The 121,896-nt window shown below is 31.1% G+C and overlaps 15 protein-coding genes across 18 annotated transcripts in view; 7 read left to right on the top strand and 8 right to left on the bottom strand.

The window, feature by feature from the left end:
- Positions 1-444: 444 nt before the first annotated feature.
- AP-2alpha (adaptor protein complex 2, subunit alpha) lies at positions 445-5,109 on the bottom strand. The gene has a single exon (XM_068776900.1). The coding sequence runs from the start codon at positions 4,928-4,930 to the stop codon at positions 2,144-2,146; it is 2,787 nt and encodes a 928-aa protein (XP_068633001.1). The 5' UTR covers positions 4,931-5,109; the 3' UTR covers positions 445-2,143.
- A 765-nt stretch (positions 5,110-5,874) lies between these two features.
- On the top strand, positions 5,875-15,731 carry LOC137933155 (protein phosphatase PTC7 homolog). The gene is made up of 5 exons (XM_068776966.1): positions 5,875-6,341; positions 7,197-7,376; positions 9,583-9,781; positions 12,348-12,607; positions 14,320-15,731. The coding sequence occupies exons 1-5, from the start codon at positions 6,113-6,115 to the stop codon at positions 14,367-14,369; spliced, it is 918 nt and encodes a 305-aa protein (XP_068633067.1). The 5' UTR covers positions 5,875-6,112; the 3' UTR covers positions 14,370-15,731.
- Positions 14,872-20,481, bottom strand: Der-2 (Derlin-2). The gene is made up of 5 exons (XM_068776967.1): positions 20,250-20,481; positions 19,731-19,964; positions 18,911-19,033; positions 18,648-18,811; positions 14,872-17,564 (listed from the first exon to the last, which is right to left on the bottom strand). Exons 1-5 carry the CDS (start codon positions 20,340-20,342, stop codon positions 17,429-17,431), a joined length of 750 nt encoding a protein of 249 aa, XP_068633068.1. The 5' UTR covers positions 20,343-20,481; the 3' UTR covers positions 14,872-17,428.
- An 897-nt stretch (positions 20,482-21,378) lies between these two features.
- On the top strand, positions 21,379-23,138 carry LOC137933369 (trafficking protein particle complex subunit 13). The gene has a single exon (XM_068777302.1). It carries the CDS (start codon positions 21,544-21,546, stop codon positions 22,747-22,749), a length of 1,206 nt encoding a protein of 401 aa, XP_068633403.1. The 5' UTR covers positions 21,379-21,543; the 3' UTR covers positions 22,750-23,138.
- A 1,401-nt stretch (positions 23,139-24,539) lies between these two features.
- rdgBbeta (cytoplasmic phosphatidylinositol transfer protein 1) lies at positions 24,540-28,816 on the top strand. The gene is made up of 8 exons (XM_068777119.1): positions 24,540-24,643; positions 24,751-24,899; positions 25,796-25,884; positions 25,985-25,992; positions 26,066-26,137; positions 26,651-26,905; positions 27,340-27,465; positions 27,551-28,816. Exons 1-8 carry the CDS (start codon positions 24,593-24,595, stop codon positions 27,695-27,697), a joined length of 897 nt encoding a protein of 298 aa, XP_068633220.1. The 5' UTR covers positions 24,540-24,592; the 3' UTR covers positions 27,698-28,816.
- Positions 28,817-30,617: 1,801 nt separating this feature from the next.
- Positions 30,618-35,771, bottom strand: LOC137933477 (trypsin-2-like). Its single transcript, XM_068777436.1, has 5 exons — positions 35,675-35,771; positions 34,178-34,391; positions 33,349-33,455; positions 31,632-31,819; positions 30,618-30,770 (listed from the first exon to the last, which is right to left on the bottom strand). The coding sequence occupies exons 1-5, from the start codon at positions 35,769-35,771 to the stop codon at positions 30,618-30,620; spliced, it is 759 nt and encodes a 252-aa protein (XP_068633537.1).
- A 275-nt stretch (positions 35,772-36,046) lies between these two features.
- Positions 36,047-63,520, top strand: Eip63F-1 (Ecdysone-induced protein 63F 1). 4 transcript variants are annotated; one of them, XM_068777098.1, is made up of 7 exons: positions 36,047-36,168; positions 44,308-44,340; positions 50,293-50,380; positions 57,192-57,335; positions 61,078-61,210; positions 61,925-62,073; positions 62,450-63,520. In XM_068777098.1, the coding sequence occupies exons 1-7, from the start codon at positions 36,082-36,084 to the stop codon at positions 62,470-62,472; spliced, it is 657 nt and encodes a 218-aa protein (XP_068633199.1). In that variant the 5' UTR covers positions 36,047-36,081; the 3' UTR covers positions 62,473-63,520. The 4 variants fall into 4 exon arrangements, with proteins under 4 accessions (XP_068633199.1, XP_068633200.1, XP_068633201.1 ...); XM_068777099.1 differs by lacking the exon at positions 36,047-36,168 and adding an exon at positions 36,254-36,633 and having other exon boundaries at positions 62,450-63,519; XM_068777100.1 differs by lacking the exon at positions 36,047-36,168 and adding an exon at positions 37,215-37,311 and having other exon boundaries at positions 62,450-63,519.
- On the bottom strand, positions 63,331-64,970 carry LOC137933237 (NADH dehydrogenase [ubiquinone] 1 alpha subcomplex subunit 6-like). Its single transcript, XM_068777102.1, has 3 exons — positions 64,759-64,970; positions 64,128-64,243; positions 63,331-63,675 (listed from the first exon to the last, which is right to left on the bottom strand). The coding sequence occupies exons 1-3, from the start codon at positions 64,877-64,879 to the stop codon at positions 63,547-63,549; spliced, it is 366 nt and encodes a 121-aa protein (XP_068633203.1). The 5' UTR covers positions 64,880-64,970; the 3' UTR covers positions 63,331-63,546.
- Positions 64,971-66,685: 1,715 nt separating this feature from the next.
- On the bottom strand, positions 66,686-68,140 carry LOC137933366 (NADH dehydrogenase [ubiquinone] 1 alpha subcomplex subunit 6-like). Its single transcript, XM_068777298.1, has 3 exons — positions 67,937-68,140; positions 67,533-67,648; positions 66,686-66,949 (listed from the first exon to the last, which is right to left on the bottom strand). The coding sequence occupies exons 1-3, from the start codon at positions 68,064-68,066 to the stop codon at positions 66,821-66,823; spliced, it is 375 nt and encodes a 124-aa protein (XP_068633399.1). The 5' UTR covers positions 68,067-68,140; the 3' UTR covers positions 66,686-66,820.
- A 1,911-nt stretch (positions 68,141-70,051) lies between these two features.
- On the bottom strand, positions 70,052-79,411 carry LOC137933476 (uncharacterized). Its single transcript, XM_068777435.1, has 15 exons — positions 79,364-79,411; positions 78,871-79,015; positions 77,796-78,086; positions 77,564-77,686; positions 77,289-77,434; positions 76,801-76,833; positions 76,647-76,734; positions 75,494-75,646; positions 74,810-74,960; positions 74,516-74,729; positions 74,056-74,115; positions 72,694-72,820; positions 71,417-71,556; positions 70,718-70,830; positions 70,052-70,257 (listed from the first exon to the last, which is right to left on the bottom strand). Exons 1-15 carry the CDS (start codon positions 79,409-79,411, stop codon positions 70,143-70,145), a joined length of 1,947 nt encoding a protein of 648 aa, XP_068633536.1. The 3' UTR covers positions 70,052-70,142.
- A 2,826-nt stretch (positions 79,412-82,237) lies between these two features.
- On the bottom strand, positions 82,238-83,170 carry Trm7-32 (tRNA methyltransferase 7-32). The gene has a single exon (XM_068777378.1). The coding sequence runs from the start codon at positions 83,121-83,123 to the stop codon at positions 82,254-82,256; it is 870 nt and encodes a 289-aa protein (XP_068633479.1). The 5' UTR covers positions 83,124-83,170; the 3' UTR covers positions 82,238-82,253.
- Positions 83,171-85,478: 2,308 nt separating this feature from the next.
- On the top strand, positions 85,479-92,735 carry LOC137933217 (cytochrome P450 9e2-like). Its single transcript, XM_068777072.1, has 9 exons — positions 85,479-85,924; positions 87,119-87,270; positions 87,346-87,469; positions 87,689-87,807; positions 88,170-88,348; positions 89,165-89,244; positions 90,679-90,894; positions 91,519-91,770; positions 92,335-92,735. Exons 1-9 carry the CDS (start codon positions 85,660-85,662, stop codon positions 92,496-92,498), a joined length of 1,551 nt encoding a protein of 516 aa, XP_068633173.1. The 5' UTR covers positions 85,479-85,659; the 3' UTR covers positions 92,499-92,735.
- LOC137933218 (tRNA (cytosine(72)-C(5))-methyltransferase NSUN6) lies at positions 92,672-97,590 on the bottom strand. Its single transcript, XM_068777073.1, has 8 exons — positions 97,483-97,590; positions 96,551-96,746; positions 96,082-96,238; positions 95,601-95,808; positions 94,418-94,708; positions 94,102-94,283; positions 93,761-93,889; positions 92,672-93,087 (listed from the first exon to the last, which is right to left on the bottom strand). The coding sequence occupies exons 1-7, from the start codon at positions 97,588-97,590 to the stop codon at positions 93,781-93,783; spliced, it is 1,251 nt and encodes a 416-aa protein (XP_068633174.1). The 3' UTR covers positions 92,672-93,087; positions 93,761-93,780.
- A 1,503-nt stretch (positions 97,591-99,093) lies between these two features.
- Positions 99,094-104,481, top strand: Arf1 (ADP-ribosylation factor 1). The gene is made up of 5 exons (XM_068777074.1): positions 99,094-99,210; positions 99,565-99,732; positions 100,194-100,303; positions 101,656-101,781; positions 102,762-104,481. The coding sequence occupies exons 2-5, from the start codon at positions 99,585-99,587 to the stop codon at positions 102,924-102,926; spliced, it is 549 nt and encodes a 182-aa protein (XP_068633175.1). The 5' UTR covers positions 99,094-99,210; positions 99,565-99,584; the 3' UTR covers positions 102,927-104,481.
- A 9,554-nt stretch (positions 104,482-114,035) lies between these two features.
- Positions 114,036-121,896, top strand: part of sog (short gastrulation) — an 87,939-nt gene continuing 80,078 nt past the window's right edge. The window contains exon 1 of the mRNA XM_068777286.1: positions 114,036-114,268. Coding sequence (XP_068633387.1) covers positions 114,154-114,268 — 115 coding nt within the window. The 5' untranslated portion in view covers positions 114,036-114,153. The remainder of the gene's footprint in view (positions 114,269-121,896) is intronic.

Below are 121,896 nucleotides of genomic sequence, written 5' to 3'. Positions count from 1 at the left end.
ATTAGATTATAAATTGTTTTAAGTGCTTCTGTCAGTTTTAGTTGTCGCCTATATGACGACAACGTTCTGACGTTGTATGTTAGTACGTCGTTTGTTACTTGATCTGCGTATGTGGTTTTGTATTTCTATATTTGTTTTTTTCTTTGGAGGGTTTTGGTCGTAGTCTTCTACGGTGACCTACCGGCTTGGAAGATATTTGTTGTTGCTTATCTGATTATGTTCATCTGTATAGTACATGCGGGAGGGGAGATTTAGTTGTGATAATTTATCTCTATTTCAATCCTTTGTTTTTGGATTATATTGCTATTATTTTTGTTCACTAAAAACTGTAGCATGCTTGGTGATCCTTGTTATAATAATTGCCACTTTGTAAAAAAAAAATTCAAAAAAAGGTAGTAGTCAATAAAAATAAAATTCGATCATTTCGATTAAATATTTATTTATAATGACAATCGATAAGGTACAATAAAAGCGCAGGGGTAAACATCTATTATTACAGAAAACTCACAAATTTTCACACGCATTATATATAATACACGGTGACTACATAATACCGACGTGAAGAATCTGCGAAGGTACTCGCCTTACGTTTCACTTTTCATCCACAATATACACACAACATTGTACCAAGTTTATAAATACGATAAATATTTTAAAAACATTTCTTATAACTTCATTTATTCTATATCCCTTATTAAATCTATCATGCATAAAAGCTTCAGCATTCTACAAATGTATCAACACTCATTGTTGTGTATAGTTTTACTAAATTATGTATACTATGACGCTTCTCCAAACAAATTGTTATAATGAGATTCCTATATTGAAAGTAGAAGTACACATTAAAGGTTTTAAGCGTTTTACTTACTCTATGAGTATGGAAGATAAAAGTAACTTCATGCCTTCAGATAAATATGGAATGACAAACAATTTCAATAATTTTTAGATTTAAATGTTTGAATAAAGGATTCAACCTTTGTTTTCAATATTGTAGCGCATTATGTCTATACAAAATAAACACGTTCAATATTTATAAAGAAAATAATTTTCATTGATAATATATTTAAAATCAGCTGATAAGTATTTTAAATATATTTTAATTACTTTTATAGAAAATACCATTTTGGTATGTTTACGGTGAATTAAATTATTCATTAAAACAAAAAATGATATTACTAATTTCCAAGATAAATCTCTTGATTCTTTTACGTTACAATTACCAGGAACCTTACAAAAATATTTGCTTACATTATAAAGCTGTCATTTATATGTTGATTTGAGAATAACAATGAATATGATAAAAATTCTCTCAAACTTGAAAAGCATGATAAACCATTAAGTTTTACAGAAATCAGTATTGATTTAACAATTATCAATTTGGTTAAGTGTAAATTACAATAATAAAGTTTATGATGTTTTATCAAATTCAATAAGTTACTAACGCTAAATAAATCATTTGCAATAAAAGTAACAATTTTTAAATAACTATCTGTTTTCAATAAACAATTTTGAGAATGTCTTGGTTCCTGAAAACATATTTAGCATATTACAAGTATCCAAATATTTAAGCTAGCTTTATTCTGCTTGTAAACACTCAAAATAATTATTTCATACATGGTAAATTTCACTTTGGTATATTACAAATTTTATAGTTCCTAAATAAATATTTTTTTGAGTTGAGAAATAAAAATGTAATGATTGCATCAAATTCATTGTTGTATATTAAAAATCTATATACAAAAAGCAAAATATATGTGTTTTTTATTTTAAAGTATCAAGTGAATGGTGACTTGAAATGATTGATAAGTTATTGAATACTATTAGAAATAGAAGTAAATAAAAAAAGCAAGTCGAATCTATTTTTCAGTACACAAAACTTAACAATATACAAACTTGTCTTTTATCTATGTTTTTATCAGAGTACATTATTTATTCAAAATTAAATAAACCTTGCATTTTTACAAATTATTGTAACCTATACAATAAAAATATATAAAACTAAACAAGAGATTTCTAATGGAATCAGTACAAATTACAATCAAATTATGCACATTATATAACTCTGCATAACTTCCAAATTAGAACACAGGATATTAACAAATGTTGCCAATAACAATATTAACTTCTAGGTAACAGAGTTGCCTTAAAATTGATCTGCTAAAAGATTGCATATTTCTTGAGATACAGACTCCTTGCTAGATCTGACAGTGAGCCGAAACATTTGAGCTTGTTTGTTAGGTTCTAATCTCATAAGGCATCCAACTTGCTGGACTCTGGTGTGTACAATGCCTGCGCACACAAAGTTATCCGGATTGGGATCAATACCATCCAAAAGTTGCATTCCAAAACCAGATAGCTTAGTGCGTGTTGCAGTCAAATCAATAGCACCTTGAGCTTTAAAGATTTTCTGTGCTCTTTGTTGTTCACCACCTAAGTTTTTCCAGCGTGCAAAGAATGATTCCCCATTCATTTCAGTGGGTTCAAAAAATTTGTTCAAAGTGAGTGGTAGCTTCATTGTAATTTTTTGAGGGACATTATTATAAACAAAAGATACAGACATGTTGGGGGCATCAGCAAAGTCTTCAATACACTCGGCAGTTAACATCTGTTGAATCTGAGCACCTGCTTCTAGTACTGGCTCCATAGGCTTCATTTGCACATTAAGTTTATGCAGATCTGTCCAGTGTAGTTCTGGATGGACATTTTGGATAGGAAACTGTGTCTTATTACCATAAAATAGTCCAATTCGGCCCAAGTTTTGTCTGTATTCACTTTTAACACCTATTTGAATGAGGTCATTTTCAAATAGAACACCATTATTTTTAAATAGGAATTTCTTTATGTTATTCTGCTGAACGGTAGTAGGACTTATTTTAGGAGTGGTGTATAGATCCCCAAGAACATCAAGTAAACCATTACCAGCATTAGAATTTAAGCCAGGTGGAGTAGAGAGACCAAGCAGATCAGCACTTGAGTTATTGGTGTTGTTAGTTGAATTCATAGTTGCTGCTGGAACTATAGATGGTTGTGGGCTCTTGGATTCTCTAACATCATCAGGTATGCGGCCAGGTTTTTTCTTTTTCAAAACAGCCAATATAGACGATTCTCTTTCAGGAAATGCTGGCATTTCCTCAAGAACTGTAGCCAAGACATCAGAGCTTGCAACTATACTTAATTGTAAGTATTCAGAGGCCCTTTGTTGTAGTTCAACATCAGCTGACCTCAAATTAGAATCAGCTCGAAAAACTTCTTGCACTCTATTTTTAATTTCTGGAAACAAGTTTACGAGCTTTATGTAGGTAGATAACAGAAGTGCTCTAGTTGCTGCTGAGCAGAGGTGATACTTGGAATGGAGTAATTCAAATTGTACTTGAGGTGATGACTTAGTGTCACCTGCAATCAAGTTACCAAATTCACCAAGTATGTAACCACCAACTTTCACCATATTTTCATGGCAAGTTGGTGCTTGAAGTGCTTCAAACACAGTTTTAGCAGCATAGGCCTGTACCTCCTCTCTATTTATAACAATTTGTATGACTCTGTACCATACTTCTTCTGAAACATAATCACCTGCAATCCTAATAAGGTTCAGAATCACATCCACATACCAAGTGAAGTCAGTTGCATATTTTTCTGCTAGAATTGCAACTTTTAAAACCATTTCTTCCCTAATGGAATAATCAGCTGTCTCTAAATAGGCCAACATCTCCTGAACAATTTCTTCAGCATTTGTTTTATCGCACATGGCATAGAGCAAATCAACAGCCTGCTGCCGAACAGACACATCCTTCTCCATCTTCATAGATAGAATAACAACTTCTTGGTGTTTTTTAACTGCCTCATGCGAAAATTCTGAGGTAGCAAGATGACACATAGATTCGAGTGCTAAATACCTCAAGTTTGTTTCTCTATTACTTAAAAACTGCCCAAGCTGGTTACATGCACGAACCAAGAGGTTAGCTTCACTATCATTGTGAATAATAAGGCTTATAGCTTCAAATAATACAGCATTCTTAGCATTGGAATGTTGGACTTTCTTAGACTTGGGAGGTTCTTGAGCTTTATTGAAAATTGTCTCTAAACATTCAGTTAAACGCCCCTTTACCCCTGGTTCCTCTGATGGAGGGGTGTAATTTTGCAACAAGCGCAACAGTTTAACAGACAGCCAAGGAGCTGGTACAAAGTAATAGGTGTAATCTTGTAAATCTGTGTAGCTAGCAGTGACAATTCTGCTTAAGCGAGCCACAGCTAATGTGACACACCCTTTATATTCTTCAGGGTTTTTCTTGACAAGGGCATCAATAAGGGATGTTGCTGCAGTAACAACACCCATATGTGGATCATTTAGCAGATGGATGATTCTAGATGTCCATTCACCACCAGGAATTATTTCTGGTGACTTCCGAAATAATCTCAAGAGACATAATGCCGCAGATTGCTTCACCACATCCATGGTATCACCAGAAACAAGGAGCTTGGGAATCTCTGTACCAAAAGCCTCCGCCATATCTTTACTGCCAATATTAGCGATGCATTGCAGAGCAAGGTTGACATGAATTGGATTTCGTGACTGTAGATCGTTTTTTATACTCTGTATGATGAGCTTAATTAGGTCACTATTGGTATTTACCAAGACGGAAATGAATAGATATCCGATTTGTTTTTCAGAATATTTATTCGAGGATAACAGATTGACCGCTTCCATGTGACCGAAGTCGATATCATGTCCGAGCAGAAAGATAAACAGGAGTTTACAAACGTACTTTTTTTTTTGATATCCGTCAAGAGTTTTGTCCCCCTTGAACTTACTTCTGATATTCGCCAGCTCTTTGTTAATTCTTTTTATTTCTGCTTCTTTACTTTTACAGTTTCTTATATCAGATATAAAGACTGCGAGCCCTCGCATTCCATCTCCTCTCCCGGCAGGCATATTGCCAAGTGATTTATCGAACACCAGTTTTAAGCCTTATTTAAGCTTCGTATTAGAAATATAGCACAGCACACACACAACGTAATGAATATATTTTTTTTAAACCGGCATTAATTATGGATATTAAGTAAGCCGAAACAAAATTATTACTCAGAATCAAATACTGAGCTTTCTTCTACAACGCCTTCCCACATTATCTATGAAATTGAAACGTCAGAGTTGAACTGAATGAACATTTTTGTTTATGGATCAATATTCCATTTCTTTGGCAACATTTCAAAAAGATTTCCATGACAAAAAATAATGAATAATGCGTTTAATTTCTTCAAAACACAATCAATTTTCTAGTGTTCTTTATAAGAAATAAAAATATTTAACTCAAAAGTTTTTTTAATCATCATTTAATAAGTCTTAGAATTATCTTTTGAGTCTGGGTTAGCTAAATAAATTATTGACATTATTGTTTTTCCGTTATAATAATTTTTTGCATTGCACATATTTTAGTAATATTATACATGCATAAATTATATTAAAGAGTATATTAAAAGGAATCATGTGTAAAAACTTTTTTTTATTCTGGTACTCCTAACTTTAATTTGTAATATTTTTGTTTGTTTTCAACTTCTCTCGATATAATGTACAATTTTGTTTAATACTTATTCACAATTTTATAGGCAAAAATAAATTTAACTTATATTACAACAATAGATCACAATATTATTTTTTAAGTTTAAAATAGTTTATAAGTATCATACTTTACTAAATGTAGTCAAAACCTTTGATTAGATTTTTTATGAATAAATGCAGAATTATATAAACGGCATCGAAAATCTAAAACAATTTTTTACCATTGCTCGATACTACTGTGTACCACACGACGTTGCTATGACGTTTCCATCAACTAAGTGTTATCCTTGTTTCCATTCAATGCAGTTCACTCAGTCTGTAAGTCACAAGATTCACTAGCATGAAGACAGTGGGATTCTTATTACATCGAATTCGTTGCCTGTAGTTGTAGTTGATAGTGGTGTGAACAAATTGTGTAACTTCGTAATTATATTTTGTTGGAATAAATTCATCGGAAACATATTTGAATGGCCGTTCTGTGCTACAATGAGTTCATTGAAACAATTTTTTTAATAGTGAATGGAGCCTGAAGGCAAAGTACAAAATAATCATTGAATGATGCAGTCCATATTCTGGACAGGCAGAGTGTTATCACGTGCTATAAGAAATGGACTATCCAATTTTACAAGCTCCGCTGAATTAAACGTTACAAATAAGAAACATCCGTATTTAGTTTCAGTAGTTTGTGGTTTTCCTAAAGATATTGCCAATGGAAGAACTCATAAAGGGCAATTCGGAGACGACGCTTGGTTTTCAACACAATTTAGCAATGCTGATGTCATAGGTAAATTTCAGTATAAAATTCATTAGTAATTTTTGTAAATTTAAACAAATATTATCTTTTATAAATTACGTTGTTTGTTTGTCGTTTATTCATTCTTTTACCTCCACTTGTTTACGGCGTCTTTGCAATTCTGAACCTAAACCCGTAAACTATAAGGATGAAAATTCAATTTCTTAAGTTTGAAAATGCTGTTATAGTTCGTATATATGGAAATCAATGTGCTCTTATTCAGAGTTGTAATTTGACATTAAGTTATAAATTTTAAGTCAACATGTAATTTCTTTAAATTCCTTTCTTATTAAAACAAGGATATTTGTTTAAATAAATAATGAGTACAATCTTAAAACATAACATATCAATAAGTTATGCACATAAAAATGATTATTTTTTCTTATTTTATTTAAATTTTTCAATATGCATAGATAGTGCAAAAACAACCACTGTTTATAAATATTTTAGTCAACTTTTAAAATTTTCTTTGTTCAGTTATACCAATAGTAGGACATTTTAGTTGGAGGTGTTACACTTAAATAAATTATTGCATACCATTCTCTAAATGATAAAAAAATATTACTGAATTGATCGCTTGTATCTCTTTTCTACATGATGCATTGTAATTAAATATAAAATGTTGGAAATAGAAAAAGTATATTAAAGCTATGAATAATTTAGTGGTAAATTAACTGTAAAACTGGTGTAGCATGTACCTAATTTTAACTAACTTTTTATTAACTTTTTTATCTTGTATTAAATTAAAAGTGAATGCTACTTTGTGTGTATCTTTGTTTTTTTTTTTATAACAATATTTATATTTACATATAATTTTTTGGCTAAAAACAGATTTTCTAATTCTAGGGGTTGCAGATGGTGTTGGTGGCTGGCGAGCATACGGAATTGACCCTGGAGAGTTTTCTTCATATCTCATGAGAACATGTGAAAGGCTGGTTCGAATGGGTCACTTTAAACTATCGGAGCCTGGAGATCTTTTAGCTAAATCTTATTATGAACTCTTGGAACATAAAAAACCAATTTTAGGTAATCATTTAAATTATTAATCTAGTTCATAAGTTTTATTTCAAATTGAATAATTTTCAAGATCATGATGAAAATAATGAGAATCTAGTAAATGCTTCAGCTCTTCAGGTAAATATAAGTTTACTTCATTTAATTTAGTTTTTGAATGGTAAAAACATCATCAATTCAGCTGCAAGATATTCATGGCAGAACATAGGTTTCTCCTATTGGTTAATATTAAATTTCATTTTATGGTATGGTAAATTTGATTCAGGGCAATAAAAATGATAATGTTAAATAACACAATCAATTACAAATATATATATATATATATAAATACACACATATATATATATCAAATAGATATATATATATACATACTCTATTTATATTTAATACTATTATTATTTATATCAGAATTCTGTTTAATAAACAATGTTCTACAAAGGCTTGCTTTCCAATGAGGTAGAAATGGTAGCCAGGTAATAGCATCTAAGTCAAGGTTGGCTCTTTCAGGTGTCTTTGAGTCGTATGTTAAATGGGTATTATCAAAAAGTGTCAATCCTAGCTTAGGGGACTTTTGAGGGAACCCTCATGGAATAAATATAAATGATCTAAGTCCTTCAGGTGGCCTCACAAACACGTTAAATAGTAGTGTGTAACTGGCCAAGCCGCAGCTCCCCATGAAACCTTCAAGCATTGTTACCTTCAAAAGTGTTTAAGGCTAAGCATCCTCTGCAACTTGACCCTATGTACTGAGAAATCTGCGAATGTCATTTAGGCCGCGGCATAAGCCAGGTCTAAAAATTACAAAACTTTACCCTGACTAACTTTACTTATGTTATGTTCTGCCCAATTTTACAAATTGAATACTGGTTACCAGTTCTTAATTAAAATCAGTTTATGAATATAGCAGTCCAACTCCTTGTTCTGGGGATCTCATTTTGGTGCTAGGTCTATATTGCATATAAAATTCAATTTAGGCTGAAATATTCAAAGGTTGTGGTGAGCTCAAACATTTATTTTACAGGATTTTGCATTTCAAAACTACCACTAAATAACAACAGCACTGATGTACATTCATTATTCTCTTTTTAATTAATTGTAAAAGTTTTTGTTTATAACCAGTTAAAAGTTATAATGTATTTGTTTTAAAGGTTTTGTTTCATAATAAAATATCAGTTTTGCAAATTATTTACTGATTCATGCATTAGAAAAATTCCACTCTGAGAAATTCTTTTTATTTGACACGAATTTGTTTTTTTCGTAAAAAATGAACGTTAATAATTTTTTTCCTCTATATGGTTAATACATACCAGATTTGTTAACAGGCATGTATATAGTCAATTGTTTGAAAATCGAAATTACAACCTTCGAGATCACCCTTATTAGATGAATGCCCTCATCTATATGTAAAGGAGTTCTTCCAATATTCAGATTTGATATGTGAGAATAGCATCCATTTTTTAATTACCTATTTTAATACCTCTTGAAATTTAAATCTATAAATACAAAAGAGGACTTATCAACCTTTTCAGCCCCTTGTTATAGATTTATAGGTAGTAGGCTTATTATTCTGATTTTTATATCTGTAAGACAGACTTCGCCTAAAGATCACCTAGTGTCTGTTCTTGTTCTACCCACATCCAGCAACTTCCCGTGACTATAACTACGTCGATGCATATAGTGAGGGCATACGCTAAGTCTACCGGCTCGTGAACGCCATTTGAGAACCTTTCGTCCCTAACGTCTGAACATTGCATGGGCGATGTACCGCGCCCACTGTCTAAGTACTGAACAATTCTTCAAGCCACCTCGGAGACCTTTTTTCTGTGGATATCATGATTTCTGTGCCTTGCAGTGGGCGTCTATTAACTGATATAATGATGTTAATATTTTATATCTATTGTTACTAGGTGGTCAAATATTTTTTTGTTCATTATACAACATAACCTATTGTGGGGTGTTGTTTTAATGACTATTGTAAGAGGATTCTAAGAATAACAGTTGTGTTAACGGTTGCGCTGAAAGATTCTTATCATGCCGCACTCGACCAATATTCAGTCCGGCGCGGCCCGCGTATGCAAACATCAACACTGACACTCCCCTGATCTAGTTTGTGTTTATTGTATAAACTGCATTACAATATACATAGAGTTTTGTTGTCTTTTTGTGTGAGTTTATTAGTGTGAAACAAAATATAAAACTTATTTAATTCTAATTCCAGGCAGCAGTACAGCATGTGTAATGATCTTAGACCGGAATGAGAGTATAATGCGTGCAGCGAACATTGGAGACAGTGGGTACATGGTTGTACGAGGCGGTCGAATAGTACACAGATCACATGAGCAACAACATTATTTTAATACTCCATACCAACTTAGCTTACCACCACCTGGTCATGACAGGAATGTGCTAAGTGATCGGTAAGTTATTTTTTCTTGATGTTATGGTTTTGAAGAGTATAGCTTAAAATAATATTATAGCTGTTGTTAAATTGTTTTTCACATGTCAGTCTCTGTTTAATCCCAATAACGAAATAAGTTCATATAAAAAATAACTTCCGCTATGTAGAGGAAGTAGCTATGTATTAGTCCTCTTCTTACCTAGGAAGGACTTCTGCAAAGCAACACCTGAATCTATTAGATAAAAAATAACTACTATTTATTGACTAGTACTGTGGCATACCGTGAGTAATGTATCATTTAAATAAATTTTCAGTATGTATTGATACATTTGTAAGTCACAGTACAAATCTCTAAATGAAATTAAAAAACAGAATTTTAATGAACTAACTTCTTATTGGCATATTTTATCACAATTAAAACGTCACAGACGCTAAACATAAGGTTAGTTCAATATAGATAATAGTATAAACAAGCTCAAGGCTATTCAGTTGATTTGCAGTGTGCTGGAAATACATTTGTAAAATCAATTTTGTCTCACATATATGCATTACTATTACATACATATATCATTTTTATCACATAAAATAGACTCTATTCCATATTATCATGTATTTCTATTACACATTATATCTTTTAAAATTTTCACCACACTTTAAAACATGCATTTTCATGGTGGTAAACCATTAAAATACTATAATTGAAGTTATTAAACAAGTTAAATATCCATGTTAATATAGATACTACTTTGGTTATTTAAGTAAGATTTCATGCTAATTGTTAGGATTCTGATATTCTTCTTGTTACAATTATTTATTGTGATTTACCAAATGTTAAATTTCTACTCATACAAGTGATAATAATATGCTCAGTTTATACAATTCTTAATACAATAAATTGTTTACATGCTGTAGTCAATTATGCCCAATAAACTGAGCTCAAAATACGCTCATTATTCATAAAACTCATTGTACCAGTATATATATATAACCGGCTAGCTAATGAGTTATAAGTTCTCGTAATTTCATCTTCTTTTCTAATGTAAAATAGTAGATTTCTGTTATACTAAATAATAGTTAGTAGTAATAGTAATTTTCAAATGTAGTTTTTCACAAAAATAATACTTTAAAATAAAACATACACAAAGAAATAGTATTAATATATAATATAAAAATAGTAGAGGCTAGATTATTATTATATATATAATGTTTATAATAAAACTAGCTGATTCCGCAAATGATATTTTGCAAAAAAATAAAGTTTTTAATTAACAAATAAAGAATAAGAGTTGATCTTAGAGGGGTGAAAATTTAGGGTTGTATCTATTTTTTTATGCTGTAACACAAAATAATGAAAACAAAAACTTTCCTCAAAAAATTCAAAAAAAAATTTTAAGGGTGAACAACCCTTAGCACTTAGGGGAATGGAAAATTTGTGTTGCCAATAATATTTAGTAAAATTATGAGGTACTTGCATCGTTATAGCTTTGTACAACAACATTTAGCTTCATATGATGTTTTTGTGGATTACATTAATAGATGTTGCGGGCAATGCGTTAAAGTCATAAGACTTGTATTATCTCAGGGACTGACGGTCATGTGCCCATTTCACTTCCAATGTTGTTATGTTTGCATGGACTAATATTAGAATTTTTAGCATTTTGGATCTTCGCCAGCTCTTAAACATTCACGTGCTTCATTTAATTTTGTCGTGACGTTTGTATTATTGTTACTACTTTATAACATAAATAAATCAACTTCATATATTGACTTATATGCATTATAATTTTTCGTTCTTAGTATAATTACTGTGTTCAAAATTTCTTTTTTTATTCCTTACAACAATAAATTGGATTTCTCAGCAATAACTAGTTTTTTTTTAAAAAAAAAAACAGATTTTATGGTTAAAACATTAATCCTTATATTGTAGTAGAAAGAGGGAAGTCTGACAGTTTTAAAGAATTTGTCCAGTGCCATCACATACAGTCTCTTGCAGTCAGTATTGTAATATTAAAAGAAAATAGTTGTAGTATAAAATAACATAACAGAACTTGTGAGAACTGGTACTGTTTTTTATGAATGAGGATGTTTAGTCACTGTTGGTTTTCATGTATTTCTCAAATAAGACTCCAATCAGCTCTCAGTTTCTATCACTGCTATTATTCGGCTTTCGATATTGGCAATTATAAAATACAAAACATGTACTCGAAAATAGATGCCGGTCAGTTTAGAAAAATTTTCGTTGTATTTTAGTAAAATAGCGAGTTAACGAAATAGTTAAAATTTTCCGAATTTTAAGATTAAAGGAGTTCATTCGATTCGAGTGCTGTTAAATGTCATACTGGTGGCAGTTAATTATATATATCGCGATCAAAAAAATGCATATACATGTTTGGGAATAGAAAAATATAAAATGAAATGTAGTTGTTGAAAATTCTGTATTTCTTAGTTGAATGACTGTCTGTAAGTTCAAAATCTTTTATATTTCATTAACATAGTTAAGAGAAATTTTTAATGCGGTGTGCTTTGTGTTTTGAGAGTTTTAGTGTTTTATAAATATATTTATAGCTATTTTATGGTACTTTTAGGCCTGAATCTGCGGAAACTTCAGAGTTTCACGTCGAGTGCGGTGACGTAATCCTCGTGGCGACAGACGGCGTGTTCGACAACGTGCCCGAACCGGTGCTGGTGGCCGAGATGCGACGCGCGCAGGGCTTAGAAGGCGATGCTCAGAGATTACAGGCCGTCGCTAACTCAATCGCGTGGATGGCTCGGAATTTATCATTTGACGGCTGTTACATGTCACCTTTCGCTAAAAGCGCCCGACAAAATGGCATCGATGCTATTGGTATGTAACGTGTTTATTTATTTTACGTCAATTTAATGCAGCATTTAAAATTTTATGCTTCTTTTAAATAGTTTATATTCGAAAAGAGAGACCTAAAATAAACTAATTGAATTAATGAAAATATTAAATACTAGCTCCATAATTCAGCAATTTCAATAATATATGATAAAGTAAATTTAAAAACGGGAAAATAATTTTCATAATGGATGTATTGTTTTTAATTTTCTTCTGACACCCTTTTTTAAATGTTTGTATAAAGTATTGATCTACATTTTACGAAGTTGTTCCAAACATTACCCATATGTATAAATATTTTCAATATTACTTGGGTACTAAGAACATTGGCACGGAAATAATGAAATGTTAATTAAATATTTTTCATTAACACTCGCCATTTAATTGTATTGTACATATTATCTTACATTAGATAAACAGGTTATAAATCACATTTTTAAAAATGAATATAAAAATTCTGTCCGTTGGAACCGAAAGGTCCTCATGTGGTGACAACAAGCCAGGTAGATGCGTTGCGGTTAAACCAGACACAAAGTGGACCAACGACATAATTAAGGTTGCTGGGTACGGGCAGCGCAAATGCGGTCAACGTAGCAATCTTTAGGGGGGGATGTCTGTGTCTTGCAGTGACCATCTATCGGCTAACAAGATGATGATGATGATAATAAAATTCTTTATAACAATTTTGAATTTTTGCTAGCAACTTCCACTGGTTTCATGTAATAAGTAATAATAAAAATTTCTAAATATTTTTAATAACTAAAGCATTTTTAAGTTTAAGACGGTAATTAAAAAGATGTTATTTATGTATGATATAAATACATTACTTTTGTCACTATACATTAATTATAATGTCACGTGTGCTTGCATGTGTTGATAAATCAGATGAGAGCAACTGTGACAATTAGTTTATGAAAAGTTATATGTATACAATTAGTTCTCTGGGCTGCGCACTTCACGTGCCCTGCACTGCTTTATGTGGGTAAATTTTGTTAAATCAATTCTTGGTAAATTTTTACCTGCCGTTTTGCGTCCACGATTTTTTAGAATACTCTGTTGATATCAACTCAAGAAATATTATATTTTACCAAAATTAATCTCAAAACTTTATGATGACTTTAAGATATTGTGATAGCTATATTTACATGTTAATATTGGTTATAGGTGTAAAAGCTTCAAGGAAGAGATATATAGCTCATTTGACAGTAAAAAACTCTTACACCAATTTCCAATTACCCTGTATATTATGAAAAGTTTGAAACAGTTACAGTTACAATAATTTAATTTTTCTATTGGAACGCAACAGGCTAATAACTTATGGCAGTACAGAGCAATTAAATATTTATTTGAATATAGTAAATATTAATCAAAGTTTTATCAACTGTTTTTAGACATTGAGTTGTTTATTATATTTGCAACCAAAGGTTTTTCAATGGGGTCCATGTACCATACATTAATTGACAGCAATTGAGCTATACATTCACAACCTTTAAAGATTTTACACCTATAACTAATCATCACATCTTATTTTCTGTCTACTATCAATATTTTGTATGTTGATAATAAACAATGAGACATTAAGAAATAAAATGAAAACAAATAAAAACAAAGCAAGCAGCTTTAACTATTTATTTTTGTTTAAAACAAATTTTGTTGCATTAAAATAATTACATATGTTATTCCTTCTTTTCTTTCAGGAGGAAAACCCGATGACATTACGGTGCTACTTGCAATTGTAGCGCTATGAAATTGTCTATGTACATCAAGTAAAAAAATATTAACAAGATGATGTTAAAAAATAGCAAAATTAATTAATAGAGATACCAAAAAATATAAATTTGGTCATTTTGCAATAAAAATGTGTAATGGTAACTTTAGGATAACTTACGATATCAATGTTCATGTAAATTTGATTTGTTATTGAGATGTATAAATAGTGATAATTCAATGTGATTTAATTAATGACAGCCTATGAAAACGCTAGTCACTTGTGGTGTGAATTTAGAGTTGTGTCACTAATTCTTATTCATTTTTTGTAACAATGCTTTTATCAAAGTATCATTAAAGAAGTTACATTTATGAGCTACTTTAAAAGTAGAATAACAATGTTTTAATTTATCGGATAAAAACATAACTTAATTTACTTTTTTGTAGTTTAGAAAATGCATCTGTGAAAAGTATCACTTTATTCAAGTTATTTGTGGTCTCAACAGTTGTTATATTATAACAGTAAATGACATATTTTGTTAAAAAAAATTAAATGATCTGATTCACTAACTTTGATTAATTACGAAACAGTTCGATTGTTGTTAATTTAATTATGATAAGATTATATTTTAATTGCAAAAATGCATAACGGTATTTTGGCTATAGCTGAATCATTGATTGTAATGTACACATAGACACATCTCTCAATATGGCTTGTCTATGCTGGTGAGTTGAATTAAATATTTCTGTATCTGTTGATGTTGTACACATGTATGGTTTTGTGAATGTGAAGTGAATGTGCTGATGTATGAAGACTGAATTAGTTCTATTACTTTTGTTTTAACTGTAAATTTATGTTGTTACAATATGATTATTTAAATCATTTTGCCATGTTAATAGATGTCAATACCTAAACTTGGCACTACCGTTTTTTAAATACTTTATTTCTTAAATTTACAATTCATTATTATCATTAACATTTTTAATACAAGTCTTTCAGATTATAATTCAAAGAATAAAGTACTTTTTTTATTATTGAGGCATTTAATGATTTTTAAATTAAATGCTATAGTTTCAAATGCAGTATTTAATATTGTTTTCAATTTTACATGATCAAGTAGTTGCAAGGAGCATTTATATGGATGGTCTATGTAATTGTCTATTCATGCAATTTTTATTTGTTTAAAATTATTTCATTAATTTATTTGATTTCGTAGTGTATAAATATATTTTTGTTATAAATTAGTTTCTTAAAGAACTGTCGGCGACATTGACATATGTGGCATTGAGTGTCAATATTCTACTTAATGCATTGATTGATTTTGCTTAACAAGTGTAATTTACATGGGGCCTGCTCCAAAAATTTGTAGATTGTGTAAAAATTTTAAAATAAATTATGGATATACTATTTCTTTTAATTAGTTTATAGAAAACCCACACATAAAAGTTAAAATAGGTTAAACTCAACTAATATTATCATTTTCACATCAATATTTTTTTTTAAATAGTACCACTTATCTCAATGGCCTTGTGTTTTGGATGTTTCCTGTTAATTTTTTTTAACGCTATTACTAAAAAAAAGCATTAGGGCCCAAATACATTCAGAAGGTTAATAGCACGTCAAGATTTAATGGCGTTCACAGCAAGCGACTACTGCAAGGCGTAGGCAGTTGGTTGTTTCTTTTCTAAGTGGTACATAAGAGACTATACTTAAACAGGCCATCATTTTTAATCAGATATGATTACGTTATATTCTCTGGTTATATATCTCATACTTTACGTTTAGGGAGAATAATTTTGGATAACAGAATACTGTTTTCAAATAATCATACACTAAGTCATACTTTGGTGGCAAGATATTTATTTTAACTGTGTTCACTATTGAAATGCTTTAGTTTTCGACAGAAACATGGTTATCTCCTTTTTAAGATTTGGTTTGGTTGTTTTTGGTTGAAAAATAGGTTTAAGACAAACAATTTTTTTCTCTCCCTTGTAGTAGCTATATAACAAGCTGGATATTTATACGATTTTACTAGTATTTATTTAATTTACATGACGGTATAACCAAACTATTTTTTAAAATATTTATTTCTGAACGTAATGTTAAAAACGAGATTTTTTCGAGGTAATAACCATAAGGAAGGCTCTGATTTTACAAAGTGTTTTCGTTTCAATTATCATTGATGTGACATCAGCAAACATTGACTGCATTGACCTAACATACATGCGGCTATTAATGTTGATTCTTTATAATCACTCACATTAAGCTCGAAAAGTAAGATCTGTGATGAATATTTACATAACAATTTAAACTGGAAGTATTATAATTTATGCGCAATGTTTAAGGAATCTAATATAACCATCTAACTTATTTGGATTCATAACGGATGTAGATAAGCTATGTGTGATTAATGAGTCCTAATAGCATAATAAAGTGGAAAATCATTTAGTAACCCCAGTCAAAACTAGACCGAAAATTGATTTTCTAATGCCATCAATTTATATGCACATACACACACACAAACATGTTAATAGCATACCAAAGCCCTTGCTAACTCATTCTATAAATATTAAAAATAAGTACTTAAATTTTATAACCAACCAAAAGTATTAAAATAACATGAATATGTCTAAAATGCTTATTTTTTATTACATGCACAAAAAACCTTACACAATTAGATTATAGTATAAATCCATTTCTTCTAAATGTTAAAAACTGGGAAATAAATATACAAGAATACCATAACGTTAAAGTCCCTTACACAAATAAAAAGATGGTAAATGCTATGTGTGTGTAAACATTGCAATTGATAGTTTAATTTTAGGTCTAACAGATGCGGCACATTCTTCGCATTGATAATTAATTATTGCCTCTATTTGTCTCAATGTACAGCGTTTTATTTTTAATGGAAGTCATAACTGTGTTCCTGTAGCCACTACACTGTAGTGTATCACTACTTGTAGTATATTAATATATTGCATTGGAGTAAACATGTACCATGGTCTAGTTCAAAGAATAATTCTTAAATGTATTTTTTACAATTTTTATGTAAAATATTTTCACATTCTTTATGAATTCGGTGAATTTTTGTTTGATAATTATCTATTTTGTTCTTCATTATTTTCGGCGACATTACGTCCTGCATCCCAATCAACGCCTCCAGGGCGAATGTTTGCCACATCTGGGAGGAGGTCGTATTCTGGCATATCAGGAATTGGGTCAAACAGTTTCTTACTGAAATTAATATAATAAATAAAGTTATAACATATTTTTTAATTTTAGACAAAGTTACAAAAAACAAAATCAGAGGAAATAGACAAAAAAATTAAGTACAAAGAGCAGTCTTACAGCATAAGATCATCTTATATTATTCTTAAAAATGACCATATAATGAAGAGACTTGATTAGTACGTAAAAAAGTAGACCAAAAATTGAAAAGTATTATAAAGTATATAAAAGTATGATAAGGGATTAGAGGATAATAGTTGCCCAGCAGCTTGTTTAATTCCTTGGCCTTTACTAGAATATTATCTACAATCTGAAGATATTGCAGAAATTTTAAAACAGTACTCCTGTATTACTAATGCATTGTGGTTTGTCAAAAACTGTGAACCAAATGAGTATGCCTACTGTGAAAAAGACAAAGCAGTATAAGCTGCCAGATACAAAAGAAGATTAAACCACTATTGTGGCCCATTACTGAAAATCACTACTGTAGAAGTGAATGTAGCACTGCTAGAGTTGAACTGCAGTACATAGCTGAGTGAGGCTACCCATAGAGAGAACCTTTGTATCTTTCCTGTCACCTAAAATTATTAAGTTAAGCTGATAATTAAAAATCTTTCTTCAATTGCTAACAACTAGCTTGTTCAGCAAAACTCTAAAACTAACCTAAGAAAATGGAAAATTGCTTAGAGTGGTATAAGGAAAATAAAAGGGAGACAGTACTTGATTTAGTGCTGTAACACTCAAATGTGATTATGGCTGGATAGCCAGTTAGAGACAGTAAAGAAAATAAAATATGAATTACTAGTCATGAAGTAAAATTCCCAAACTATGACTAATTGAATTCAATCATGTGTATTTTCATTCATTTTGGTACTTTATAAAAGAATAAATAACCTTGTCTAAATCAGAAGTAAATAAAGAGCTAATCTCTTTTTCCTTAAGTTGAATAACATAATTTTAATTTATTTGTGAGGTATAGACACAAATATCTGCATAAAGTACACTATAAAAATTGAAAATAAAAATACTGTTGGCTTCAGTCTATAATAATAAATTTAGCCATTCCTTGATTATTAAAAGGAAACTTACAGAAATCTTGGAGTTTTAAGAAATTTTTGCCCTCCTCTTTGTCTTGGAAGAACATCTTCTAAGAAAAAATATATGTGTCCAATGGCCATTCCCACTAAGTCAACAGATATTGCATTACCCAGAAGAACTGAGAAACCAAGTAACACCCATGGTAGGTATGGTGCCTGTTGAACAATTTAATAATAATAGTCATTAAAATATATCTAAAGTCAGGGCCTTTATACATTATATAAATTTAATTTAAAAAAGATCTGTATAATCACCTGAAAATTCATGAGGCCAAAGAAATTCATTCTGACAAATACATTCCGACGCGACCACACATATACAATCATAATTGTAAAAGCTTGACCTAGAAATAATAAATTAACAAAGAAAGCAGAGAACTGTCAATGAAAGTAGGTTAAGGAATATATTGTTACTTAATTTAATTATTATATTGTATAAATGATTGAAATTGAAAATATGATTCATCTCAATCAAGCCAAAGTGATACACTTGCTATCTCTGTATATAAAATCGCAATTTGACCTGACCTGGTAATTTTTCAATATTGTTAACATTTTCTTAATTCATTATCATAAGTATGTATGTCAGTAGAACACATCACAAAAATTGGCTCCCAAGTTATTGCACATAAACCCAGTTTAGTTCTTTATTTTATGGGCATCTTACAAGAAATAATTTTTTTAAATGAAATTCCAACTTCAAAATTATAATATTTACCATCTTATCTATTTGAATTCATGTTGTCGTTTTAGCTTATGAAATATTTTTAAAAATAACGTAGTCCCTGAAACAAAATGAGTGCAGTGGAGCTTAGGGAAATCAGCCTATTAACACAAGACAACTAAGTACTTTTCAGTTTGTTTTTACTGTTACATATTAAAAATATTATCTATTGATAGTAAATCTACAAATATAACTGCAAACAACCAAATTGTATTTAAAACCAAAATTTTATTGGAAATTTGGAGATAATTATCTTTCAATAATAACACTGAATATATTAATAAAAATATGTAAGTGTTCGTTCATAACATAAAAATTAATATTAAAAAAATATTATTAATCAAAGGATACAATCATCAAAGTTCCGCCAAATATGAACATAACAACAAAATCAGCTGTCCTTCCTCTAAATGATCCCTCCTCCAACATTCTACAATATCTATATGTAAATATCATATTGAAGAAAAAATTAAAGCCTAAATTTCCAAAAAAGAGGAATGTTGTTAACAATCTCCATAACTGGAACCCTTTTAATATCAGATTTGGATTGAAATACAGTCGAAATGGAGAAACGAGATCCAATTGCTGAAAAAGTAATTTATGTAAAGCTTAAAATGATTGAACATAATTAAAGTTTTAGGTAGAATTTTAAGGTACTTTATAGCATTAGCAAAAATTATAAGTTTTAGAGACTTTACTAATACGTCTACGTCTAAAAATGTATGAAATAAAAAAATAAAGGCGAAATTAATAATTTTATCCGCAGGACTGTAGAACGTCCGCGAGACGCAACGCTTTAATTACCAAGAGACATCATAGGCAAAGAACTCATGATAATTTATTTTCATAAAACTTTATTTTGATACTCACTACAGCTAATGTTGTGATAACACAAGCTGTTGTATAAGCTCTCGTAACAGGGGGTACAAGCATATATTCTTGAAATAATGTTTGATATGCCATTTTTAAATACACAAATAATAACGAAAGTTCACTACAACCACATATTTATTTCTTATATTCAATTCCTACTCGGCTTCGAAACGATTGGACCACATCACTCTTGAAGTAGGTACCTACGCAACGTTGTTGATATAATTGATAAATCTCTATTACAGAAGATGACAGTGCTCTAATACGCGTTCAAACTTCATATATAAACATTTAAAATTGTAATAATTTTTACTATTTTTAATAAAATTTACAATAATTACAAGTAAAACACGAAGTAAAAAAACGATATATGCGACTAACGAAATATATAATGATAAAGATTATGTAGAAGTTTAATTGGATCGAAGGTTAGGATTTTTTAATATTAATAAGTGCTGTAAAACACTGTCGCGGGATTAAACTCTAGAATTTAAAATTAAGCACAAAGCTTATTTTTGGAAATATTCAGTTTTTCATATCGATAAATGCGACCCACAAATCAAAAACATTTCTGGCATGAATTCTAATGCGGCTAATAAAATCGAACTTGACCTTAATAGGACACCCAGTATCCTATTGCATAGGTGGCAGTAGAGCTGGTTGGTGGAGATGTAAATGTTTGTAAAGGATGTTACTTTTTTTTTACATAATTGGTGTCATGCATCTAGTGTTTGGCTTTGCAAAGGCTTCTTTAAGCCGTCTAAGCTGCTGTTGCTAAATAGCATATAAATCAGGCACATGATTCTGCTGCTTGATTTTGGGAATAGACCGTACGCATTACTTTTTAATGTTCATTTGTAAAGGCACCGCGTTTCAGAGCAATAATAAAAGACAGCGATAGCCGGTGCTTAACTAATCTTCGTTTTATTTTTTAAATTATGCGACTGTTAGACTCGTCCGGACGACTCAGGCGCCGTTGCATTTAGTAATACTATATGATAAAATGTGAAAAACACATTTTAACTATATAATCTATTACCAACCTTGTTTATAATTTTTAATCTTCGTATTTTACACCATAGAGAATGAAGAGTAAATTAATGCTGTGATTGCATTGTATACCATATCAAGAAACATGTTCGTAGTGTTGATAGTACATCGATTATTTGTTATTTAGGTTGATATAACTGAATTAATTTTGGAAGAGGAGGTGCTGTTTAGGTTAACAGTTTAATTTAAAATATGTATTGAGTACTGTTTTTCGTTGTATTGTCGTTAAAACCTGAAAACAATGGAAGCGAAAGAAGTAGTCGACCACCTAGTGGCTTTAAAGGTGATGAGGCTGACGAAGCCTGCACTTATAAGTCCCAAAATCGTAACATGCGATTTTAAGGACTTACCTGGTAATATCTTGAACAACTTTTTGAAAGACGACGCAACATCAGTTGTACAAATGGAAACGTTAGCAGCAGGTCAATTTCTTTTATTGCCTCAGAGTTTCGGAAATATTTATCTTGGAGAAACATTCTCGTGTTACGTTTGTGTTCATAATGAGACTTCGCAAGCTGTGCAAAGCGTATCAATTAAAGCCGATTTGCAAACAAGTTCGCAGAGAATCCCTTTGTCTACACAAAATCAGTCACCGGTAATGCTAGACGTCGATGAAACATTAGGTGACGTTATACATCATGAAGTAAAAGACCTGGGCACCCATATATTGGTTTGTGAGGTGACATACATGTCAAATTATAACACTTTAGCATCATTTAGAAAATTCTTCAAATTTGAAGTTATGAAACCTTTAGATGTGAAAACAAAATTCTATAATGCTGAATCTGATGACGTATTTTTAGAAGCACAAGTGCAAAACATCACCTCTGGGCCTATTACTCTTGAGCAAGTATCCCTTGAAAGCTCTCAACATTTTATTGTAAAGTCACTTAATGAAGTAGAAGATGACTTATCAGTGTTTGGTTACGTAAATTTACTTCAACCGCAAGAAAGCTGCCAATACTTGTATTGCTTAACACCAAAAGAAAATCTTACAAAGGAAGCAAGATTAATAACAGCGGCAAAGAATATAGGAAAACTGGATATAGTGTGGAGGTCTAACCTGGGTGAGAAAGGAAGGCTGCAAACTAGTCAACTGCAAAGAATAACACCTGATTATGGAGATCTCCGAATAGTATATGAGAATCTACCAAGTAAAGTATATGTTGATGAACAGTTTGACTTTAAATGTAAGATTGTTAATGCTAGTGAAAGAACATTGGATTTAATATTAAAACTGCGTTCCCTACAAGATTCAAGCCTTTTGTGGTGTGGTATCTCAAACAGAAAATTGGGACCATTAGAGCCAGGAGGTGTCAAATATGTTGATTTAAGTGCTTTGCCAATAACCACTGGCCTTCATATTATAACTGGAGTATCACTGGTAGATTTATTCTTAAAAAGAACATATGATTATGATGATTTAGCATCTATTTATGTATGTTAGAAACCACAAACAATAACTAAATCTTTTTTATTAGCAGGTCACTGTAAAGAATATTTTTAATTTGTGAACAATGTATAAATGATATTGACTAAGGGTTTTTATTTTTTATGTAGTTGAAATTACTAATAAAAAACAAAGATGATGTGATATTTTGTTATGTACCAACACAAATTAATTCTTCATTTCATTTGATGTACTGAAAAATAGCTTGAAGGCCTTAAAAGTTACATGTCATGTATTTTGCATTGTTGAGATATGTAAATCTTTACATATCACTCCATTTTTTGTTTGTGTAATATAATTTTATTTAATGAACTCATTATTCTTCATGTCAAGTTTTCTGTTTCGCTAAAATGTTAATTGAAAGAAATATATATTTTTATCTCAAATATTATGATTATTTTTGTTGTTCTAAAAAGTTATTTTTATCAGAAAAAACAAAAAAAAAATGAAAAGTGTCCAATACTATTACTGACTCCTTTTAGATAACCCTAGTAACTTGATAAAACTTGTAGAATAATTTTTACTCTGACTGGGTAATTTATAATGTTAGGATCTTGAGTTGCTCTTATAAGCATGATACAATGCTCTTAATTTAAATAAAAAATAAATATTACAGCTGAGGATATTCTAGGTAGATGTCTATGTTTGACGGGATAGTCTTATTCCATAATAACTTGTTTTTGGTAAAACAGGATTACAAAATGACAATATTATAAATATGGAATAAAAAACATAGCTAATAGATTAATTATATTTTTATATGCAATATCGAAAGATCAAGCATATAAATATTTAAATAGTATCATTATTTTACATGATTATGAAAGAATATAATAATATTCTATCCATAGCTTCAAAATATCTTTATATTAAAAGAATATTAGATATAGATAAATAATGATTTTTTAATGTGGTTATTTTTATTTATATCATTTAAAAAAATTATAATGCAATTATTTGACTTAGAGGACAATCAGGGTATTTTAGTTATTTATTATCAAAAGGTGATAAATTGGATCTTAGCTTTCGAATTCTGAAGTCATACTTATCACTACTCTCTCATGACAAAATTCCTCATAGAATTTCCTGTGAAACCCCACCTGGATCACTTTGAGAACTATAGCTTTAGAGGATGAAATTAAATACTAAGTTAATATTTTAATTGATGAATTATATACTATAATTCATCAATTAAAATACTGGCAAATGCTGTTTGCCCTTTGGCATAAATATATAAATCTAGTTTGATGTACCATAGCAAAAAATAGTCTTCACCTTGTCCTCATGACAGTAATTAAGCCTCTGGGCCACCGTGGGATCTTAAGGTTCGGCCCTTAAGCTATATGTTCAACCTGATTGGAGGAGGTCAGATAATACTTATTAAATGGATACTATAATAAATGTATTTTATAACAGCGTTTCTTATGGAACAGACATGCGACTTACTCCACATAAGTCCTTTGTTTCAATTATGCTAGGGAACCTCTCCACTACCAAGGTTCTTCATTGCTAAAAGCTAATTGTTAGCTAAGTTCGATTCATCTAATATTTTCATGAGGAAGTTTTAACAAAAATTATGTAAGTTTAATTTCTTGAAGGAGCGAACCAAATTGACGAAATTTTAAATTGTAGTGTCATGTACTTTCAAAAATAAAATTATGTCCTAATTCAGCAAAATATTGTCAACAACATTGTCTACTTTATTTCCCATCTTCCCGCCTTTCATTATTTTCTGGGACACCTGTATAATGTATTATCTATGGTGCCATTTGTCAGTGTCACTTTAAAGGGCTGTAAGAATAGGATAAAGTATACTAATAATCTAGTGTTTCTGTTAAAAATGGTGTTAACCAAAGAATATCGAATTTGTATGCCCATGACAGTAGAGGAGGTGAAATTTTTTGGACAATTCATATTTTAGTTTTGAATTTAAATAAATAAGTAAGGTTTGACATGTTTATTACAATAAAATAGTATGATACTATTAAACATTTTCAGTACCGCATTGGTCAACTTTATATGATAGCACGCCATAGCTATGAGCAATCGACTAACGGTGAAGGAGTAGAAGTAATCGCAAACGAACAAGTAAATGATGAAGTTAATGGGTTAGGACAGTATACTGAGAAAAGGATACACTTGTCCAGGTAAATTCAAACCCACTACGAAAATATACTCTATTAGCCGGATAGTTATCACAGAGTTCTTTCAATTGCACTTTTGTAAGGAAGTAAATTTCATATATATATTAAAGTTTTTTTTATTATCTCCAGCAACCTTTGCCTGAACAGTTGAGAGCAGTGTAGTTCTTATTATTGATGCAATTTTTATTTCTATTTATAACTGTTAACTGGTTGTAATATCTTATCTACAGAAGGCACCACATGGCTAGAAATAATTGATGCACAATATTACTCAAACATGCATAATTTCAAAGTCTCATTTGAAGCATCTGGAAATTAATTATCCTGTAAGGATTTTTACAAATCATATGGTTAATTGAGATGGGAATTTATAAAAATCATTTTCTTTATTTACTTAGTTTAATGTATCTGCCTTCATTTTGCAAGAAACATATTTATGTCACCATATAAACAGGAATCAATATAGGAGTGTGTGAGTTGCATGGTAAATAGTATGTACAATGTATGAGCAAAAAAACATGTCAGCTCTTTGTAAACTTCAGGTGCATTAAACCATTTCCTTAGCTTATTATAATTAACTAAAGAGATATGTTGAATGCCATTTTTTTTATCACTATGTTAAACCAACAACCCCCACAGTAAAGCATAGGCCACCTCGAAAGATTGCCATGATGACCGGTCTTACTTATGCTGTCCATATCCAGTCACTGCCAAAACCTTGACTATTTTGGTCCAAAAATATAAATGACTTATATTGCAATTTTAAGTCTGTAATTTTATTACTTGATAAACTTGTCAATTTGAATAAGTATTTAAAAAAATAATATATCAAACCAATTTTGTATTCATAATTATTATTAATGTTATTTTATTCTAAATGTTTTCTGGTTGATTTTCAGCCATCTTCCCTATTGGGTCCAATCTCTTATCCCTAAAATATTCTATGTAACAGAAAAGGCATGGAATTATTATCCTTATACAATAACTGGTAAGTTCATCAATATTACTTTAATTTATTGAATAAAGTTACACTAGGAATAATTTTAATTTTTACTGTTTGTTTATTTCATGTACACACCACTTCAAAGAATATACGGTATGTTTTTAATGTGAATGAACACACTTTTTACAATTTTAATATAATTAATATAATTATTATATCTTTTCAGTGTTCTTTCATACCAAAATTTTCTATTTCTATTCAAACAAGATATGAAGATAACAATGGAACCACAGAAAATGTAAGGCATTTTTTAATTTTATTAAATTAGGGACCTTACAGTTAATTGTACAATTTACTAGAATGTATGTCTCACTAATTTTAAATAACTTGCACAACTAACTATAAGCAAAAAGTAATATAAGTATACCAAAGACAAAATAAAATATGGTAGAAAAAGTATCCTATAAATGATACAAGGAGAATATCATAATAATTTATTCCAGAGGGAAACAAGGAATGAGAAGGAAATTGAGTTAGGTAAACAATTTAGAACATTGCAATAAAAATTATGTACCTAATCATCAAATATGCCATTATGTTACACACACAGTATACTACTTCATATTTATTTTCTTTATCTTAATACTACACATTTTATTTAATGTTATAGCATGACATTTAGATTAGTTAACATAAAAATGAAATATGTTATTGAGATGATTATTTATCCAGTAATAAGTTGTCAACTACCAATATTTTCTGATTAATATGGATCAAATCTCAAAATGTAAAATTTGTTTTATATTTTTAGTGTTTAGGTTTAACATCTGAAGAATTAGAACTACGGGAAGTAGATGCTGTGGACATAGCTTATGATGAGATTAAGCCCCATCACTATAAAGAAGTTGAAGATCCGAAGTTTTATAAATCAGAAAAATCTGGTCGAGGACCTTTAGTGGAGGGTTGGAGGGATACACACTTGCCAATAATGTGCTGTTATAAGTGTGTTAATGTAAAATTTGAGGTTTGGGGTCTACAGACAAGGGTGGAAGACTATGTACAAGCGGTATGTTACAGAAATGCTAATTTTTTTTTAAATAGTGTAGTGTAAAATCACATTAATAGAATTCTCCAATTTTTGTTCCAATAGCATTATTTCTAAATTTATAGATTTTTCAGTATATTTTGCATACCTTTAAATTGTATTTTTTTCTTGTTAAATTCTGAGGCCAATTTTAGCTTTTTTACTTTAGTAAAATATGTAATATAACTATTAACTACTTCATTTAAAAAATCTTCCCACAATACAGTAATTGTAATGGCACAGGCGAAGTCCATTGAAGGAGTACCATAGCTTATAGTTACTGTTAAGATTAGTGTTTCTTATGGCCTGTCATTTCATATCTGGTGAAGATGTAAATGCCAACAGGTAAAGAGTATTTTTACCGCCTAAAAAATTAAAATACATCTGAATTTATTAATTGTTGTAATTCTTAACAGGCCATTCGGGAAATTCTACTTCTTGGACATAGGCAAGCATTCACTTGGATGGATGAATGGTATGATATGACTATTGACGATGTAAGAAATTATGAGAAGGAAATGCAAGAAAAAACTAATATGAAGGTACACATTATATCCCTAGTTATTAACATAAGAACGTCAGATATTAAATTAAATGTTAAAAAAAATATGATTTTATTAATTTTAGGTAAAAGTTTGTATAGAGAATGTGGAAGAACTTGAGAAAAATAAAGTTTCTTCATCACAACCACAAACTCCCCAAACTCCTAAATCACCAAAGAGTGGATCCGGAACACCATCAGCAGAAGTAAAGTCATGGTTTTCATGGTCTTAAATTTTATTCCTTAAATTAATTTTACATAGATTGATCTCATTATAGTTCCACAGGGTTCTGTTTTGAAAAGTGTTCATATATTGCCTTAAAGCCAGAGGACAAAGAAATATAATTATATTTTACAGACATTTCCTTACGAATAAACCATCATTTTAAATAAGGTTGTTAAGTGTATTGATATTAATTAATATTATAATTAATATTAATATTTGTGTGCCTAAGAAGTATGTTATAAATGCTCTAATATTTAACAGGCCTGTTTTGAATTTGTACATGATATAAACTACTTCATAATTTGATGATAGTTTATACATATGTGTATAGAATCTGATTAATTTAATTTTAACTTAATTGTGGAGAGTGATCAATGATGTTATGCAGTTCTGTGGATACAGTACAAATAAATGCTACCTATGTTACTGTTTATTAAATAATGGCCTATGTTTTATAATAATAATAGTTTTTTGGACACAGCTTACTAATGTATGAAAATATGGTTAGTGTAGTGTGCACATTTTTAAGAGTTTAGGGTATATATAGATAAATATTACAATTAAAGTTAAAGAGAAAAATAGAGAGTTTAATGATTTTTATATACTGATTACTTTAAATTACTTTTGTGATGTATTAATGTCTATTTTGATAAGGTCAGCACAAATATATCATTTCTCCAATAATTTTTTATGTAAATTGTCATTGACCATTGTTCAAAAGCATGCCCTGTAATAGGGTAAGTTGGAACCACATGTAATACCCCCATGTACATATATCCCTGGCTTATATCTAACCAATGGATAATTTATTTTTGGGTATTAATTATTTTCTGATAGAAAAATGGAAGTCCTGAAGTTTTGAATGTTGTTTAATATTCTGCTTGTAACACAAAACATTGTTTGTAGATGAATTTTAGTGAATGATTAAAATGTTATTATTACTTATTATGTTTTAGGGGCCATTCATAAAATATTTCCTCTAAATTTCATTATTCTAAACCAATTAGGGGTAGATTCATAGTTGTGACACTGTTACACTTTCCAGACCCTTTTAGGGATTATTAGATCACATAAGCTAGACTCGACTCTCCACCCAAAGGATAAATATACAAACATTTGAATTTTTTTAATAAAACTGATCCTCTCCTTCAGAGAAAACATTTTATCAACGGCCTCTTATATATTAAATATTGTTAAAATCCTAGAATATATTACTTGGTAATACTTATAGCGTTTATGTATTTAGTTTTACCTCGCAACGTTATATTAGTAGTTTTGATTATTAATATAATATCTTTCAATGATATTCGATGTTTAGAGAATATAATCGTCGTTATATCTGAAATATTTTTTTTATTTTTAATACCCAAGTTGATTGTTATTTTAACATTATGTAACAAAATTCATTTACAGTAAAAATTGGTTCAGATTAATAATTACCATTTTTGACATTACCACAGAAAAATTATAAAATAAAATTTTAAGCTAGTTGTCGTGGCACTTAAAATAGTAAAGCGCAAGATCGTCGATATTTTATAAAAGCTGAAAGTTTTTAACGCATGCTTTCGACCATCGCGAACTAGCTGAACTATGGTAGGTATAAGCTACCAAAGGTATAGCTAGGAGTTTGAAACAGTCCACGTTGTCTAGCTACTTAATTGTCTTTTAATGTTTATCCAAGTGTATTTAGAAAATGACATGTTAATTTTTTACTTTTTCATAATAGCGTAAATAAAGTTAGAATTTATTAAAGTTTAGGGATGTCGCGACGTAAGAGTCTAGCAATATTTTACTTGATTGCTTATATTACTGCGAATAATATATAGAAATACGCTTTATAATTTGACGAAAATTAGTTGTTATTTCATACACTTGCGTAGTATTTATTGCCTGTAAAAATTATTGCGTCAAACTTCTTTGTCGCCCATCACCTCTTTCTCCGTCAGGAGTATACGCTAAGAAACCTTCAACTTATCTTACATTAAAATAATCACTTTTGTGATTTTATCATTTTCCGACCAAAATAGAAGTCAAGGTTGTACTTATATAGACGTTTTGTAAAACAATCTACTAACAACCTAAACCTGGTTGGTTTTGTTAAACATAATTGCATATTTAAGGCTATGTTACTAAAGGAAAACTTTGTAAGTAGGAATTGAAAAAGATATATTGTTAATATTTCTATTTCGCTAATTCAATGAGTAACTGTTGTAGTGTTTTAAATAAGTTTATCAGAACATTCGCAAATATCTATGCGCTTTGATGAATATATTTTGTATCATGAAATTACAAGAACATCATCGTAGGACGTCCACTTTTATACACGTGGTTATTTATATACCCGCGGGAATAATATCATAAAGGATTCCAACAGTCGCGCCGCGTATCAACTGGCACGCTAGTATACTATATTCGATTGGTGTTGGCGCTGTTAACCATTTTGGCTTTTAAAGTTTCGTGGGACTTACGGCAGCACAGATCGGACTTATGGGTCGCTGCGTGTGTCGACGTTTGATCTCCGCCCTCTTCTTCTGTTTGGGAAAGAATTCGTTTGTCATAGCCACACAATATATTTTTCGGAAGCAGCTTTGCTCCTTTATTTTTTCTGAGCAAGGTCCGTCGCGCGGGTGTAGATCGCGGCTGCAATCTACAACTTCGTCGCACGTAACTAGATGAAGGGTGGTTAAAAAAGCCTACAACTTTGCTTGAAGAATACTGTCCGTTGTGACGCGAAACCATTTCTGCTATAGATGTGTAGCTTATACTGCGATAGCTACAATTGTACAAAAATTATTCCAATAAGCATCAATATTTCGAATTTGGGTTAGCCTGCACATTAGATTACTAGTGATAAATTAGTAGAAAAAGGCCAGCAAAAACATTTTGTTTATATAAAAACATATGCATTTAATAAAAAATATGTAGTTTTATTTGTATGCATTTGTTACATTATTTATCCACTGTAAATGAATTCCGATACTTGTGTATACTCCAGGCAACTTAGGTACTGCACAGCTTATTCCGTAACTGCTAACTCCTTGTAATTTTTCATCACATATCAATGGTCCTCCGGAATCGCCCTAAGGTAAGAAAATTTTACATCAAGTTTTTTTTATTTAAATACTGTATGTACTACACTATATTTAAAAGTGAGGTGTTTTGTTAATATTTGTGATGGTTCCGTTAATCAACGGAAAGCACCACTATTGGTACTTTGCACTAATGGTGGAAACTACGAAAATTCTCGTAGTTTCAGCCCATGAACGCTTACTAACGTCGCTCACTGTAAGGCCTAGGCCTCCCTCAACATCTATCAGGGGAAATATACCATAATCGCTACGCTTGGCAGGCGTGTTGTTGATCGCAGTCTGGTATTAAGATACGCTGAAGACGCTGCCGCTCATCCTCTGGAAACTTGTTTGTAAGCTGCGGCCATCCAATATAATTAATACACAAAGTGGGAATTACACAACATTGTATCCCTCGAATCAAATCTGCGATCGACTAAAAATACTCGCATGGTACATGAAATACCTCGTTATCTTAATTGGACTTTATTCTTTCGCGTTAATCGGTGAAGTATGGTGACAAAATTTTACAGAACTAATTTTTTTTCTTATTATACTGATACTTAGACTGAAATTAATTCTGAAAAAAAAATCAGTTCAATTATATTAAAAATAATAAATTAATTGTTAAGGTATTCTTAATATTTTATTTCATTTGTTTAGAAAACTAGGATACGACACACTAGAAGCACATGCATAAATATAATTATATATATACAAATAGTTAAATTTTTTAAAAATGAAATGAGATAATAAAAATTTTTATCAAGCTAATGTGTTGAGACCAGGAGAGTTAGTGTAGGGATCATTGTATGATGATTAAGCTTGCACATTTTAACTGTGGAACCTATGAATTGTAAAAAAGTTACTTACTTGACAGGCGTCAACACCATCCCCGAGCGCACATAACATTCCACCATCGACGTCAGGGGCCAAAAATGGGCCTAATGTGTCAGTACAATCATCTAATGAAATAATTTTTAACGTTATAGCTTTCAAATGATTGGAACAAGTTTTAGTATCTATATTTGTGTAGCCATAACCATAGAAGATACAATCACCTGAAAAGTATGATAAAAGTTTATTGCAATTAAATTCTTTTGTGACAGATGGTCACTGTTGCCATATTGCATTTACTGATTCCGAGGATTTAAAGAAGCAACACGCCGATGACGCATAACCTAAATCTCGTTTCCGGTAGCAAAACTCGAGAGCTACCTCAAGACCTGGTTCTTGGCCCGGGCCGCTATTAAATATTATATCACAAGCCTACTTATATCACTTTACTGATGGTCTAAACTAGTTAGTAAAACTACATTCGTATATTTTTACTTTTTCCTTGGAAGAAACATGATAAACGCTTTAGTTATTTTAGTTATTGTCACTGCACTATTTTATGACTACATCGAAAAACACCAGATTACCATACTCGCTAACAAAGACGGTCATCAGTCCGCTTAATACAGTTATATTTCAGGCAGGCTTCTTCAATTAAGATTAGGAGCCCTGATTGAGGTTCGAAAACGATTTCTCCCAGCGACAAAGCTTTCAGAAGTGGTAGTACATTCTTATAGACGGATTTATATTTTAATATACTAGTTATAGCAACTGATCTATTCGTGGTTCGGTTCACTCGAGCACACTCGTATCGGAATGTTAAATGCGTCTATTACAACTACGCTCAAGTTTTTTTACAACGTAGTCACACGATAGAACTTTCATAAAATGCAGCTATGAGCTTGGTAGAAGCCTCCCAATGCAGTGAAATCACTAATGTTCATTGGGATTGGCATCGCTCACTAAATAATTTTCCGACGATGAGGAACAGCGTCCTCTGCGTAACATAATACCACACTGCAACCCGCCTGACAAGCGTGGCGATTATGCTATATCCCCAATAGATTTCTGAACTGAAACAGCATTTGTTAAATAAAACCATATAACCCAATGTTTTTTTTTATTAAATATCAAACAATAATACTGGTATAACATGTTCGATGACACGGTAAGTGGTAACAGTTAGTTAGTTCATAGACCCTAATAACGCCAAAGACCCCATTTAGGCGTAAGTTTGACGCGAGTTTTATTAAATTAATATTATATATTTTCATTAACATTTCTGCGCCAATTATCTTGTAATGTAATAAGTAATAAATCAAACATATGCACCACAGTGAGCATGTAACAGTATTATATTATTTTGTGTAAGCGTATTTAGCACTATGATTTATTATATTGTTGTCACAATATGGAAAATTGATTGCCCCGTTGGCAGCTGGGATAATCTAGTTTAAACGTTTTATACTAGTGTTAATAAATGAATTCTCATTGTTACACAGATACTAATTATGTCTTTTGTGTTTTTCTTTTATAAAATGCAAAGTCGTTAAAACAATTTGTCTGAATACGCACTCAATAAAAAAATGGTTCGAAGCTATAAAACCTCTATAGTGATTTGTTAAAAAAAAAAACAACAAATATTTGAATTTGTTCCATAAATATATACCGAAATCACGTTAATAGTTAATTAAGCTGTTAAAACGTAATGGGAGAAGGAAAATATTTGTGTTATCGCTGTACTCATAGTCACCTGATAAACCAAATGAAGTGTTCGGTAATATGGAACTGTCGGGCCATGTTATGTCATACCTGTCAAGCTGTATCCGTAACAAAGCAATGTCGTGCGCTCGCGTATACCTGAAACCATACAAAATGTCGTGTTGACATAAATCGGGTAAAAGACTGCATTCTATCGCCTTGACAAAGTTTTTCTCTATTTATATGATTCTATATATACACTACATAGTCAATAATTTTTAAAGTCAGGGCCGCAAGAGATCATGTTAAGTAAAAGTAGCACAGAGATTTTTTTAACAAATCATTTATAATTGAGAATATTACTTTTAAACGTCGCCATAGCAAGTGAAACTATTGGTGGAACTCGGTAATGATCATAAGGTCAACGCTCTGCTCAACTTGTCTCTTTTGCTGTATAACCACAGAAATAAGTTCACACATATGTGATCAATTAATGATGGATTGCGTATATTTGTAGAAACATGTGGCTGTAAATAAACACAAACAAAAGGCTGTCAAACTTTGCCCATTTTTTTAATTTACTTCGGGCACATTCTTTATTTTCGTCTTTATTCAGTTTCAAAATTTTATTGCCTTTGATGTGAAATTTGGAAAAATGCCTGATTCTTTACTTTTGCCATTCTAGAAGTAGTCACAGAACACTAACGTAAATAGTTAAACAACTTGAATACTTCTAATACCTCTGAAGTTACTATGCAGTTAACTGTAATATCTATGTAAAGGCTACGTTGTTGTTGTAGTAAATCTACTACAACAACAACGTTTCACATGTATGACTTTTAATTTATGAAATATAAAACAAATGTTATTTTTAATCATACTTGTTATATTCGGGATGTTTGATGATTTCCAATACTCTAGCTTGCGGTGCCGGGGAGTTATCTGCACACCAGTTAAAAAACTGCAGTTGATATTGCAAGGAATCCTGAACACAATGAGCAGCTGTCACGGCAAAGTCTCGCGTTATTATCACAGCACCACACACGTGAAGAGACCCATTAGATTCTTGTAACGACACTATTTGGATTTGGGAACCTTCACAATAAGATTTTTTTTGTGTAATGTTAGTAAAAGTAATTAATTGATAAGATTAAATGTATTTTCTGTAGTAATTAATATTTATTTAAGGTTTACCACAAGCGACGTCAACTCCACCAACCACACGCTTAATTCTGCCAGGTTCAGATTGCAAAACGAATATACTTATAATTAATATGATTGTAGACCAATATACTTGGATCCGCGTTATGTAACTAGACATAACCATTGCGATACTTATCAGTTTTACGTGTAAAATATTTCCATAATTCTGTAGTTGATACATGAAATCATTACAAACTTTTAGCTATAAAAAGAGTAGTGACGATATCTTGTATTACGCATTTGTTTAAACAGCTTTTGTTTTAAAGTATTCGGTTATTAACACCGTTTTATTTATTGAAATATAAATTATCAGACAAAAGTAAACTTTGTTTTACTCTTTCTGTATTTAAAATGTGTATAATGTTTTACAATTTTTGTCACCATTTCAGTTGTAGAACGTCCACTGCTCGGCATAGGTCTCCCGAATAGGTTCTTATCAGTTCATCTTGTGTATGAATGTCCGGCACTTGCCGATCCGTTATCTCCATTCTAGAATTTTAAGGCTTCAGCAGCCATCTGTTCTGCATGCTTTCCTCACTAACTTCATCTTGTCGATGCAAATAAACAAAAGTACTTGCAAATGTTATTTACTCCACTTTCTGTTATTTAAAAAATAATATATCAAAATAGAGTTAGTGGTAACTCTGGAAAAATGGCTCGTTCATTTGATTACCGTTTACATGAGAAATATCCTCCAAGTTAATATCTACAGTACTATGTTAAAGCTTATTCATTGCGACTTATTCTTTGACGTTAAAACGTCAAATTTAAATATATTCACATTGTATTATGGAGCAAGCTCTATTGTGTTATTTAGTCTAAGTCGGTGTAATTAAGATTTGGCCTACATTTCCTAATAATATCTTTTTAACCATATTCAATTTCGATTTCTTATTTTTGTTTAAACATATAAAATATTTTAACCAAGATACCTATAGATTGAGAAGGTGTTGGTTGAGTATTGAGGTTGTTGTTGGTGAACGCCGCTTCAATCCCCCTGCGCGTGAAAATTTTTAAAATTCGTTCTAAGGTGACCTCCGCTCGGCGAAAAAAATATGTTATTATTATATTTCAAATCTTTAAGCTGTATCGTTTTATAGATGTCGTGATGAATTGGTATATAGGTAGAAATTTCTTGTACATATTATGAGGATGAAGTACCCAATCCGGCTAACCCAGGTAGCCGACGAGCTTCGTTACCTTAAAAGTGGTTGTAGGCTGAGCGCTCTCTGAACCCTGTCCTACCGCGCCCGCGTTATCCACAAATGTCATTTGGGCAGCTAGGTTAAAACAAAACTACGTCGTATTTGAACCGCGCTGTACTCATAACATTATTGAAAATGTACTATGTATTATTTTTGTGTAAAATAAACTGTAATACATTACATTGTTTTATTGTAATAAAGCGCTCTCGCGTTATGTGCGGCTTACTGCGTTTAAAATGGTCTGTCTATAATTATTTAGTGTTATTGTTGTGGGTTGCATGTGATGCCAGAACGTAGCGACAACAGACAGGTGGGAGCGAGTGGCGGAGTTTATGTAACGCGAGGGCGTAGTTGTTCGCCGGGCGCGGCACACCGCTATGGACCGTGCAAGCGGCGGTCCGTCGACCTCGCCCGCGCACTCCAGTTTCGGCGCCTTCTGCAGCGCTATCTCCGATACGCTCTCGGTACGTACCCGCCTCATGAATCCCTCCCCACCCTACCTCTTATAAAAGCGCCAATATCAAAATTGGTTTTGGCGCCAACGTTTCTCTCCGTACAAATTCCGAAAAGTGTCGCGTAAATAGCTTCCAAGCACGTGGATGGTCCACGCCGTTCGATCTCGTTTAGCTCAGGTGATAGACGATGGATAATCGAAAAAGTCATTGGGAAAAAATAAAAAATATAAACAAGTTTATTATTAGCGCTCGTTCAGGCCGGGTCGCACGGCCGTGATTTGTCGGATGGCTGTGATATACCGAAATACCCGCGTAATAAACGAACCGCTGCGACGTACAAAGGCCGAGCGTGGTGACATCGGCCACTCGTGCGAACTCTGCAGGTCGGTTACCACGGCCGCCAGCTTCTGAGAACACATCTATCTACTCTCCGCATCCGTGTGCTACTCGCTTCATATTCTGCCATCATTATAGGTAAAACATCTATTTAAAATTTTGGTGTTACTAGTGCGATCCCTATTCCAATTCGAACATAAATTTTAATTCCCTGATAACTTTAGGTAAAAATAACATTTACACATAACCTTCACCCTAATTAAAATTCTTAATAATATGTCACCATTACTTAAATACTTTCAATATTTTGGACTAAAACTGTTTTTACATATATAGAGAACGAATGATTTTAATTTGTTCGCTGTACAGTGCGTTGGTGTTGATATAAATTTCTGTGAAGTGAGTTGAACGTTAATCTGTTTGTAAACTAAATTCTGTATTAAGATTTTACAATTAGACCACTTTTTTCCATCAAATAAAAGTGAAGAGCCCATTGTCTATATTTGTACAGTGATTTTGTGTTGTTTATTGACAATAGTAATGACGAAAGTAATTATTAGCTTTCGTAACTTCACTGTATCTTACATTTTTTTGTGTTTAGAAGGTGGGACATTAGTTTGGTACTCATACGTACACTTTACGATTAGACCTATCGTCCATTGGCAAGGGCTGATAGCGATAGTAAAGTGCATACGAACATTTCAGTATCGACGTCTGGTGCTGTGTCTGTGCGATTTTAGTGCCGGTGCGGTGCATATCACACCATATTGTTGCCTCTGCATTAAGAATTTCCTGATATAATTTTTTTTTTGGACAGTAAGTAAATCTTTTCTTTCATAAACGTTATAAGTTAAACGCTGATTTTATTTAATAAAAAAAAAACTAAGTACTATCTTCATTTAGCAATAGAATTAGTCACGGACCCGTACGCTCTGTGAACTCAGTTCCGATGAAGCTGTAAAAGCCTCCGGGCTAACAGAATCAACTTCAACCTAAACCAAGCAATAGAGTTAGGTGTCCTCATTTATCGCACTTTTTTAATGTGGCCGCTTTTGATGCTGTAAACAGGTGTTTAGTAAAGAATTGCTTTATCGAGTTGTTTATGTACTTATTAATAATTTCGAGGAGTTGAGAATTACTCGATCAAAGACAAATTTATACATTTTAAAACTCAATTAATATTCATATTTGAAACTGTCTCTAAATGTGAATGTATTTTAGTCATTGCTTTATTTATATTGTTTATTAAGTTAAAACTGCCTTTATTTTATTTATTTATTATTGATTCGTCGCTATTTAGCGCTATTCTAAACTGTCAATTTCTTTTAAAAACCGATTCTTCATAAAAGTTTAATTCGTTTTAACTATAAAACTTGTTATTAAAATATATGCCCAAGTATTGTAGTTTTTGCTTTTATTATAAAGCAAATATAATACAATATTTATATGTTTGATTGCAAACAACATCAATCTAACTCAATCGTTACAATCTCATCATCTCATCTCGTCACACTCATCTTACAATCTCGTTATATTTAAATATAATCTCCTTGCATGTAAATCATAACTCAGGGAAAAAAGCTAAAATTAACGGCGTTCTTATCAGACAGTCTGATTTATATAGAAATGTTAGATTATCAATATAATTTTACGATAATCATAGCGGTATGATGTGTACAATTGGGACTTCTTTATTTAAATGTGAGTTAACAATATATTTACTTTAATTAAAAAGGTAGAGTTCAAAAACTGAATGTTATCCGAGATTTAAAAGTGTATGCATCGTCTCTCACTTTGAGTTTCATGGGTAAGGTCAAGATTTCTCTACGAGAGCGAATCAAGAATAAGGAGATCCGTAAATGGACGAAAGTAACCGAAATAGCGTAGTGAGTTGGCACGTTGAAGTGGCGGTGAGCGGGCCAAATGGCGCGCAGAACAAATGGCCGCTGGAGTCTTAAGATTCTAGAGTGGAGGCCACGGACCAGCAACCGTAGCGCAGGACGTTCACAATGTCCGTCCACCTGGTTAAAGTCGTCGGAAGACGCTGGATGCAGGTCCGCTTTCAACGGCACCTATGTCCGGAAATATATGGAGGAGGCATATGTCTTGCAGTAGACGTTCCGCTGAAATGATGATGATGAATTTGTATCTGGTATGAGTTTATTGGAATTTGTCACATAAAGCTAACGCTGAAGGAAGAAGTCCTCATTTTGCGTTGGATTATTTGTCGTGAGAGATTTAAGTTGTTACTATATAAAAATTCTTATGAAATTGCTTTACCAAACATCTGTTCAAAACATCTCAGCCGGTCAGATTCAAGAAAAATGAGCGATTTATGAGAACGACTAAGTCAATAGCAGTATAAAAATAGTTCTTTAATTCTTAAACACCAAAAAATAAATATTTAACTCATTTTGCAGATAATATAATTTACATACAACTAATATGTGAAGTCTTTAAATTAATATATATTTTCATGAATGAAATATGTTAATTACTTTGTAATATTCTTAATAAAAATTTTTTACATGTCATTGGTTAATACGAAAGTGTCATAAAATTATCTCTTATATTATTTGAATGAAATTAAATTATGTTAAACATTATTTAAAAACATCATTAAACACTGTGCACTATAATATAATGTCATTAATTAACTGAATTTATTTTTGCGTGTTTTTGGAATTTTTTATTTACTAACCGCTAATATAATATTACTTAGATTTTTTGCGTTATACAGTGATTGGTTTTTTAAGCTTAAAATGGGTGAATGTATATCTCGTTTGGTGTCAATTAATGTATGGTACAATCTATCCAAAAATCAATGGTTTCAGAAATAATAAATAATGTTATATTAGTAATAAATAATGTTAATATTATTAGAAAAGGTGTTCGTAAAATTCGAATTACTAAAACTAATTATTGTTTATAATCTGTCCTTGCAGATTATGTACTTGCAGAAGTAATTGGCCTGTCGCATTTTAAAATAATTTTATGGCGATCACATTATACAAGGCGAGTGCAAATAAGAATGAATGTACCCTTTAACCTGTAACCTATTACCATGTTTCAAGTCATGTCGATTTGAATGTAGCTGACGATAGAAAAAACTACAAAATCGCGGTCTACAGCGCCTACATTATAAAATCGAACATCGTATTATACTCATACAAAGTATATGTACGATAAATATCGAGCGGTGAAAAGCCGCACCTTCCCAAAATATCATCGTATAGTGGTACTGCAACTAATTCCCGGAGGAATTTTAATATTTCGTGCGCCAGAAGAAAGAAATCAGGGTTTTATTAAATGCTAAACAGTGTTTTTTTTTTAAACTCCAAAACGGGGTTCAGAACAAATAAAACGTTACCTGAAATACCAAATAGTGCCGCCATACGCAGCAGAACACTACGGATAGTGTTAATCGGTTAACTGAATCAGAATAAGCCACGATTCTCAGCAGTAGAGGAAATTTCTAAATCTTCCGGTACTTTAGTCATCGAGAATGAAAACAAATTTATGATTTCGCGTCTGTTCAGGTTATAGAGAAATTGTCGCGCCTACTTCCACTTTACTAACTCAATACGAATTTATTTTTAGTTATTTTGCCTAAGTTGTAGTACTTGTTCACATTAGTTGTTTGGTCTTCAGATATAGTTTAATTAGTACTACAAGTTAGATCATCAATCTAATACCAACGTAATCCAAATGTTGTGCCTTATAACGTAACTTCCATCAAAATTTATAATCCGCGGTAGCCTTTTATCTTTTCTGAAACCACTATTTCACCACGAAAATTTGGAATAACATGTCCGTTGCAATTTATGACGTTGTAATTTTAAATAAAAATATACGACCGCGCGTAAAACATAGAACTTACAAATTTAGTTTACTATGTATTCATAAATCATAATGTTTTTTCAAAGATGCTTTGTGGTATTTGTAGTAATACAAGTACAACAATCCATCAATCGAGCTACGTAATGTTCCACGAGCTCGTTTGTCACGGGCAAGGGCAGTGCCGATGCAAGGTTGCTTCCATCGCATTAAGGTTTGACCGCATCGATCCGCAGACGCGACGTCGGCATTGCCCTCCTTTATTTCCCGAAGATTAAACATTCCACGGGCATAGCTCCCATAAAATATTAAGCTGGATCTTTTCTTTTGAAGACGATTTTCCTGAATATTAAAGGTTATTGGTTCTAGGGTATATGGTTGAAGTTTTATGTAGTAATGTTGAATTTTATATTGTTCAATGAAAAAGGAAATTATTGTAAAAAATGCGAAAACTTTTAAACGAGGTTCTGTAACGATATTTTAGCTTTCCATATATACACTTCTAGAGGTTTCTAAGGAGAAAAGGAAAAACCTTATAGAACTTTTAAGTAGTTAAAATTTATATCTTACATTGGTTTCGGCAAAATCATATCTGAACTGCTAAACCAAAATTTTCTGGCTTTAACAGACCAAAGAACATGCTCTACTTCTTCTAATGGAACCACCAATAGGAAGAAGCAAAGCATATACAATACATTATTACCACACGTGCGTTATATTTTTCCTGTCGAATTGCTGACCAAGAATGGTGGTTCTGACAAACTCTTATGAACGTTTTCTTGCAGTTTTATATAAATTATAAGTATATTTAAAAAAATCATTATGAAAAATCATCATAGAGTCTACTAGCGTAGAGCCTTTAAGACATTTATTATTTCAGAAGATTAATTGTTTGTAAATGACTGTCGCAAACAAAAAACTTTACTTTGGGATGTCAATTATAATATTGTCCAATTAATATATTTTTTTATCGTATGCCTTTTTTAAATGGATCACAAGTACAAACTTTATATACATATCCTGTATTTTACGTTTTATTTATACTCTTTCGATTCAATACTGTTTTTAATGAATTTTTTTAAAAATTAAATCTAAAATGTCATATTAATATTTTTGTTTGAATTAGTTGTTATTTTTGTAATTTTCAATCTGATGATTATGATAATAAGAATGATTTAAGATACTTAGTACTATTGTAGACTGTACTGTTATGTACAGGTCAACGGTCGTTTTACATTTTTATACTTTTTCATCATAAATGTTTTCCCAAGAAATCTCACGTTTTCATATTTTGTATCACGATATTAATTTCCTGGTTTATTTTATTCGATAATCATTAAAATCATAATCATCATCAAAATATTACTAACTAACTTTAGAAGTTAGATTTTAAATAATCAGAAGCAAATTAATGTGTTACCTTTATTGAAAATGTGGAATAAATTTAGAGACGTTGGTATAACAGGAAATAGCAATTTGAGAGTACGCATCATGCGGTACGGTGTGTGATTATAAATAGAAGATAGGCAAGTCGGCCACTGCTCCTGCTATTTTTGATTGAAACACAATCAAGACATGACCAGGTTAATGCGACATGTTTGGAGGTCAATCGTGCGTTAGTTGGCTCACGAGATTAAGATAATTTAATTTGGGAACCCTTAATTTATTGCCTTACTAATAACATGTTTTAATACGCTTTAGCCATGACACCTTTTTGATTCATTTAAGTACGCGCGATTGTTTATGTACGCCCTTAAAATAGTTAAGTCTCATGTTTTATTACAAAATTCATGATTTAGAATTACAGCCGCATTAATACGCTATTTAGTAATAAACTTACACTGTAAAAGAAAACTCAAGAAAACTTAATTTAATCCATTACTCATAATTTTCTTACAAAGAAACCTACGATAAATCTTAATTATTATGATGGTTATTTATGTCATATATATTGAAAGTTGGTGACAAAATAGAATGAAAAGACAAAAGTACATACATATATTGTTTTTTTTATAATTACAAAGTAAAACAAAATGAGATTATCTGTATAAAAATCCTTCATAAGCGTTCAGTAGGTCACTAAGAATTGATAGTTTTACTTTTAGTGGGCAACTTCTTATGCTTCGGGGAAATATTTAACGTTTCCTCCGGGAATCTCTTGGAGAAACGCCAATTTAAAAAAAAATGGGTGCCAGGCTATGTGTAACAGCATCTGTCACGCGAAAATATATTGAGGAACAGTTTACTGTTTATGTTCAAAATTGTCTTACTTGAATGTAAATATTAATAACAAATATTTTAATAAAAATAAAGTGATATCCTCAACCATACGATGAAACACAATGTTTCCAGGGCAAATTACGTTAAAAAGTCTGTTATATATAATTGTGTTTAGACAATATTGTCATAACAAGCCAGAATTTGTTTGTAATTACTCGTAATATCTAAGATGGACTCGACACCTCTAAAGGTTACAGAGTATATTTTACTTGTGTAGTAATTTCATAATGCATAATATCAACCTATCGAATGTAGTATCGGAATGCTAAACGCGTACGAAGTGATAGACCAGGCCGACGTTCCAATGGTCTCCCTTGCCCTAAATATTTTCACGAAGCGACCATTTCAGTGGTCTTAGATTTCAAGGTATTCATATCTGATAAAATAAATAATGTTACAGATCGAGCTGGGGTTCACAGAGACCCTTAGTGATGCGTCCATAAATCTGTGTCAACTTAAATATGCAGCTGTGAATTGTAGTGGGCGAATAGTATTTATCGTAGAAAAAAAAAACACTAAGGTCACTTCATACGCGAACCGTTTGGCGACAAATGACGAAATTGAGAGGACGGACTTTGAAATGTTTAAACTAATTTTAAAATATTATATTTACTACGAGTATTATTAATTTGATACATTAATTTTTTGTGCAGTCTATATAAATGGCATTAGATAGAGGAATATACACAAGTTTTGAATCTCAACGTTTACGAGAACTTTTTACGCGTATTACATTCGCGTGCAAACAAATCTACTCTCTCTTTAAGATTAAGTTTTCTTAAAACTTAGCTTTCTAATTATATCATTATCATGGAAGTATTTGTGAAAATTTTTACATCTTTAATAAAGAGATATTGATCTTTATAGAATATTCGTAAAACGTCTGAAAAATAAAAATTTACGGCGACAATGTTACACGCGAAACGTTGCTAGAAATTATTAGAATAATTATCAAAGATAAACGATTAAAGAAGTCCTATGCGAAATCACATCAGGGAAGATCCACAGGTTATTTAATTTTTAGATGTTAAATATGTCGTAACAGTAAAGATGAATAACTAAATGATGTTTAGTAAAATTAATATGGTTTGATAATTCTTGTGTTTTATTTTAGACAAGCGGTCATAAAAAACGAAATGGCATGACGGCACATTGAGTACAATAATTCTATGTTTAGCTTGACCTAAAGTACATTCCGTTGAAAGAGAGCCGTTGTGGCGAAATCAATTGTTCAATGATTGCCAACATGCTACTGGGCGATTAAGACAAACGTAAAAGTGGAGTCATCGTGTTAATAGAATATTGAAATAGAAAGCTCTAGTCGTTTTCTTGGCTTTGTTACGTTCAGACGATGTTTCTATTTCTTAATATAATAATTAGTAGTTTATGACAACATCCTAGGTCGATAATGATTGAAACTATATTATTACTCTGTCGTGTAGTATCACTATGGAGTATTTATTATATACTTATTAATTTATAACTAGTCTATGCTTAAATTTAAAATTGTTATTACGGATACATTCCTAACTAAATTTTAAAATCTCTACTAAGTTAACCAATACTTAATAATACTTATGCTTGCTATACTGTTTAATTTCGGAAGAGTAAAAATTCTGTTGCTGAAGACGTTAAGTCAAAATAAAAATCTTTGATTCAATAACGAGTATATTAAAAACAGACATTTATTTTCAGGGTATGGCCACCACGTCAAGAAGCAGAAGGAAGGTAAGTCTCAATATACGACCCATTTTAATAAAGATTTATTGCTGTTAAATGAAATCGCATAAAAATGTTTTTGAGATAATAAAACTTCGTTAACTATACCAAAGGAATTGTGATAAATAAATATAATACAATAAATTTAAAAAGTTAGGGCATACTGTGTTCAGAACATCAAAGGCTGACTTTGAATGCTTTTATTTATCCAACGTTGTTTTTATTCTCCTTACGGGAAGCATGGAGATGTGAAAGTATGGAGAAAGTGTCGTTATTTAATATACAGATTAAACTCATACTCATGTCATTGACTATAGGCGCACTAAGATGGTTTCCGAATTCAAGTCAGATAGTGTATAAATTTGAAGATAATGGATGAAAATATTTTCATGATTAAAATTACGTCTTACATAAATAAGAAAGCTTTCATTTCAAAGTATTTCAATAATGTCGGAATAATTGTGGCTGTTTGAGTGCCGAAAATGCTATAATATTATCATCATTATAGCCGTAAGACGTTCACTATTGGACATGGGCCTGCCTCGTATATTTCCAATAGGAACGGTTGGTAGCGGAACCATGATATTCAGTCCAGATCATTGGAGCCCCAGCGGCCATCTGTTCTGCGTGCCATGCGGCCTCTTCACTGCCATTTCAACTTGTTAATTCACCGGCTATTTAGGTTATGTCGTTTGTCTACGGATCTCCGCATTTCTGACTTGACTACCTATGGGCAGTTGAGGGACTAATAACTTGGCAGTTTCGCAATTTTAACGCTATAGTGAATAGTTATTTATTTTGAATGAGATATTCATATTTTAATATATGATCAGAGGAATCGTATCTTCTTTGGACTGTTTTACTCATTATAAAAGAGGACATATTTATATGGCGAATAAATCTATTAAAGTAGTTTTAAATCTAAATTAATGATCGATTACAAATTTTTATCGATTAATACTTTGCAGTAAATTACATCATCGTGAAATTTCCTTTTGCCTTTGTATTATTTTGTCTACCAGTCACAGTTGCAAGAATTTTAAACTGTCTCATTCTTTGATAGCCGCAGAATTCGCAAGTAAAATGTCGGGAATGTTACAAAGCATTCGTATTCATTGTTACTGTGCAGAGTGAACAAAGTATGTAGCATAAGTTTATGAAACTTTACTATGCATATAATTTTCTACATTACCCTCGCTCTTTAATATGGCCAACGACTATGTAGAAATTTATGTTCAGATATATATACATGATTCCTGTTATTATTCATAATATTTTAATTTTATATTTCAATGCCTCACTAATACCGTTTGGCCGGCAAATAAAAAAATAAACAACAAATATTCATACAAAAAAAATCCAAATTGTAATGTGATGCGTATATTTTTAATTGTAATTGCATTTATGTCCAGACTAAGTATGTGTCAAAAAAGAGTAAAAAGGTTAACAAATTATTTGACCATAATAAAAAATATGATAATACTGTTGTTGTTAGTCATAATAGTTAAAAAATAAATACTGTTATTATTATTTTTTTTTATTTATGCTTAATTTCTGTACAGAAGTCTAGGCTAAACGCATTCAACGCTATGCCACGTAATACCCGGTGAAGGCGTAAAACCTAATGGAAGATAGCAACCTTTAATAACGGAAAAAATGTCTATGACTAGACTAATGAGATTGACCTTCGAAGCCTTATTACTTAACATCAGGTAAAAACATGACATGAAGTTTAAGCGTAACATGGAAAAAATGATATGTTTAGTCTAATGACATGAATTTTATATTCGAACGTGCTACATTGTTATAAAATTTGTTTTGAATTAACAAAAGCGGAAGAGTTTTCATAGATGAAATATTTGTATAGTCACTTATGTTATAGATATGTAGAATATATTTTTTATACTTTACTTTCTTTACATTTACATACTTTTAATTTTTATCATATCACTTTTTCAAAATTAAAGTATATTTTACCTTTGGGATTAAAATGATAGTATTTGATGATTTTTATCTTTAAGAATCTTATTCCAATTTAATTCGTCGTTTTACTTACACAGTTTATATGACAAGGACAGAACTTTAAACACTAGCATATTTATGGTTTGAAATTTACCTTGCATTGCTTAAGGAATTAGCGGTATCTCAAAAAAACCATACGACGTGTACAATTTAGATTGTATTGGGAATTACCGCACTGACTTTAAAAGGTACCTCTTAAAACAATACTTATCGTAAGTAAGCTCTTCAGAGATTTGTTATTCAATATAATTTTATCAATATTTGATTACTTATCTTTAATTGCAGGAAAATGTTCTATTTATGTTTGTAATTATTACATCATCAGCCTCATTAACTAATTTGTAAAAGTTCCCTTTTTAACTTTTGATAAAATGTTTCATTTTTTCCATATATTATTAATAATAATTATTGTAACAAAAATTAACAACATTTTTATTGTATGTAACATTTATTACTATAACAGTGTGTTAGTTTAATATATAAATATAAAACCATTAAAATGTAGAAACCTTATTCGAAATGTTCACTATTGGCTACAATATAGTCCTTTAAACATTGAAACTAGTTACCAATAACAGCACATGCTTTTTCAATGGGAAGATTCTTCACTGCCAATCGTGTGGATTGTTTTAGGGACTCCAAATTGTTTTGGTGTTTAGAGCAAGCCAGTGGGTCAGGACTAGATGGCAGCCAGTCTGTGAGCTTTTATGAATACCGTAACATTCGTTTCTAACCAAGATTTGTTGGATCGAGCTATGCCGGCGCCGAGTCTTGCTGAAAAGACCATTCTTGGTTATTGAACATTGCGTCGTTAAAGAGCTAAATGATATTTTTATACACTTGTGCCCATATTTTGATACCTTCTTCACAAAAATATGCCACAGTCACACCTACATAGCTAACATTAAACCAACAATGAAGTGAGATAAGGTGCACGTTGTACTCTGTTGACAAATTGGGAAGATTCTTGAGCTTTCAGCCGAAATATGGTTTTTTTACTAGTTAAAATATTGCGCAGTTGAGAAAAAATAATCTTATCTGTGAACAAAATTTTTCTGTGACCTCTCTGCGTGCTGGTTAAGTAGTTGTTTAGATTTTACCACCTTATTCTTTTTAAATTACCAGTTAAAAAATGACCAGTGAGTCTCTTATCGGCTGCAAGTTCTAAGTTATCCTTTAAAATATGCGTCATAAATCAAAAATCGACAACTTCCTCTTTATAATACAATCACACCACTCCAATTTAAATATCATATTAATTATAATACTTAACAATATTTTATCGCAAAAGTTAAAAAACATAATGAACAATCGTATGAAAATGGCAGATTCCAAATTCAAAAGTAATATTTTGTTTATTTTTAATTATAAATGTATTTCTGGCCAGACTAAGTATTTTATTGTCTATTTTCATTAAACTTCTTTCAAACCACTTGACAATATGATTAGTTTAGTAAGTTAACGAATGGTGACAGCTTAAATTAAACGTTATTGAAATTAATTATTAAACAGTCGCGTGCTAACGATAAATTTGAAACAACAGTATAAAATTCTTCACAAGGTGATTGGTTATAGGTATAAAAGTTTTAAAAGGGTAAATGTCGGTATATTTCCTTTGTAGTCGATTAATGTATGGCGCAACACAACAAAAAAATGGTAATATGAAAATCGTTTTCAAAATACGAATTTATTTAATTAATTATTGTTTACAGTCTCTATTTAGACTTTTTGTACCTTGTAGGCCTGTCGTATTCCAAAAGTAAAAATAAATTAACGTAACATATTTCAGAAATAGGTGTAATAGTTTTAAAGCGTTTTGCTGACAAATTAGCTATACTTTTAACCCTTTAAAGCTTTTACATCCAATCACGCTATATACATTTCATTTTTAAATAGTCAGTGACCGTAACGAATCCTGTCAGACATTTAGGTTGTTTAGTCAAAAAGTGATTTAAAGCGTTCTTTGAACACGCGGATACATGTGTAATAATTCAACTCCTTTGAATGCTTGCTATTTAATATTAAACGTTTATTTACCAACTGACTTGTCATCTGTTTTTTCGCAAAGCGAGCCCTGAGTTGATTTGTAGCCTAATGTTGGTATTATTTATGCATCATTTGGTTAATCCCCTATTACTTTAATTGCACGTGTCGTCAATGACATATTTTAGATGTGATATTTTAGAGACGCAACATCTTGTCTTTGTTTTGGAAGTTCTTGGCACGGAATGGAAATTACATATACTCTTTTTATACATACAATACGTGAACCAATTTCCTTACCTATAATAAAGTACCAAAGTCATTATTTTTGGACATGTTAATTTGTTAATATTAATGAACGTGATCTAAAATAATCCATTTCTTATATTTGATTGATCTGTTAGAGTCAAGTACTTTCATTGTACTACATTGTCTTTATTTCTAATGCAATATTTATTACTTAAAATTTAAAGCAACAATATATTTAATTTATTTACATAACTTTTAAAATTGAAAAAAATGCTTAATATTTCGATAATTTCTAAAACATACACTAAGTTATTTATATGTTATTCACAGTCGACTGTATTTTATTTTAAAGGCGATTTATAGCATATAAATTGCTAAAAAATAATTTTGGAAGAAGTAATTTCTGTTTATACAAACTTCTGTTGCTAAACGGCAGTATATTTCTGTAATTTCATCGAATAATTTTAAAATACTTAGTGTGGCAATGTCAATAATACGGCTTCACTACTACGAATTAAGTGTACGTCAAATCATTGTACAAGAAAGACAAAATCGGCTAACATAAAAGAAAATCAAATTATCTATTTATACACTATGTAATTGTATATAAAAAAGAACTGAAACCACATTCTATTAATGACGTTGATATTTTGTTAACACCACCATTAAATTACATCATACGTAAGGCATATTTGGGAAATTAATATTCATCATTAGGCTAACTTTATAGATTCTCGATAGGACAGTTTGACTTGCATACAGCGTATTCTGAAGACCTTAATTCGGTCTTTTGTCGAACTTGTGGGCGGAAGTCATGTCTAACGCTGCGCTAAACTGGACGTCTCCACTACCCGAGGCCCCAGCGGCTATCTGTTCTATGCTCATCGTGTCCTGCTCAGTGCGACTTCATCTTCCTAATCCGCTGAGCTATGTCGGTAATCTATACAAGAAGCTTGTTTCCAGCAGTAGATTATTTATTATAAAATCTTTTTGGTGTTCATATTATTATGACCTCGAATTAAGAAGCGTAAAATTATCTGAGGTTAATTGATATTTACAACACATTACTGTATTAAATTAGGATGATACAAACTCTTAATTATTATGTTTAAAGAATAATATATGTACTAGCACGTTTGATTATACTAACAAAGAATTTTTTTAAGTGAAGTGGTATAGTAATTACTATTATTTTTAAAACTATTAATTGTACACGCAACGAGAAAAAATATTATAACATATAAAAGTACAATGGGCATACTTATCATTCGAGGAAATTTCTTATACACAATCTTATTATAGAAAATGAAGAAGGGGAAGTAGCAGGTAGTGGACATGTCCGTTATACGAGATAATTTAGAATGTTTAACTTAATAAATAAATGTATAATCAGCTGTCAAAAAATAAATCTTAAATGTTTTTTTTTAATTGGTTGTAATTAGTCTTTGGAATACTGTTTTTTATTATTTATAAAAGACGTCGTGTTTATACTTCAACCGTTATCGTATGCTATTGTATATTAAATTGTATGCTATATTGATCAGACAAAATGTTGATAAGCGAGCCAACAAGATAGATATTATCAGTAGTGATAAAAAAACCAGTGCATATTACAGTTTATACACCTGTACATCGATTTTCATTTTGTAATTAGTTTTTTAACGTGCAGTGTTTATGTCTGATAGTGATGATGTTTTCAATTTGCAGCAAGAAGATGAAAAAAAGAATAAGAAAAAACAATCACCGGTCGACGATCGACCGATGGTGCCGGTCCCCAGTGAAGCAATGCTTAACAGTGAGTATTTAGTCATTTGTTTCGAGTGTTAATAATAGCATTAATTTAAAAAAAAAAAACCGTAGAATGTTATTGGACTCATTAATTAATGCCATTGGCATATATTCACATAACAACACGCTTTCGTAATGTCTGTATGAATTTAATGTCTCCATAACATACTTTAAATTTCATGGTTTTTAATAACCTATTAACGGTATTTCCCTTTATTTTTGTCATTATCTCCTTTGACTATCAACGTTATGATATTAATAACGCAACTTAACATACTCAATACGTATATATTTAATGTATATTGTTCATACATTATACCAATAACGGAACATAGATTTTTAATCACTACAATAATTTTATTTGATGGAAAGCGAATTTAGTAAATACGTAAGGTGTTGTTCTGTGTTCTATTAAAAAAAAAATGTATGCAAAGGCGTTCTTGTAGTTTTAACAAAATGGTTGTAGCCGGAGATCAGCCTTTCGTTGCCCCCGCAGCGGAGAGGTATCCCATGTACGATTTCCCTATGATAAAAAAGGACTTTTCTAAACATCAAAAAGAATTGCATTTAAGCGCACGCGAAGACCATGAAATTATAAGGTTTAGTAAACCAGGAGTAGTAGATGTATGTGATATTTAAAAAAAACCGTTAGATCGTCCTGCTTATTTTAACGCTTTAATTTTTTAAATAAATATGCAGTATAGTAAAGTGTGTAAGACGATGTAGCTGTATGTACAACATCCCGAAAAGAGTTGAAGGTAGCTCTCAGTGAATGGAAACGTCAGTTATAGGCAGGTGGTCTTCAGCTAAATGTTGCGAAAACCCAATACATGGTGTGCAACGAATCTAATCAACTTGAATCCCCTCTCATCATTGATGGACAACAAGTTACCAGCTGTGACGAGTACAAATATTTAGGTACCATGTTGCACAATTCAGGAAATTTGGAGGTAAATATACAACACCGAATCGCAGCTGGCTGGCTAAACTGTCGGGAAGTAACTGGCGTTACCTATGATCGAGGGATGCCAGTGAAGCTTAAAGGCCTGATTTATAAGATGATAATCTGTTCTGACCTATGGGAGAAACATGGCTATGACACAAAGCCATATCCGTTAAGTCCAAGTCGCCGAAATGATGATGCTTCGGTGGATGTGCAGAGTAACGAGGCTCGATAAAATACGCAACGAGTACGTTAGCGGTAGCCTCGGTGTACGTGACATTGCCGATAAGTTACAAGAGAGCCGGCTTAGATGGTTTGGACACGTAAAAAGGAGATCTCTTGAATACATCGGGAATGTCGCTATGGATCTAAATATTTCTGGGTCCAGAAGAAGAGGAAGACCGAAAACAAGATGGGTAGATACCATAGCGAAAGACATGTCTGCCTGGAAAGTTTCCGTCAATGACGTGTCCAATCGCGCGAGGTGGAGATAGAAGATAAGGAAAGCAGACCCCATGATCAGATGGGATTAATAATGCTTAGGAGAGAGAGAGAGAGAGAGAGAAATAAATATGTAGTACGTTATACATGTATTAAACATTCATTGTTTTTTACAGTTTAACATATTTAATTTAACCACATTTGCACGTACATAATATCACAGGTTTTTTTTTTCGTTTTATTAGTACCCACGTTACGAAGGAAATTATTCGATACAATTTATAGTTTTTATAGGATAATATAATATTTGACTAGGTTATTTGAAAGATTACTTTGATAGGTTATTAAAGCGATTTGTGATATCAATGTCAATAATTTTTTACAACAAGGTTAGAGTTTTATAAGTAGTGTAAATATTTTACTTGTATTTTTCGTTTAAGGCGCTAAGAGGCTCCAGAAATAAAATACCTGAGTAACTTTAGAAAGAAATGTTTCAAAATAAAGAACGCTTAATAAAGCAATTAAAATAAGCAGTAATTACAGCTACATTATCAGTTTCATCTTCTGAATATTTTGGTACTCATCCCCTTGAAACTATGATTGTACATCAATCAGTAAAATCGTTGTAAATCGATTGTGTTAGAATATTAGAAAATTCAAAAATGCCTTTTTTAGTGAATATGGGGTTTTTTCTCAACATTTTGTGATCAGCCAATGTTGTTAACTTTTACGGCTTTGACTTATTTTTATTGAACGGTACTTTGTAAAGCGTTTGGTACATATCGCATTTAAAAATATTTTTTACAATCAGTCTTGATAGTTTTCTTTACAGAGGTTTTATTCCTTTTCAGAAAATTCCGTTGCTAAAGAGGTTTCTGAAATATTAGAAAGTAAAAAAGTATGAAGCATCAAAACATGCAGTAAAATTTATAACTCATCAATATAATAACTAATAGTATTTGGCAATACTCCAAAAGCAATTTGATCAGATGATGTTTAATATCGTAGTCTTTAAATCGATCCTTGAAACAAAAGTTTTCCTAATCGATGAAAATGACTCAGCAAATCATTAAAAATTAGATTTCTTTTTGAAATAATTGAATAGTAAAAAAGGATAATTATATCACATTTGTATTATAATGCAACGAATAGCAAGAACATAGGTTTATTCGTTTTTCGAGTTTTTATAACGTAAGTATATAAAGTACTAACAATTCGTTTAAAGACCGAATATCTGTTTTACTATGTGCTTGAAATTATTCAGGTTTCGATAGTTTAATATCAAACGCGGGTGTCACGTACAATTTGTTTCGATATTTCTCAGCAAAATTTAAAAAGGGTCGCAAGGTACCGTAAAATTTCGATTCATCGGCAACAATATGAGTTTCATTCCACAGCAGTCACAAAAATTGTTATTACTTTGGCTGAAATAAATTTTATAATGGAAAAAGATGTTGTACACAGGTTAATTAGTAATGAGTGTAAACACTTCAAAGGGGTAAATGTATAACTCATTGACTCCCAATTAACGTATGGTGTATCCTATAGGTCATTGTAAAGATCTTTCGGCAATGCCTATTCCTTGCTGTGGGCCTCTATCGGCTGGCATGATAATGACGTTGACATCTTATACCAAGAATCAAGGATTTCAAGAATAATAAATGCCATTATGACAATTAGTACCAAAAAGGGTTTTCAATATTCTGATTACTACATATTTAAAATATTTATTGTTTACTACTACCTGCCATGTTCTGCCAAAAATAATTGGCTTTTGGCATTCCAATAGAAGAAAACAAATTAATATAACATATTTCAGAATAACAGTTTACGCGGATGATTGAAAATAGATTTAAAAACTTTAAAGTTGGAAAGCTTTTACACTTATAACCAAAATATACAGAGTATAAATATTTTTAATTAGTTCATCCTTTTTGAACAAAAACATCTATAGAGGTTTATTATTGTCATTTTTTATTTATTCAAATATTATATAAGGTTTATAACTGTATAACAAAATTTGAAAAAAAAACTGGAATCGAGATTGAAGGTATAGATCAGTCGTTACAGATATCATAAACGCCATGCTTAACGGGCGGGTTGACGTTTGCAGTGTGGTATTATGGTACGTATTATGATACGCATAGGTATCTGCTGCCTATCCTTGTAAACTTGTTTGCGAACAGTGGCAATCCTATATAATTAATACAACAAAGTTTAAATTATGTAAGATTGTGTCTCGAAAATCGAACCTGTGACTTAAAATCACAAGATACAATCCCGCTGTGCTACCAATGCTCAAAATTTCGAATACGAAAATCAATTTTTTGAAAATGATGGTTATTATATAAATAACTGTTAATTAGCTATCATTGATCGGTTAAAGCGGTACAATTAGTTACTATATTGCATTTTATTAAATTTCAAATTTCCGTAGTTATTTTCTTATTTTCTTATTTATATCCTTATTTTCTTCCTATGGGACATGCCCTATATTAACCATATAATTTCAATATTCGATTTCTTTTTCTTGAATTTTTTTTATATCTGCATTGCAAATTTTCACTTGTGATATTGTTTTAAATATTTAGTATTTTTATTTGCTATAATAGTTGTCACCTTTATTATTAAAATATGACGTTCATAGATAGCTGTAAAAAACTTTCTGTACGAATATCAATAACATTATAACTAAATGTAACAATTTTAACAATTCACAATTGAAATTATTGCTATATCGTTATGTGCTATTGCTGTTAATTTTATTTGTATATTAAAGTACAGTAAAGCAGTAAAGTTTTATGCTCACTTTGAATGTGTGCTTAATACTTGGTTGGATGTCCGTAATACTTTCACACTACATTTAGATGTAATAAGGTGTTACAACGATGTAGAAAAATTAATGTGCGATATGAATAACAAGACAATTTCTGATGAAGGTTCCTTGAAATATATTTTGTGTTATGTATTAACTTTTGTCAAATAACTAGTTACTAGTTTATTTCTCTGTAGAATAATTAATTTTCTTTTTATTAATTTTGTTAATATCATGTAAATGAAAAGTTAACATTAAGACAATTTCTATTATAAAATGCTTAAAAAATTAATCATCATGAAGTAATTTTTGTATCAATTCCATACATAGCAAGTTTTAAGAGAATTATTATTTAATCTTTCATATTTTTTAATATTTTGATAGTGTATCTATAAAAATATACTTAAAATACAAATATTCTTAACAAACAAGAAGGTTTTTTTTATTTAAAAAATAGACGTCTATATTATGTTAATCAAAATTAACTTATCAACCTTTTTAATAATTGCAGATGATTTTATACAAACTTAATGACGAAATACATTATTGACATTTGTTACTGCAATTCTAAATTTATAAGTCATGGCTAAAAGGGTTGTAATATATTATATCCTATATTATCGTTTTGTTTTACCTGGAGCTGCAAACATCATTAGGATATATTTTATTTTAAGAATGTACAAATACTAAAATTAAAAACATCGCCAACATTTAGGTTAATTATTACTTATTTAACCTGTCGTTTTTACGTTTTATGAAAAATTAGTTTTACTTGACTATGTAGGAGTTTAAAGTATTATCTTTCATGATAATGTTAATCTGTCAATAACATCGTAAACAAGCAAGGTTATCTTTTGTTTTCTGCTATGGCGGGTAAAATCGGACATAGTATTTAAAGAAGAATTTAAAGGAACTTTATTAATAATACTGACATAAAACGGCTTAAAAATAAGTTGCCTATAATTATTATCTTTTTATAAACTTAAAAATATCATATTGATAATCTTTAAAATCTCTCTTTTTAACTGTTTAATCTAGTAAAAGAAAGCGGAAATTGGCAGTATTTCAAGTTCTATTATAACACTGTCAGAATTTGCGCAAATTCAAAATGTATTCAACCGTATAAAAGCAACAACTTACACTATTCATCTAATAGTTACATTAGCTAACGCTCATAAAAATGAACCACTTTGAATCTATCCTTTTAACTCAAACACGAAGACGTTCGAACAGCTCTATTCCTTTACCGTATTCTCAATGTTTATGAGATATGAATAAGATATTTCAGTAATCTTTATATTTTATTAATAGTTTCCATTATATGGACCAAAAGATTTACCAAACAGATTAAAATAATGGAATTTGATACATTCATACGCATTTTTCAAGTGGCGGTGGGAGACCCACCCACACACCACATGCACGAATTTATTTTTTCTTCTTTAACGTGAAAAAGAAAGAGTGTGTTTTATATGGTGTAGTTACACAAAGTTTGTAATTGACCTAAACACTCGACTAATGATCTCTGCTTTCCCACTAATAGCGTCCGAATTTTAATTTGAATAATAAATCAAAACTGAAAAGGAATGTGAACGAAGTTGTCAGTAATATGAAGCGTTCTAAATTGAATGCTACACATATTATACATTTACTCGAATCGCTTACAGTCTTTAGTAGAATATTACAGTGCAAGCTGATAACAATCGCTCATCAAGCGACATGTTCTCATACAAATATCTGAAAATTTAGAGCCGCAAGATAAGAAAGGTATGAAATACGTAACATTCATGTTAATCTTTTGTCAATATTGTCGTCATTATAAGGTGAGAAGTAGACAGTTTGCTCATTACCGTTCGTGTCAGCAGATCCTAACTAGTTTACGATGAAATCTTAAAGAGAATGTCAATTTAATTAATTTCATTATGGCTACCCCTAAGAATAACGAATTCTGTAAGTAAATAACTTATTCTAAGCACCTATTCACTATAAAGTACTTCTTTATAAACAAGTACATGTTTTAATACAACTTCCTTGTGTAACTTTGTGTTTTTTCCTTTGGAAAACTGTTTTTAAGAAAGTGGATAAATCCACAACTTTTCAACTATAGGTGATTCTTTAGAAAATGTATTTTTAAAACTAAGGATAACGAACTTTTTTTGTGTGAAGTTTATTTTTGTGCGATATATTTTATCATGTCTAGTGGAGCGATAAATAGAAATAATACACTCCTTTGCTTCTGTAGTAACTAGCAAAACATATAATCTAACAAATTATACTATATACCCTTCATTTTCATTTATAGATATATGTTCAAATCAGAATATAGATATCATTTATTTCATTGTTTCTATTTAATTTTTGAAAACAAACATGTCACATTATAAAAAGCCTCTTAGATCATAACCCTCCTAGGTTATGAAGATGATTCACTATTGCTGTTTCATACAGAGTACCTTAAATTACTAAAGACAAGGAAACACTTACTACCTTAACCAAGCATCTATCTAATCTCGCGTCAACAGTAATTTTTTTTAAATTAAAGGTTTAAACCTATTTAATTTCTGTTTAATTATTTATGAATACTTTCCATACTTCTGGTAACAAAATCTTATTTTCTAGATCTCCGAACTGCGTTTGGTCTATTGGACCGTGACAGCGACGGTCACGTGACAGCGGCTGAGTTGCAGTTCATGCTGCGCAATCTCGGTATACAGGTCAGCGACGACCTCATCTCGGACCTAATTAAGGATGCGAGTAAAACTGGTAAGTCGTACTCGCCTCCTGTATTACTCCTTCTATATTCCTAAATATTTCTTTAACATACGTTTTAATTGCAACCGAGTACAAAAATAATGTTTTTTTTTGAATAAGCCTCAGCACCTTAAAATTTTTGTACGTCTAAATGTATAGTATAAAAACACAGCGTCAATATTGCAAAAAAAAAATTAAAACCTTTTTATGTTGTTATGAAATTTCTTGCTTTTCTTGGAAAGATTGATATTATAAAAATTGCACAGATAATTTTAACGCCATGTTTAACGTCTAATACGTGTACTGTGTTCAAATTTACTACATTTTAACGTTTTTTCATGACAATAATAAATTTTCGGCAATATTTTTGTTACTTTTGCGCTCTAGTCAAAGGTGAACTGTTATTTAATACTGAGACTCTGTGACCCGCTTATAAGCTAAAAAACCTCATCTTTGCTTGATATTGATACAAAAAGTATAACTGTTATTAATAATTATGACGCAATATTGTTAGCGGTGTTGAAATAGGCCTAAAGAAAAAATAATTATAAATAAATTTCTTAAGTAGCGAAACCATACAAACGACAAAGCCAAAATAAGATTAGTATTACTAAAATACACGTCCTTGCTATCTATGCCCGAAGTCAGCGTCGCAGCTGCGTTTTGATTTGATATTCTGCCAAAAACGTACTCTAGTTTTATTCATATTGAAACAAATCCATCTCGTGGCATTTTCACCCAGGAATATTTGTTTCAAGTTACGGGTGCACCAAAACAGTATCTTTGTATGCTAAAATTAGGTTTATTAATCCGTCGCTTTGTGCCAAATATTTATATGAAATCGATTTTCGTGGAATATTTGTCAATGTCAAAATGAATATCGAATAATGGAAGTCAGTTTAATCGAGGAAAGTAATATACACAGATTGTTTAGCGATGGGGTGCGATGGGGTGGGATAGCGTGCAAGCGTAGGTCGGCTTCCGGTGACCTCGCACCTGTCAAGGTTATCCTGATCGGCCCGTTTCGTCAATGTACGACGCTCATTATTGTACGTAACAATGTATGCCATCTAACGTTGTACTGATTTACGTTAATTGGTATAACGATATCTAATTCAGTTTTTGGAAGGGCCTACGGGGCAGTAAATTTTTCCCTAGTTTACTGTTAATTCCGCTTTTCTTTTCCTGACTTACGTTGCTACTTAGAGGGTGCAGATTTCACAAGTGTAGGCGAGAGGCCTACTCCCTAGCCTACACGATCTTAGTCAAAAACTTCTTTTAAGGCAACGAAGCTCGAGGGCTTCTCGTGGAGCCTCGGTTTAGGCCTCTACATACAACAATTTTACCGAATTAGGAGGCCGCAGATCTCTTAGATCGCTTTAAGGGACGCTTGTGGGACGCTTGGATGGAAACCCATGAAGTGGCCAGGCTCGAGAGCCCCCACGTGGAGATCTTGAATGACCAAAAACACTGTGGGTTTCTAAAACATGCCTGTTAGTCTCCATATCTTTTAGAACGTTATGTTTAAAATAATCATAGTTTTAGCAAATGTTTCTGCTCTTCTCATGGCTCTATAAAAAAATTACAAGGTTTCAAATCTAGACTTCGCGGCGGCCACTTCTCTTCAATATGTCGTTTCTTGGGATCATTCGACTTCCATGCTTTTGTAGACTTGGGACAAGTAGCCCCGTCCTGCGGGATCTGGGTCGTCCTGTTGGACTTGTACCCATTAAGCTCTTGAAGCATGGGAGGGTTGCAAGAACTTTGTTAAGATTTACTCTTTATATGTGAGGTTAGTGCAATTATTGTCCAGATTTTAATTCCAAATTCATATGTATCATAATACAGTCATTTAATATCAATTCTGAATTCTAAAAAATATATGATGTGTCGTTTTCGATTCTTCCTTGTTAATGTCGATTTTATGCGTTGCGGTGACCTTTTTATACCTTCATTGGGAGAAACTATTAGTGCTGTCTGTTGACGCCAGTCGAAATTATAAAGTTCCGTGATTTAAATTAATGATACATATAAAAAATTAGATAATGAAAACTTGACTTAATTTATTTTCTCCATAAAAATATTCATATTTCCAATAATTCTTTGAAATTTTACTACGCGATGACGCTTCGAAAGATCAAAGTTTAAGTTTTTTGCGTTCTTATTTGGACAAATTCTGTTTCTACACGATATTTATGAACAATAGACTGTTTGTAGTGTACTGAAGTTAAATAATTGCTTTTTACTGAAAATTTCAATACTATGAATTTGTACAACCTTGATTTATGTTTTGCGTTGAATAAAATTTTATAAGGCGTGTTTAAAAAAACATAAATTAATAGCTGAATACTAAAATTAGCATACTGTAGTGTGTGGTTACAGATAATTACATTTTCGCGTGGTTCTTTCAAAGAACTATATACGAGCCGTCGTAGCGCAAGTCAATTCTTAATAACATAGGCAACACTTTAAAAAATTAAAAAACTAAGCCTGCGAATGATTGATAAACGTAGTTAGAGTAAAATATCATTAGTTTGTACTTAAATGTAGGTATAATACTTATGTTAGATGATTTATGTTTAGGTAAGTAATAAGGACATTCCCTTAGCTAAATATTTTTCAAAACTAGTAGAACCTCTGTCAATAGCTTCTTGTAATAAAGTTGTAGATAAAAAATATCTAAAGCGCCCAAAAACTTCAGAAGTAATTATTTTGTAGCAATTTGAAAACAACATATAGAAAAATTTTTACATGTTTGCTATAATTTGTTAGTAAAAAAATACTTTTTATTTATTTATACTTATGCAGTTAATTATTACGTCAATATATTATGTACGATTTCTGTTATGTTTAAATTAACTTAACACTTGCATTAAAAAAATTTAAGAGCGTAACATTGCCCTGTTTTTGATACAAGTGTGAGCTACATGGCAATGCACAATTTACATATGTTAAATAGATATGTATGATATGATTTGATTTGTTAGAATGTGTTAGATCATACCTTACAAAACTATTCAAATGCATATGTCATAATGAAATGTTAGGAAGGAAAATCGTATAGCCAAAACGTAGAACCACACTATCCAATAAAAAGATGTACATTATCTTCAAAATTCTGTATCATTATCATTTCAGTCGTAGAACATCCATTGTATTCAGCAGTTTTCTACGACTTTCATAAGGTCATGTGTCAACCTTGTGGATGGAGGTTCTACGCTGCATGGTTTCCACTCCAAAACTTTAAGACCCAGCGGTCATCTGAACTGCGAGTTGTGTGTTCTGGCCAATGCCATTTCAACTTACTAATCTGCTAGGCTTCTTTTGTTTGTCTATGAATATCCTCATTCCAGTATCGATCTACAAAAAATTAAAGTATACAAATTACTACCTCTCCATATTCTTAAACTATAAAAAGTGATACATGGTTTTCAGGAAAACAATGGATAGAATTTTCGGATAGAGTTTAATCGTATCTTAAACACATCGCATGTAAACACCAGAACTACTTTAAGCTGCAACGTGAGACCTGAAAATTATTGATAAATTCACTTTTTTCAGGATTATAGTATAGTTTTTGAAGCTTTTGTTTGTCCTTTTGATAGGTCAGGTTATTATCAGACTGTAAATTGAGAATACTTTTAAACCAATTTATGAAGAAACAAAAATTTTTAATGCCATAAACTTTAATAAAAAAATACAAAATGACTTCGGTTTGATGTTCGAATTATTAAGATGTAATATTATTTTTCAGGAAACGGCCTTATAGATGAAAACGAGTTTATGCAGTGGGTTACGAAGATACAAGCGATACAAGGTATGGACGTGAGCGCAAGCGGCGGTGATTCCGAAGAAGAAATCACCAGGGACCTCCTCGCAGCCTTCAAGTAAACCCTAAACATTTCTAATAATTTTTTTTTAACATTCATAAATGGATTTATGCTATTTTTAAGATTTTGAAGACAATGGGGTCGTGATGTTTGAGTTATTCATCATTTTTATTGGACAACGTAAGACACTGTCTAACTTTATTGCTTTTACAGTTTCAAATGTAAAGCTTGCTGATTCTGAATTGGCGAGCTAGAAATGAAATTTTAGTAAAAAATAGATTATGTAAAATTGAGACTTTTGTTCCTGAATTATTTTTCCTAAACAAAATCACCCTTCCGACCTCACAAAAGCTCTTTTGTAAAAATAACGGATTGTCATACAAACATTTACATTTTTAAATAGTAGTTATTTAATAGTAACGACATTTTAAATGTAGCCAAAATAAAATCTTTTTTTCTTTAGATGTCAAAGGGTTGATTAAATATTTTATGACATCTATAACCAACATTATAATATTTTTTAATAAAGGAGAACGTTTTTTATTATTTAATTATCCAATGGTTAATACATATTCTGTGACATCTATAATCGGCATTGAAGTGTCTTAACGGTGATCGTCACGTTTTCATAAACTGCTATATCGCTTCTCGTAACGAATGTAATTTATGAACGTTCCCTTATGCTGAAGGTGATGATAACATAAATTCAAAAGTACATATAAATGCCTACTTGAATAAAGATATATTGAATTTGAGTTTGTTATCAACTAGAGTGTTCGACCGCGATGACAACGGGTACATAACACGCGACGAGCTACGTGCAGCGCTCGAGATGATCGGCGAGCCGGTCACGGACGCGCAGCTGAACCAGGTCCTCGCGCTCGGCGATATAGACCACGACGGACGCATTGACTACGAAGGTACAAGTCTATCTACAGAAAAAAAATCAAATCTTTTATTTTGTCTAACTATGGAGCAAAATAAAATAACTTCAACTGTCAAACGTGTCATTAATGAAAACAAAAAAGTGTGTTACGGATGCTATAATCACTGTTATTAAAGGGTTGCAGTGTACGAAATAGATCAAAACTGTATGTCTTTCGCAAATAAATTTCTCAAATAAAGATACCTTTAGCCTTAGCTTCTTAGTCTTTTATTAAACATAAACGTCTTTTTGATATTATTTACTAATTTATATTATTTTTCGATAAAACCGTACCTATATTTTTGTAAGATTTTAATTATAATTTTGTACTACATGTCAACTAATTCGTACATTGTTTTATTTTGTTACAGAATTCGTAAAGATGCTGTTATAAATCGTACCTCATTGAGCAAGAAAGACCTCATTAGATATGATAAATGAAAGTGTTTTGGTTATCAACAAATTTATGTCATTTGACAGTGAGTTGGATTGTTGTGGATGTAGGTTCTTTTATACGGTTACAGTAAAAAGACATTGGAAAGTTCTTAGATAATACCTTTTGTAATGTTTGTGAACATATAATGTATACAAAGCTTTACACGTCGTTTAATAAAAATATAAGCCCGAATTTTCGTTATATGCAATATATTACGGCTTTTTATCTTATAGTGAGTAAAAAAGTATATTTTTATTGATCATCAAAGTTATATTAAGACCGACATCCTGGGATAATTTAAATTATCTCCACAATTGCGTATTTTTTATTTAAACTAGACTATAATTGTATCCAATAATTTTCCTAGGTAGGTATACACCTAAAAAAATTTAACAAAAATGTTTATTGTCGATTCAAGAACACTAAAAAATTTAGTAAAAAGCTAATCTCAAAATACCGGTAATAAATTGTCATGTCTTTAAAGAATAATTACCAATCGGTATTATTAAATAACTCAATTTTTTTTAAATATTGAAACATAGGCCTAAAATTAATACACTTATATGATGTATAGATATTTATTTCAGTGTTTATGTCATATAAACTTTTCGTTTACGTAAATTATAATTTTATAACCGGTTCATACCTACCTGTACAAAATCACAAAACATTATTGTAATTTTATGGTTGTGAACGATAATTTTATCGAAATGTTGTACATATTACGTTCGTTTAATTTTAGGCTAATAACTTATGTAACAACAGATTAAAAATGAAATGTCAGTAAGAAATGTAAACGGAAATTTATTTCAAATATTCAAATTTATTACAAAATAAAATATTTTTATACTCATTAAATATGTCTAAATGGTCGAATTTATCAATAATCTTATTTAATCATCGCTTTTACGCGTACCAAGATGTATCAGTTTGCAATTTTTATTCGAACAGCCTTTAAAAGGCATGTGATTTGAATGAACGTGATTAATAAACAATGAGTTTGTTGTTGCTTTTGTTTTTATTAAACCACCTCTAATCAACGCCTGCTACAAATTTTCCAACAAAATCAGTAGGTTTCTTCTCTGCGGAGGGATCCCAATGCGACAACATGTAACCTTTTTGTTGCCATTGATGAGTTACTTCTTTTAGTTCCATATATCCCTAATAAAAATATGTTAACTATATTTATGTATTTTGTTTATTAAAATTTTTTTGTATACCATAGACAATAAATAGAGGGAAAAAAGTAACAATTCATATGGTACAAGAAGCGGTCTTACCACCCGAGGCGATATATATATATATATATATATATATATATATATATATATATATATATATATATATAATTACATGCATATAAATATTTACGTGGGAAAAGTACTACATAAATACGAATAATAAAATGATGCTAAACAATATCCTATTTTAAAGGCGAAAGAAGCAGTCTTTTACACTTTTTTTTTACACTAAAAATATCACTTAAAAATAAATACCGTTAATTCTATGTTGGATACAATTGTAATTTTAATAAATTATATGTAATTCTATGATACAATACCAACTATACGAACAAACAAAAAGATAACAAATGAACTATTAAAAAGTATCACCTTAATAACCAAAATATCGATTACTCGCACATCAGTTACTTTGGCATGCTTGTAAAAATTCTCTCTTAGTTTAAGGCGGCAGTCTTCTTCAGTCTTAGGAATGTCAAAAAATTTTACTGAAAATAAATTTAATAAGTAAATTAAAACAGATAAATAATATTAGCGATATTTTTACAGAAATTTAATTGTAATATTGTTAGTTGTCTAGGAACTAATATACATGTTTGCCCAAACAGTTATGACTAGAACATATCATAAACATTTCTTATTATTAGATAAAAATATTTTTTTTTTATGCACACGACATGACATAGGGCTATATTAAAATAATTTCAAGTCTTGTGTAACCGCGTAACGCGGTCAAAATCGCATGCTTCAGTATTTCCAATTTTCTACAATCGGTAGTGAAAACCACAGATTTACCATACAAACCATCTCTATAACATTCATAAAGGTTTAAGATGTAGGATACATTGAAAATCGAATGAATTTGTATATTTATATATCTATATATATATATTGATTTTAGTATTAATAAGTCTTTTAAAAAAAGATCTATTCCTCTTGACAATATAATGCATCTAGTTCAAGTTAAAAGCATTGTATATCACCATATGCAATAGATTCATACTTATGTAGGGTATGTATCGATAAAAGGCTCTGTATAGATTCTTAACTCGCGTGCGTGCTTCTGTTAAATTTGAAGACATCACTGGTCGAACAATTCGTACACATGTTTCCTTTCCAGCCATTTTAAAGTGTACTGGCAAAGCGAACCAATTCAAGTTTTTTGTTAAATATGGAAAATCTTTTTAAATAGTAGGTTAGGTTAGTAGGTTTACACGTTTGCCACTAGTGTTTTGACAGATGTCATATTTATTTTACATATTATAATTCTTTATTTAACCTATGTTTTATTCAATAATAAATAGGTTTTACTAGTTCCATAATTTTTGTACTCAAAGCCCAATTAGTCCATTTATTCCATTGTACAAATATTTCTTGGTTCGTACTTCCTCCAAGAAACCGATATAATTGGAAATAATAATAATGAATGAAAGCTATAGGTAAATAAAAAATACATTTTAACTTTAATTATTTTTCAATATATAAAAGTACGTAAAATCGGTGATACGTGATTACCGATTGCTGTTAGAATTTTCAAACTTGAAATATAAAAAAATGGGCTAAGAATTTGTTAACATTTAAAACTCACACATCAAGGAAACAAATTGCAAGGGACGCGGGGAAATCTTACCACTAGATCGTTTCTCCTAAATTTAGTCGCAATGACGTGCAAACGTGCATATTATGCGAAACAATTTTATTTAAACAGCAGTTGTCTCTTTACTGTGAGACGCTTGTTTTGCTTTTAATACGATTTACACTATTAATTGTCAGTGTTCTTTTAATAAACAAAATATGCGAAGAAGTTGAAAAAGAAAGAATTTACACTAAATGTGCAGTAAACTGGCAGCGAACGGACTTCTTGGAGAGGACCCCTTCAGCCAAGTTCGCAGAAGCTGGATTGGGTCGCCGTAATGATGGCGGCTTATACAAGGCGCAGTGCACCTTCGAATCCAACGAAACATCATCTTTTCAGGGGCCATGCCCGGAATGGGAGAGAGTCTGATGGGCCTGTAGGACTTCGGGTGTGTGTAGTCTTCCTTGTCTGGCTTTCGCAACGCCACGACCACTGCATCCTTTCACGCTGTAGAGAAGTAACAAAGAGTGAGACACTGGTTGGAAAGCGCTAAGAACAGGTCGGGTTCCATGGCGACCACTGAAAGGCAGATTTCCACAAAGAGGCCATCTGCGCTAGATGACGAAGGGACGTTCTCTCGTCTCATATCTTCACGGCGTATCACTCGATAGACCCTGTCCTATGAGGTATCTCAGTCCTGCTTCTCACAGAACCTTCAAAATATTATTTAAAATATGACATTGTGAGTTGACTATCAAGACTGATTTATCGCTTTTGAATAGTTTTGTGGAATGCAAAAAATCATATTAATACATATTACCCTGGATTAATCCCAGGTTAAGTTATTGGTAAGATATTATTCGAAATATGCCTGCAAGTCATCAAAAATACCTCTCAAGGATTGAGCCTTGTAAGAGATTACACAGAAGACATTTAAATGATGATACCACACATAAAATTAAAGAGATTTTTTAATGTTTGCTCATGGAACTACAAAATTGATAACCCTATATTTGATTTTTTTTTGTTCAAGGCTGGCTTCAAATAAGGCTGCCATTATGCCTTTATTTAAAATTGACAAGGAATGAATTATGTATATAAGATAGTTTTCTATTTTGTTCATTAAAAATTATGTTAAAGTCAGACAATTGGACATCAATCACATTTAGCGACCTCTCGTCACAATCTATTAATTTTGTTTCAGAGAAAAACTTTTTAATATTTTGGAAACTTTGTATTATATAAATTATTGAAATATTTTACACAAATAATGAGAGAGGTAAGAAAAAGAAGAATAGGTTAAAATGATCATATCGCTTTTCATAGTAAATACTAACTGAAGATGAGGAACTGTCAACTGATGTAGTAAGACACCTAATTTTAGCATTGACTTATTTAATCACCATTTTCTTTAACTAAAAGTTTGGGTATTAAGTAACAATCATATTTTCTTTATTAATTCTATTTTGTAATGAATGAGCTACAATATTTATTCATTGCTGGAGAAAAACTTGGAGAGAAAATCTTTTGGTTTAGGTTCTTCGGTAGGTTTAAAGTAATCCATAACATGGCCTTTTTGCTTCCACATATTAACCGTTTCTTTAAGTTCCATTTGTCCCTGAAAGTAAAAAAAATCATTAACTTTATCTCTTTTTCATTGTCAGGAATTAATAAACATCCATTTTTCTGAAAAACAAATTATTGCCAAATACTAACAAAGCCTCCACTTTACCTATAATATTTAAAAGTTCAGTGTTATAACATTCATGCTTTAAAAGCTTACCAAACCTAACACATTAAGAAAAAAAATAGTGCTGGCCCAAATGGTTTTGTTATTTCTGATCCACAAGCTAACAAACTGATCCAAAATTAACACTAAACAACTAATTTTTAAACAAAAGGTAATGTTGTGCCATTAATCAAACTAAGAATTTAAGAAACAACTGTGCTTATGACAATCTATGTTATTTTATAAAGGCAAGTATCATTGCAGTGCTATATTCTCTCTAGTTTCTATTAAATGTTGATGCTATTGGCCTTGTGTAGCTGTTAAAGCTTCATTGGTCTTAGGGCTGTACTTTAGTTAGTTCTCCAGAACCTTCGGGAACAATTCCATGCCATAAGACCAGCAGAACATAGCTGTTCAGTTATTTCGGGTAAAAAAAATTGTAGTAAACGGTGTTATTACATGTTTTACTTACCTTAATAACTAACATATCAATAACTCGTATATCAGTGACGTTTTTGTTTTTCAGAAACAATTCTTTAAGCTTGGCTCGACATTGCTCTTCTGACTTTGGAATATCAAATTCTTTCACTGAAATTTAATGAAGTTATAGAATATTAGATAAATTTAGATTAAAAATAATGAAAAATGTAGATATAAGTTAAATTATGTTTAATATATAATATATTAAAGTAATTTGCTTAAGTTGACTTTTTTGTTTTACTTATAGGTCAAAATTATAATGACAATAAATAATGGATTGAAGAAAAACAGTAATAACAAATAATTTAACAAAAACAATCACCTATTGTAATTTTTAAACATGCAGAATCATTTAGAGAAGTAATGAAAATATTGATGACATAACATGCTACAAACCTATGTACGGAACTTGACGGTACCAAGCTTTATACAAGTTTAAAACTCTTGCTTTGGCTTCTCCAGGATTAAGAGAAAGTACTGGTCTTACACTTTTTGTACCAACTTGTATGGCTTGCCGAGCAGCCATCGTTATAATTTTGAATTAGTAAAATCAAGAATCTAATCTTAACACTTAGAATGTTTTGACAGATGTCAATGTAATCGTCCTTTAACGTTAATGATATACGTTCAAAAGTTCCTAAAATCAATTGAAAAAAAACACAATGTTTTATTTTTGCATTATCCTAAAAATTATATGATTTCTACCAAATGTAAAAAATATAAGAATGTGAATAAATTGGGCATTATGATGACATATTCTTAGTATTTTATTTTAATCTGTAACAATTTGACTTTTTCTAAGATATTGTAAAAAAATAAAATAGATAATAATTTAAATATGGTCGGGAACCATATAATGTTGAGAAAATTTTTGTCCATTTTTGCATGCTTTTAGTTCCTAGTTAGGCGTGTAATACTATTTGTATTACGCACCTTTGAATTAGGATGTTAGAGGTTTGTCAGTAATTAGGTCTGTAGACATAATTTTGGTATTTTATGAATGAAATTTAAACTCTGTACAAATATTATTACAATTTTGTTCTAATTTTGATTATGAATCTTGTTTAAGGAATAAAGTGTTTTTCTTTTAGTGTCTATAAATCATTGTGGTAAATCAATCTATAAATCTTTATCATTGTGGTGGAACGACAAATCAATCAATTGTTTTTTTTTTATTTCTGATAGGTCTCGTGTTGTAAATGAAACATAAAAATAAGTGACAAATTGAATGCATCTATTTACGTGATCGTGCCTACCAGAATAAAGAAATACATATGTGCGGCAGTGCTCTCACCCACTTAACATTAAACGCCAAACTAAACTTCCCTAACGTCACTCCTTCACGCGCACCACTTGTAGTCACACAACTTGCATTGGTTTAATTTTATTGTGGATTTATACAGGTCAAAGAAGAAGATGATATCCCATATATCGTCGTCTCCACTGAATAATGCCGTATTATGCTATTGCGGGCTTGTTCATTCTCTGTAAAATTCGGTATCTACAGGTAGTAACACTATGCCAAATTACTTGTGATTATTTATGGGATTCTTTCTAATATAAAATAAAGATTAATTTTATAACAGTTTATTCCACCATAATGTTTTCCACGAAAAAATCAGTAATAGTCTTTTACGAAAATAGTTTAATGAAGCTCAAACGATAAACCATTATTATGATTTGATTTGGGAACGAAATTATTACAAGTAGAATCGTAAGTACGAATACGATATTATTGACGGGAAAAATGTTCAAAAAGTTTACAGTAATGGGTATTACTGGCTACTTTTTACTTTTATTAAATTTATATTTACGGTGACGTCTTGTTACCATCATCTATTTTAAAGAATTGATCACAAACTAAATCAATCTAACTCGAAAAAAAAACTAAGAAACTATTATCGGTAAAGAAGTTGGCAGAAATGAACACTAGTAATATTGTATTGCAACCTTACTGATGACAGTCAATATGAAATTTCGCATGAATAACATCGTGATGAACAGTACTCAAAAACGTTTAAATTCCAGAAAAAATTGTTTTGCGTAATAACATAGATAATTACCAGAATATATAAACAGAAATTAAAAAAATACATGGATGCAGAAAAAATAGCTTTGGTTTGGTACATAAATAACTTTTTTAGGTTGAATATAATGGAAGTTATTAAAGTAAATCGTTTTTTTGTTTCTCCTGTAAAATTTAAGTTTTGCGATTACGGGTTTATTTGGTGTAGGCGACGGCATATGTATTCAGTTTAAGAGATATATATAATATATTATCTAATATAAACGGTAATAAATATTTTTGATTAAACAATATTATCATTATAATTCTGTAAATAAATATGAAGAATATAATAACATGACCACGTTTAAACAATAAGACAAGAGATATAGATTAAATTCACTTTATTAACCTTTTAAAAAAAGTACATTTTTAAGATACATTCCAAATAATACATTAAACTTATAAACAAACGAGTTTTTCTGGAGATAATAAAGATACGTATATTATACTTTTACAACACTGGATACTTACATACATCCTTAATGACGCGTTTATTGATTTTTTATATTCAATACTGTACCTATATTTTATAGATTATCTTTCTATCGGACATGTCTTCGCACCGTGCGTTTTAGTATTTTGGGCGCTATAAGGATCAACAAGGAATACGTCCTTAACACGTCCTGGCATGTATGAAAAAAATATATCGCTGAAACAAATGTTTCGTTTACATATTGTCTGTTGTGAAACTATTATATATCTTTATATTAATAAAAATGTTTTGTCAAATATATTGCTAAACACTAACATATAGGCTAATTCTTTTTTTAATATTTTTGTTTAGATTCGAATTGAATACTACTTATGATCAGAGAATGGAAAAACCGCAAAAAAATAAAAAACTTTCTCCCTTACCGATTATAGTAATTATAAATGAATTATAAAATTATCACATTAATTAAAAACCTTAAAATATCACATTATATTATTAAAGTAATGCATTGTAAGAAATTGAAAACTTTAAAACAAGTTTTTTGTCAATAAAAATTAAGACGAATCAAAAATACAAAGTGATCACTCTCTGAATACTTTTTAATTTTTTCTTATAAGACTGCAAAGGGTCAAAACATTTTGTCAACATGAAGTTTGACAGAGCAGCTGGTACTTACATAAAAGCTTTGTTGGGATAAGCGTCAGTTTTAGTAGTGGACCACCAAAGTCTTGTTTGCTCGAGCTGCTTTAATTGATTTCTAGTCACAAAATCATTTAATAATATTTTGAACTGAAAACAATAAAATTTGTTAAAGCATTTTCTTGAAGCGAAATAAAAATTTTCAAAGGGAAAAAAATCCTATGTAAACTATTTTAAATTTGGTTTGTTTTATACGAACGAAAATAACGGACATTGCTGCTGGGGCCTTAAGGTTCTGGACTATAGACAAAAGACCGGCAAACGCAGCGTAGAACGTCCACCCATAAGGCGGACGAATGATCGTAAGGTCGTCGAATAATGCCACTTTGACCGATTCAAACTGGTTTTATTGGAAATTTATTTTTATGTCTATGGACGTTCTTAAGCTAAAAGGATGGTGATATACGGATAAACTACTATATATTTGCCCTTTTGTCCTGAATAAACGGACAAAATTTATAATCATTATTTGAGCACTTCAAAATCAAATATATCAAAATAACCAATCAACAAGTGCAAAAAATCGATGATTGTTCGTTGAGACGACTTATGCAAAATATGTTTCATTCATGTCAGCCGATTAACACCCACAACACTTAGACCTTTTCCAAAGAACGCCACAATCACCGGTCTCGTGCATTATCTATTTATTAAAAATATCATGTTGATAATTTACCAATTTTTGCACTAAATTCCGATGAGCCCAAGTCATGTTATGTAATTGTTTCAACGTGAACGGAATGGTATAGGCACGCGCTCTAAAATCGATGTGTTTGAGATGAAGCCACCTGCGTTGGGACTGTAGCAATAAACGCTCTGTAATTTCAAACAATTACCATTATTATAGATTATTCAGCAAATAGTTTGTATCTATGAAAAGATTTGCTTGTATGACAAAACGTTAAGCACAAAATACTGCATTGATTTATATTAGGGGGACCCGAAAGTAATGTGTCTGTCCACATATTTTTACATAAAAAACGATTGATTTTTACCGCTCCGGCGTTGAAAATTTGTATACTAAATAGCAAAAGGTTGTTGATAACGAAGGTGCATTTATTGTTGATAAGAAATAAAAACTTGTCAAAAATGTAGTCGTGTGAATTTAACTAAAAGTGACCTTACTTTCCGGTCCCCCTAATATGTTAGTGAGCATAAGTTTGACGTTTCAATTCCTAACGACTTACTATACTGGGTTTCACGGGTAAGTCTACTGTGTTCGGAATTCCCAGTAATCTAACTGCATGCAAAAGCATGTTTACTGGGATGAAAGCTCCCATCTCATATTATTTATATTGGTAACACGGTTAAACTACTGGAAATAGGCAAGTAATAGTTAACTTAGCGTACGGGGTTGAGAAAATGGGCCCCGAGAGATACATTTGGCCATTTGAGTACTCTTTTCGGGCCTTTCACAAATTGTTTAGAGCAGGATAGAAAGATCAGAGTGAAATGAAAAAGTTTTAAAACAAGCTGCGTGTCTCTGTCAATCTTTGTGCACATTCAAAGAAAATATGAATTAATGAGAGGTACTTTAAAAATTTTTGAATATTATCTCTACATTTCGTCAATACGAAGATTTTCGGGGAAGCTAATACTTAAAAAGGAATCCTTGTATTTTTTCTCTATAATTCTTAATTTTTATTTGACGTATTGTAGGGTAAGAAACAATGATATTTAGCAAGAACAAGTTAGAAAATGTACCAAAATAACAATTATTATTTCCATTAAAAAGTCTTCACAGTAGAAGGACACGTACTATCTTTCAAAAAGACGGCAATGTTAACCTAATTTACTAGTGACCTTCGTAAGTTTTTATTGTATTTTACAGTTTTAGATGAGAACTTTGCTAATTTATAGGATTAACGAAAATATTTGAAAGTAATATATAATATGAGATAATGTTCAACTATGTAACTAAATATTAAAAACTTCGACAACAATTCAGCTTACTATGTAAAGATGGAGTCATTTTTCCTTTGACCCGTTTACGGACCCATTCTTGTAAATTACTTAACAAATTCGCTTGCGGTAAATGTGGAATGATGAGAGGTGAATCAGAGAGATCAGCTAAAAAGGCCTGTAAATTAAAAAGAATATGTTTTGTTGTGTTATATTATATATATATGTCCCAGTTTAGTAGTACAAAACGCCAGAAGAGCCGAATTTAAGAGAAACTACAATCAAACTAATGTACATAAAATTCAATGTAAATTTAAGACTTTCTTCAACGTATTCTAAGCAATAAAAATAAACTTTCTGTACTCGCGCTACTAGGCTCCTTAAAAATGCCTCACTATTCGTAGGGCAATGTATAATACAACTACCAAACGATGCGATAAATTTGTCTCTTTGTAAATTCAAGACATTTATAAGGCACAGCCTCTGTTCAAAAGGCATATCACTCTATTTCAGAGTATTTTTACAATAAAGATAGATGCTTAGAAATAAATTGTTTTAATTTAAGGGAATTTTTTAAAATACAATCATCAAAAAAATTACAAACCCAGCTAGTTAAACTCGTTTTTTTTCATTAGGTGACGCGTTACGAACTAACATAAATGACGATTATAAAAAAATGAGTGAATATAATGCCATTCCATCCACGGAGGTTTGAAAAGCGCACTAATTTTTAGAAAATCTTTACAAATTCAGACAGGTTATTAAGCTTTCACGATATTCTTAACACTTAGTGAATCATTCCCAAGTTCTATTATCACTTAAATCCCTTAACACGGTATCATTAAAAAGGTTTTTAAAATTTATTACATGACAATTCAACGGTATGTAACGTAAAACCGCGTCGAGATTGATGTAACAAGTTTCCTTTACTTCTAACGCTAACCATATGTACATAGCTATTTTTTTAGAATTATTAATTTTCTTATTCATACAAGATTGTATATTTATATCGACAATTCTCTTATTTTTTTCTCCAGAGAATTGAGAAAATTCCGTTATATAAATGAAATAAATCACGTGGCGCTAGTGTACATTAAAAAAGCTGCTAATTATGATATCGCCACAAATAATAATAATAACATCTCTTACTAAGCTCCTTCGCCGCGAAAATTTACAGTGACATTCCTGGTTGGGGAGGACGTATTTTTCGGACGCGCTTCTGAAGGCGAAAAGGCAGATTCGTATCAACCTTATTGTTCTTCGCTTGTAACTTAGTCTTAAACTATGCTCCTTCTTCCGCCTCAATAAATATTAAAACAATCCTTTGGATTTGAAAAGGGCTGAGCAGGTAGCCTATGGTTGGATGCGCATTTTCATTCATTCTATTAATCCTTTAAAGGGAACAGTACATACCGCAAGCAATTCCTTCTCTTTCAGTCCTGAGGCTACTATAGTAGGCGTAGAGGCAGTAAACTGTAATTTTGACAAAAAAATGAATATTATTAGAAAGAAGGAGAAATGAGATACACAGATGAATCAAGGTCACCGACGTAGTTCGAACAAAAACTCGTCTGAAGTAGCAGTGAGAGGCGCACATCGCTCGTGCAATCGACGGTCGTTTTGGCTGAAATATTCTCGAGTGGCGACCGCGAGTCGATAGACGCGGCGTTGGTAGGCCCATCACTAGATGGACTGAGTCACACATATCCAAGGTCACGGACACGGGCAGCGCAAGACCGGTCGTTGTGGCGATTTTTGCAAGATACCTTTGTCTTACAGTGGTCGGCTATCGGCTGTCATGATCATGATAATGAAAAGCAATATTATTCAGTTCTTACAGCACAAATTAAAAATAAGCTAGTAAAATACTTACAGTACTTTCTGATTTGAGAGCTTCCTGTAACGTATCCTTAATAAAGTCTTCCGTCGGATCCATTTGGTATATTTTAGCGTAATCCATCCAATAAGGCCCATGTTTCGTGGGCTGGTAGAAATATTTCTCTATCATCTTACCTTCGTTAAAATAATCATACAAGTGACCGCATTTACACTTGGATTCTCCAAGATATTCCAAGACCTGACTTTCCCTGCAAAAAAATAAGTAAAATTATACTATTGACAAATTGGTTATTTACGATTAATGTCGTTTGCTCTGATAGTGCTTTACCATTTCTCTAGACAATCACACATGTCATCGCAATGTTCCTTCACATCCTTTGGAAATTTCCAATAGCCTTGTAAATTAAAAACAGAGTTACTCCCAAACGTGACCACTCCACCATTAATCGGTATAAATCCAGTTGGTAGCAAACAAACATCTTAAATAAAAGAAATCAAATATTATATTTTGAAGCGATACCATTATACAAAAACATACGTTTATGCATTTTGTTTGTTGTATAATTTTGAGACTTTTTTCATCAGGTTTTTATATTACTATATATGGATTATAATAATTTTGTATTAGTAATAACTTCCATTTTAATCACACGATTATAATTAAAGTAATAAACACCGCCGAAGACCGCACAAATGGTGCAATATAGTGTGCGACAAATTTTCCAAAAATGGTTACTAAGTAATGAGTGATACGGCGTAGGGAAAATTTATTCTTTTTAGTTCTCAAAGCTAGATAAACATTTATAAAATAAATTTCGGTAACGTAATTTTAAATATTTTATTTTAAATTAGTTTTTGGAACGAAAATATTTTCGAATCCTTGCTTCTGTGAAAAACATTTAAGAAGAAGAAACACAAATTTCGTCCTTCCTCAGGATTCTCAGGTTCCTTTATAAGGATTTAAGAAAGTATTATTATTGTATACCATTAAAAGGAATTAGTAAAAACTTACTATTAAGGGCATAATGCGGTTTCCCGCCGCAAAATACTACGCCGCCAACGTGATACTGCGCGTTCGCGGAAGGCGCCGTAAACCTAGCTTTGGCTTTCTTCTTCAACATTTTCAATTTGTTCAAATATGCAATTAGTTTCGGGTCACTGTTACCTGTAAGCGATTATACTAACTTTACCTTATTCATTTTATATTTTTGACGTTAAAGCAGTGGCGTACCTAGGGGGGGGCGGTGGGTGCGGTCCGCACCGGGCGGCACTTAGCTTGGGGCGGCATTTTTTAAATTTACTTATAGTTGTAAAAAGCAACTTTTTCATTTCAAATTTATTTTCTTTCTTGTATGTTAAATGATTATTATAAGTTTAATATTTGATTTATATAAATTATGATTAACTTTATGATTTCGAATATTATTCCTCGGTGTATATAAATGCATTTTAGTGTAAATTTTGGATTCTAATTCAAGAACAAGATAATATTTTTATTTTATTGTATTCATAAAATTCGTTGAATTCGTAAAAGGATCTTTACGACTTTGTTCGGCAATTTTTCCTAACTATAAATTTTTGATGTCAGTTTATAAATGTTAAAGATGAAAAGTTTATATGATTACTTTGAAGTGATATATCAATATTTTTTTAAATCATAAACACCTATTTGATTGACATATAATAGAAAGGGCGGCAAACTGGAGATCGCCCCGGGCGGCAAAAGTTCTAGGTACGCCACTGCGTTAAAGCTGCCTCAATGTAATGAAGAAATGCTACACATATCGCACAATTGGTATCCCTTGAGATCTGACCGACGCACGCACATGAGATTCGCTTTCAAGAACACAGCCGCAAGGACTACTTGCGGTAAAGCCTTCGCAACCGGACATCTAATTGACAAACGTCACAGCGTACCATTCGATGCACTGAACGACTGTGGGAATTATTAATAATATTTTTCTATAAACAGCCATATAATTTTGTCGCTATCAGCAATGATCTGCCATGCGGTTTACTTCACAAAGGTTACATTTTAAATAATTCTAACCTAACCTAACCTAACTTCATATCGTTGCCTCAACTTTCTTCATTATGTTCCAAAAGCAAAAGGGAAATATACCATAAAATCATATCATAATGATTTTAATATTGTATATACTTACGTAAAGTACACGGTGGTTCCCAAAACTTATAAGTACACACACGTTCCACTGGTTTCTCTTTCTTGTTTCTCTCTTTCCGTTTTTCGAGCTGCAATTAGAAAATAAATTTAATATAAAATTAATTTATTTGATAATCAAGTAATAGTTTACTTACGAAGTGAGAATCTTCACAAAGCCTTTCATAGCTCTGAAACAATATATTGTACATTAAGTCAGTAAAAATTTTACACTTTATTTCAATTTAAATATAATACATTATTTAAGTGTTATAGATAAAGACTGAATTCATTTATTCAACATTGGAACTTATAACAGGACTCCTATTGATCCACAATATTTTAACGAATCGGTAATCACACGATGTATATGTGTATCGACGCAACTGAGCGGCCGATACCCACTCCCCATCCCACCTCACGTCTTGCTGTACGAAAACCTAAGGCGCGGCACAGCAGTTTCAGGACCATAGTATAATCCTAAGCGTGCACCTCGAAACAGTATAATAACAAATCAAACCAAAAACATGCTTTTGTCACTATTATTTGTAAGTAAAAGAAATTGAAATTAGACTATATTTAATGATGGATCCGCATTTAAAAGTACACGAAAACAAAGTTGATAAAAAATAAAACAATTCCTTACAGCTTGTGATCGCAATCGCACTCTATTTCCTAGGGGTTTAGGTTTGGAATCCTTCTTCTCTGCTGAATATTTACTGTATGGTGGTACATAATTAGTTTCAAGGTATTCACCGTACCTTACGTTCGGTTTGAAATTCCTCGGCGGTTCTGTAAAAGGTAACCATATTGTTACCGAAATACCGCGACGCAAATATATAAATATATATATATATATATATATATATATATATATATATAAAACAGAGAAACTGCCAATAATATGTATCATATACACACTTTTTTTCGGAATTATCTCCTCTTTTACATTCGACTCTGTTAACTTCTCCAGTCTCTCGACACATTCTTTTAAATCAATAAATACCAAACATGACATGAGAATCATTGAGTTGATGTCGTACTCTGCGAAAAAAAATTTATTTATTAACTCCGTTGTTTTTAATTTTTTATATATATATATATATCGACGATTACAGTATTACCATAACTTTTACATTCTCTTGAAGCTTACCTCCACGTAGTTTGCTTGGCGACATCTTGTAATAAGAAGTGTACAAGTCCCAAATAAATATCCCCGGGTCATTTATACAATTCTTCATAGCATTCATTAGCATAAGTTTTGGTATTTTTATAGTTACACCGAGATCCGACAAAGCCTTTCTTGTGCGTACAGGTAAATCCTCAATTAAATCTTGATGAATATTTGTCTTTAAATCGTCCAAAATTTTCTTTTGAAAATCTGACAACTCAAAATACCAAGCAGGTCCGGCTTCAGATTGTAGTCTCTTAAGGTTTTTCACGGCTAGGTAAAATCAAACATTAATTAATTTTTGAACGAAAGCTTTGCAAGACCTTGCTAAAATCTACAGATTATTTATGATACTAATTAAGCCCAACTTTGGGAATCAGTCGTCAATCGTCCGATTCAACTCGGTTTGGTAGTGCGCGGGGGTACTACGAGACATCTTCTCATCTTAAATCCCTTTAGTGCCATCATATGACGAAGGTCTACGATCAATGTGTATTGCCAGTCACGTCTTCGATACTGAAAAGGTTTCTCACTTCGGGTCTCATTGGCATGTTCACAATTGCTCAACGAGCCGCGGGGATCTTACTACGAGATGGATGCAGTAATGGAAAAATCCGTCGATACACAAAAGTATCAGACTTAGCCCAGCGTAATGGCAAGTTAGAGTCGCAATGGGTAGGGGACAAAGCACGCAGAACAAATGTCCACGGGAGTTTAAGATTCTGCATTGAATATAACCAGATACTGGCTGGCAAGCGCAGCGTAAGACTTCCAAAGTGACTTTAACCGAGGATCTTTTTATATTCCTCGAAAGACACGATATAGGGTAGCTTTCTACTGGTTCCATTGGAAGTCTATGGAGAAGGTACATGTCTAGAAATAGACGTTTCATAATTGAAATTATAATTATGATACTTATGATCAAGATTAGATTAAATCTTGAAGCGCTAATTGCCAGATAGTTGGCAAACTGTGGTATCTGATTAGAATTCGAATGTAATTGTATTTTGATTATAGTATTTAAATATGTTTAAACAGCAAAATGCGCAAAGGTTACCTTCTCGGTGCTGGTAATACTTTAAATCTCTTAGGAATTTTAACCACGAACCGACTAATTCATTATAAGGTTTCTTGTTAATATTATCTCTCATTTCCCGTTCCAGATAAACCCATACTGGATCTTTCTTAGGACCGTAAATAGTCTGTAAATGATCACAATAAAGCTGCTTTTATTTGTGATACTAACGTGACGGGACGTGACATGTACGTGAAACTTATACTTCAATACAAATGCAGCTATTAAGATTTAAAATGTAGTTTTATCAAAAATCAAAGATAGAGACATCAATCAATGATAGACACTATTTCATGTAAATCAAAAAACTATACATAGTCAAAACGAATTAGCAATATCCTGACTGGACTAACGCTATTATAAAAACTGCGTCAGTGACGTTATAATATAATTTTACTATTGCTAGCATTTAGTTTCTTGTATTTCTTAAGGAAATAAAAGAGGAAACATAGAAATTGAATAAAAAACAACTTGCCTTTTTCGCTAGAAATTGTTGAACAGTAGGCATCTTAAATTTCTTCATTTTGATGCTTTTTTTTTCAAAAACTTAACAATAATATTAAGCTACTTAACAAAAAATTTAAATAATTTAACAAGAATTTAGATTATTTAACAAAAATTTTGAAGATTCCTAACCCATGAAAATATTTGATTAAAATGAGGGATTACATTCTAAGGAACATCTTTGAAAAAAAAATACTTAAGCTCTCTAAATGCCAGTACGAAAAGGAAATGTTCACATATATCAACACAATACATGCTATCAACACATCTGAAGTGTTTTTAATTTTGTGTCAAACTCTCTAGTTATTAAAATTCTAGTAATTTTTGCATAACTCTTAGAACATAAATGGTCATTAATTTTTAAGTTATATTTTATACATGTATACTCAAACAAAAAAAATCATGTTATATTACATGAATAATTTCAGTTTTCAAACAATCACATTTTAGAACACAACATAGTGTTGTCAATTCATTCTGAAATCATTAATCCTACTGCTACTAACAAGTGCGTTCTGACTTTTCTCCTTCCGGGTTCAGATTATATTAATCTGTTCGTTTTTTCATACCGTACATAAATAATCTCTTCATCAAATCAATTTATTATGCTAACCCAATCTAAAATGTCCTATTACCTTGGATAAATAATAAACTTATATATTCCTATACATTATAGTATATTCCTTCATCCATGCCTATTACAAAATCATCACTTTGTGCTGCTAACCGAAAGAAAATTACCCTTGGGGGAAATTTTTAATACAGAACAAAAAAGTTTACTGGTAACAGAATTTTTTAGGTTATAATTTAAGTAGTAATAAATAACTAAAGGATAATTATAAAAGACCAGTAAGTTTGTAAACTATTTGTATCCCTATAGAAAAGTGTAAAAATTGTTTTTTCTTGCTACATTCTCGGAAGCTTAATGAATATTTTCTTGTGTAACCAACAAAAAGTAAAACAAAAAACCTAATAGAATAGGTATTTACATGCATGTTTGTGCTTCGTAGTAGTTTACAAAACAATAATATAAGCTGTGCTAAATATACAGTTCGTGAAGAATATTTAACATGACGCAATTTCATAATCTTAAATGTTTTACACCTTTTTGGTATTAGGCAATATTTTTAATTATTTTCTAAAAATATATTTTTGTCGTTAGTTTTCATAATTTAACGCTATACATTTATTCTTTTTTAATAATATGAATATTTGCAGAAACCAGTACATGTTTAAATTTTTGGTAAAATTAAAATTGTTCACATTATGAAAGCTATTCTGGCAACAAAAGGAATTTTTTTTAAAAAAATTGGAATTGTTTTGCAGATGAAAAGGAAAACCGCTCTTGGGCGCACTACCAAAGTTCAATTAATATTTTTTAAAGAAACGGTAATGAAATATTGTAATCATGCAAAGATTTTAATTTTTTACTTTGTCCAAATAATTACTATAGTTAATATTCTTACACAAATTATGTACATTATTTTGACAAACATTTAAAATATAAAGGATATGTGTCTAACAGACAGGAGCTGCTGTTTACGATCTTTAATACATATATTGGTTCCCGGACAAAATATGTGTGTATCATTGCAATTTCTAACAATAGAGGAAAACGAACTAAGAATGAAGACAGAATTTCAAAAGATGTGTGCCATCTATCTGCCTACAATGGAAACACGTGATGGTCCAAATCTATGCCATTCCTGAACTTGTGTACTGATAGTTAATAAGAGCAGTACTAATTACAAAATAAATACTAGTAGTCTATGTATATTTGCAGAAGTGGTTGAATAGAAATTCACGCAAATCCTTGATGAGAATATTTAAGCGGTTACAATAAAAATTGGTCAAGTAAAATTTTGTGCTACAATTAATTTGTTAGATGTGGTTACACTAGGATATGTAACTATAAGCAATAATGAGAATATCTAAACAAAAGATAAAGATTTATGTGTTTCATTATGTTAAAAATGTTATAAAACAATGATTTTAATAAAAAATTCTTACTGGCAGTTTACCAGCACAATTTAGTTATATTTATGAATTACTTAACCATCAGAAGATAAGTCGACAATAGTTAATGTTATTATGTTTAACATTTTCTTTTAATTAATAAACATAAAAAGAATTCATATAAGTCTTATGATTCGAAATTATGCTTCTTTTATATCAAAACTAAACTTGTATTATAAATAGACTACTTTAATTGATGTTGTGTAATATACCAAAAACTTCTTTAATTCTGTACAATAAAAAAAAATGCAAATATACTTGCTCCTAAAAAAAAGTAAGCCTGTAAATTCACAATATCATCTAAATTACACATGGGTATACCATGCAGATGTTTCTTCAACCACATGTGTTCATTTTATAGTTAAATTATTATTGTTAGCTCTTAAAATTAAATTCTACAACTAGTAATGCTACTGAAATTATGAGACAATGTTTCAAGAAGTGAGGAAATATGGTGCAAAATAAAAGGCCTTGTAGCCACAATATTTTTTAGACTAAAATTATTTATGCACATTCAAATTAAACTGCTGATTTGACTTCAGATGCTAACTGTGAGAATATTGCTGCCATTGTTATATCATAATTATGAATAGTACACAATTATATAGTCTGTTATATGTCATATACACCATATCAATCAAACTTTGCTGCTACTTTAAAAATATTAATTTTTCACCACCAACCACAATTCATTACCATATAAATGTTTCAGTTATAATATAATAGAAAAAGTTAGTTAATCAAATATTGTATAGAAATTGATTTAAAATAACTAAATTATTTAAAGGTAAGAAAGATAGGTAATAATTATATAGGTGCAATAAAAACAAAAAAATATTAACATTTTATATTTGCAAGTTTTTACTTTTTTCAAGAATTTCTTTATAAGGAGGATTAATGGGTCCTTGCACAGGGTCTTTATATTCATATGTTGTCTGTCCTTCAAGAAGTAACGGATAAGATGTGTCTGAATCATAAGCACTTAAATCACCACAAACATTAAAAGGGACAATAAATCTGTTAGGACCAGTTAATTCATTAAAATCACAATATTTATGATCCAAAAGTGGATTAATCATGGTTGGTACAAAACCTGCAGGTGGCTTATAGTTTTGACAGACAACAAAAGCTTCAATACTAGAATTTCTTGAACTCCTTGGTTTTGAGACTGTGACCAATTCAAAAAATTGCTTTAATTGAGAGTATAAAAGTGTAACATCTTTTCCTCTAAAGATTTTGGCGACAAACACCCCCCCTGTTTTTAATACATGTGTTGTAATATTTAATGCAGCCAGAAGAAGCTGAGACTGAACATACTCATCAATATCATGTAATCCAGTCACATCTGGCGCTCCATCACACACAACTAAATCTGCCTGTGAACCTTCAAATTCCTTAATGATTTCGTGAGCTGTACTCAGTTTAGTAATATCACCTTGGATTTGCTTCACTCCAGGTAGAGCAGCCATAGCTTGCAAGTCTACAGCAACAATTTTTACATCCTCATTATTGACAGCATTTTCTCTTAATTTTTTTGTCAACACTTGGCTCCAACTACCAGGCGCTGCACAAAGATCAACTGCTCTCAATACACCATTAAATATATCGTATTCTTCATTGATTTGTAATAACTTAAATGCACTTCGGGCTCGCCAGCCTTCTTCTTTGGCTAACCTGTAATAGATATCCCTTTTGTCTTTAGATGTTTTTCCCATTATTAAAGTTTAAAAATATTGGTAATTTAATAAACAGAATGTTATTGAGGAATCTGACATTTAATGATTTTTTTCTATAAACTAAAAGCTGCAAAAATGCAGTCGTACAGCCAAATCAATACTAATATAAAAAGTATTTCAAAAAGTTTTAAAATTATACATTTTAATAATATACTGAAAAATTATTGTTTTGTAGCCAAAAAAAATTAAAATCTTTATAACAAAGTTTACCAAAAGCCTCTTACTTCTTGAAATCGTCTCTTGTCTATTAAACTTACCAGTCTAATTTAGATTTTCAGAAATAATACACTCGACAGCATATATAAAAAAAATGATAAAAATAGCAGCTAGTTAATATTAAAATGGATTAATATACACAACGTAACACACTTATTTAACAAATGTTGATAAGATTTGAATAAACGTAACAAAAATAACGCAATGAGTAAGTACCTACTCTATTTAGTCTTGATCTAACTTTTTAAATTAAGCATTATTCTAACCATTGGTTTTGAAAATTGTTACACTTTTTTTTTTGAAAATTGTTACACTTTCTTTCATTATATATCGGATTTTTTTATGGCCTCTGCCATTGGGGGCCTCTCGTACCCCTAACTTATTGGGATCAGGAACTTTATTATTCAATAATTTTTTCAGTATTTTCTTTATTAATCACTCTCTTCCACGCATCACAATATCTTCCATTCTTTACTTTCGTCCTTTTCGCTCTTTTATACCTTCTTTCTTTCCTCGCCTTTCTTCCATCATCTTCTTAATCTAAGGTGGCTAAGTACATTTATTTTATTTATTTATTTTGTTCTTTCATTTTATTTTTATCATTATTAATACATATCAATTCTATACATAATTTGACATACATTTCTATTTATTTTGTTGAAATCGTTTACATGCTTTTTTATTTCATTTCTTGTTTCTGTTCCTACTCGGTTTTATTCTTATCAATTGCATTGCCTGCCACCCTGCGAGCAAAGGACAGGAAGAATGGGCGAAAATTGTCGTCACCCATCATTAAGGCGATGTTCTCTACATTCACTTTTAGCTCTAACTATATATCGGATTAAAGTAATAGTAATAGTAGCAAGTCAAGAACAATGATAGGTTGAATGATTGATGATTAAGTCTAAATTCTGCCCTTTCTGGCACGGATGAATTGAAAAGTTAAATGGGTAATAAGTCCTAACAGAAATCCCCATTTAGGAACTCTTTGTCTGGTCGCACAAGATTCACTAAATACTCTGTCTTCTTAATGACCTGCTAGAAGCAAAAGGCCTAGCAAATTCATTATTGTACCAGCTGAATTGGTTAATCGGAATTCCTGTCGCATGTATCTCCCAAATTGTATAAAGTAACTGTACCTCCCAAAAATTTTGATAACTGAATGCAGACAGGTTTTAATCGGCGTGCAACAAGTCTGTCTGAGTAGCTACTTTTTTTAAAACCTCATTCTTTACGTTTTGTATGCTTTCCAGTTTCCCAGTACCAATAGACATCGCGAAATCAGTGTTAAACTATCGTAATGCTTGAGTTACTTCAGCGTAATCTTATTCAAAGTTATAGTTATAGTAACAACGTAATTCGACATTATCAATTTAACTTAAAAAAAATTGTGAACCCTTTCTTAATAATAATCTTTTTATTTAAAAAAGTAGAAGGGCTAAAAATTACAACTATTAAGATCGTCAATAACCTGGAAAACAATACACAATCAAAAAATAAGTTATTAGAAAAATTATAATTACATAATATTGCTCCATGTGTTCAATGCGGAATAAAAAAATTAAGTTTTTTTACTCTTTAGTTTAACTAAATATGTTCATATGTACATATTTTTATATACTCTAACATAAATGTCTACTCCTACACAAAACAGTAATGACCTTTTAGTTTTGTATTATAATACACAGAATGAATGGTTAAAGATATAAAAATCTTTAAAGATGTGAATGTATGCTGCCAATTTATGTTTGGTACAGCCTATACAAAGGATCATTGTTTCAGAAATGAATAAAAAACATAATAATGTAGTAAGATAACCTTCAAAATTAGAATTTTGATTTTGAATTAGATATGAAATTAATTATAGTTCATATCTGACTGCAGGCCTTGTATTGTCAGTTTTTGTCTTGTCGCATTCCAATAAAAAATATATAATGTATTTCAGAGTAATCACTTTATACAGAGTAATTGGAAAAAGGTGTAAAATCTTAAAAGCTTTTGGCTGACAAATGAACTATACATTCGCTACTTTAAAGTTTTTACACCTATAACTATTTATGTGATAAACGTTGCAGTTGAGTTTTGCATCATTCAGTCACTGTTTAATGATAGGTAGGAGAGGATCGCCGGACGTCTTAATTATGTTGCAGGTTCAGTTGTATGCTCGCGACCCGTTACTCGCGACATTAACTTCGTACGGTACTGTTGTGACTATAGTATAATATTAAATAATTGTTTGATGTGCTTTAGTGCCATAAATTTATATGGTGACTGACATTTATTGTAACTACGTTTTATAATGTTTATTAATATGTATTTCGATACAATAAAGAATATAGCAACTTATATTTTAAATGATTGGAAGTTGTTGTCATTTATTACTTTAGTATTTGCTGTATATTATTATGCTACGTATACATACCGATTTTTTGAAGATAAAGGTATCAGTTACATTAAGCCTACTATATTTGTGGGTAGTGTGTGGAAACGTGTCTCGAAACAGATGTCATTCCATGAATACCAATTATATGTGTACAATTATTTTAAAGGAAAACCCTACGGTGGTAAGTAACATTAAGCGTAATTAAATATATAAACTCATATAAATTAAATCTTAAACGTTATACTTCATTCTTTATTTATTACTTTCGCACGGTAAAATACCACTTGTGTAATGTTTTTAAAGATTTGAAGTGACTTATTTGAAAGAAAAAAAAGACTAATGTTATGGCTGTGGTATTTTACTGTTATAATTTGTATTTTAATAATAAATTTACTCATTGATAATTAAGACCGGTATTATTTCTGAATTCTTCGTCGTCGTTTCATTCCATAGACGCCCATTGCGAGGCAAAGACCTCCCCCAAAAATATCTATGGAGGGAAGTACAATTAATCGCCACGCTTGGCAGGCAGATTTGTAATCACAATGTTATATTATGGTACGTAGAGGACGCTGCTGCCCATCCTCTGGAAACTTATTTGTGAAAAGTAGCAATCCTGTACTACTAGGTTACCACTGCACAAAACTTTTAAATTATGAAAGAACGCTCTTTATAAGTCAACAAAACAATCTAAATTTTGAAGTTGCTACAATTTTATTATATTTTGTAATTCGGAGACAATGATACATTGCTAACGCGCTAATAATTATAAAAACCGCGAATTTTTACAAGTAACATACAGTTTCGTTTTAAACTATTTTGATTTTTTGAAAAAAGAAGGGCGAGCCATTACAAAGTTAAATTTTGAAAATAACATAAAATAATTTGCGTTTTGACGAATATATATTTTTTATTAAACAAAGGAAGAAATATAAATATACTGTTTGAAATACACATCGTCCAAGTTTACGGTAAAATTCTTCCAATTCACACTGAAGGTTTTTAAAAACACGCCCGCATATTCGAGCTGTTGAAACTGCCGTTATTTCTTCTAGATTGTTTTGATTTAATTTAACACGTGATTTAAAAGAGTGACCTAAGAGTGAGTTGATATAAACATAACAAAATCATAAAGGCGATAAATTTGTACCGCTTGGTGGCCACTCAGTGTCACTCCTCTCCGATATGCCTTTTATTTACGAATATATTTAGTAAAACTTCCATGCTGGAGTTAGATGTGTGACAAGAGGCCCGATCCTGCTGAATTGAAATCATGGAGTTGTACTCATTGAGCTTTTGAAGCTTATGATGCAATAATTTATTTAGAAACAAAAGTGTAATTTATTGTGTATTAATATCTGATGCATTTTTGCAGGCATATTTGAAGGACGTAGACCGACTCTGTATATCTTTGATCCAGAACTTATCAAAGCTGTAACAATCCGTGATTTTGAGCATTTCGTTGATCGGCTTTCATTAGAGAGTAATGAGCCAAGATATCTAAAACGTTTCCTACTAAACTTAACGGTATTTGTTTTTAGTACTACGTTTGTTTGTATTAATAAATGATTGTTATATTTATAAGTATTGCTTTTTCTAAAGGGAACAGAATGGAAAATGGTTCGCAGCGCTATTACACCGTCTTTCAGTTCTGCCCGTCTTAAAAACATGCTACCACTAATTCAGCAAAGTTCAGATCAAATGGTGAAATTTCTTCATCAATACGGTAAATTTTCTTTTATATTATATATAGCGTATTTGTACATGCCGATGCCAAGGATATCAAATGCAGTTAAATACCAAAGGGGCTTTTAAAGTAATTTAAATTTTAAAACAAATAAATTCACATTATTTCTAGCCCTCAATATACGATGAAGTAATTAAGTATCTAAAGGAAGTTTACCTTTTGAAATAAATAATATATACTAAACATCATTTTTTACAGATAACTGTGACGTTGAAATGAAAGATTTAATCGGACATTTTACATTGGAAGTAATAGGTTCATGTGCATTTGGCATCAAAACTGACGCCTTGACTGATGAAAACGCACATTTTGTTAAGGTATAAAATCTTCATCTTATTACGGCAAATTGAAATACGTTAAAATATTTATTTACACCTTGATAACCTATATTAAAACCTTAAAGCTACTTCCGATTTTTTTAACATAGAAACGAGACCACCAAAATTTCTTTTTAGGGGAAGTTAGTTCGAAGAAATAACATTATACATGAAGACTAGTTATGCCAACAGCTTCGCATTCTTATAACTCATTATAACTTTGCATTCGATCCAAAAACCAAGACTTGCAATAGCTAATATTACGAATAGAACATTCTCGATCAAATATTTAAAATTTCTTATTTAATACTTTTATCCACTGCAGTATATTACAGTACGTAAATTATGATATTTATTTACAGTTAGCTGAACAGTTTGGCTATTTATCCACCACTAGAAAGATAATATTGTTGGTTTTTGTCATGATTATGCCGAAAATGATGAAATATTTCAATTTATCATTTTTGAATCCGGAAGCCGCTGCGGAATTAGTGAAAATTTTAAAAATCACTAAAGCTGAAAGAAGAAAAGCCGAATCCAAGTAAGAATAATAACTGCGTATATGATAACCAGAGATATACAGGGTATTTCGTTATGATATGAAAGCTTTAAAAGCGTTAATGTATAGCTCATTTGCTGTTAATTAATGTATAGTACACCCTATCCAAAAGTCAAAGGTTTTAGGAATAATAAAGAACGCAATGACAATATTTATTATTATTTACTATCTCTGCAGACCGTATTGCCAGAAGTAATAGGCCTATCGTATTTCACTAGAAAAAATAAATAATTGTAACATATTTCAAAGTAATCACTTCATACAAAGTGTTTGACAAATGAACTTTAATATTTAATGGGATCAGGCGTTACCTTGCGGAAGTCCATCCTAAGTAAGAAAAGAATCAATATTTAGCCACTTCCGCACATGCAGTGGTAGTCGTGCAACAAAATGCACCGCCCGCCAGCCCGCTGATAAATGCGTATGCGTCAAACAATGCGAATCACACAACCGCCACCGCCAAAGTGCGTGAAGTGGCTAAATATTGGTTCTTTTCTTACTGACAAATGAGCTATTCAGTCACTCCTTTAAACCTTTTACACGTATGGTCAATGATTCTGTATAAATGATATTCTGATACATATTTACAAAGTTGAACCTTAACATTTTGAAATCCCTACCATAATATCTTATTAATAATAACTTTAGGCTTCTTTTTTCCAACTACCTGCTGTATGTACTGTTTATGTAAGAATAGACTTTGGAAAATAATCTACGTTATTGCGTAACATTATTGCACAATGCATTTGTTGTTAATTCTTCTAACACGCCAGTCTTAAAATAAGCAGTAAATTACAGACAAGGAGACTTCTTACAATTGATAATAGAAGCTGCGAACAAAGAAAAAGAGATAGCCGAAAAGACGAATGAGGTTATACGTAAGTATATTTGTTATACATCATATATATATCTTAATAATACACACTAAATTAACTGCACACAACTTGTTTGATAACAAATGAATTAAGGTTGTTATCTAAATGATAATAAATCACTTGTACCGCGCACTTTATCATCAACAGTATTGTAAGTACGATTAAACATTATTACATGCAATTATTGTTAATTACTCAATGTATTAAGTTTTAATATAAACCGTAAATGGTATATGTAATTAAGCAATCGTAACAAAACCGTTTATTCAATACTTTACAAGAAATTATTACTTCAACGTCTTATTTGGACATTTGGTCATCATTTATAATACACTGGCCACCGTTGAAGCAGTGGTTCGTTTCTTTCAGGCACCCTCGAGTATCGATGGACGACGTCATATCGTCGCTTTCCTAAGACTTGATACAGTGGTAGTACTATAAGCGCTTAGGTAGTTAAATCTTCTTGCTTAGCGGTCTCCTAAACCAAATGAATATCTTTCAGGATCCAGAGCTAAATTGATGTATACAGGTCCCGTTTCATCGCTCTTTCACCGCGACACTTGTAGAGCTGCAAATACAAAGGGGCAAAAAACCTTTATCAAATTTATTCGACGTGCAAATTCAACACTCCTGGCTTTCGTATCTAGGTTCATTTGCACAAAATCATGATTATGCCATTTAGCCGGTAAAAATTCACATATACACACAAATTCCTGTTTTGTGTGTATGTGTGGCTAAATACACAGGATTCTAATTCTTCCAATAATACAAGGCTCTCGGCCATCTGTTCTATATCTAATGAATTTTACAACCGATATTTATTTATATAGGTCTAACCGTTGTTCATAGGTGCATATGAATGGATTATTATCATTAATGACAAATCTATAGAATTCAACACTACATTTTAACAATCAATATTTAGTTGAAACAATTGATCACAAGAACGAACTAAAGGATTTATGGGATAAATTTATTCTTGCTCATATTTCTTAGTGGACTACAAAATGATTTCTATTCATAGTAATATTCTATATTCACTGGGCAAAGTTGATACCAGAAAATGCACAACTTATCACATTATTTAGTAATAACGTGTAAAAATGCTTTTACATGTGAGGAAAATTTCAATATTCATAAGTCGTTTTCACGGTGCGGACACTTTCCTTGGCACTTGTGTTGATTTTTCCTATTTACCTGCCTTCTATTTAAAAAAAATGTATCAAACACTTGTGAAGGTCGTAGACCCATATGTGAATGCCATAGATCGTAACATAATCGGATGATCATTTCGCTGATATGCTATATTTAAAATGTATTTACAATCTTTTGCGCCCAATATCAGTCACTTGCCTTATTCATTTGCTTACATAAATACGATTGTAAAAAAATAACCATTTAAAATTTGTGTCAATAATATTTCTTTTATTTTGACAGATTTGGACGAAGACACCATTGATGCGCAATCGTTTCTCTTCCTCATAGCTGGATATGAAACATCCAGCACACTTTTGTCCTTTGGAATTCACACACTGGCACTTAATCTAGATCTTCAAGAGAAACTCCGTAAACATATTTGTGAAATTACAGACGGAAAGGAAATTTCGTACGAGTTATTAACGGAACTCACATATCTTGAAGGATTTTTGTTAGGTACACTTACTTAATATATTTTGGTATTTTTAGCCTTACTGCTCCCGTAAATATTATTTGTTCTAGAACTTAGAACGTGTAACAAATCCGTTTTCAAAAAGTAAAAAAATTATAATTAATAAAGACAGGTTCGACAAAATAATTTAATTCCCATGAATAAATGCATTACCGTGCAAACCTAGGGTATTTACGAAATATGTTTTATCAAATAATTTAGCGTATTCTTGTCTTGATTCTGTCTTAAATGTAATGTGTATCTTTGTATATTTCTTGAACAAGATACATCAAAAAACCAAGCAGCAGCAAAAACATTGAAGAAAAACCATTTAGCGAGATTATGTTAAAAATAATAAAATAAGGTACATGTAGATACTTGGGCACCTTTTGAAAAAGGTACCTCGATGTAAACATGTTATTAATTTTTTTTTACAATAGTTACTCCACGGTCTTTCTTGTCTTCACTTAGTTTTGGTGTTTTTAAATTCTAGGCAGTTCATTTGTACATGTTAAAAAATTCTTTCGGGAAAAAAATCCTTAGTTTTACTTAAAAAGTTGCAGTAGTAGTCGCCTATCAGTCAATGCTGCACGAAAATTATTTATTTACATATTGCTCTTTTATTTCAGAAACATTACGATTGCACCCACCACTAGCTAGAGTAGAGAGGAAATGTAACAAGGATTATGTCCTGCCTGGGACTAATATTACAATAAAAAAAGGCGAAGTAATTGGTATTCCTATTTATGGCATTCATATGGATTCTGACATATATCCAGAACCAAATAAATTTAGGCCTGAGAGATTTATGGGAGAAGAAAAAAAGGATAGGCCTTCTCACTTATATTTGGCTTTTGGCGCTGGACCCAGAAACTGCATCGGTGAGGAAATTGTTATGTAAAACTTTATGGATAATCTGATTCTGTTATTTGAACGAAAATATTTGTATTATATGACTATATCTTGTTATATTTGGATACATATTTAGCCGAAGATGAAGTGTTGGATTGATCCAGAAATACACTTTTTCATTAAAAAAAATGGAGGATATATTAATCATCACTTCATACCATGCAATAAATTCTTTTATTGTCAAATTATTTCATTTTCCATAAATTATGAATTTTTATTCATGAAGAATTCGAATGAATATTGAGTTGTAATTTGGTTACATTTAAAAATATGGCTTTTGATATTAAAATGTTGGCTAGTGATGGAACTTATATTTGATCTCTGAACATATCACTAAATAACCATTATTGCATAAAAAGACACAATAAGCTAGCATTTTAATTTTCATATAATGTTTTTTTCTTATGTGGTCATCATCATTATCATTTCAGTCGTAAGACGTCCAATGCTGGACATGTGCCTCATGTATAATCAATAATATTCTGTAATTAAATATATGAGTGAATAACTAAAGAAGCTCCTTATATTTTCAGGAATGCGTTTCGCAATGATATCGGCAAAGATAGCGATGGTGTCGTTGTTGAAAAATTTTAAGTTTTCCGTATGTACCAAAACGGAGAATCCAGTAAAAATAGAAAAGCACTCAATGTTATTAAAACCTGCTTCGGGTTTGTGGGTGAAGTTAGAAAAATTATAATTGTTCATAATATATTTAAAAATAAAATGTTATTGATATTTTTTAAATTTACATTCAATGAATTAAATATCTCATTGAATTCTCTAAAACTCATTAATTTTACGGGAAATGGTATTATGTGTATAATGCGTTAATGTCAGGAACTCAATAATGATAAAAAATAAACGGTAAGATAAAATTTTATTTTTTGTGACATTGTTAGTTTTTAAAATACCGAAAATTAAACTAAGTATCAAATTATGTTTCATTTTTATTCAAGTCTCCTTGACAATATACATCCCTGTATGTTATAAAACCGTTGTTTGAAGTTTGGCCCATTGCTTTTTGAGGGTCTTTCACAGGCTTTCAACGCATCTACCGTTTCTTCGACATTTTGCATATGTATTCCATAAAGTATTTAGTTTATTTTTGAGAATAGATGTAACGCGCTTGGTGTAAATTGGGAACTGTAAGAAGGATGACCAAGCAATTCAACATACCTGCCATAGTTAAATACTTGGTTGTTAGTTTCGCTGAGTGCGCTCAGGCGTTATCCTGACGAAGGAACACCGCTGCCGTGGACGTTGTTCTCGAACTTTCTTCACAAAAACTGGAAAATAAATGCTGATGTACCTATGTCCTCTGTTGTTACTGTTTCTCAAGAACAATTGTTGCATCACGGCTTATTCTAATCAAGAACGATAATTACAAAATAAATATTACAAATTAATGTAAATCCCGAAAAGATTAATCATCAGTTCTTTTTCCGTGATTAATTTTTTTTTAATTATATTTAAACTTGCCAGTTGCAAAAACTTTCAATGTCACTACCATATACTTTAAAAAATGATACCCACAGTCTAATTCTTTAAATCAATCTATTAATTTTAAAAGATAGTTATGACAAACGATTAACTTCGAAGAGGTCAATCAGTAGTCTAACCGACATTTTCGTCAAAATTGATTTTCTGAATTAATAGAAAAAAATTAAATTATTGTAGCCACACCCAATACAAGCACAATCCGTTTCTTAATCTGCTACTGTAACAATAAGTTTTATTTCCAAAAAGACATTGGCATATTTAAGTAACGAAAATGCAAATGTCACCTGAAACACAAGTGTTTTCCCTTACACTGTAATTATTATATAACCAAGACCGGCCATAGTGGCAATCTATGATATATGGAGGGAGGGGGGCTATTCCTAGCATTAGGTTATTGGCTGATGATTCTATGTTGACGTAAAGAAAATTGAAGCATAACTTTGATAAATGTTTGCATACCATTGTTGTGATAAAGTTAATTAGTTTGTCTTAATAAATTTGGCAATAAAAAATCCTATGCTATTTTTGTAAATATCTTCAGCTATCCGTAGAACATCATTTTCGGGGCCAAAACGTTGTACCATGATTCTGTAATAAAAATGATTAAATTATTTGTGTGATCTAACAGAGAATTATGTTTGGTAGATGTATGTATTCAAGTCATAATATGAATATTTTATTCCATTATTTCATGCTTTGATATTTAATGAAGTAAATAATAATATTATTATCAATAATTTACTAATGACATAAGAATGTAGTATATGGTAATGATAAAAATAATATAAACAAAATTATACCTTTGTTCATCGTTCAACCCCAAATTAGCTAAACCTGGACCACCTAAAAGCGGTTCTGCAGGAACCAATTGCAGATTTGGATATTTTTCAAGCACCCATGCAACCATCATCTCATTTTCTTCTTCAATTATTGTACATGTACTGTAGACGAGAATTCCATTAACTTTTAGTACCTTAACAGCCTAGGAGTAAAATTTAATTAACATTATAATTTCTAAGAAAACATTCAAAAATTATAAATTGTCTTTACATGTATCAAGTACAATTATAATTCTTATATTCTTGTAAGTAATTGTGAAAACAACCAGATACTTACAGCATTAAATAATTTTCTTTGTACAAATTTGTATGATTGCAATATCTTCGGTGACATTTTATTCACTAATTGGGGTCTTTGTCCTAAACCACTACATGGAGCATCTAATAGCACTTTGTCAAAACTATTTAATGGAAATGGCGGCTGAATTACTTCTTCCTCTTGACTATCGAAATAACATTTCACAGAATCATAAGAAAATACTTTAACACAGTTTATTCCATGAGCTGTTAAATTCTTAATTATTCTATTAGTCTTATGATCAGACTTATCTATGGCATAAATTAAAGCCTGCAATAAAAAAATATCTGAATGAGGGCATTGATTATCTATTTTTGTGTAACATAAAGCTGTTCAATATTCACATTGTTATTTAATTGTAATTTCAGTGTACAAAACTGATTTTCCCAACTCAAACAATTGATATGATTATTTTCAATTTTATAAAAATATAATAGACGAAAAGCAATATCATTTTGTTACATAACTTTTTTTTTTAAATATGTACTGTATTTTTCAAGTACATATCTTAAAATTGTTATATTTTAGAATTAAAATCAAGTCCAAATAATGTTCATAAACAAGTACTGAATATATCAATCAGTACCAGGTCACCCAGTTGCATTATGAAATCCTCACGTGTAAACTTTTTAGCTTAGAGGTAAGCCTATTTTATTACAACATATGAAAAAACTTTAGAGGACATTCTGCATTAAACCGTGGAATTTCTTCTAAAGTATCTCTATTTCTAACTAAAGTATAATTTTAAACTACATTTAGCAATTTTTATTTATTTACACTTTATTGTACACCATAGACAATAACTAAAAAAGAAACAATTTATATAGGGATTTAAGAGGTGGTGTTATTTTGCTCAAGACAATCTCTACCGGACAACCTTTGGGTGGAGAAGAAAGACATGAAGGAGAGGGAAGTTTAGGGTATACATACATTACTATACACAAAAATATATATACATATTGCTCAAATTGTTGATGGAATATATGAATACTTGTATGCATATTTGTATGTATATTTATCTTTCTATCTATCTTCTTATCTTTGTATGTATATTCAATAATGGCAGTTTGTCAGATATTGTTACTAAAAATATTTACATATAAAATGAATATTTTATTATATACCAAGGATTAATATGTTAAATTTTAAAAATAACATTTACCTTATTATCTGACATCTCGCCTAAATGTGTAGTTTTATTACCAGGTGCTGCACACATATCAAGAATATACTCATTAGGCTTAGCATTTATAACCCAACCAACAACTATTGATGGCAAATTTTGTAATAAAATATGACCTTCAGGATAGATTTCCTCATTAATAACTGGTAAGTTTGAAGCGGGCAACAACATTCTAACAGCTATGCCTCTGAAATATAGTAAAATAAGGAAATTTAACATAGCTATAATTACCTAAATATAGTGAGTTTATCTGTTCAACATCAAAATGAAATGTCTTATTATTATTGGTTGTTAACAAGGTAATTTAGCATAGTTTAATTAGTTCCAGTGAATTCAATTGCTGGTAACATTACATAATTATTTTATTAATACTAGCACAACCTATGATAACCAATTAATTCTTATTAATATATATCCTATAATACATAAATTGATTCAAATTAATATGTAAGTTGCATACCTAGGTTGGGCACCATTTTCAAATAAATGATACCTTTGCATTTTTAAAAAACCTGTTCCTATATAAAGTTTTCTGCCCTCATATTTTACTTTAAGACCTCTTTTGCACTGACCATCTAAATCGGCATATACATCAACCCTTTCTTCTAATTTAATATCTGAAATATTAAATTATATTTAAGCCAGAAAATTTTTAAGTTTTTTATGAGCTTTTGAACTGTTTTTCTTTAACAAATGTAAAAAAAGTTTTAGGTTTAGTTAAGATATTTCTTAATTTTTAGTTGAAATTACTATGTATCTGAAAATCAATATTAAAGAGTGCAGGTACTAGTTTGGAATAGCAGTAGGATGGGAGATGGATATTGTGTAGTAGTGTTCTCAAATATTACATATTGTGTATATCAATGAAGTATATCAATTACACATTCTATTTAACCCATCATATGCAGATAACAAAGATTTTAACTTACTGCTTGGAAGACCTAAAACACCAGGTGCAAACACATGTGCTCCTTTTAGTACAGCAGCCGCACATAAGACATCAACAATTACTTCATTGCCACTCTTTTCTACAACTAAATCATTTGGCCATTTTTCAACAACTAAACAATCTTCTCTCAGAATATAGATATTAGGTATTACTTTAATTCCTAATTCTTGACTTTGCTGTAATATATATTTATTAATTGCAGTTTAAAAATAGCAATGCATATAATAACTTCAAATTTTCCTAAAACGGTTATGCATTTTCTCAAATTTCCATTGCTACGTAAAACATTTCTTCCATTTCTAAGCTAGTTAATCTTAACCAATTTTGTGATAAGTTGTAGGGAATTTCAAATAGTAAGATACATTTATGTTGAGGACTAAAATAGAAATGTGTAAAGTAATAGATTTTTCTAAATAGAATGACAAACAAGACAAGTATTTACCGGATAATAAATGATTTGAATTCATAACAGAGCCGTGCTACAATGGATATGTTGATTACCTAGAAACTCGAGGAAATCATTAACATCGTAATTATAGTCAAAGGTAAAAGCGAAAATTGATTAATTACATGTGATCATTACAATTATGTATGGTCATTAGCTTAAATTAACGTTATGTTAGTTTGTAACGCACCACCTACTTTTACCTAGTTACTTCTTTGTTGATATTCAACTCTACGTTTGTACTGTAATGTCAGCGAACCAGAATTCTGTAATTGCATAGCAGTGGTTCCTATCTAGATAGCTTACTTTAAAAGATTCATCTCCAGTAAATGTAATATTATAAGTTGGGATATAGTATTTAGCATTTTACAGTTGCATTAAACGTAATATTATTAATTTTCATTGATTCGTTCATATGAAAAAAATTGCTTCGTTTAACCTATTTTAATCAATTATATTTCACTTACAGTTTCTAAATAGGTTTTTAAAAATGTTATATCAAATTTCTTTAACTTATTGATTCTAAACGTTGTAATATTTGGGCTATTAGTTAGCCAATCTTGCAAATTAACCATTATTTATGAAAATTGAGTTTAAACTAACAATTCAAATAATCTTTGACATATTTCGCGAACATGTGTATATATTGTCTACCGTGAAATGTCAAACAATTATAAAATTTTTAGAAATGGTAAACAAATCAACAAAAAAGTATTTGATTGTACTCAGAAATTATTATTGATCCATCTTATACTTGATCTCATATTTTATGCTTTGTTTTAACTTCTTCTTTTCTAACACAATGATAACCTCAATATTATGTTATTTCGAATTTTTTACCATTAAATTAAAATTTAAATATTTGTGTACTTTTTCTTCACATTTCTCCTAAAATGTTTCTGGTTCCCTTAAGAATTAGGAAGTGACTTTTTAACACAGTTTTTTTTGTTACTGTGTATAAGATCTTTGCAATGATAAATAATTTTATGAGTATTCAATTGAAGGAACCGTAATTATAGTTTTCAAAAATATGTGCAAAGCCTTTGAAAATGGTACATACTCATTTTGTTGAAAATATCAAATGTCCATTTGTTTATCGTAGAAATATTACTCTGTAATAATATTATTAAATACTACTCAATACACCTCTACCATTTATTACAGCTTATATGAGCAGCAATTATTAGCATATTTTTTTTTAAATAATAGAACATCAAGTAGTTATTAGCTTTTGGATAAACCCAATACGTGGAAATAAAGCGTAGATAAAACCTGCCAGCTAGGCAATGTTTGGTCGTATTATACTTCAGTGAAAGTAACTTTATTATAAAAACCGCTCAAGCCAGTATGTCACCGTTTAGGTCTAAGTTTCCTCTCGATTCTTCTTAAACATAGTCAATCTATTGGGCATCTGCCTGAATAACGAAATCTCTTAGATTGGTACTAAAATTAACGGCCGCATCTGAGACTGCCGAAAGTGCCCAAGAATTAATTATCTAATAAAGAGGTTTAGGTTAAACGCTCTAAGCGCTCCATAAAACAAAATGCTAACGGGCAAACAGCTGCGACGAAAAATATTGATAAATATTTTATAACGCACACTCAATTTAAAATACTGCGGAATAAATTTTAAATATCTGGGAATTAGAAGTAGTATAGTAATTAAATTAATTCTCTTTGATATTCTTAATTAAGATAGTTCTAAGCTCTAAAAGAAAACTAAATCTGATTATTATTTTATTTATTAGGGTTTTAATTATTGAAAACAGGATCAACGAGTCTGTATTATATTTTAAAGGCAAATGTTTGTTGCGTTAATTACGTTATCATTAAAATTAAACTTTATTTTAACACTTATTTAAATATTTGTGTTAAAAAAAAGAAATAACTGTCTGCAGAAACAGAATATCGCCAATATCTGTATTGCAATATAAAAATTGTTTGAATAGAATATTGAAATTGGGAAATACGTTTATTATAAGTACTTTATAATATTAAATAGAAAACTTATTTACATTTTTCAATAAGTAACATGTTACCTACTCCTATTTCGATACTGGCCACTTTTTCACCAATACGTGGCATAGGCACGAACAACTTCCACGTTCGCCGCCATTTTGACATCCAAGGGATTGTAGAGACTTTATTGGATTGTAACGTTTTCCGTCATATTTCATATATTTGCTTGTGAATAAGTAAGTATTTTGTAAAATTCATAATTAACTGCAAAATCTATATTACTGTGAAGGCATAATTATTGTTAGTAATTATGATAAATCCTGGGTGGTGACCGCAGTGGAGGTATCAACAGCGGTGTCAATCTTTGTCTGAAAGTTTTCTTAAAATTTATTTGTGTGTAATGTATTACCTTCATTAGTTTTTGTGTATTTTCCATTTGTAACTTTAAAATTGTATTCGAAGAATTTCTGTACAACAAATCCACATCTTATTAGTCGGACTTGCCATGTCATTATCATTGATTAAAAGTAACGCAGCCTGACGGATGAGTCAGAGAGAATACATTTAATACTTTAATTTACGTTTTTCAGACGACTTAAAAAGCTGCAAAATGGGGAATATGTTTGCAAATTTATTTAAAGGCCTATTTGGCAAAAAAGAAATGAGAATATTGATGGTGGGTCTCGACGCTGCTGGTAAAACTACAATTCTATATAAACTTAAATTAGGCGAAATTGTTACTACAATCCCTACTATTGGTAAGTATTTATTTTGATATTTTTTTTTATTTTGAAACTATTATGTAAAGGCCTTTAACCTTTTGTGTGTGTGTCACATATATTCTATTTTATTAACTTAAGTTATTATTCTACCAAACTGGTTTTTAAATTTAACATATATTAACAATAATCGATTTATTTCCGCATTATATGGTACTAGTTTTCATTTCAATTTTAAATAGATAATTTTCTTAACCTTAGTTATTATATTATTCATTATTGAAAATTCTCATGTTTTTTTACTTCACTTTTAAAAAACAATAATGATTATATATTATTAATAACTGCTGATATTTTATTTCTTAAACTTTAAATAAATCTAACTACATAACATTTTCAATTATCTTGGCTTATGATTCACCAGTATTGTTCTGATAATTTATAACTTTATTATACTGTTGTTGGTACCTACTTTAGTTTAAAATGTTCTTATATTCCAGGATTTAATGTTGAAACTGTAGAGTACAAAAACATCAGTTTCACTGTGTGGGATGTTGGTGGCCAAGACAAAATTAGACCCTTGTGGAGGCATTACTTCCAAAATACACAGGTAAATAAATATTAACACTCTATTACGTAATGAGAAATTAAGAATACTCATCATCATGTTTCTTCATACTTATGTGCAACTGAGTGATAGATTGAATTAACATATGTTAGATTGTTGATTTAGTTATTATGATTTATTATCTTGGAGGCATATAATTTTCTTTTACTCATTTAATAAATTATTTTTTATAATATTGTGATAAAAATTGAAAAAGATTGTTGATTTGTATCATTTTCTTTTTTTTTAAACTTTCACTTTGGTGTCCCGATTTGTAGATTTATTTTGATTATTATCACTTTAAATACTAGTGTTTCTGTATTTTTTAGAGTAATAATGGTAGTTGTGTTTCTGTATTTTTTATAGTAATAATGGTAGTTGTGTTTCTGGATTTTTTATAGCAATAATGTAGTTTATATAAAAGCTTCAAGTGTTAGAAATTTGTGATGCAAAAGAAGTGTTGATATTTCTTGTATACACTAGGGCTGGGTTTTTTTACTGAATTTTTCAATATGTTAATTTTAACAAAATATTTCCATTATTTATAGTTGTTCGTCTCTTCTTTTTTCATGAATTCTCATCAAATTTACCCTACCTAATTATATTTTAAAATATTTTATTGCTCAACATTGTCTGCCAAGTAATATATATATATATATATATATATATATATATATATATATATATATATATATATATATATATATTGTTCCTCAAGACTAGCTTTTAGAAAATTAATGATAGGTTTTTTTTTATTTATAAACTTTGGTTGTTACAGTATTATAATATTTGTTTAGTATTACATGTATTATAATTTCACACAAAAGTTTTATTTACAATATTTGTATATTTATTGGAACCAAATTTACAAATAATTTAAAATAATTATTACTGGACTTTGTATTTCCTTACAAACTTGGTCTGATAATATGTTACATACATGCTTATTAATGTTTTCATTTTTTATGTTTGTTTTTTGTGTTTGGATACTTTTTTTCTGCCATTAAAATTTACAACAGTACTTAGAAATTTCTATTGAAACAAGATTTCAGTTTTGTTAAATAAGCAAATTAAATAAGTCTTTCCCTAAAATAATGAAAATAAATTAGGATTCTAAAACTTTTTTTGACATCTTGATATTTTGTCTAAAGTATCATCATAAGTTCAGATTTTATTACCATTTAAGTTTAAAAGATTTCAAATGTCTTTCAATACTTACTAACCTTTAGATACATTATGAAATGTTGTCTTCATAATGTTGCTAACGGTGCATCATTGTCTTGTTGATTAAAAGTTTTCTAACAAAAGTCTATTACGCTACTGTTTATATTTTACTATAATGTGTTCTGTTTTAGGGTCTTATCTTCGTAGTAGACAGTAATGATCGGGAGCGTATCGGCGAGGCGCGTGAAGAACTCATGCGAATGTTAAGTGAAGATGAGCTACGGGATGCTGTACTATTGATTTTTGCAAACAAACAGGTAAGGCTTTAGTGTTGTTAATTTTTCTTAAATATATCTCGGTGCTAATGGCATCTTGGCATGCATTAGACCTGTTATACATTTTTTATTACTTTTTGTTTATGTTCTATTTTATTGCAGTAAATAAAACAAATAGTAATATATACACAATATTCACAAAATTATACCAAAAAACATACCCAACTTCTAGATATAAGTACTTAATGTTCACTACACATAAAATAGTTTCTGTTTATCATTTCAATAAAGAAAATCATTTCTTCTTCAAAACCTATTACTAAAATCACATCTTGAACTTAAAAGTATTTCAATAACACTGGATGTGAGTTTTTAAATATTCGTCCTGGGTTTGATACTGCTTACCCTGGCACTCAATATTAGTTTCACATTAATGTATGAGATATTGATAGTTAGATATATATGAGTAGTTTTTTGTAATACTAACATTTGATCATACCTGGTGTTAAGTGTGGGCTAAGTGGGCTGTTCAGAAGTGAAACATTTATTAGGCTTATGACCAGCCCTATAGTTTTATGTAATCCTAACTTATGCCTTTGATTTGTTTAGTTTAAATGTCAGTATATATAGTTTGAAAGAGGTAACTTGCAAATACTGGCTTAAACATTAATGAAACTTAATTAAAGGAAAAAAACAATGTTAATAATTTAAGTTTATTATATACTTCAGGTTGATAGGATGTATAATGTTTAAAAAACAGTTTATTTACCTACAGGTAGTAAAGCATAGTTTCAAATTTATTAATTAAATTAATTGCATATAAAAAATTAATGCTCAGTGACTTATGGTTTATGCTATGAAACCGTTAAGGATTTCTTTGGTGGCTAAAAGTCACTATGTTTCTTGGAGTTTTTTTACATGGGTATAGAAAGTGCGGAGAGACATTCATTTACTTCTTTATAACTTCCTTTTTTTTTTTTCTTATGTTTTTGTGATATCATATGATGTTTATCCCTGCCTAGGATCTGCCAAACGCAATGAATGCAGCTGAAATAACAGACAAGCTGGGTCTGCACTCGTTGCGTAATCGCAACTGGTACATCCAGGCGACGTGCGCCACTTCAGGTGACGGTCTGTACGAGGGACTTGATTGGCTGTCCAATCAGCTGAAGAATGCCAACCGCTAACCATATGTGCGCTATCAACACAGAAAAATCTGATTACTGAAAGAGACTATGGTTTAAGATATGTTAACTTTATTTGCTATAAATGAATACAATGTATTATGTGCGGATTCATATTTGTAATGATGCGTCACACGGCGACCGAACTCGCATCGCATTCTCTCTAAACTTTTATGTACTACAAAGTTTTTAATTTCAAGTAATGTTAAAACTTAATCCCATGAATTATAAAAATGGAAAATATATAATAGTGTACAAACCTTCTCCCGGATAATCAAGTCATGCTGTACTTAGCACAGGTATGGAGTCCACATTTGGGATGCGTTGTTTGTTCGATCTCTGATGACGTGGAACAAAATGGCGTGTAAAGTTCTGCAGGATAACATTTTTGTTTATAATTATCACTAAAAGCTAAAACAGTGGTTCAGTGTACACTTACAGAGTTAACGCGCATTGTGATGTGGATAGGTTCGTAGCTGATTCGTGATATAAAGAATCACAGCATAACATGTTTTATATGTATACTATAATGTGGAATAAGTTGTCGTAATAAAGTATTTAAAGTTAATTCACAAATACGACTTTAATTCAACATTATTCTGTTAGTTTTCTTAGCAAACATTAGTGACTAATACACTGCTAGCAGTAGTTTTTTTCGCAGAATACCCTTTTTCTAACATACCAGCTAAAAGCCAAATTACATTTGCCGCATGTGGTATTTTTCATTTGGTCCATCTGCTGTGCTATGTTCTGTATGGTGTCATGAGTAGAATTTGTATGGTAAAAGAAGAATCTGCCTCTTGATTCACTTTGTTTTGCAATCATTCTTCGAGTGGAGTATTTCATGTATTATATTTAAGCCTCGTGAGGTAAGCTATTTGGCTGTGTGCCTCTTTCACATTGCATCGGGAGGACAGTGACAACATGTGGCCAAGTGCCGTGTTCATTTGCTCTAGACAATAGGTTGTAACCTATTCACTTTGCACTGTGCCTCCCGACAATTAGCTCCTTATCATGTCTAATTCTCTCATCCCTATTGTATGAAAAGCTTAAAATATTCTGTGCATATTTCAATTATTATTTGAATGACTTACTGTAATATGATAGTTTATTTTTTACGGAAGTTAAGTAGGTAGTATAAGCTGTTATGTATTTTTCAGAAACATTTCATATCGCTAACTCTCCTGTAATTGGGCGGCTTGTTGTGATGGACCTGCATTTATAGTTGATTTCTCATGACGATCCTACTTTTAGTTTTAGGTATTTTAATATGTATTAAACAATTACAACCATGGTGTCTGCGCAGGAAGTGTTTCTTTGTGCAGAGGAACTGCTCAGGGCTCTGATGTTCTTTGGTCATACACAATTAATTATAACTTAGCGTTTTATAATGATTTAGAAGAAATTGTTATGACATTATTCAAGGATAATATGAGTGTGGGAAGTGCGATGGATCGTTTTTTTTATTTTCATGGAAATAAAAGAGATTATTAAGAAAGCGAAATGTGACATTCCGGTTTGTCTTATGCTGTATTATGGAATAAAATATCCTCACCGATTTTAGTTTTTTTCTGAACAATTCACCTCTAGATTTCAATGAATAAATATTGCAATAAAACAACCACATGAATATGATTAGGTTTTAGCTAAGTATAGTATGTTAAATTCACTTAGGCCACTGATTTATGGAATATAGTTAATAGGAATCATAAATTTTACTGATCTCCCAATTCTTGTCTAAATTGGAGCTTTATTTACTTGTAACCGCTGAATATAGTGGTTATTAGGTGTGCCAAACAGTTAAAAATTAATTCTGTTCACGTTCATCACCGAGATCACCTATGTCCACCTATCTGTAGTACACAGCTAATGCTGTATTGTTGTGAAAGCTGGTAGAGTGTGTGATTATTGCGCTAATTAGTTCGAGCATCGACTTAATATTTCGAGTACCTTAAGGCGACGAACGCTAATGCGTTGCGTAAAATTTTGTTAAATAAGTCTGATTATTGCACATTCTGCTACCGAGTAGTAGTAACAGAAAGAAAAAATACGGAGATACCTTCAAAAATAGTTTTTCCCGACGATATTTGCCTCTATTATTTTGCGTTGCAACACGATCATGTATAAGAATAATTTTTCCAGATAATTGAGTTTTTTTGGTTATTTTATTAAAGCCTGGCATATTTAAAATCAGTTTTAAAATAAAACGTATTTAATTGCATTTTATTAATTCTTACATACAATATTTATTTATAAGTATGGGTTCTAATTTTTGATTGAAGATAACACAAGAAATATTTAGAATATTTATTTGTGTCAACAAAGGCAACATTGAATAAAAAAAAAATTAAAAATTAAGTGTAACTATGGCGATGAGTATAAGAGGACAAGATTGTTTATACGGGTATGGTCGCGTGTGTAAGAATATATGCATTTAAGTTCGGCATTCGTTACATTATTTAAATACTAATACTTAAATTTGTATGTAATGATATTTTGTTATGAATACTTACATAAATCCACTGAAGGAAATTTATCTTTAGATAATATAAAACAAAAAGAGTGAAAAGTAGCATAAGTCAGTCAGCATATCGATTTTTTTACATAGAGAATCAATATGGGTAGGTTGCTATTTTTCAGATTTTTATTACTTATGTATTATTTACTTTATTTTTAATGTATAGAGAATAGGTAATATTTGACGTTTAAAAAATTAGATAATTTTGATAATTGCATATTCTCGATATGATGTGGTTCAAATAATATATTATTATACTCTGTATGTATGTGGTCTGTATGTGGTCAAGGTCGCGAGATTTTGCTGGATGCGGGCAGCACTTGATCGGTTATTATCGCGATATTTGGGAAAGGCTTAAATCTTGCAGTGGGCGTGTTTTAGCTGACATGATGATGATACTCTGTATACAGAAACCGTAATTATTTATATCTAATGTTTTTTGTCACCGATATGTAAGGTTAAGATTAATGAACACAAAAATATTACATCAAATCTAAATAATGAAGGAGTGTAGTACGGAAATAAGTTTCGTTCTTAAACAAGTGATAATGTGACGCTGCCCCCGAGATAATTAATGGGATGACGCAAAGCTTAAAGTTGCAATCACACTAATAGCTTTGAAGACGCATTTTAAGGTTTATAACTGGCAGGCGTCATACTTTGTTGTATAGTGAACTCGGGTTTATCAAAAACAACAGATAATACATACGACGCGACTTTCTTCGAGGTGATTGATTGACACTTACCATGTTCGCCGTTTTGAAAAATGCAATGTATAAAACATTGCCGAACTAAGTTGTCTTTCAAATGCTTTGAATTACATGTTGATTTCTTTTTTAATACAAAAATAAGTGCGAAATTATATAGTGTATTTTACATAAATACCATTATGTTAATTTATTTTGCTAGGTAGTCTAATGTATAACTTTTAAATTTCACTTTTGTATTTTTAAATTTAGAAAATTTTTAAAAAGTTAAGTCGATGAATATTGCAAAGAACATTATGCCTATTAAGAATTTTTATTATTAAAGCAAAATTTTTCAAATTGAGAACTTTATGAAATTGTTAAAAATATAATGAAATATCTTCGATGAAATCTCATATATTGCTATATGCTGATTAAAATAAAAAATAAAATACAAAATTATATATGAAATTCGAGTACAAAAATATTATTCCACGCAGATAATAATTTTAGTATTTATATTTCATTAAACTCGCAGTTGGATTAAAAAACAGGCGTAAAGAATTAAAACTTTTTAAACCTTAATTCCACGCCTACAAATTTCCACCAGACAAGTATATTTTGTCATAAATACCTTTAATTGCTGTTTAAAAAAGTTTACTTTTATTATTGACTTTTTAACTATATATAATGCTGTACCCTTGGCATATACATTTCAATCAGACTTGAAGTTGCTGATTTTTGTAAAAGCCCAATCTAAACAGCTAAGCTTTTATCGTAACTTAGCTTAAAAACTGCTTAGGGAGACTCGGCTGGGCCCTCTTTTATTTATTTATTTGTATTATTATCCACATAATCATTTATAGTGGTCATAATTGTAAGTCATGAAAAGAATGTCAAAAAAACCCAATTTGATAGAAACTAGAATCAGATTGAGTTCGTTATAAATTCATCCTTTGAATTAAAGCGTCTTAAAGGCAGATTTGTAACGCTTGTTACATTTCTGCCCTGATAGGAGTAGAGCTCACAACAATCTTAGATGGTTTCTTTGTTGTCACAATATTCATAATACAGTAATGGAACAATTGTAGAATTGGGAATACCTAAGCTGTAATGAATTTCTTAAATTTACCACATGACTATTTAGGGACATTACACGGAAGCATAATGCTGCATTAATGCTGTACGCAGTTCCGTACAAAAGAGTTATTAATTTTAAGTAGCTTCAAGAAAGGCATACCTTTGTAGGAGCAACATTACGTCATCGTCAGCGACATATCGAAAAGGGGAATTCCACAGAAACACAATTCTTTATACACATCGGGCGAAAGAGAGCGTTCTACAATACTTATCAATTTGTGATTAGTGGACGATTTCTATTGGTTGAACATTGTTTTCATAGTTTTAAATCGGTATAAATATGGGCTAACCTTGAATTATTATAAATTTTTCTACTTCCAAGATTAACCGGTTCTACGAAGAATCCCACACCTATGTTAGATGTCCCACCGGATTGATTCCTGTAATTTAAGATGCTGAAACTTTGGTTTCATGAGTGACAGCTGTTGATATCTGGAACTTCAGCTTAGGGTGTCATTTAATTCGAGTGAGTCCGATTCCGGTTTGAGGTTGCCTGCACAGGTTGAACCACGGATATATCAGTTACCATAATTTCATTATATTTTCTATTAGATTATATTTAAGCGTGTATTTTTGCGGTTAATTTTGGAAATGAATGCATTGAACGTAATCTGGCGAAAACTTTAGTCGGTTAAAAATGTATATCTTTTCGACGACCTGCCCTTAATTGTATGTCTGTTTTAATACAATAGAAAATGTTGTTTCACCAGCGTCATGTAAGGGTACCTCAGCGCGCAAGTGTACGTCAGCGTTAATATGAAACAGTAAATTCTTCTTGAAAAAAAGGTGCGCTGATCTGGTAAATTCACTCAGAAAAATAGATAGTTTGCAGGTTAAAATTTTTGAAGTAGGCAGGTAAGGTAATCCAAAATATATTTTGGGGGTCGGTATCACTTCCTGACGTGAAAGTCGTAAGGCCCGACGGCTTCGGTAACGGTTCCGTAACGCAGAAATTGTTCCCAGACGCTGTCTCAGACTGTCGAGTGGTTTGCCGAGCTGGAACGAGCTGGACACGATGCTGGCAGAAATATTCACGGCGCACGTCGGATTCTCCGAGTACCTTTACAGGTTTAAGCTTAAAGAGAGTCGCTCGTGCATGTGTCTCGGACGTGGTCCAAAACTTGATGTATGTGATCACCAAATGTCCCGTCTTCGGGTTGTTAAGCATAAAATGCCAATTTCGAATAGCAGAGAGAATAGAGGAGGATATAATCGCCTCCTTGGTCCAAATGGGGAGCATCACCAGATCTTTCTGAATTTCGGTAAAAAGATTATAAGAAGAATAATAAAAGGTAATAAATATAAGTACAGATAAAAGTATACAGATAAAAAATTCAATTTGTGCTAAAATTTTAAAATCGTGACGGACTTAATCTCTCATAAATATAGCCAGTAATGACCACAATAAGAAATAAGGATAAAAGTAGAAGAGAGAAAAAAAGAATTAAAATGAGTAAATGTAAATGTAGAATCCCGGAGAGCAGGCGATGTATGTATGGAAATGAATGGAAAGGAATGAAAGTTAACTCTGTGAAGGAAGGAGAACGAACGGTAGACATTAAGGATGTAAGATGAGAATAAAAGTAAATGATTACCTGAAAAATTATTATTGTTAAAAACAATTCTGCTTACACAGTGTAGGGGAGTACTAGAGGCCCTAAAAACAGGCCCATAAAAATAGAAAAATGTCTACCTATTTCTGTACTACCTGCACATCTATGGTCTATAGTCTCGTGTGAAATTTGTGCTGTTAGCCTTGCGGTTTTTGTAGCTTCATCGGAAATGAGTTCACGGAACGGAGGGGTCCGTGAATTATATAAAATTTACAAGATTCGAGTTTCCGAACCCGTATCAGTACTCGGCGGGGAGACGAGAAAGTCGCAAAGGTAATGGCCGCGAGATAGAAGCAGCGAGGCTCACCCAGCCAACCCTCGAGGACACAAACCTAGCGCGACCCAGCTGGCCGGCAGAACTCACGGCTAGCGCGCATGTCTGGTCAGTGTTGCTGAAGTGTACTGAGTGAGGAGTTAAGTGTTGACGGCAGCGTGGACCACTCGGTAATCTAAGGAAGGATACTGATCCTACCTCGGATCGCCCACGTTGTTCGCGGCGGCGGCGCCGGAAGGCCGACGCCGTTTACGTAACGGACGGTGAGAAGTGTGGTGGGTGATCTTTGTGCATCGCACGCGTGTTTTCGTGCGGTTAGCGGAAGCCTGGAAGAAACAACCTGCGCATCTATTGTCAAATAGTATACCGTAAGTTTAGTTAAAATAACTTAGTTTTGTTGGATAACTAAGGTATAGTTTTAGGAAGTTCTATAAAGTATTCTACATTGAACATTAGCAGTCAATTCATCACGTAAACGATGTGCTTCTCTCGCCACCTTCAAATTGATTTAAAAAAGACTTAAACTTTGAATAAGCATTAAAGGGGATGATCTCGACTCTGAATCGACGCATAAGCTTCTCGTCTTCTACATGTTAAAATGCAAAATGAGAGCTGTAGACGAACAAAAGTAACCGATGTAGCGCAATAGATTAGTAAGTTATCGAGGACTTGTCACATAGTGCGCAGAACAGATGACTGACGGAGTTTTAAGGTGGAGTGGGGACCCCGAACAGCCAAGCTCAGCAGAGGTAGACAGACGATTTTGTTTAGATCGTCAGAAGACGCTGGATGCCGGCCGCTTCCAACCGGTCTTATTGGAAATATACGGGGGAGGCCTATGTCCAGATGATGACACGTTACTATTAGAAACAAAATTTTGACTATTTATTTATACTGTTGAAATTACCTGGCAGTATAGTACAATAAATGTTCAAAACATTGTTGCCAAAGTTGAGACGAAGTTTCTCAGCAATTTGGAAGCAGTGTGTGCATTGTGTTTTATTAAGTGTCACTCAACTCAATTTAGCGGCTGAAACTATTGTGATGATCTACGTTTACTTTCTGTGGGAAAAAAAATAAGTAGTTAAATGTTTGAAAGTCTTAAACTAATCCATCAAATATTTTATAACTCTGCAAGCCATCATTTGAGAAATTTAAAATCAATTTCTCTACGTAAATCAAAATTCAAAATCAATCTTTACCTAAATGTTATTCGAGACTTTTTAATGACAATTAAATTTAGTAATTATTTAGTTTTTATTTAAAATCAATAGCAGTAAAATAAAAAATAAGTTAAGTGACACTGCGCTTATTTTGAATAGGTTTAGGTTTAATCAAGCCAACATAACTCCTCGACTAATCTCAGACTCTTAATGTCGCCGACGATCTCGGAGAGATATTTCGATGAAATTGGATGGGTAGCAGCAGCTCTCCACTGTGGCAGTGGAGAGCTGCTGTCTCGTCTTCTTCTAGGCATGCCCTGCACTTTTCACTAGGCGTAACATTTAAAGTAAACAGAGGTTTGTTAAAAAGACCACGGCTCGTTAAGATCCTCACCACCAGACGCTAGGTAGATGGGTAGATAGGAGTAATGTCAATCAGAGCAGGTTATATAAAAGCTGGTAGGTTATGGTAGGCATTGCTTCTTTAGCTTGTCGGCATTCGTCCTATTCGTATAATAAGCTTTGGTATCAAAGTATAGGAACATAACAAAATTGCTCAGTACAAGTGAAAAGAGCTCTATTTAAATTTCAACTATGTTTATTACTGGATAATGTTATTAGATTTATTAATTTTGGAACTATTCAAATGGATTTTTGATGGTCTTATTTCTACATATAAAATATAGGTATAAGAACTTTATAAATGAATTTAATACAAAAGGTTTTTTGCTGTACTTATGTTTAATTAAGAGTCAATGCAACAATATTTGCGCTCTACTAATACTTGTTTCTGCTTCATATTTTTGTAACATTGTCTGCGGAAAGAATTATACTCGCGTGCATCTAGGTCGACTCAAGCCTACAAAATGTACAAAGTATTTGAATTGGTGCGGGTTGCGTATACAAAAATAAATATTTTCTGATGGTCTAATCTTTTAGCATCAAAATGGTGTACTAAACGATGCGACGAAAAACGCGGATGGGCGCGAAAATGTAATCGAAGTAACTTTGGACGTCAGCCTGAGCATCTCTGTTGCAAACAACGTTGTCCGGAACGAAGTTAGGTTAGGTTATTGAAACCGCGTTATTGAGCGTCGTACTCATCAATAAATACAGCTGCAGTAAGAGAAGACAAGAACCCAATACGGTCGTACTAACGCGGCGTCACCCTGTAAAACGTCTGTAAAACGAGTCTAGAATCCCTAGCCTTACCTGCCTGATATCTCACTTACCCACACGGGGGCGCCGAGATGGGAGGACAGTGTCGAATCGTGGCCTCCGCACCAGAGCGGGGAGAATCGGCGACGAGGCGCGACTGTGTACAAAACGCGAAACACGCGGAAAGCGAGCAAATCGATGGATATTTTCAAGCGAGTTGCTCGGATTCGGCTTGCGACTGGACTGGTACTCGGAGTAGCCGAAGGGATGGTAATGAAATAGATAAATGATAGGGGCAGCGTTAGGTGCGACTGCGGTCGCGGACGAACGAGCGATGACTCTAGAGTCTCCGGAGCGATTTCACGTTCTCCTAACAAGAAACACGGCAGGGTCAGTTTCTACGGGAGGCAGAGAAGTCCGAAAACACATCCGATACTCCAAAAGGTTAAAGCGAAGGAGGTCCTTACACCTAGGTGCAGGAAATTTGAGTCTAATTGCAAGCCAGCAAGAAGCGAGGCGGATAAGCCGTGAGGCACGTCCGAACGCTCCAATAATTTGCATTTGGTGGCGACTTCGCCAGTGAGAAAATTTTCGATTCTCACATGAACATAATTATATTTCAAAAACTACCCATCGCATATAAATATATTTACTGAAAGCCCATAATTGGGCTTTCAGTAAATATATTTATATGCATAGTTCAAGACAAATCCGAAAAAAAGGGTGAATGGAAAAAATAAAGGCATTTTTTATATAGTTTTATTATGCAATGCCTACGGGCTTATTTTTGATATAAAGAAATATAAAAGTAGATTAGTCTAACAATTTCATATATGGATGAGCAAGTTGAGTCACCAGTGAAATGTTTTACAAAACCTTTGCTCTGTAATCAGTACGTATTCTGTGACGCAGGTAATTGTTGATTTAAATAGACGTACAATAGATTGTGTACTTATTTAAATCATTCGACGCTTATCGTTTCATTATAAATAGTACTGCACATAAAATTAATGATATTTAGTTCTAGATATTCAGCTCGATATACTCTGAAATGTATGCCTAGTTGGGCTTTTTGCCAGATTGAGTTGTTCTGCACTGAACTTAATTCAGTAAATTATTATAAATGTCTTCAGCATGTTTTAGAATACCGCACGTTATAGAATTGTGACACTCGAAGACAGGATGTTCAATTTTAATGTCAGGCCATAACATCTATACTTTAGTGTAGTAATTATTGAGACTTTCAAAATGTTTTCACATACTTTGCGACCCATGCATAGTCTTTGTATTAAGTAATTTGTAAATTCTTTTACATACAGACACTTAAACATATATTTGTATACACACACATATATAAATATATATATATATGTATATATATATACATATATATATATATATATATGTATATACATGTATGTAAATAAAAAGTAATTCAACATCGTTTCTAAAATCATCTAAGTCATTCGTTTTTAAAATCTTATTGGCGAGAATCTAAACAGTTACTGTTAACTGTTTGATGATAATATTTATCAAATTATCTAGGGCTGTTAAAATTTTGTATGAACAAATTTGGATGAAATTTTTAATATTTAATATTTGATTAATACTTTTATTTATAACCATTGAACAATGTTTTTATGTATAATATTTTAATAAAATATTTGGACATTATATTAACAAAATCTTAAAATTATACTTTTTACTATTTCTTTTCCTACACGATTTTGAAATAATGCAGTTCACAATTTTAGACAAATTTTATTGTCACACTAATCCCTACTTCATTTTTTAATTTATTATATTGATAGTGCTTACTGCAATTTATCCCAAGCATCAACAAAATAGTATTAGGTATAATACGATGTTCTTTAAACCTGACAGGTGTGCTATATAGTTGTGCTGCACACCTGACGTATTTACGGATGATAGCACTTTTGGTCCCATCTGTAATAAAAGCGTACGCGTGTTTGTTAATAAATAGTGATGAATAGTTACAAAATTTAATTATATTCGTAATTTCAATTTGTATTTTTAAATGTTTTTTACTTATGTTTTGAAATTTCACAATACACTTCTTTTTAAATTAATACTATTTATTTTTATTTATAAAAAACGGGTTTGATTATTACTTCTTTTATTCACAGGTATTTGGTAGAATATTTAGTTTTTTCACTTTAAATGATTTTTTAATGTAGCGGAACATATCCCAAAGTTAACTATATGTGACGTGTAATTTTTACACGTTTTTTTGCATGTTTTATAAGGAACGTATCTACCGTGCTAAAAGAATTGGGCGTGTAAGTTTTGAATAATATTGTTATACATAATTTAGTAAGAATATGAGTATAAAATTAGCAGTGTGCACGGCGCCAGCGGCGGCGGGCGTGCAGTGGTCGGCTGGCGGGCGGCGGCCGGCGCTGCAATTTTCCCCGCCCGCGCCGCGAGAGGCGCGCTAATGCCGCGTTTTCCGCGAGGGGCGCCGGCCCCCTCGCCCGCTCAAGCCGGGAAATCGCTCCTCGCTCTACTCCACTCAGTTCGGCTCGGTCGTCGCACTACAACGACGCGCTCGAGTCACGCGTGAGCTTCGCTCCGATACACGCAGCTACATTCGCACGGTCCGCGCGTCTCCGCTGTGAGCTCGTGTCTCCTCCGTCCTGGCAGGTGCGGGCGGCAGCATGCTGCCCGCGCTGGCGCTGCTGGTGCTGGCGCTGGCTTCGCCATCCGTCGCGCGCCGACATGCGCCCGACTTGCGCGAGGACGAACCTGCTCGACGAACTACACGTCCCGCCGGTAAGTGCTTTCTTCACATCCATTGCTATCTCTCCACCACTGCGCGAACCGTGTGTTTATGTTAATAACATTCCGAGAGCGGCGGCTCTAAGCAAGCGGAGGACGTTCGTGGATCGCGAGGCGAACTGTCACCGTTCAGTTTATTGATACACCTATCGTACGTATCCTTATCGGTCCGATATCGACCACTGTTGATCGCTTGGATAATAAAAACATTGCCACGTGAGACTGTTGATAGGTTTCTCTATAATGTCTTTGTAAATAAAAAAAAGTCAAGTGATTTATTTTGGTTGAATGATACAAAGTAATCTATTTTATCGGGCAAAGACTCCTTGAGGAGATAAAGTTAACATCAAGTGGGTAAGACCACCATTTGAGGATAAATTACGTTTCTATATATGTATTTAACTCCCATTATATTCATTTATGAACAATATATAATGCTCGTAAAAGGAATGCGTTATATTATGCACTTGTATTAATTAATGACAGATAGGTGTTAGAACCCAAGTCCGTTATGAAACTTATATTAACAAGTGCTATGAAAATGTTGCGATTTAATTTATTTATTTTACTTTATTTTCAAAAAGCATTTTACAACGATAAGGTGTTTTACCATTTTGATAACAACCAAAAATATATTATAATACATATAGAATACACAATCTTTGCTTTCTTTTACATACTATTTTGCTACTTATAACAAAATATCTCATTGACAAATTTGTGTTTCTTTTTCGAAAAATTAATCTAAAACGATATTGTGCACAAAAACTACAATAAAAAACTCTTTGAAAAAGTGTTTTAAATAAAAGGTAATGAAGATTGCAATTATGTTAGCAACGGAATAAAAAGCACGGCATAGCATGTAGACATACCTAAGTTTGAATATGTTACTTATGTTCATTACTTTTTATAAATATACAAAATGTTATTATTTATAGTAACAATTGAATCTGTTCGGTTACATTTTATGTGTTATGTCGTTAGAAAAAATAATTAGTCTTGTTATGGTTGTAAAATATAAAAATTAATTTAAAAGTACAAATGCATTCTTACACATACTTTTTATCATATACATGCTTTATTTGTAAAACATTTGCCGAGCTGATTTATCATCATTTCAGTTGTGGGACGTCCACTGTTGGACGCATGTAGGCCTCCATTGTAGATTATAAAACTGTTATAATTTAACATTTATACATATTACACTTGATTATACGAAAACATTACGCTGAAAGCTTCTTTCGAAGAAATATCTTTTATTTATTGTAAAAAATCACAATTTTTCAAATCTAATTATAATATTTTCATAGTTTTTAAAATTAGCCCTACAGAAGTTATCTTCCAGAAGGATCTTCTATTGATGGCTTTGATAAATTTTGAACGTTTATGCAGGTTGTATATCAAGTCCAAAAAATAATTGCAAAGAATCATTTCCCTTTTCCTTTCTCTTCTTTGGAAATAAAAAGGTTAACCATAATTTTAAACATTTCATTTATATGATACAATTAATCAACATTAATATTAAATTAATGTTATGAAAATACAAACGTTCTTAAAATAAATTTAAAGGTTAATTCAAATTTGGCTATGTATTTGATAATATCTTTATTTTTATTGTCTCACGATATTTGGTCGACAAAGAAAAGTGGAAATATAATTCATTAGATATAATCAAATAATCCGTATGTAATTAAGGTATAATACAACAGTAATGTGAGATTGTAAGGAAAAAATAATATTACCAGTATTGTTTGTAGAATAATTGAGAAAACTTCCAGCATTGCAATTGTTCAGCAGGAAACTAATTTATTCTTAACGGAGAAAATAATGAGAATATAATTACACATTGAAATTTTTTTACCTATATTATATTTAAGTTTAAATTCTTGTTTAACATCTCAGTTTTACAATTATTTAACATAGGAGTCCGTTTTATATCTGGCGCTTTATTTTAAAAATAGTTGAGTATTTCCTCTTTCAATTGAAATGTGAAATACGGTCACGCAAAAGGATTTTAATTCCAAGGTCGATAGAATCAGTGAAAACTTTAAGAGATAATGAGAGTACATCCGGATTAACAAGAATTACAAGTGGTATACCAGATATTGCTATGTTCGTGCCACTGAAACTTTTTATAACTCGCATGTAATATTAAAATAAATAGATAATCAATTTGAAAAAAGTCATTATTACAATATTTTTCATAAACTGGTGGCGACTTGAAATTTTGTTCCACCTTATTATGGTTATATCATTATGATGTGAATTATACGTTTTTTGCCGGTTTCTGTCAATAATAAATAAAGATGGATTTCGTTTATCTTTTGGTGATAGAGCTCCATTTTGTGCTTCTATTTACGGCTAATTTAACAAGAGCGACAACTGAAACTAAAATAGAAATTGTACTATACATGATAATCTAACTTAAGACGATATTTTAGCAAATTCGAGTAACCGGCGTATTGATACGAGCCAAATTCACATTTGTCTCAGTCATATAAAAGTTAGGAAGTTTGTCTTCTTAGATGGATATCTTTTTTTCTGACCGAAGCTGAAAAACACTGCCGCATTGATCGGTCATAATTCCTATTAAGCTTCAACGTCGATGTCTTAATTGCCTGTTATTTCAGAAAAAGTTCGAGAATATCGTTGTGAAGCCGAAACGTTCATCAGAATAACATGGCAGCGTAGTTGGCCAAATCTGTACCTATGAATAAATTGTCAAGAGGACTATTTTTTAAAACCATAAAACAAAAGTTGATGTTACAAACATATTTATGTTTTGAATAAGAAAGCTATCAGTGCCATCCCTTTGATTGAACTATTTGAGGAACAGGAGAAGAACCGTAAAAAGACACGATTTACATGTTTTGGTGATGTGAATGAACAAAGTTTAATAGATTTTATTTGTCACTGACGAATGCTGGTTGGCCGTTGTCAATTATACCTTGAAAAGGCTTCAGGAGGCAGAGGTCTAAGTATAAACAAAAATGCTATATATAGGTAATGATTACATAAAACTTTTATAAATCAGTTACGCCTGTCAATCTATTATCAGTATTGAGTTTCATACTGTGCTATACGTTTACGATGTCGTACGATCTCGCTATCTTATCTATCGTTTATTATCAACAACTGAATTTAAATACACCTACGAAAGGATTCGTTCGGATTGGTTTTCCTTTAAGTTTTACATTACGGAGATAATATTTTCTTAGTAATCAATGAGGTAACTGTTGCATAAATTATTTAAAATAATTTTGTTGTTTTTATAAATCTTTACGTACACCATTATAATTGAAAATAGTTGTTTTTGCTAAATAAACATTGTTTAACTAGATTAATTTCATATTGCCACAGAACTAACCCCGTTGAACTTAGTGGAAACTCCGTGGAACATGTTGTATTTGGGAGGTCATTTATTGTCAGAAACTACAATCAAACCAATATTATACAATATTTTAAGTCTTATGATGAATATAATGATTGTAAAACATGTTCTTAGTTTTTCATAAAATTACTACTTTACTAAAATACAGTTCAAAATGTTTAATTTATCTAAAAATAAACATTGAAAAAAGATGTATTTTTAGAACGATAAAAAAGTTATTAATTACTCACAACTTATGTTATATAAAGGTACATAACGACATTTTTTTCACTTGAAAATTATAATTTTGTTATCAAAATAATCTCATAATGACACTATGTCCACAAACGATCCACTTTCCCGTCAACTTTCATTCATTTTCCGGATCAGATTAAAGTCGTCGTCGTTTGCCAAAATATTTTAACGACCGTGCCAAAAACTGTATTACCGAGAAGAGAAAAAAAGTTATCTCTGCCGTCTAGACGGTCGGCCGAGACTCAGGGAAACTTCCCTGTCAGTAATTTTTACACTCAGGTCTTTTGTGGAAATGTAGCGAATATGTTCTCGCTTCAAAATTAAATCGCATGTGTAAATTTATATAAAAATATACGTAAATTATTATTATGTAGCATCTCCGAAAATTGTAATTTATATTATAGGATCAAAATTTATACAACTACACTTTATTAATATTCAAATCAACTTTCGAACATTAAAGTCGTTAAATATCGTAAAACTTGATAATTTAATAATATAAAACGGTATACGTCTGCAACAGCTTATAATGATCTACGGGTTTTATTTAAGTAATTAAAATTTAATCATCTTAAGGTATGTAATCCAACATCTTCCTCGTTATTAAGGTTTAATATTAAGTAATGGGGTAGTTCATGTCCACGTATCTTAGACAAATATTTCAGAGTAAAAAAGAATTATAAATTTTCTGTTATAATGAATAAAAATATTATACATATAAATAAAAAGTTACGAGTCGCGTTTTGGTAATTGTGTAATAGTGTTTTTAAATCAATTTTGCTTCTGAATACAGACCTCAACTATATGGTATTATGATAAAGTAAATTAATATATAAGGGCCCGCGTGCATTATGAATGTTTTAAGATATCTTTTACGAACTTCAGTAAAAGTCTCCCCAACACATCTCATCCATGGAAGACGTGACTTACGACGATATTGAAATAATTTTGGAATAGTTCCCGAAAATTCTGACAGCGAATGACTGTGTAAAAAAGTTATATACGCTAAAGTAATTTCATATCTGCGTATATTAGTGTATAGCGATAAAAATATAAAATTAGACATTACGAATTATATATATATTTTCGGAATGATTGATGCTTATCATATGATCTTGTAACCCCAAGGCGGCTTTATATCAGACGCGCTTTTAATATTTTCCATGTATTGAATATGTTCAATTAGTAAAAATATAATAGTTGATTGTAAAATGCTCACTGATAACCTATCTCTGCACGAAGAAACTAAAGTTTCGACGGAATTTGCGTACATAAATATGATTAAAACTCAAATCGGAGATTATTTTATGCATCCCTATAAATGAATGTATATTTACCGGTCAGACGCGAGCTCTTGCCAAGACTTCAAAGATTTCAGAATCATTCCAGGCACTTTTTAATTTTTCGATTTGAACTTCGATTAGTCATCTACCCATCCCGACGTTTTAATATATTTTTTTAAAATAAATATGAAATATCAGCTCGTTTTAAAAACGTAACAAAAACTTTGCATGTTTCTATGTATACTATCATAAATTTCATTTAATAAAGAACGTTATTTGTAAGGTAAACTAGTAATTAGTTTCAGATTATAATAGGAATTTGTAATTAAGTTAATAGGTTATGATTTTGAGATTTATTTAGTAAGCATCAGTTTTTTTAATGAATTTTTTTTTATTTAATTTATTTGTTACATTAAACAAGTTTATGAGATGGGACATAAATATTTAATTTAAAAGATAACGGAGTTACTCATAAGCAAAAGAATATAATTGCTTCTCAATCATTGTTACTTTTAATACTTGTACATGTCTTTGTACATTTATCTTGAAGAAATATGTGCACATATTTATATTTAAATAAGTAGGAATGCATTCAAAGAAAAATACAATCAACGAGTACTCATCCTCCAGTGTATCTTTTATATTAGGGTAAAATATTTATTACCTACTTATAACTTTAATGGAACGGAAAAAAATATAGAGAATATATTAAATAGAATGTCATTCCTCTTGTGGTTTGTGTTGAACTAAAGCGAATTCATATAGATATAGTATCATATTATCGATGATGTCTTCCGCATATGGATGTGCATAAATTAAAGTATTTAATACCTGTGGATAGGAGATGTTGAACGTGTCGAGGTGAAAATTTCTTACTTGTCTGTTTATAAAAGACGAAATAGTTTCGGAAAGCAGCGGTAGCTTAGCGGTCGAGGACTGGGACTAGTGATTGTAGGTCGCGGGTTCGATTTTCGAGAAACAATCTTATATAATTCACATATGGTCTCCACCAGTCCTATATAATTAAGGCATGCATTAATCATACAAGATTGCCACTGCTCACAGACAAGTTTTCAGAGCATGATCAGCAGCGTATTCTGCGTATCATAATACCACACTGTGATCGCCGACCCGTCTGCCAAGCGTAACGATTATGATCCCTCATAGATATCTTAAGGGAAGGCCTTGCAGTAGGCGTCCATGGGTTGAAACGTAACCTTTTAATTTACGAAAGCATTTGCTACTATTAGCTGTAAATTAAAACTGATGCTATGGATATAGTGATGTTAGGAGTTACAGGAAGAGACGGTTCTCAGCAGTAGGAGAAACCACCTTAGAAAGATATTTACTTCAATACTTAATCAGATAATTAAGAAACATGTATATAAGTAAATGTAGATGTGTCTTAGATTTTTTGAGTACATTGTATATTTATTACATTATAAACGATTTTTACAATGTACATGTTGGCTACCCGATACTTATAACCTTCTTCTGTTTCGTGTGATTGTCTATAAGAAATTGCTTCGATTGTTTAAACCGCCCATTGTATTTTATTAAAGTTATTATAATAATTTGTTTTAGACAAAAAAAAAAGAAATTTTCAAGTTAAGTAGGTTCGTGATTAAGTGCATATAATATTTTAAAAGTACTTTAAATCTTAACACAAAAAGTACGTTGTGATTGAATCTGGAGGGCATTTGACGTACCATTAACCGCGTTATAAATGTTATATGAAAGTATTAGTACACTGCCTTTTCGCGATGACGCACTGCGGTAACGTTATTAGATAAACAAGCTCACTGCCAAGCCCAGAATTGTGACGTAGGCCACTCGGCATTGGTGCTCTATATGCGACGTAATGCAAGTATGTGTGTAATTGTACGCGAGAATAATCCTGATTTCTGGAATGTTTATGCGTGTATTACACGAGATTGTTTGTGTACCGGCTCGTTTCGTGATCGGAATGGAGATATATTTGCGCGTTTGATAACGACAGACGAGACCGTGCTAGTACGGTTGTACTTTAAAGGTAATGTATGCAATAAAAGGAATTCGTATGAAATTCTATTAAGAAAAAAAAAATAATTTAAACAGTTTATAATCATGTGTATATGCATTTTTTATTTTTAACTATAATTGAACTGTAAAAAAACTTACGACGGAATATTAGGCTTTTATTAAAAACAAAATAATTGTGTAAATGCTGCATTGCACACCGAATTTTCTTTCTGAGAATAGAGAAATTAACATCTTGTTTTTAATACATGTACCGCTTTAGTCAGACAAAAATTCCAGTCTTTTGCGCATTTCGTACACATGTAGACATAGATCTACACCAAAATTTTGGGTAGAATTCGTTTATTATTATGTGTTTATACATTACTTACTACCAAGGTATGCAAAATCGGAATTAATCTCTGATATTGCAAACATTTTCGTACTCCAAGTCATTGTTAAAACATTTAGTGCATATTAAGCACTGACTTGCAGTGTCTTTTAATGAGTCAACGTGCGCTGGTTGGTCATAATCACTCTTGGGTCATGTACATAGGTCGGTAATGAATTTTGTATACGGCAGTAGAAGAAGCTATATCTTATTATAAGGAAGTGTATAGTGGTACAAAATAACTATTATAAAAACTATAAAAATTATTGTATGACACTATTATTAGAAGTAATATTGCACCGATTGAAAAAACTAAAGTTAATAT

The sequence above is a fragment of the Battus philenor genome, unplaced genomic scaffold (assembly GCF_028537555.1).
Source record: "Battus philenor isolate CCGP_79_NKW_IND1 unplaced genomic scaffold, ilBatPhil1.0.hap1 SCAF_13, whole genome shotgun sequence".
NCBI lineage: Eukaryota > Metazoa > Arthropoda > Insecta > Lepidoptera > Papilionidae > Battus > Battus philenor.
This window is presented reverse-complemented; position numbering and strand designations above follow the sequence as displayed.

Excerpts from the sequence above, each read along its gene's own strand:
- Eip63F-1 (XM_068777098.1), top strand. The coding sequence starts at position 36,082 with ATGGACCGTGCAAGCGGCGGTCCGTCGACCTCGCCCGCGCACTCCAGT. Across the intron at positions 57,336-61,077 it reads TAAGGATGCGAGTAAAACTG|GAAACGGCCTTATAGATGAA; the intron begins GTAAGTCGTACT and ends ATTATTTTTCAG. Across the intron at positions 61,211-61,924 it reads GACCTCCTCGCAGCCTTCAA|AGTGTTCGACCGCGATGACA; the intron begins GTAAACCCTAAA and ends GTTATCAACTAG.
- LOC137933366 (XM_068777298.1), bottom strand. The coding sequence starts at position 68,066 with ATGGCTGCTCGGCAAGCCATACAAGTTGGTACAAAAAGTGTAAGACCA. Across the intron at positions 67,649-67,936 it reads CCGTCAAGTTCCGTACATAG|TGAAAGAATTTGATATTCCA; the intron begins GTTTGTAGCATG and ends ATTAAATTTCAG. Across the intron at positions 66,950-67,532 it reads TTGATATGTTAGTTATTAAG|GGACAAATGGAACTTAAAGA; the intron begins GTAAGTAAAACA and ends TTTTACTTTCAG.
- LOC137933237 (XM_068777102.1), bottom strand. The coding sequence starts at position 64,879 with ATGGCTGGAAAGGAAACATGTGTACGAATTGTTCGACCAGTGATGTCT. Across the intron at positions 64,244-64,758 it reads TCGATACATACCCTACATAA|TAAAATTTTTTGACATTCCT; the intron begins GTATGAATCTAT and ends ATTTATTTTCAG. Across the intron at positions 63,676-64,127 it reads TCGATATTTTGGTTATTAAG|GGATATATGGAACTAAAAGA; the intron begins GTGATACTTTTT and ends TATTTTTATTAG.
- LOC137933369 (XM_068777302.1), top strand. The coding sequence starts at position 21,544 with ATGGAAGCGAAAGAAGTAGTCGACCACCTAGTGGCTTTAAAGGTGATG.
- Arf1 (XM_068777074.1), top strand. The coding sequence starts at position 99,585 with ATGGGGAATATGTTTGCAAATTTATTTAAAGGCCTATTTGGCAAAAAA. Across the intron at positions 99,733-100,193 it reads TACTACAATCCCTACTATTG|GATTTAATGTTGAAACTGTA; the intron begins GTAAGTATTTAT and ends CTTATATTCCAG. Across the intron at positions 101,782-102,761 it reads TGATTTTTGCAAACAAACAG|GATCTGCCAAACGCAATGAA; the intron begins GTAAGGCTTTAG and ends ATCCCTGCCTAG.
- LOC137933217 (XM_068777072.1), top strand. The coding sequence starts at position 85,660 with ATGTTTATTAATATGTATTTCGATACAATAAAGAATATAGCAACTTAT. Across the intron at positions 87,808-88,169 it reads AAAACGCACATTTTGTTAAG|TTAGCTGAACAGTTTGGCTA; the intron begins GTATAAAATCTT and ends ATTTATTTACAG. Across the intron at positions 88,349-89,164 it reads AGAAGAAAAGCCGAATCCAA|ACAAGGAGACTTCTTACAAT; the intron begins GTAAGAATAATA and ends AGTAAATTACAG.
- LOC137933218 (XM_068777073.1), bottom strand. The coding sequence starts at position 97,590 with ATGGTTAATTTGCAAGATTGGCTAACTAATAGCCCAAATATTACAACG. Across the intron at positions 96,747-97,482 it reads TAAAAACCTATTTAGAAACT|CAAAGTCAAGAATTAGGAAT; the intron begins GTAAGTGAAATA and ends TATATATTACAG. Across the intron at positions 94,284-94,417 it reads AAAGAAAATTATTTAATGCT|GCTGTTAAGGTACTAAAAGT; the intron begins GTAAGTATCTGG and ends TTTTACTCCTAG.
- Der-2 (XM_068776967.1), bottom strand. The coding sequence starts at position 20,342 with ATGGCATATCAAACATTATTTCAAGAATATATGCTTGTACCCCCTGTT. Across the intron at positions 19,965-20,249 it reads TTATCACAACATTAGCTGTA|CAATTGGATCTCGTTTCTCC; the intron begins GTGAGTATCAAA and ends TTACTTTTTCAG. Across the intron at positions 18,812-18,910 it reads TTGGCCTCATGAATTTTCAG|GCACCATACCTACCATGGGT; the intron begins GTGATTATACAG and ends ATTGTTCAACAG.
- LOC137933477 (XM_068777436.1), bottom strand. The coding sequence starts at position 35,771 with ATGACATTTGTGGATAACGCGGGCGCGGTAGGACAGGGTTCAGAGAGC. Across the intron at positions 33,456-34,177 it reads AAACATCCCGAATATAACAA|GTATACGCGAGCGCACGACA; the intron begins GTATGATTAAAA and ends GTATGGTTTCAG. Across the intron at positions 31,820-33,348 it reads CACTTCATTTGGTTTATCAG|GTGATTGTATCTTCTATGGT; the intron begins GTGACTATGAGT and ends CATACTTTTCAG.
- rdgBbeta (XM_068777119.1), top strand. The coding sequence starts at position 24,593 with ATGGTGTTAACCAAAGAATATCGAATTTGTATGCCCATGACAGTAGAG. Across the intron at positions 24,644-24,750 it reads TGCCCATGACAGTAGAGGAG|TACCGCATTGGTCAACTTTA; the intron begins GTGAAATTTTTT and ends AAACATTTTCAG. Across the intron at positions 26,138-26,650 it reads ACAATGGAACCACAGAAAAT|TGTTTAGGTTTAACATCTGA; the intron begins GTAAGGCATTTT and ends TTATATTTTTAG.
- LOC137933476 (XM_068777435.1), bottom strand. The coding sequence starts at position 79,411 with ATGAAGAAATTTAAGATGCCTACTGTTCAACAATTTCTAGCGAAAAAG. Across the intron at positions 79,016-79,363 it reads AACAATTTCTAGCGAAAAAG|ACTATTTACGGTCCTAAGAA; the intron begins GCAAGTTGTTTT and ends GATCATTTACAG. Across the intron at positions 74,961-75,493 it reads ACCGCATTATGCCCTTAATA|ATGTTTGTTTGCTACCAACT; the intron begins GTAAGTTTTTAC and ends CTTTTATTTAAG.
- LOC137933155 (XM_068776966.1), top strand. The coding sequence starts at position 6,113 with ATGATGCAGTCCATATTCTGGACAGGCAGAGTGTTATCACGTGCTATA. Across the intron at positions 9,782-12,347 it reads AGGAATGTGCTAAGTGATCG|GCCTGAATCTGCGGAAACTT; the intron begins GTAAGTTATTTT and ends TGGTACTTTTAG. Across the intron at positions 12,608-14,319 it reads AAATGGCATCGATGCTATTG|GAGGAAAACCCGATGACATT; the intron begins GTATGTAACGTG and ends CTTTTCTTTCAG.
- Trm7-32 (XM_068777378.1), bottom strand. The coding sequence starts at position 83,123 with ATGGGAAAAACATCTAAAGACAAAAGGGATATCTATTACAGGTTAGCC.
- AP-2alpha (XM_068776900.1), bottom strand. The coding sequence starts at position 4,930 with ATGCCTGCCGGGAGAGGAGATGGAATGCGAGGGCTCGCAGTCTTTATA.